The sequence below is a fragment of the Buteo buteo genome, chromosome 10 (assembly GCF_964188355.1).
Source record: "Buteo buteo chromosome 10, bButBut1.hap1.1, whole genome shotgun sequence".
Classification (NCBI taxonomy): Eukaryota; Metazoa; Chordata; class Aves; order Accipitriformes; family Accipitridae; genus Buteo; species Buteo buteo.
Genome location: NC_134180.1, coordinates 15,693,102 through 15,810,076, shown reverse-complemented (window position 1 = coordinate 15,810,076; position 116,975 = coordinate 15,693,102). Strand labels below are relative to the sequence as shown.

Below are 116,975 nucleotides of genomic sequence, written 5' to 3'. Positions count from 1 at the left end.
ACAACGCCGGCATTTCAAAATACACTGTGGTGGCCTCTTCCGCCCCACAGAAGCCCCAGTTTCTCACACGCCTCCGCAAGCATAAATCCTCCGAGCTTGTGCCTGCCCCCCCTCGAGTCGAACCGAAAGGATTGTTTCCCACCCTTTCCTCCCTCTCGGAGTGGCTGAGGGGCCTGGAAAAAAGAAGCAAAAAAAAGGCAGCTCTGACTGGATATACCTGTCAGACATCAAAAGACATTTTCTAGAGCCAAAGTACATAACCACAGATATAATCCATCTTAAAAATCCAACTTGGAGACATTCTGCTTTCTTACTCTCAAGTTTTAGACTTAGTTTATGAAAGTTTTAACAGCTTCAAATGGGCAGGCCGTTTCAGGTCCTGATTTACCACAGAGCCTGCACGTAAATAAGGTAAAGGGATCGGCTTTCCCAAGGCATCATACCTGTTAGTGGAGGAAATCTTTCAGAAATGTGTGCTATTAATTTTTATGTGACTTATAGTTCAAATTCTTTCACTGCCGATGTCTGGCAGCACTAAACAGAACAACATCTTTCCACATCCAGTACTATTACATTCATGATCTCAGACACAACTCTCCATGGCCATATCCACATACCAGTCTTTTCTGTATGTTCTTTTTCACGCAGTCCTCCATCTTCCAGCCCTCTTACTGCTATCTCCCCAGCTCCTGTGACATCCCTGTTTCCCCCAAAACCTGAGCCGCGCATTAACATTTTCCCTGTCCATACAAACAGCGTCTGCAACGCTGAACCTCGACCATAAGGTACAGACCTGTACTCTAGCTCCCTTACAGCACTGACACTACTATGGTAACAAAGGGGTGTAAATCACTCACCACTTAAGACCACCGCTGGCTTAAGTTAAACGATTAGCCTTGACACCAAGTACCCTCTTATCTCATCATAATGCAGCTTTAAAGGAATTTAGAATTTCATGAAGTGCAGCCCTACTCAGGCCAATGGATCTACTCTGATCTCGCAGCAAGACAAAGGCAAGTAGACTCTAGCTTATGATAAAAAGCGTGGATCCACAGGGCTACCCATAGGGGAAAAAGGATGTTTGCAGGCACTGCTATTATCAGTCATCTGTTACAAGTCCTCCTAAATTATGCCAAGTATGTGACAATTCTTTTCCATGGTTTCTGACCCCTTCTACTTGAAAAGGAGAGGGGTCCTAAAATTTTGGCATGGTTTCAGGTCTACTCATTGCAGAGTGTGCTGTTACATTTTGGTGGGAAAGTCACACACAGTCATGTACATGACATGTAAGGAACTCACATAAAAAAGTTTAACACAACTACATCTCAGCAAAGACATTTTGCAACTAGGCTGATTAACAGCTGTTTTTCTACCCACACCTTTATATTAGACCAGGCCCTGTTACTGATGTCATTATCCCAAAATAAATGCATCTTAAATACCAAGTTTGCTCATGGAGGCTGAGCAGACGATTCAAGTAAGAATTCCTAAATTTAGAATAAACTCTAGATAAATAAAACTTGCTTTTGCTGTCACAAATTTCAGCCAGCTACATGTTTTCAAATATCAAACTCCACTTACCTAGGTTAAGTCCTGACATAATCCGCCCTGCCATTATTTAACTGAGAGACAAAATCTTGACAAACACTTAATCTCCTGGAGAAACAAAAATTGTCTGTTACATCTAAACACCTGTAGCGATCAACCTTCTGTACAAAGTATATGCTTAATAATACTACCTGCTAGCTCTAGAAGATATTACCACCTCCTTGGAAGCTGAATGAAAATGGACAAAGTACTTACCATCTCCCCAGGGGAAACCCTCGATTCTAAAGCAGACAGATGATGGTTTCAATGGTTTCAGTTAAGACTTCTACAGATTGCTTTTAGGCAAAACTCAAAGAACACTGTCCCCTGCATCCCAGTAGTCTGTACCAGCTATGCTCCTTTGGTTAGTTGATGAATAACTCATTTCTGTCACCTAATGGCCTAAAAATTTCAGTGTAAATCATGCTGCATGCGATCATTAAGATCAGAGCGGAACTGACAAAAGGAACTGAGAGAAATGAAGTGTCCTGAAAATTATTGGTGCATAGCTGGTGAAACGACCCAATTTTATTATATATATATATATCTCTCTGGAAAGGACAGTGAAACACATTATCCGCCGTCTATAGCAATGTGTTGTGAGCTTCGTTCAGGTCTTTGATATGTTGTAAATTATAGCTACACAAAAACCTCAGCTTCTAAATTGTAACATGAATCAATGGATTGTGCTGTATTCTAGAGGATATACTGTATAGTACTTTCCACTGCTATCAAAATTAAATATTTAAAACAGGGAGGAAAAAAAAAAAGCTACTGGATCAGCAGCTGCCTCCTGGTAACTTGTGTCAAAACTCTTTTACAAAGGATTACAGTGTTTTACAATCACACACCATACTATAACTTGGTACTTGATACCCAGACTCTCCCTACCACCTCCAGTTCAGGAACTGCAGTCTTGAACAAGGAGATCAGGATTTTCAGATCAGAAGAGTGCAGACAGAGACAGTGACAAGAACACTGCTCGAATGCAATTCATAAGAAGTCATGATACAGCGGTCACAAAGAAGCATGTCTCAGTCAATATTAAATTTCTGGGAAAACCTGGTAAGCTGTATGTTAAAAGATACCATTAACAAACATCTTACAATAGCCTTCTGGAATTTATAGAAAATTATGCCAAAAATCGTATTCTGAAATAATAAATGTTAATTAAAACATTGTTTTATTTCTGCTAAAATATGCATAAGGCAAGCTTCTCCATTTGCAAAGCTCTCAGACAGTTTTATATCATATTCTTAATAAAGCTGGTGCTTAATTTTAGCCAGTTTATTACTACAGTGACATTACCTACACATACAGGAGAAAAAAAAATACAGTATTTTACCTCAATATGGATTAAAAAAAGACTGTATTAGGTCATGTAAGATGCACTCCATCGTTCAGTAGTGTTACACCAAAAAAATAACCTGTTTCCAAACTGCCTGGAAACACCATATATTAGAGCTGTATTCAGTGTAATCACACACAAATTTCAACATATAAAAAAATCCTAAGACTACCTTAAAAATTTTTCTAGAACCTTTTAATATATGATTTCTATTTGGGGTCATATATTTAAAATGAAATTTAAAATACATTGACAATAAAGACAAACTTTTAAAAATCTAAAAAAGTGTTACTCATGGCAGCAAATATAAACATATGCTTAGCATATAAGCAATTCTTACTGAGCTATAAATTGCTAATGAAATTAATATGGCTAATTACAGTCAGAACAATGATGGAAGGTTGAAGGCAAGAGTTAAAAATGTCTTGTCTACTCTTGAACGCAAATATGCTGCAGACATTCAACAATAAGCATTGAACGGCACCTCGACAGATTTTTTTTTTTTTTTTTTCTTCTTTAAAGAGTTATAAATTCAGTTAGCGGGAAATAATTAGAAAAAGTTAGAAATTTAACTGAACAGAAATTTGGATTCACAGTAACGGGAGCAGAAGATATAATCTAATTAATCCCACCTATTTTGTTGCACTTTTCCCTTCATTTTTTCTAGTAAAAATATCTTAATTCTAGATATATAAAAACATATCATGAGCTTACCTGGAAAGAGCAGAACTCTTTAGTAACTTCCTGTGGAAAATAATCAGCATTAAAAATGAAAAGAACAATGAAAACAAAGGCAAGAAAACACTTGGACTTTCTTACAATAACTGAACACCATAGATGTTCCTTAGTACAGTAGATATACACTACCACATACATAGTATAATACCATGTCATAAAGAGACATTACCTTTCTAATACACAAAAAAACCCTTAATGTTTTTTAATATCTCATTCTCATAAATCATGGATTTCAGAGAAGAAAACAATGAATAATCTTCCTCATTCACAATATCCAGCAAGAAACAGTCACTAGGAGGAAAATGAGCAACAACTTCAAATTTGGGAAATGATGATTGCTTAAATACAACAGAACATGCCTAGCCAATAAGGAAATATATTAAAATATGAAAGTTACTGACAACGAAAACCAGAAGAAATGCAACATTTATCAATTTTAAAACAATTTAACAAAATCCATTACAGTCTTTTGAATTACAGACATAAAAATAAGTTAGGAACATAAAACAATTACATACTTCTAAAAATCTGAGAGAGGACTGTATGAGTAACTGAAACACAAACATATGCTACCAAAATGATTGCTTTTTTTGAGGAAAAATAAATAGTTTCTAAGAAGTTGCAGTAAAAAATCCAAGGTGTTATCTTGTATAAGCCGGATCTAGTACGTTAATCTACTCATTACTAAAGCAAACAAAAAGGGAAGTTTTCTTATAGTTTGTCTAATACAAAGAAGTTGAATAGAACTATAAAATTATCAGAATTCTTTGAGAAAAAAGATTATTGGGCACTTATGGATAGCACAGAAATACAAAGTTTAAGGAAAAGTTTATCTTGCTTTATTAGACTCAAGATTTTTCACCACTGAACTGATTTATGTTGCTTTGAAAATAGTTCTAAGTTTATTGTTATTTGACCATTTATCATGTATCCCAGAGATTCTCAAAGAAAACTAATTCAATAAATACTAGTACTCCTATTATGCAAGTCTTAAAAAAAATCACATAATTCAAGTTATTGCAAATAAATACCTAGCTATAACTTTATAAATATTTAAATAAAATTATCCTAAGCATAGGTTAGCCTCCTAAATATACAACTAAACTAACAAATCCATTGTCTAAAAGTCAGAAAAATAGTTCAGAAAGACAGGTTTATTTTTGGAAAGTTAGACTCCTACAGATTGCTTTTAGGGCAAACTCAAAGCACACTATTCTCTACTTCCCAATGCTCTGTACTAGCTATGTTTCTTTGGTTAGTTAACAAGTTATAGACTTAAACCTGTCTTTGTTTAATTGGTGTTTTTTGTTTTGTTTTGTTTTAAAATCCAGATACAAAAGTATCTCAATAAGAAAATGTGCATATGCTCTCAGATTGCAAAGGTTACAGAAATCAGTAGACCCTCTTCAAATCCTTTCTGTTCTCAAGAAACATATGCTGTCTTCCCTCTGTCTGGAATAATGCATTTCAACCCGGAGGGCCTCAGACAAGAGTCTTTCCTTAGCCTGTAAAGGGCTAAGGAAAGACAGCTAGAAATGCAAATTCATATTTCCTTTACAGCAACAAGTATATGAAGAGATCTAACCCTCTATTGGAAATTTTCATGGACCTGTCAATTGAAAGCATAGAAGAGTCACTGATCTACAGACAGGAGTTACTGTTCCTTAGTACAGCAGATGTACTGTTTTCTAAAGCTGTATAACATCCCATTCAAAAGCAAAGAGCACATGTTCCTATTCTTTCCTTTAAACTGATCCTTATTGACAAATATTGACAGGTGCACCTGGAACATTAAAACTGTGTTATACGTAACAGAACTCCAGCAATGTGGTGATTATCTGGCCTGTTTGGTCCCTTCCCATGCAACTGGCTTTAAAGTGTTCTCAACCTGCTGCTTCTGTTTTTTGCAGAAACTGCCCAAGGAAGGAACCAATTATATCACCTGAACATTTCCACTACTGTGATTCATGAAATTAAAAGTACTATTGTGTGGGCCAAACTCCAATTCAGATATTACTACCAACACTTCTCAGATCATTTCAGTCATGCACTTCCCATTCTACACTTAAGTAATGCTGCGAGCCACTGCTCTACGCATACATCCTACCTCATGTATTTCAGTGGTGAAACGACTAAATGTAATTTTTCAAAGATTTTGCCACACTGAGTGTTATAGATAAAAGTTTTAATATTAACACAGAATGCCGATTTAGGGTAATACGAGATAGGTTTGACTACCAAGTAGCAGAGATCCTGCAGTTACTGCACACTGGGATAGATTCACAGTTCACAAAGCTTAGCAAGCCCTTGGCATAACTCTGAAATTTCTTTAATGTCTTGCTCTGATACGATAAACAAAAAAAAAGTTGATAATCCATGTCATTGCCAACAGAAGGAAAACACTATTTTTGCTTGGCTGATGTAAGCAGAATTTTTCCTTTCCCATTTACAATACTTCATTAAAAAAATCTCAGAGCACTCTTAGAGAATCTCCTTGTTAATCCACCACTAAAACGTGGAAAAGAGAATGAGGTACTTTGGTAAACGTTTTAAAACGTCTCTCTCTTCACAATGTGTTTGTTAGTACAAGACAGAAGTAAGAAAGAGCGGGGTGGGGGGGCGGGAGGAAATTATACGTTTTTACTACTTGCCATTCTACAGGTAAGGGACTATTAATATGTTTTTGTATAAATGTATACAACTGTAATGTGGATAAGAAGTCACTCTACATTAATATCCATTGTGAATATGTCTCCTGAAAACAAATGCTTTTTAAGACAGCTTTTTTTGTTTATTAGTTCTAGCATTTTTTTTGGTGTTTCTGGCTATATGCAAATACTTCAACAAGTGAAGTGTTTGTAACAGTCTAACTGATCTAAGTTCTAATTGCATCTAGTTTCTTTGTGAATTTTTTTTTTTTTGGTTTAAAACAGAAGAACAGCATGCTTTTACATTTACCTATTGCACAATTAATTACATTTTCATTATGCTTCCTATTAAAGTCATTCTACTACTAGACTGAAAAGCTCCAGAGAACCCATTTTGGTCTGTTGGCTCAAGGGCTCCCAGAGCAAAATAATAGTAATAATAATAATAATAATAATAAAACCCCAAACCTCTAATTAAGCCATTACATAGAAATGTACTGAAAAAGCCTTGCAGAGTTCATGAGTAAACAACACTTGTTTAAAAAACACCTCTGTAATAAAGTACAGTACAGTATATAGATGATATACCACAATAGCGCCAGATGGAGCTGTTACAGACAACAATAATGCATTTAAAATGTTTATTATGGGCTTTTTCTTTTTTTAAAATGCTGGTTAAAAAAATCCCCAGATGATATTTAAAGCATAAAAACTACTTTAAAGGTTCTACCAAAAAGTCAATTTATAATCAATAAAAATAAAAAGAATGACAATACATCTGAGCAAGCACTCCATCATAACCCTAATCTTAGTGCCAGGTTAGTGTAGTAACCTCTGGCTGTGTTCACAGAGTTAGCGCACCTGTTGGAACACTACAGGCTATCCTGATGAAGGCTGGAGTATCAACACAGATTTCCAGATTTCACTCTGAATTTCTCCCTTCGTGTACTTAAGTGAGAATGTTAACATTCTTACAATAGTTTTATATAAGCAACAGAATTATAATATTATAATTTAATAACAGATTTCTGTTATTAAATCAGCCTTCTAAAAATATAAAAATATTTGCTATTGTGAAAGTCTTTCAATCATACTTCAATCTTCACAGTTTTAATAAGGAATACCTAATTAGAACCATCACCTTAGAACTACGATGTATATTCAGCTGATTTCATGTAAATAGACAAACAGTTAAAAACATATTTACTAAGATTAAATATAGTCAAATTGCAAAAACATACAATCTGACAATGTTGTCATGTGCTCTTTCAAAGAGTGCATAGGACATATTTCTGCAGCAGTCAATACAGTAAATTCTTTTAATGCAATCCCAGTCAAAGCTGTAAACATTCCTAATTGCAGTTTCTTGGGAACTTTTTGTTCCATTCAAGTTTTTATTAGCAAGTTGCACTGGGCATTCCCCTGCCATTTTTTTTCGCATTAGTTACAGACAGTATCGTCATCCACCCCTCTGGCTGTTCAAAACTAGTCATAAACATTTTTTCAGTAGATTCAGGGTAGTAATCCTTTGCCTGCAGTGCACAATGACACTTTCCCCATGCCATTGTTAGCAAGGCCCCCAGTGCATGATCTTGAGAAGCAGGTTGATGAGGAAGTCTGCTATGCCTTAATGGGATTTCCTGCAGGTTTGGGATCATAACCGTATAGGAAAGTAGCTGCTATTACAAGGACGGCTCCGAAGAAAAAGACACTGAATAGAATAGGGATGAAAAAAAAATAGTTAGCTTGTTTTAGTTGATGCAATTTTATTTAAGTAATACAATCAAAAGAAAGGACATCTTTCCTGTGAGAACACAGAAAGATAAATTATATTTGTCCAATTTATAAAGAATAATTTGCATATGTTTATTACAGAAGGATGCATGAAGAAGTTGAAATAAGAAACTTATATCCACAATGTATCATTATACTGACATATTCTGAAAGTTAAAATTATAGTTTCATGGAACAACTGTCAAAAGTAACCAGATCGATCCTTTTTTCCTCTTTTCTTCCCTTTTGCCTAAACCTCTGTGCAAAACGCAAGCAGAAGCTTAAGAAGTGCAACTACTGTGGTTACCCAGCCACTTTTAAAATCTTACGTACATCATGTTGTTGGAAATGCATTTGCTTTGAAGTCCAAAGCTTATGTCAAAACAAATTACTGCTGTCCAAGAACCAGTTTGCAAGTCAGTTTTTCTAATTTTTGGCAGATATATAAAGATTTATGTAAGGAAAAGATAATAAAGGCATCTTTTGTATTGTGACATATGGGCCTTTAAAGTTGTTTTGATAGTTACAAGTCCAAAACAAAATATCCAAAGACAACAGACAATCAGTATACATTTTAGAAAAGAACCTTGTCATAAAGATATGTCAATGTTGACAACTTGATCTTCTGAACCAAATGCTAAAAAAACTGTGGCGCATGACATGATAATCCTTCAGAGAATACAGTTAGCCTATTTCTGGACACGATCCATTGCAACACATTCAAGCACTTAAGTACTTTACATCTATTATCCCAATCAAAAGTGTTTATTGAAGTGACAGAAGCAATTATGCAGTTTCAGTTCAAATAAATTCAGTTGACATAAGCAAGGTACTAAAGATTACGTTTGATTAACTCAAGGTAATCAAGTTTTATTAAATGAGATGGCTTCAAGTTCTACATGCTGCTAGTTGGCTCCACCTCATTTAATTATTTGTTTCCATTTTCACCTGTTTACAGAAGCTGATAAGTTACTTATTAATTTTCCATTTGAACAGACAAAAATTCTTAAACCACTTTCTACATTTGTTTTAATAGGACAAGTATAGGCTACTTACAATTTAAGTTCAACATCTTCCATTTTTTAAGCCTAAATAGTTGTTCTACTTCCTTTTTTGAATGTTTAAGTAAACTCCTGCTAAAACTGTAAATACCTTTTAGATGAAAAGATGTTTCTTTGTATCAGATACAAAGGTTGTAAATATTATTCAAAATATTTTTACACTATGAGTATGTGTAATGTGAGGAGTGTAGATCAACTATAAATAAAATCCTTTCAATATATCTGAAAGTTGGAGTATTACTTCTACACTCCATATATTAACATGCACTGCCAAGATAAGCACTGTTCTGGAATTTACCCATGTATAAAACCTGCAGTGCACAGAGCTACTCATACCTGATTGACAAAACATCAGGACACAGTGTATTGGGCCTAGAAGCATATAGCAAGCGTTTTTCTCTCTTTCTTGGTTGAGTGTTCTTCCTGGTTTTCAGCTGGGATAGAGTTAATTGTCTTCCTAGTAGCTGGTACAGTGCTATGTTTTGAGTTCAGTATGCGAAGAATGTTGATAACACTGATGGTTTCAGTTGTTGCTAAGTAACATATAGTCTAAAGTCAAGGATTTTTCAGCTTCTCATGCCCAGCCAGCAAGAAAGCTGGAGGGGCACAAGAAGTTGGCAAAGAACACAGCCAGGGCAGCTGACCCAAAGTGGCCAACGGGGAATTCCATACCATGGGACGTCACATCTAGTATAGGAACTGGTGGGACTGGGGGCGGGGAATCGCCACTTAGGGACTAACAGGGTGTCAGTTGGCGGGTGGTGAGCAATTGCCCTGTGCATCATTTGTACATTCCAATCCTTTTATTATTACTCTTGTCATTTTATTAGTGTTACCATTATCATTATTAGTTTCTTCTTTTCTGTTCTATTAAACTGTTCTTATCTCAACCCACGAGTTTTACTTCTTTTCCCAACTTTCTCCCCCATCCCACTGGGGGGGGGGGGGGGGGGGCGCGAGTGAGTGAGTGGCTGCGTGGTGCTTAGCTGCTGGCTGGGGTTAAACCACGACAGTGTTTTCACTAATAAATATGGCATTGTCTTTAGAAAAAATCTCTGCCTTTGGGATTCTGGGTGTCCTTGGGAATCAATTGCTGCAGTGTAACTCAATGTGTGTATGATTGCAATTATCTCTTTTAGAGACTGTTTTGAGATTGGATGAAAACCAGTATAAAAAGATTATCACCGTTATCATTGTTCAGCCATAATTCCTCTTGCAATGAGATGACTTGCAGAAGATCTGTCCATTTAGAGGACAAAGAGAAAACAAGAGACAGGCAATCCCTTTGTCACCACCTCACTCAGAACAGCCAGCAGGGGGGGGGCTGGTTCAAAGAGCAGAACCAAAGGCAGTTAGTGCAAGGCAAGCATCAAAACTAGAGAGGAGTGGTTTCAGCACAAAAGCAAAGTAGGAGCTGAGCAAACTGAGGGAGATCAGGTAAGGAGGAAAAGAAGAGAAAGGGACAGTGAACTAAAACATAGAGCCCACAAGAGAGTCGTGTGTTAAAAGCCAAGATTTGAGATTCCTGTCTTGGGGAGGGCTATGTCTTACAGAAAATTTAATCTTGCCAGCTATACTGAAAAAATTAAGTATCCGTTATGGTATGTTAGGAAACTAAACTTTTATGTGCAAGTTGCACGTAAACATTCTAAAAGTGTGGCTTGGACAGTTTTATTTATTTATTTATTTTTGCAGTTATATGTAGTAAGCATTAAGTTTTCAACTTTTTTTTTTTTTTCAGCATACATGGAAAATAATTCTTACCTTGTAGGGACAAAATCTTGCAGCCAGAAATAGGAGATCAACGTTGACAGTATAATAGAGAGAGAAGTTGCAAATCCCTTTAAAATGTTGTCCGCATATTTTATAACAGCAGCAATCACCAGCCCTCCAAGTGCCTGAAAAAATATTGAGGTTTGGATTTGCAACCTGATAATTCCACTAAGAGCATCTATTTTAACAAGTGCTTACTTTAGGAAAAGCTTTTGTCTATGTTTAGGAGCATTAAATTTATTTTATGTTATGTATATGCACTGTTGAAGATAAACATTGGAGTTCTTCTTTCCCCATTAATGAAATTGTTGATCATATTACCATCATTAAGTTAGTGGAAATGCTTGTACTATTCATTTTTTAGCCACAGGAGGAAGGGCTTTTTTTTTTTTTTTAAACATTGCAAAAGAAATAATGCTTACATACTTTTATGTTGCACAATACTAAGTCATATGCTTGCTATATATTGTCCAGGTTTTTATTTAAAGGTTTATTCTAATAGTGATAGATCAGACTTTTGACTGTGGCATTCTCAGTAACTTCAATTACACCCATTAGTTTCCCCAGTCATTTATAGAAGAGTAAATCCCAAGTGCCTTCACAAAAACATGTGATGCAATGTATCTCACCTGTAGAACAACAACTATCCAAGTAAGTTTATTGTATCCTTGAAAAAATCCATTCTTTGACAGTTGTTCTCCATCATAAATGTATACACCCATCAGTCCAAATATGCTACCAAAAAATCCTGAAAGTACAAGATTGATTTAAAAGGTTCAGGTGAAAACCATGCGAACAGGTTCCTTGTCCCCAAGGACTGCTCACATATATCTGATTTTAAAATAGGACTGCCACTTGCAATACCATTACATTCAAATGCAATCAGTGTTCAGACAGATAGTCTCTTTAAAAAGCTATTTTCCACACTTTCTAATTCAAAAGCTACTTTCCACTAGTTTTGAGTGTTTCCATTAGTACATTCTTACATACTTATCTTCCATTGCTTTCTACTGCAATAGGATGGCATTATTTGCGTATAGCAAAATTCACTTAAACACAATTTCAGTTTTCCTGAAACTAGTCAGGATTGAAGGCTGAAGTCACATTATAACCTGGAGAGAAAAACAGGGAAAACCTTCAGTGGAGGAGATGGTCACTGACATAGCAAGAGCAGGACTTAAATCAGTTTGCCAATTCAGACAAGGATCTTGGAAGTGGGATTCTTCTGAACCACTCCAACACAATGAACATTTACTAGTAGAGACTTAACATCAAAAGAAGAAATTGAGACCAGATTCAAAACTTTATAATCTGGTAAGTATAGTGTTCTTCTATCAGATGGGAAATTTTTCCTAATCCCCTCAGTCACTGAAGTAATGCAAGCACCTCCCCTGTGACTGACGTAGGCTCTAATCCTGAGCAGGAAAGGGGGAACATTTTTTCTATTCCGTTTCTGTGAAAAGCTGACCTCTATCTTCATTGCATTTCTTTGTGTCTGAAAAGGGCGGCATTATTCTGAAGAAGATAAAACCTTCCGTTTAACAAGAAATAATTCTTTTTTTAGACATAATTAAAAATTTAGGTTTCGTTCAGATTAAACCAATTACTTCTATTTTCCAATTGATCTACTAACATAAAAAAATAAAATCAACTATTTGTACATCCCTAATATGACACTGGTATACATTAAAAACTGTATTTTTCTAAAATTATTCAAATATATTTTCCAATTTTTTTCTACAGTTCTAGCAATTCGCTACAGATATGAAAATGAAAACCAGGTTGGACATATGGGTTTTGTTGTTTGTCTTTTAAGAAAAGCTCTATTTCAAAGCTCTTGCTTATGACTGACTTGCTCCTGAATGATACAATGTCTTAAGTGGGCAATTATCTTGCACTTGCAGAAAGGATACACTAACCTATTTTTGAAACTGTGATTTCATGTTTCAAATATTTTCTAAAAGCTGTATCAGGAAACCCTCTATGAAGTATGACAAAACTCATTTCATTTATGAACTGAAAACAACCTTAATAGTAAATGTATTCTACTGAATTTTGTATAGAGGCAAATTAAGCTCACTGACAAAAAATAAAATAAAAAAAAATCAGGTCATTCAATTCTCACTATTATCACAGACATTTATGTCTTCATATATCACAGTCCTAGTTATTCATTACCTTGAACAGTTTGTGTTTAGATGCAGCCTGTTCTGATCTCACTGTTTTCACAAAGCAACTACTGGAACATTCAATTTGTGACCACGCTGCCTGTCAAACTAGCAAACTCATTTGTTTTCATACATACTTTTGTGCACTGTAGAAAAAAATCTCAAGAATGTTTTAGAAGAGATCATTGATTTTTCAATAATTATGAATGTTTAATTGGAAGTTGTTTTAGATATCTGCATTGTTGCCCAACAAACCGCTTCTAGCATGGAAATTCAGAGCAATAATAACCAGCTTTCCTGGGTAATGGATTTTACATTGTAGCTCCATCCAGAGCACCAAATCTTACCTTAAATCCTGGACTGAGCCCCAGCTACCCACCCTTCTCTGCCTCCAAAATTCTCTAACATAACCTCTCCTGAGGTATCCCCTACACCCTGTTCAAGAAAACTTAGTTTTAATATACACAATTTCAATAAATACTAGCAAATATTAAGTAGAGGTTTTGATCCCCTTATCTATCCTCAAGTTTCAAAACACTATGGACATGTAAAAATATTAAAATATAATAAAAATGCAGTTCTGCATTTTTAACTGAAACCATTTATAATTAAAACACAGCAGCAGGAAAAGAAAGGAAAAAATATTGCTTGCATTCAGACATTTTTGACCATATCAGTTTCTGACCAACTATCTAATTACAAAAACCCCACGCCTGTTTTTATGGTATTTCATTACATTCTACCAGACTCAGTACACAGCCCTGATCCACTAAATCATCCTCATGACTTAATTCTACAGTACTGTGGATTTGATAAAGAGTCTGTTCTAGGGTGCTGGAAAGTTCAAATTCTGCTGAAAGCATTATTCAAATGTACAATAAATAATTATTGCCAACAGGTGAAAACTAGAGGGATTCCATTAGAGAAAGAATGCCAACTCCAACAGTAAGTTTTGTATCTGTTGCAAAACAGCAACAAAAAGATATTGCTAATGTCACATTTCCAACCCTATAAACTGGACAAGATTACTCTGAGGTGAGGGAAAACTCATTCAGGAAAATGGATCAACTCTGTCTCCATTAATATCTAGGGTCTAGAAGACCCAGAACTACTTTGGAAATAGAAGGCATTCTCTTGCTGATAGGTGCACAATAGGAAGGGGCATTAAAATAGTTAAGATGAACTGTCTTTTCCATATGCCTCTCTCCAGTGACTATATAGACAACTAAAACAAACTGACCTTTGTACTGAAATAGTAATTCATTACCTTAACTTTATTCACAAAGCGTTTTTTTTTAATTAAAAGTGCCAACCTATAAAAACTGCCTACCCAGCCACAAAGGAAAAAAATAATGTGAATTTTATATCTCAAAGCATTGATTTAGAAATGTATTTTGTTTTAATGTTCCTATATTCTCTAAAAAAATAAAAAGGAATACTATCTATATTTCTCAGATCTTATGAATTAGTGCAAAAGACAATTTTTAAACAGAGGATACACAGAATCCCGCATAAGATAACATTCTTTAGAAAATTTTAAATACAAATTCAATGGACAGATTCTGTGCAAACTTATGGACACTCTATAAGCAAGTTAAATCAAGAACTAGGTTGAGATCAGAAAGCAACTGCTAGAATTCTACCTAGCGGAGTTTATACTCTTAATTTTAAAAGTACATTTATGCAGAATACCAAAATGTTGGTGATATTTCTTATTATATATATATATTTTGCACATTTCTCTTAATTCTTCAGAATGCAGTATCTCTAAGAGATGACTAAAATTAAACTTACCAAGCTGAATATTTCTGATCCACACAGACTGCTTAGTTTCCTTTAAAATTTTCTCAAAATAAACCCCAGCAAATCCACTAGAAAAGCATGCTATAAGAACTGCGATCAGGCCTACAAACTGAGATCCTGCTGAATGTTCCTTAGCAGCTGTTGCTTGAGAGTCTGAAGGCCACTGGATATAAAAACAGTTATACAAAATTCACTGATAAAATCAAGTCATGAGCATCTATAAAATGCAGATTTGTTTTCTTGTAACAGTAACAGTTACTAAATACAATCACATGCTTGTAAAGTTTTGTATTTTGAAGCACAAATACTTTTAAAGGACTGGAAAGCCATAATTTTTCTTTCTACATATTGTAAGATACATACATAAAACTGTGCCTGAACTGGGAGAACACCCATCAATTTAAACAGGTCCAGGATTTATGTTTTACAAGCCAGAACTGTTTCTGAATCCCAGCATAACTTACCATGGCCTTTCACAGTCACCAACTTTTGCCACCCGACAGTTAGTTTGTTACCTTACAAACATCAGCACAGTTAGAAAACTGCTTACACCAGCTGTCTTTAAGATGCGATTAATTGCCTTTTGCATGTGCCCCTCTTCAGTGATTATGTTGACAACTAAAACAAGCTGAAATTTATGAAGCTAAATCCTGCAATATATCTGATGCTAACAAAATAAAACGCTATGCCATAGACAAAAACATACTGAAGAGTCTGTTATTTACTATCAGAATGTTTTGTCCTCAATTATTAAATTTTAAAATTCTACAAATTTCATCCTCAGATTTTTTTTCCAAATCCTTAAGTTTTAAAATAAAAATTTCTAGGCTATACTAAAATCTACTAAAAATTCTTAGAATAGTGTCTTATCCCATGATCTTGCCCTCTGAAAACTACAAACTCCTGTACCTGCACTATTTAGAACAGAGGCCAAGTTTGCCTCTTGAAAAAGGAAATTTGCCATGCTGAAACCATATCACAAGGTGAGCAGCAGGACTGCGCTGGCACAGAAGATCTGTGAATCCCTCATGTCTGAAGAAGTGTGCTAATAAACACTGCTATCAGTGTTATTTGCAGGTTGCTCCAGAGGCCTTGTCACATTCTACAGTAGAGCACTGGGACACAAAAGGTGTTATCTTCTGCCTTTGAACCGTTTCTGGTGTCCTCTAGCCCTGGCCAGTTGTGATTCGTAGCTCCTGACCATACTCTAGTGCTCATGTGCAGCTGGTAGAATCACAAAGCTGTATAATCGGTATAGAAATCCAGGTTCCTTGAATAAACACATTAAATAAACACAAACCCCCTGTTAATATTTACCTGCACAAATGCCACTCCTGTCATCAATATTACTAATGAAAGCCACTGGTATACACCCAATTTCTTGCTCAACATGGACACAGAAAACAATGCTGTGGTAAGAATTTTCAGCTGATATGTAACCTAGAAGAACCCAGAAACAGTTACTACCACATAATTCATGGCTTTTTTTGAAACTTACAGAGAAATCCAAATGTACGATACCTGGTATGTGGCTGCATCTAGGTTTGACAATGCTACATACAGCAAGTTATTCTGAAGAGTATAAATTCCTGAAGGAATAGCAAGTTTAAGAGTTTCCATGGGTTTATTAAGGATTTCATCATGTAGCACTCTGTTCAGAGTCCGTAAATTGCACTCTACCCAAAGAAACAATAAAAGAAATAGACATTCACTAAAAGGAGAGGAAAAAAAAAAGGAAAGAGAGATACCAAAGTTCTGTTCTTGAAGATTGTTGCCCCCTTTTTGTAGCTATCACTGCTATCAAGACCTCAAAATTCTATCTACGTTTGACTTTCATGAGCCTCATATATGTAAGAAAAAAAGGCTGCAAAAAGTCTTCTTGTAGCCTGGAACATTAGAACTAGACCAATTATTCAAAATACTTTAAAACTTATTGAAACCATATCGATATTTGAAGATGATACATTAAAGAGTATCACCTAAAAAGTGCACATGCAGAAGCTCACAGTTAATGCATATACAACGATATTTTTAAGCTGTTGAAGATCAAATATATATGTCAATGAACCAGATAAATTCAGTATAAAATGTACAAAATAAGAACTGGAGTAAATCTGAATATACTTTTTTGAGCTTAAAACTGTGCTTCTTCCTGTTGTAATGAAATTGTTTCCTCCCTTCTGCATCTGCTGTTTATTACAGGCTTCTAAATTATCATTCATGCTTTGGACACACTTAAAGCTTTTCATTTCTTCCTACTTCTATATATGAATTTCTTAAAATGCCTGAGCAAACACAAGCTTCAAGCTATTGCAGAAAATTAATTCTTGCACTCCTCAGTATCCACATTCTTTAACAAGAACTCTTCAGCAAATATACAGTATCTTCTAATTGTGTGTTGAGAAGTGAAGTATGATTAGTCTTTCCAAGACTATTTCTTACACGAGGAGAAGGGAAATGCTTTGCTGTACGCCTGTACTCACATGGCTGCTTTGCAGTTGCCACTAAAATACAGCATATTGATTAGGAAAATTACTTGGTGCAAAATTTGATACATACTGCTGTCTTTGTAGACCAACAGAACACAGGCTAAAATCTTCAGAAGTTCAGCAATAACTACTGCAGTAGAGGATAAGTAACGAGGTCCTTCTTCTTTCAGTGTCCGAGAATAACGCATAGTCAAGACTAAACTTGTGGTCTGAAAAACCAGGATGCCCAAGGAAAGGTATTTTAAATTGGTAGACATTTCTTGACTTTTTTCTTCCTGAAACAGAAAAAAAAAAACCAAACCCAAACCCAGGCTTAAAAGGTAATATTGCAGATAGATGTTTCCTTTGCATATCAGCATATTAAAAAAAGTTATCCAGGGAGCTCAGCCAAAGGAAAACAACAAGCCTAATCTGATATTTAAAAAGAAAAAGGAGATTAACACTTTAAAATGTTTTTTGAATACATGATTACAAGTGGGGAAGCATATCAGAATATTAGAAGTAGTGATAACTAACAGAGAAATGAAATGAAATATCTCTTATCTGTAAAAATAATAAAGTAAAATAAGGACTATTAACTGGTAATTAGCTTTCCAATAACTGGTTTCACAAAGAAATCTCCCAAGTTAAATCAATTATGGATTTCTTTATGTAGGTAAAGGCTCAGAAGGTATTTTCAAAGTGAAAAAGCCCCACACTGTGATACTGCAGAATGCCCAGTACCCCTGCTGCAATGAGCTATTCCCAGAATGAAGAGATCTTCTCATTCTTTCACATCTCCAAAGTTTTTCAGGTTGCAGTATCTGCGTTGCCAGATAACATAGTGCCAGCACAAGACACGGTGAGGGTTGCGCTGCTCTAAATGAAAATGAGAGGTATGCCTGATGCTGAAGGAAAAAGAGAGTTGTGGGAAAGCAGGGTTGGACAGGAAGACGTGGGGTGGAAGAGCTGCAGGGGAGACAGCGCTAAATCTGTCCTGCTGATTATCCTGCTCGGAAAAAATTAGTTGAATATAGATGACTAGGTGACCACACCTACTTTCTCATACTGCACCACCACAAATGTTACATTAGTAAAGCTGTATCATCCTCATCTCTACCATGAACTTTGACCAAGCTGACCGTGGTCTCCTCTGCCCTTTGTCACCAATTAGAGCATTAACTTAGTGCAGGAGACTAACAAAGCAATTCTCATTCTGCAAGCACAATGTATTACAAGGAAATTAAAAAATGCATTACTGCTATTCAGCATATTATATAATTTTCTGCTGTTCTTCATATTAAGAATTTCCATATGCACAGAAATTAATGCTTTCTATAAAAAAGTAACTACTACTGCCTTCACTGCCCACATATTCAAAAACAGAGCGGTGTTTTATAATGGCAAACTTAAATCAAATCAGTAATTAAAAGTTAACAAATATGTTTTGAAGTAAAAGAAAAACAATAACAAGTCAAGGCAATGAATGCAGTTCTCACTTCTGGAAGTCTAGAGGTGGTATAAGCAGTACTTATTGGATGCATATTCCAGAGCTGTCCCTATGCATATTTTACACCTACAGGCACACAAGTTTTGACTCATTAACTATCTAGTTTTGTACAAACTGCTGAAGGAAGCGTTGGTACCTCTAAATATTTGAAGCTGAAACTGAAGCTGTTTCTTGCTCACTGCATTTCTCTAGCTCAAGATGCATTTCATAACAATTTTCATTGCTATTTTTTCAGAAATCCGGAGAGCTGTGCTATTCAAATATTTCTGACTTACCTTTATCTCATCTCTAAGCATTAAGAGATTTTCTCCAATCAAGTATACAAAGTTAAATTAATACCTATAAGGCACAGATACTTAAGAGACGTTGCAGTAACCTGCAAAAAAATATGAATTGCCAACAGCCACAGAGATATGAAGTACATACTTGTATCCTACACAATAAAACTGTTTACCTCAAGAATCATATAGCTGTAAAAACATTTGTAAAAGCATACTGGCAAAGGAGGAAGAAAAAGATGCCAGGATGCAGAAACCGAGGAAGAAATACACAAGGATTCCTTTAAGGAAACTTAATAGAAAATACTTTTGTATGAACAATGATCTCATTTAACTCGCTGAAGAAAACAAATACTAAAGATGCAACTGCACTGAATTGTATCAATCAGACAGAATGTAAAGTACAAAGGAGAAGAAAGCTGCAGACAACATTCAAGATTTGCTAACTTTTTCCACAGGTTCTGGTGGAATAACCCTTTACACAAGGATGTTAACTGTGGAACTACACATCCCCAACAACAAAATGGAGAAGATCAGTTAGTCAAGAGGAACATCTTTGAAGAATAGATTTGCTACAGCTGAGAACAAGGAGGAGAAACAGAAGAACAGTTCCCGTGAAGTGATATAGAGGGGACATGCAAGGTCAGAATCATACTCTCTGGAGAAATACCAGCAGCATAGAGAAGACAGAAGCAGAAAAAAGAGAAAAGAAAAAAAAATCCACTGATAGAAAATACAGAACTGAACTTCATTAAAAGGTCTGCTTATGCTACTGGATAAAACTGACATTGCAAATGGCACATTTATGTGAGCCAACTTGCACAAACAATTTCTTCCGCCTTTTCCATCTACCTCATTTTTTAGTATTGATACCTGACAATCTGGAAACACAAAGAGCAATATATGGTTAAGATGAACAACACTAAATTTCACGAAAGCACACTTACAGATAAATAAGTTTTTAAACTTTTTGGTTTTCAGTTTTCAAAATGCTTCTGAACAAAATAGAGATAATGGGAACACACATCTCTCCTGAACTCGGACCCAAGTTTCTGCATTCTGTGAGCCTGTGAAGTGACAAAGTGTTTTACAAATGTTCAAAATTCTTAGAGATCAATTCCTTAACCTTCAAAATAGGTCACAATATCAGAAAATAATGTTCACATTAATTTCTTGCTGAAATACAACCGACTATTTACTAAGCAGCTTTAAATGTAATTTTAAAAGTAAGTCACTAATACCTTGTTTATGAGCAAGTATCAAAGCATTCAGCATGAAAACATACCAACAAGCACAACGGTTTAATAAGCCTATCATCAAAGCCATAAGGAATACATACATTACCCTGAACTACAATCTTGCCCTCATTAGTAACCATGATAAAAAAAGGGAACTTTCCCTAAAGTGTCTCAAAAAAGTGCCACTAGCAGGAAACATTTCTTTACCACATTCACTAAAGCAGTTTCAGAGTTTCCAAAATTCACAGGAATTGGACTTTAAGCATCCAGTGTGATAGCTGAAATAAGGATATTTGTTAAAAGTTGTCCTGTCAATGGTCAGCAAGACACGCTTATAGAGGACAAGCACATGAAGTTTCATGCTGTACTTACAAATAGTTTGTTCGCAGAACAGGAACTACAGAGTACTGAAACTTACGTATGCCAATAAAATAACCACCCTCTGCTAAGCACACATAATATCTTATCAGCTCTCCTGGTTCCTCTTCCTTCCTTTTAAGAGAGAGCTGCATATCAGTTTGTAGAACTCGGTGCAAACTAGGGACTGGATCCAGAAAAGTAGCCAAGTACTGAACTTCAAACAGTTGAACTGTCTTCAACTGCAGTTTCACAGCAAGTTTAGATTTACAGATTATTACCAGAGGTGTAAATGCTCTCTTCTAGCTGTAAGTTCCTGCTACCCTCACTGCAACAGACTGTGCAGTCATATACTAAATGAACTATTGTCTTCAGTAACAGCCCACACTTTGATTGTCTAAAACCAATAATGAAATCAAAGTTCCCAATGCATTTCCTGTACAGAGTTACAACCAGGCTTAGATTTCTTACTGGGCTTTGGACAGACTACTCGGTGCTCTGCAGGATGCATCTGTTCCAAAAATCATATTTAGGTTTGCTAATTCAAAGACTGGAAGTTGAGTGGTCATTTTAACTCAGTGACTTTTGAACTGCATCTTACAGAGAGGTGCTAAGTACCTGCAACTCATTGACTGTAATGTAGCCTATCACATCTGTTAACTCAGTGACTAGGCTCATTATTCTTTCTTTTTCTTAGTCTAGGTAAAAGTAAACCGATTCTGTGCAGTTTATTCAGTATACCATGTAGACACACCCTACAGCCAGCAATATGGAAGGCAGGTGAAGAGGTTAAAAGCAAGTCTATATGGGAAGTCAACATGCAGTAAGCCAAGATGGCATTATACAGCCATGTAATGTTTGACTTCAGTACACACAGGTGGATAAAATGCAGATGGATACTACGTGAAGAGTTATTCAGTAATTAATAACTGTAGTAATTCAGTTATTATAAGTGTGAAGGAAGAGGACCCTGGAAAGGTTTTACAGACTCAGAAAACCAAAACAATCTATATAGGAGGTAATACCTTCAGCTCAAAGCATCATACTGTGCAAAGTCTGAAAAATATCTTTTCAAAGGATGGAGATTTTTTTAAAGTGGAAAATCACCTATTTCCATTTCATAATATTCATTCAGACAAAATGAATAAATTTCTGACTTGCAGATTTTCATCTCCCTTAGTAATTTCTCCACCACAGGCTAAAATTTAATATTTTACATTCTATTTTTATATCATCCCTACACTTTCTCTCCTAAAATACTGGTAAATTCTAATGTTTGCAGATGAAATACATTAGGCCAAAAGGAACATAATCAATTTGACTTAATGAACAGTAAACATACCATATATATTTTATTTTCCTCTATCCATTCTTAACAAAACTCGCTAATATTAATTAGGATTTATTACATGAGCAACAAGATGATGATTACAGGACTTTTCTTAACCTTAAGATTTTATCTTTTAAAGATCTGATGGTATAAACTTTTGAGCTTGTCGGCTGTTAAATATCTACAGTAACACAATCTTGCACAAAATTAAGGATTAGTTTGTGAATTTATCCTATTCTTGAGTTTGTAGGAGGTCTCAAAATTATAGAATTACTTTAGTTCGAGGTATATAAAGCACTAAAAAAAGTCTAGAAGGAAACATGACTAATTTATTTGAAATACTCTTTAGTTAAACTCTGAGACTACAGACTGTCTTGAGACATTTTCTAAAGATGGTTGGAACTATTACTGCATATTATGGAGATCTTTCCAGAAACCATGGCCTAACACCATCTGCAAGAACAAAAGAGTGGGGGCAACTCCACAGATCCAGGCACTCCCAGAATTTCACACCATGCTGATACAAATATATTAAGATAAAGTGAGGACAGAAATGTTAAGACTCAACTTTGTCTAACATCAAGTATCTAGTTCATTAGCATGTTTTAGACTCATTGAATTTTTAAGGTTGGGGTGCCTTACATTTTTCACATATTATTTTATAAATAAAAAAGATGATAGTTCATGCACAAATGATCCAAAATTCATTTATTTGACTGTGGATTTCTCCTGCATCAATTACACTGAAAGTTCTTTCAGTATTCCAAACTATCCAGTATTCTGCATTATATTTCATTAATTCAGCCTAAATTACTATGAAACTCTTCTTACAGTCACTGCAGCTGGCTCACTTTTTATTATATTAATTGAATTTAATTTTCCATAAATTTCTGAAACTTTAAGACAATATCAGAGAAAACTTGAAAAGAAGAAATCAGCACCCAAAAAAACCCAAGCACCCAATGCTATCTCAAGAAGTAGCTAACACAACAACAAAACGCAATTAACAATTAATTATGTGACAAAAAAGCAAGTTAAATTCACAGATTAAAATAACAACATGCTCTCTGTCAAATGACTGAGCAGCACACAGTAAAAGTCATGCATGCAATTACTACCAGGTAACAAATGTGACAGGCTAACATAACAGTCAACGAGTTGCAGGTACTTAGCACCTCTCACTGTAAGATACAATTAAAAAGTCCCTTAAAATAGTCTCAGGGTACATATGGTCATGATGTCTTATAAATCAAGGTCCATTTACTGCTTACAAATGACAGATCTTTAGAACAAGTCCATACGGATTAAGGAGGAATTCATGACAGATGGAAGGTAAAATGTATCACTGGTTTAGGCTCCCATCCTGCAATTTACACCTCACTGGCAGAGCCTAGGATTCTACACAGGCACAAAGGCAAAGGCCTTCCTAGGTGATGGCCTAGGGATGCACTGTACCAAAACCAAATGCATACACAGTAACAAAAAATGGTGAAATGATGCCTTTCCAACAGGCTACAGAGTTAATTCCTACCCATTTACCAAAAGATTTGACATGAAAATAACTTCTACTAGCAACTATGTCTTTACTTCTCCCTACCTTGTCAGAAGGAAAGTTAAATTTAAAAAAAATAAATTACTAACCACTATTATGCTTCCAATCTTCACAGTGACGGCATTACATGAATTACACTCCTCCCAGCCTAGCTGTGAAACATTTTCACTGCTGACGGTCTTTTAGAGTGAAAAGCCAAGTTACAGGAGCTATTGCTAGCTCTTATTCCATTTTATGATTAACCAAAAGACACCTGCACATTAATTAAAATACGGAGCCAAACAGAAGCAGACAACCAGCCTCTTAAAACTGCACATGGCAAACTAAGTGCTGTGTGCCAGTACATGAAGTTCTATGTCTGGGATCTGCCAGAAAATAAACAGTGATTGAGTCTGCCTTACAGAATGAAAAACAGAGTGGAAAGTAAAGTACACCATTTCATTCCAGTGGAACAGGTATGGACACACTTCCTGGGCATTTGCTTTGAAATCAAGATAGCAGATTAAAGAAACAGGATGGTGTTCTCCTACTTCTCAAATGAAATGTGAGCCCAGCACTGATGCTGCACCTATACAAACACAATAAGCTAGCAACAAAGAGGAAAAGCACAATTGGAAGGTGGAGCAAGAGCTAGCTCACAGAACCTGAAGAACCTATTTTTATAAGACTTCCTTGTATGCTTTCGCACGTGTGTTGCCCTCTTCCCTGCGTTGGATAACACATAAGTAACATGCTACTCAGAGGAAAGAAAGTTCTATTCCATAAATATTCTTTCTGTTGGACTCAATATAGCCTTCTTTTTACCAAAAGTAGTATCTGAAACAGCAAATAGTTTATGTATAGAAATAAAATGGATGGAAGGAACCTCTTGAAGTTCAACAAGGCCAAGTGCAAGATCCTGGACATGGGCCAGGGCAATCCCCAGTATCAGTGCAGACTGGGGGATGAATGGATTGAGAGCAGCCCTGTGGAGAAGGACTTGGGGGTACTAGTGGATGGAAAAATTGCACATAAGCTGGCAATGTGTGCTTGCAGCCCAGAAAGTCAATTCTATTCTGGGCTGCATAAAAAGGAGCGTGGCCTGCAGGTCAAGGGAGGTGATCCTCCCCCTCTACTCTGCTCTCATGAGACCCCACCTGGAGTACTGCATTCAGCTCTGGGGCCTCCAGTGCAAGACAGACATGGACCTGCTAAAGCAGGTCCCAAGGAGGGCCCACAAAAACGATCAGAGGGATGGAACACCTCCCCTGTGAAGAAAGACTGAGAGAGTTGGGATTGTTCAGACTGACTCCGGGAAGACCTTATTGTGGCCTTTCAATATATAAAGGGGGCTTTTAAGAAAGACAGGGAGAGAATTTTTACCAGAGCCTGTAGTGTCAGGACAAGGGGCAACAGCTTTAAACTGAAAGACGGTAGATTTTGACTGGATGTAAGGAAGAAATTTTTTATGATGAGGGAGAGTAGCGAGACACTGGAACAGGTTGCCCGGAGAAGCTGTGGATGCCCCATCCCTGGCAGTGTTCAAGGCCAGGTTGGATGGGGCTTTGAGCAACCTGGTCTAGTGGAAGGTGTCCCTGCCCATGGCAGGGGGGTTGGAACTAAATGATCTTTAAGGTCTCTTCCAACCCAAAACTTTCTATGATAAATATCCCAGATGGTACTGAAGCTGCATAAACCTTTCCAAATCTCGTAAGTGCTGCTGAACTGGGTTATGAAGAAGATTTTACAGACTCACAAGTATTTTAACTGCCAAATTTGGACCGCTGTCATTCAACAATGCATTTCTGTCCTCCCCCCACCCTCCCCAATACGTAATCTTTCATGTCTGTGTAATTTTTTTTATAAACCATGTTATAAACATTTGTAATAATCTTAAACCTTGTATTTCTCACTTTAAAATGTCACTATTAATGTCTTCCATCTTCCTCATACTTGACACAAGTTCTTCTTTCTTCTCTCCCGTAAGCTTTCTATACTTGTCAGCTGTTCCTCCCCAAATACAGGGCACTTTTCAACTAAACCACTGCAAATCACTTCATCATTTTAAAACTTATCTTACTCTTTCTTTTGTTTTCCAGTCTGTTACTCATTCTTCTTACTGGATACATTGTAATGTGTATTAAGTACACTATGGAAAAAATAAGCTATGTTTTTCTTAGAGGTTGTGTTCTTCTTCAGAAGCGTTATTAAAAGTAAATCCTCCAGCAAAGTTTTGCCTTACTCTTCTAGCAGAAACTGAATAACAAAGATTTTTTTCACATGAAGGTTTCCTTCAGGCAGTATTTCCAATTTTTCTATTTACATTAAAAAAATTATTAACTGGTGAAAAATATTGAAAGCATCACTGCATTCAAATATTTTCATTACAAGGATATCAAGCGCAACACAGTAGAACACTTGTGGACCTTCCTCCTGCAAAATGATCTAGCTCCCTAGCCACAACCCTATCTTGGCCTTTTAAAATTCTGGCAGATATTTTTTAGCACTGGCAAGTGCACTTATGCACAGAGCAGTTACACATTAAATTCTAACTGCTAAAGATCAACCAACGATTTCTTCTTAACTTTGCTCCAAAAAACTAGGCTTTTGCCAAGGATAATGGAGACTCTATCAGTGATTCACTGGCCTATCACTCAACAAGGAAATTCCACCAAGGAAACTGCAAAGCCTAACAAAAGGAATGTAACTACATATTAACTAACATCTAATTTCAGACAGTGTTATAAAATTGCTTGGGACTCAGGTAAGGTTTTCTTACAGGTTGACAGAAAACCTAGCAGAAAGGGAACTTAACACTGCTGAGTTTTCTGATGATCTCATGAAGTTTTTTGTTGGGGGGGGGGGAAACCCCACCATTCTAATCTATGTATCAGACAGGAAAACTTGAGTATTGTGAATCTTAAATGTGAAACTTGTAGCTAAATACTCTTTAAGCCCACCCCCCCCCCTTTATCCTTTACACCAAACCTAAGAATCCAAAGATAAGACTTCTTTGACTGATGAGAATTTGGTTTGATGAATATTAAAGAAATCCAATATTGAATATAAATATTCAGCATTCAGGAAATTCAGGCCCTCATTGAGCTAAATCTGACACCAGTATTTCTCGTAAGACGAAGACTTCAACTATGTGCACAGTAGTGCAATAGTTTTATATTGACATAACAGTCATTAAGCCAAACTCTGCCTGCCAGCATAGAAATTTGATACAACCTGCCTTAACTGCCTCTCTCTTTTTCAAACAGTACATACACTGCATTCATTGTATAGATCACAGCATGAAAAGATCCTAGTAGTCACATTCAGATTTTGTAAGCAAGGAGGCATTCAGTTCTCAGTTTTAGTTCAAATGCCCATCCCTCCTCAAGCATACAGGAGCGCGATGACATGAACTGAAGCACTGCCCGAATGCAACTCGTGCAGATGTATCAAGCCACTGAAGGAGTTTGATTTAAAGTGCTGAAAGATGGAACATTGAATACAGCCAGGGTTCAGCTACAGCTTACGCTTATGTTATTTCTGAATTACTAATCAAGTCTGGGTGCTCGAGGCATGGCAGCCACCCTCAGTCAAGGTGACCTAGTTTCAGTAATACAAACTAGATGCTACAGTGAAAATAAATCTGTAGACACTTATTGCAGAAAGCTAGTAATTACAAATAAGATTAGACAGCTGAACAGTGCACTGAAGGGTTATGGCTATAAGACAAAAAGGTTCAAAAATTCAATGGGAAAATCCTGAACTCGCAACCATCTTACATTATTATGCTAGATCCCAAGAGGTACAGAACTTAAGAATCTCTCCTCCCCTCTAGAGACACCCTCTATTGATGTGATCCAGCTGGGCAGCCTTCTGAGTTCCAATGAAGGCACTAAGTCTGCACAATCAGCATGCATAAGGGTATGAACTGAAATAAGTGGTGAAGAATAAGCCCAGGTAGCAAGCAATTCAGGAATAATGAGAGGTATAACTGTATCTAGCAAGCCTGTCCCAAAGATCAAGTACGTGTTGCCCTCACTTAACGCCACCAAATCCAGAACTGTTTTAAGCAGACATATGTGATTTGATTTCCCTAGGTACCTGGTTCAGATGATCCCTGCCTTTTTCTTGTTATTGCAAACAGCAGCATAACTAGCATAAAGAATTAGGCTGTGTAGGCAGCCTGTAGGATTGTTAGACATAGTGTCACTCCTAACAATACATTGCTCTAAATAAAGCAAGTTTATACTTACTACCACTACAGCCTTTCCCAAAACCAGTATTTTTGCTGTACATTCTACTTCTACAAACAAGAACATCACACATCCCAAACCAATAGATCCTTATCTCCCAGAACCGTAACTTTCAATCACAAGTTCTCAAAATGCCTAACGATGTACAAGGGAATCATGAGCTACAGTTTCTAAAGGAAGTGGTTACTGTAAATCAGTTTGTCCACAACTATCACCTCCCTCAAATTCACCCTGCAGCCTCTAAAGAAATTTGATGTTGCTTGTTCTTTTATAAAAGAAAGACACACATCACAGAGCTGCAGTCTACTCTAGCAAACTGTCTACACACCAACAGTTTTTGTGGAGCAGGTCCTGTGTACTAACTTAACAGAGAAGAGCTGAACAGGTCAGGCTCACTCAGTCCACATACAAAGACTGCAGATGAGTCAAGTGCAGCACCTATGGAGAAAGGCAACCCCACAGATTTGGGGGGAAGCAGCCCATCACCTAATGTTCATTCTAAAACCCATTTTGTCAGTCTGCACATATGTTCTTCGAAAAGCAAGGGTTGCCTTAGATCCCAGCCCTCCTGTGTAGAGGTCACCATGACAGATAAGCTTCCCACTATGGTGCCCACTCAGTTTTAGAAAGGTTTGTTATGCACGTTCTTCGTGTCTCAAAAAGCACATCCCTCCATTGCGGAAAGCAGTCTCCGTCTTCTCCACCCAATCGTTCCTTAAAAGTCTCTTCTCCTGTATTCAAGCCTTCCTCACCCTGCTTTAAAATACAGTTTACAGAATTTAATAAAATGAAACAACTTGGAGTACCTTTTGGTGTTTATCTGTTACCTTCCAGCCTATTCAATAATATGTATTATCCTATTACATTCATTATCCTGCATCTTCTAGTTTTCTGACTTAATCCATAACCTTTGTACTGCTAGACCATTTCTCATTTCAAAAACCCAGTATGAAATTGTGATGTCATGAAAATAAAGTGTGCATTTCTGTTAACTTCACATACAGCACTACATCAAGCATAGTGAGCACCTTCTCAGCAGAGCACCAGCCGCACCTACACCGAGAAGAAAACCAGCAAGTGAGCCACAACCTGAGCAGCAACGACACAGCTGCTGACCAGGTCCGTGTCCCTTCCCAACTTCACACACAGCTGCTTCCCCACAGTAACTTCACCTTCACGCCTCCCCTCCCTCTTCCGCAGGCCACTCCGTTTACAGACATTTCTCTCAGTATCTCCTCAGTCGCACTCTTCCCCTCCCCAGCCTGCTCCCACAGACCTGCTTCCCACCCCATCCACCAACCCCAAACGTCTCCCCTTCCCACACCAGAGGCCTCCCTCAGGCTTCTCCCCTCACCCATACCCCTTGCACCGCTCCCTCCGGGGCGGCCTCAGCCGGCCTCCGCTCCTCCCGGTCCCAGCCCAGGCCTCCCACCTGCAGCACCCGGCCGGCGGCCCAGCTCGCCCCTCACCGCCGGCTCAGCTCCCACCAGCCACCCGGTGTTTCCGGGTGCCGCGGTCCCGTCCCGCAAAGGCTCCGGCTGCAGCCGTGGCCCCGCCCGCTCCGTTCCCAGGGCCGCGGCAAAGCAGCGCGCCCCGCCCGCCACGGGCCCCGGAGCCGCCGCGCCGGGCAGCCAAGCGAGAGCTTGCCGGTCTGGGAGCGGCCGGGCCGGGCTCCGGTCTGGTGGAGGCGGGCAGGGGCTGGCAGGGGCTACGGTGCCGGGGCCGCGGCACGAGGAACAGCGCCGCGGGGCAGGCGGGGCCCACAGGGCTGCGGGGCGAACGCTGGCGGCTGGAGCGGCGGCAGGGAGGCCTTGTCCTACCCGCCCCGCCGCCTCCCGCCGCCGGCGCCGCGGCTCGGGCCGCCCCGGCGGCCGTCTGGGGCGGGGGGGCGGCGCGCGGCCCCGGCGCCACCACGCGCAGCCGCCTTCCCGCCAGTGCTCTTGCGTCGGGGGGTGTTTCACCGGAGAAAGTCCTTCAGTAGGGTATTGCTGCAGTGAATGACACGAGTATGTTGTATGAAATCCATCATAAATTTATTAAAGAAGTGCAAGGCTAGTTCGAATTAAGATGCGGACCTCTCAAAGAGAACCTTGTTGCGCACTCCAAAGAAACAAATCGTCCACCAAATTTTGAAGATCATACTTAGGCAAAACTCCTTTATGCTTCACCGACAGACACTTAGGCTGATTTACTGATGGTTGGCAAAGGGTAGCGTGTCCTGGGCGGCATTTCAAAGATGGGTCAAGGCTTGGCCCCACTGACGGTGGTAGCAGAACGTGAATGGAAATTCATCAATTACAATCATAAACCGTAGGAGACAAGCATACTACTAGTAAATGTAATTTTAGTGCTACGCACATGTTCAATAAGACGCTAATTAGACGTGTGCTTTAGGAGAAGGCACTTTGCATTCTCCTAAGCAGCAAAGGAGCTTAGCCGGCAGCTGACGCTGGTGCGGGAGCTGTAGGAGTGGCGGTACAATGGACGAACCACTGCTAACAAGGGGCCAGAGCAGTGGTCGCTGCACAAAGAGAAGGTGGCTCTGGCAGCTCCAAAAGAGTTTGCTGCAAGACATGGAACTGCTCCTGAACTCAAAAATGGGCCATGGTCTTTCTGTGACCACGTTTACTGTGCCTGCTTGCAGATGTCAGCATCATTCTTGAAATTAAACTTGCAGATATATTGGGTATCACAGGTTAGACTAAAGGCTTGAGAGAAGGAGCCAAGATACTGTCAGTTTTATGAACGTAATTAAATTTCCATTCCTTCCCAAGGGAAAATGCATTGTGTTTCAGCAGCTTTTAGACTATCAGGCGAATCTGAGGTGCATTGCCTCATATGCTTCTCTACAGAACTCTAGGTATTTGCAATCAGTTTGAACAGAGTTCAGCATTTCTTTTCTCTGAGCTGTTTCGCTTCTCTACTGAATAAACTCTAATTAACCCCCCAAAATTTCAGTCCCATGGAGCATTTTTCTTTGCTTTGCAGCTTCTGTATCGAACTTGCATGTGATTACAATGGACTAAAACCAATACTCCAATATTATTGTAGCCTCTTTTCTTCTGTCCCATGAAGGACTGCTTATCAGATGTTTACGTTAGCCTTATTTTATGCGATGATGACCAGGCACGGTGGCTCAGTTTGCCTATACAACCATTTGTTTGACCTCCTCCACTTTGGTTAATAACCAAATATTTTCTGTGTATTTGTTTGTCGCACCAATCAGATTTCAGGTAGGCGTTCATCGCATTCCCCATGGGGAAAAAAAAATAAATCATATAGGTAGGGTACAATATGCTCTCTTAAAATGATGCCTAAACCACTGACAAAACTAATGATATCTACTAATGACTAAAACCAAAGGTAAACTAATGAGAGGCATGACATACTAGCTAGACATACAACATAACAGCCAAGTAGCACCTGGCAATTTGACTTAAGGGTATTTTTTTTCTTACATCAAGTAATTAATCTAATATTACTGAATATAATCCATGTCTAGGATGACAAGCAACTCTTCAGAAGTTCATATAGACCATTTTGATGTAGCAGCAGAGAGAGCGAAGGCACTCAAAACACTGAATAACAGCAGGAGTCGGGGAGTGGAGTGTTTCCCAGCAGAGCTCTATGAAAAAAGAGAGCAATTTGATAAACCCAGTTTGAAATAGTTCTATTTATTACTATTAGAAAAGCACATAAAGTTTCAGAGAAATCTTTTCCTATTAGCCCCTTCAGTAGTGAAGACACTTCTGATGCTAAAAAAATCACGTGCCACATCTACACCACACCTAAACCAACAGGTGTTCAGTTTTCAAGTGACAGGCAGGATCAAAAGTATAAAGTACTTACATGGTCCCACTTTTCCTCATTTTTGTTGATACTATTCTCATTTATTATGTTGCACAGGCATTCTCAAACATTTATTTAGACACAGGAAATCTGACAGGTACCTCACAGTATAAACAATACTTCCAGTTTTCTACAATATGTATAGGAAGAAACCAGTAGAAACTACAAAGAGGAAAAGTGCTTACCACTTGACTGCCACCTGAGGAAGTTGAATTCTGAAAACAAGCAAACAAGTACATCTTAAAATGTTCTCACCCAATGGTTTTGAACACAGTTCTGCATGTGATCAACAAAAGTTTAATAGCTTAACCCACAGCATGGTTTTAAGTTGTTCAAGAGGAAAATAGCTTTGCATAGATAAAGTAAATAGTTTTAGTCACACACTTTCTCTACCTCATCTTACATCTGACAATTTCAGCTAAAATCAATGAAGGGGCAAAAGTCTATTTTTCTGTCATTCTATTATCACATTCTATACAGAGTTTTTCATCCCTATAGTTGAAAGAGGATGTTAAAAATTGATGAGTACTGAAAAAAAAGAAAAAAAAAGGAAAAGTGCTAAACCAAGTAACCTGCCAGTGAAAAACTCAACAACCTAGTTTATAAAAAAGAAAAAAAAAAAAAAAAGTGAAGGATTAACTGAGCAGAGCCTATAAAATCTACACAGAGAACAGGAATTTAAAAATAGAGGACAGCAAAATAGAGGACAGTAACAAGGCCAGTAACTGGAATGTGAAGCAAGACAGATTCAGATTTAAAATATAACTGATATTGAAATAGCTTTCCCAGGCTGAGGCCGTATTCTCCACAGCGGTTTCTTTAAATGTGCTCTAATACAAATGGAACTAATAGAGAATGTTCTCTTCAGACCAAATCATCCCGAAATTGCTCTATCAACCACACAGGTTCTTTGTTTACTAAGAGAAGAAGATGAAAATGCTGTGATGAAAGTATTCTTACCGGTTTCCCAGAATAAGTGCTTCCTGAGGTAGAGAAGCCCTGTAAAAATAATTATAAACCATTTATTCTTGTTGTCCAAAGAGCACAGAGCAGTCTTGAAAATGCCCTAGATATCAGTAGTTTTGATACCAACTTTGATTTTACCTTTTTCCTTGCACTTTTCCCCCCTATTTTAATTGAATGGTCTCAAGTAAGCACAGCTATGTCCTCTTTATTCCATGAGCTGTTTCAGAGGATTTTCAAAGCAGTGTTATCATTGACTGAACTACAAAGTTTGAAACTGAAACAGTTACCCTGATACTGAAATACTTCATTTGTAATAGAATGATCCAAGCATGTTCCTATGAGTAAGTAATAGAGTATATCAAAACTTTGCTATGTGAGGAATGAATGCTGCCTCATCCTAAGGTTCAAGTTTGAACAAAATATTCCAATTTTTGTTGGTCAGTGTTCTCAGACATCTACCATTGTAACATAGTTTTAAATTTCACCCTCATTATTGCTACCTATTTTAAAAACCAATATCCATATTTCTAACTTGGTTATGGAATACTGAAAGAAGAATATCCTCACTGGCTTTCCTTGATGACTGCCTCCTGAGGAAGATGAACCCTGAAAAGATACACATTTTTTACTCTAAGCCTATTTGTACTTCAGTATATTCTTGCTATCTGGAATAAAGGACCACAGGAGAATGAACAGTATTTTGTGTCCAGTCATCCAAAAATCCCAGGGAAAATCTTATCTGCAGTACCAATATTTAACATCTTTCTGTTGCAAGTATTCTTTTGAATGATGTATTAGTCAGAGAATTTAATTCAAAGTCCTCAAGAAGAAAGAGCTCTTTTGTAGTTATGATGTGTTTAATATATGGAAAGGAAAAAATAATAAGGTCCAATTAAACATTAATTCACCTGGAATCAGTGTACAGTTAGAAGGGGTGGTGGTGGTGGTGGTGTTAAAGTCCTTTACAGCCCTACTTGAAGAAAGCTCTAATAAGGAAGGTAACTGAAAATAAGAGTGGATACTGAAAAATTAGATGTTCTACAAGAGTCTTATTCAGTTTTCTGGCAAAGTTGCTCTGCTTAATTAAATGGCATTGCCAACAGGAAATCTTACAAGCACAAAATGTCTCACCTTTATGATTCATGTAGAACAAAATGTACCATTTGTGCCCACTTTTTAATAACAGGCGGATACATCTTATCTTCTATAAGACATAAGCTAAAACATTGTGTGTGCTTTTTTATATCTCGTGCCATTGAATGACAACAAGAGCAAGGTTGAAATTACACAGTAAAAAAAGTGGTCTGAAACAGAAGATGAAAATACTCATAGTCAAATGTCAACTATTATTTCCCTCAAAAAGAAATAGAAAGTATTTTCTGCAAAGCAAGCCGGAAATACTTAAGACAAATGAGTATCAAATCAATGAAAAAGTGAGCCCTGAGCACAAGGTATATGATTACTATGAATTTAATCAGAAATAACTGTTCAGAAGTCCCTTACAAAAAAAAATAAATCTGTAATCTCATTCTGCGATTACTAGAACTAATCCAGAGATTGGCTGGAAGTTCAGTTAGAGTAAAATGCTAGTAAAAACTATGGAAATGTGTCAAAATAAATATTGTTTGCATTTGTTGAGATTATCCCAGATAAGTAAATCATGTGACACTCTTTGCATATTTAAGTAATTCTCAGAAAAATGTCTAGTCCATAACAAACTGGATATAATTTTTTTAAGAGGCTTATAAGAAAAAAGAAAGGTAAACTTGAAATTTTTTTACTTACTGGTTTACCATGTTGTTTGCCTCCAGAAGAATATGAGCCCTGTAAGAAGTCAATCAAACATTTATTAATTGAAAAATATCTTCTATCACTCTCTTGAGACAATTTGTGCAGTACTGAGGACAAACTTATTTGGATATTGTTTGAACAAAAAGTCACTGGGGTACCTAAAACCTAAGTTGTCTACTGCACACCAAAACAATGGCAATTTGTTATTCTGAATCAAAACAGTGTTATGAAATACAGTATAGCGATTATAGTATGTTCAAAGGAACGTTTTACACAAAGCAGTAATTCATTGTAACCAATTCTTTTATTCAGCTTGCTGAAATGACTTTAATCGATATTATGTCAACTATTTAAGCTCAGTAAAATGGCCAAATGAATGTATCTTTCAACATCAAGTAACTGACTTGATCCAGACAGTACGGGGAAAGAGTTAGGAGTGATGGGATTGGAAGAGAAAATACGCACCGGCCCACCATACTGGCTGCTTCCTGAGGGAGAAGATCCCTATTAAAAAAATCACAGGAAACTTAAGTGCTTAAGCATTGGCAGAACAACGGTGGTTACTCTTCCCCCACCGGCCCTGTGCAGAATGAAACATCACAGAAGGACCTTTTCACAGGAGATCTCAGTAGGAATCTGGAAAGTATATTAATCTAAAAAGATGCAGTGAAAGACTTCTGACTTAATTCCTCTAAGTTCCTTAACAGCTGAAAGTAGTAAATTTGGCAAACAGTCACAAAACACCTGCTAAGACTACTCTCTGACATAAATATATGGATATAAAGTGTCTTTAAGTATGGCTCTGTTCAAGAGAAAAAAAAATAAATTACTTTATTTGTGATATTCTGCTAGGTTAAATGTGTTCAGAGATCATCATGTGTATTATAGTAAGAGCATCCTTATTACTCCAAATAAGTAATTTGGGAAAAACTTGTTTTGCAGCTTTAAAAAATCCTCTCCATGCTACAAGAAATGATGTTCTTAATAGAGTGATACTGAACTCAAATGCTTGCCAATGGAGTAAAAAGAAATTATTTTTTGGTATGGCAGAGTGAAACATTGCAAACAGACTAATACTAATGAAAAATATGTTCCACCTTCTTATTAGATAGCCATCCATTACATCTGTTAACTATTTGGGCTAATAGGATTTCTTGATCAGTGACAAACTATTAAGTCTACAACAGGCACATAGGGAGCTGCTTACAGTAAGAGACTCGAATTGCAGCTGAAGATGAGGAAAGTAGTATTATTGTGAGTAACACACCAGAATTCATAATTTCAAAGCAATATCTATTGGTATATTTTGTACCAGATTTCCAAGTATTTAATCTAAATAAATACCAAAAAAAGGAACATTTCAATATAATTGAAAAATAACACAAAAAGTAGATTTTGAACTGGTGTCATAGCAATGTGAAACTGAAACATAAAAATGGTTAATTAAAATTATCACTTGGGATAAGAGGCATTCTGAGGTAAAACAACTAATATTATGATCTATGCAGTTACTTTAAATTGAAGTTTGTTCATGCTACTCCATTTCAGTTACTGAGAAATAGTCCCTGTTTTCAGATATTTATTGAGAGTAAAATGACTCTGAAAAACTGACTGGTAGTATATGCACTGCATCATATTTTTCATTTAATAAATAGCAAGTAGGAAGAAGACCCTGAAAACAAAGAAAAGTTGCTTGCCTGTCCACCATACTGACTGCTTCCAGAATATGAAGAACCCTGTAAAAAGAATGTGAAACTTTTGTAAATAATTTTTTAAAATACCACCTGGCACCAAAAAACCCTGGACCTAATCTAAACAATGACACTGATTAACTGGAAGAACTTTACGTAGTTATTAATGCAGTGGCAAATGGCTACTTATCTGCACATCATGTTAGTGGTTTATGCAATGACATGAATCCCGTGAATGATTTTTCAGTATTTTTTCAAGGTAAGAAAGCTTCTATAACTGCAAAGTAAAGTCTTGGCTCTAGTATATAGAGAGATATAACTGAAATGTCAAGAGTGATTCAATAAAAGCCACATGGACTCTCTGGAATTATTGTCCCTATCTCTGTGACTAAACCGAACTCAATGGCTTCTGGGCAAATATGGCAACTGAGCCAAGTTTATTCCTGAGGAACTAATGTGTGTAAACGTTAAAGACAAATGCCTACCTGTCCACCATAGTAGCTGTTTCCTCCAAAGGAGCCCTGTATTCAACAAAAATAGCAATGTTTACTCTGTATTAAATTCAATGTCATGTAGAGGAAAAACAAGAGAACATATTGACCTATTGCAATGATCAAGTCATTTACACTGATAGTATACTTTTCTATTTGATTTGTTAAACAAGTAAAGGATTAGTTTCGATTCATCCTTATTCCTTCAGATTATTTGCTTGCAAAGAGAAATAAACTGATAATTTATATGTTGTTTTCAGCACTTCTGATTCTCAGAAGTGGCATATATACCATGACTGGTATACTTACAGCATGTGGGTTTTGCTTGATTTCATAATCCAAGAAAGAGAAGTAGTCATCTAAGCAATTTTGACTATACTGAGACAACAGATAACTGAACTCTCCCTCAAAAGTAAATTGTCTTAATTTCAGCAAAACAGAGGGGGGTTTTGGTTTTGTTTTTTTTTGTTTTGTTTTTAAAGTCTTTACAAAAGTATAGGCAATATACTAATTAGAGGGAAAAATGGAAATAGCTTTAACTTTTTTAATGCGTTGCTCTGCTCCCTCTTGGAAGCATTTTAGGTCAAGATTTTAGATCTAAGTTGCACTAGTTCAATCATACTGCTAATAACCATCATAAGAGCAGCACTATTACACACATGTGTCCAAAACCCAGCAGATATACTATGAGATATTTGGGAAACAGATTCTTAGAAAAGTCCCAGGCCCCTCTTACAAACCAAAAGAAATTAAATGTTTTGAAGCAGTTTTTCATGTCTGGATATTTTACAGAATTAGCACTAGTCTTCCTTTAATACAGATACTGGAGAACATTACTCCTTTTTTAATCCAGGGCGGGGTAAGTGTAATTTATTTCCCATATATTTCTTTGAAAATAGAAATGCATCTGGGTAGCTAGTTTTGAATACAATACTACAGTTGCAAGTCACTGAATATTTTTCTCTTTAGCAGGTTCAAAATTTCTCATTTTAGCACAATGTGAAAAACAACTTTCATCATACATATAAATTCACAGACAGAATTATTTCAAGAAATGTAGTTCCTTGAGAATTTTCCAGTATGTGTACATACTATGAAAAATATACAAAGACAAAGAATACTCACTGAACTTCCACCGGGGCACACACATCCACCCTGTATAAAACACAACCAAACTTATTTTCCTGAGTCTATGACTGGAAGAGGCCTCTGAATTAGTAAATCAAATTCACATTCTGCTACTGCAAGAAAATGGACTATAAAATCCTGCTCATAGACTCATCAAGCTCCACCTAAAAAGTAGTTTCTTTATCTCTCCACTGTCCTTTCAGGCTAGCTGTGCATTTACTGATCAAATTTTTAAATATAGTCTCCTAATTTCTCATTTAAAACTTACAGTAAAAACTTTACTTACAACAAGGACAAGTACAAAATTCTGAGTAGTACTACAGAGGGTTTTTTGTTTGGGTTTTTTTGTTTGGTTTTTTTTTTCCCCCTAAAGAGGCCAGAGCACCTGGAATACATGCAGTACTCTTTCATGCTACAGATGTTACAGAAAACACTAAAGATGATTTCCAGTGGAGGCCTAGTAGGTGATTTCTACCCTGATAAAACTGAGAGGTGGCCAGGGGTTCACCATTCAGTGTCTCAGTTTCCACATTCAATCTGCATGAAATGTGTAAGAAGAAAAATGTTTAGCACCAAAGCAGGTACACAACTGAACTGCCATTCAGACAGTTGCTACTGGCTACTCTGGCTTGCGGCATGTCTGAATGACATGGAAGAAGAAAATAATGTGTTGCTGAGACTTTGGGCAGAAAGGACAGTGGTGAAGGACACCAGCACAACTGAATGGTGTGGAGAAAGAAAAGCATACCTGTCCACCAGACTGGCTGCCTCCTGAAGAAGAGCCCTGGAAAAAATGAGTAACTAATTATGTCTGTGTTACTGAGTAACATGCTCACTTGTTCTCTGTGGTCTTTAGTCTTTCAAATTGCTTCTGTTTAAATATAACAACAAAAATGGCCTTCTCAGAACCACAGTCTGTTTAAGGAAGCATTTCCATGCAGTCACGCAGGCCTCTATATCATTTGCTCATATCATGATCGGACATACCAGACAGATCCTTGCTTAGCAATCCTCACACAGTTTGGCTTAAAGCTATTCCTTCTTAGAATGTTCTTTTTTTGCAAAAAATATGGGTCAGTTTTCTTAATGAACTGTGTACCAAAACTGCAAATACTATGAAAGTAGAAGTTTTACCTGTCCACTATACTGCCTGCTTCCTGAAGAAGCTATACCCTAAAGAAATGAGAAAGCATTTATATTTGTTGCACATTCTTTAACTTACGAGCTGTCACAGAAAAACACAATTTTATTTGTCTTCCATAGATTTAAGTGTCACAGGAATGCAAACACTTCTTTTATAACCATACTGAAGTCTATTGGCCTTTACAATGGCTACTGTTTAAACAGAACAGTAAAGTTTAAACCAAAGTCAGCTTCAGGCAAGTATGAGTAGTGCTGCTGCACTGGACTGTGTGCTCACAGCAGCCTCCTGTGTTTTACTTTCCTGAGTGGGCTGACACAGCAGAAGGTTGTATTTATGCAACCCATAAATAGAAAAACAATTCTTACCTGTCCTCCATAATGGCTGCCACCTGAGAAAGATGGACCCTGAAGCAAAGGTGCCAATTATTTCTCTATCAAAAAGCTTCTTTAAGGGTTTTTGAAAGAAAGACTATTTTCTTTCTCTGTTTTATATCGAAAGATGAACACTCAACCTATTCCATTATGTATTCTATGCAAATTACGGATGGTCTGTAACATACGAATCTTCCATAATACTGATCATGAGCTATTAGGATTATATACCTAGTTTCGGAAGACTGTATTTGGACTGAAAATCTCTTTCTCCTCTAATTCCCTCTCCAATAAATCTGACAATAAATATTTTCAGAGGCCAAGAATGAGTTTGTTGGGGATTTCACTCCATATTAAAGGCTATATCACTAGGCAGCACTAGGAACCCTATCCATTATCTTTCATTTCACAAGGGCATGGAACACCTCTTAACAACTCCTGACCTTCTCCCCTGCTCCCCGAGACCTACTGCTTCTCTGGGTACTTCAACTCTGATATTGCATTTTACTGAAGGAAGTGAGGTATTCCATCAGTTGAGGTAGAGAAGCAATGCAATCTGCTTCCAGCCACTCTTCACTGTTAGAGCTAAGAAACTCTGACAGCAGCAGAAGGGAAATGGGTCCAGAATGAGGAGGGCAGGTTGGAGGGTAGAACAACACCAAAACTGCATTTACTGTGATACAACAGAAGTACTGTCCCTTCATAATTTTTATATTGCTTCAGATCATATATCTTTAGATACCTGATCACCTATTACCAGATTAACAGAGTTTACTCAAAATATCATTTTTTCAGTAAATAGAAAAACACCAAGTTTTGATGTAGAAGCTGGGTGTTAGGATAAGGACTATGCAGGAAGAGAGTCTCACCTGTCCTCCATACTGGCTTCCTCCTGAAGAAGGTGAACCCTGAACAAAAAGAATTAAATGATGTCTATATCCCTGTCATAGTACTTCATATGAAGGAGAGGTACCTAATTTCTTTCAGTGCAAAACTGAGTGGACTGAAACAGACTGTGCAAAAAGGAGTGAGACTCATCTGCATTTACCATGATGCATCAGAAATTACATCTCCTAAAACCTTTCCTGTGGCTTTGTATCACATGCATTTGTAACTACTATATATGTAGCAACAAATTAAGTACAACATGAAAAAAAAAAAAATCAATCTCCTTAAAATGTTCTATTACACAGAGAACTACCAAGTCTCTTGGATAAAGTGGTAAACACTACAAGGGAAGAATTCTCACCTGTCCACCATGCTGGCTGCCTCCTGAGGAAGGTGAACCCTGAATATCAACAAAAAATGAAACTGAAACTTCTTTGCACCCATTTCATAGAACCATAGAATCATTTCACGAGGCTTTTAAAAATTTTGGTCAGCTTCATGAAGTACTAATTTATTTCAGAAAGACATGACCTTTAGCCCTGCATATTTCAGGACCCAACTGAGTCAACCATGTATTTCACATTCTATTTTCATAGTCTTAAATGATGGTCTTCATCTAGAACTTGTTTTGTTTAATCACAGTAGCACCAGAACGCTATAGAGAAAGATTTACTGAGAAGATTTTAGACTAAGATAAATAAAGCTAAGGTAGACAGCTGGGTAGGCAATGAATAAACTACAAGTTTGCATAGGTCAAATCTACAAAAGTGGGGACTATTAAAGCTTACTTGTCCACCATAACGGCTGCCTCCATAAGAAGATGACCCCTGGAAAAATATTGAAAGTTAGTTATTTCTGAATATCTAATTCATGGAGATGAGCAGCAAAGAAGTGTATTTTGTTATTTGACTGTTTGTAGTCTTCCCAGAATAAACTCTATATTTTTGTCTTTCCTGAATTCACAATATTACTACAGAGAATAGATCACTATAAAGTTTCTTGAAATATTAAATTGAGATAGCTATCTCAATAATCATTTACTTGATAGTAAATAGTCAAATAGTGGTAAACCAAATACATCATATAAAATATTAAAAGTAAGAGCTTACATGTCCACCATACTGGCTAGCTCCAGAGGAATATGAATCCTGTAAACAATATCAAATAAGTAAATTACCTGCTGTAGGACTTCCTTAAATCAAAACATGACTCTCCCAGGACAATAGGAGCAAGAGAGCAAGGTAAGAGTGAAGGCAGGCGAGCAGGAAATCTTAAAAATCTTAAAAATCATTTAAGTATGATTTAATAACTAGAGTTCAAGCTTTACAAGGTGACTTGGGGAAATACCTGAGTTTCTAAGCAAGTGTGGAAGGCAAAAAAACCTACTGCTTGCTTTGTGTGACTTCTTGGGAAGGTTAAAGCAGCATTCTTTCAAGTTCGTTCTCTGCTCATTTCTGGAGAATGGCATTTCTTTATTTGGAAAGCTGAATCCTGGGCCAAAACTAGCAGTAAAAGATTGGCTACCTAACAGGACTCTAAAAACCAAACTAAGTAAGTTTGCTGAAACCTCATACAACAAGAGGTCTCTTTAAAGATGGGAGATTGGATTTTTCTTCTTAATGGAATTAGGTCCACTAGGAATCAAAAATGCTACATTTTTATTCATTCTTTCCCCACACCTACTTTTTGCGTAAGCTTCCTTATGCAAGTTTCACAAAAACAAAGGCAGTATTTGCTAAAAAAGCCATTGTGTAAAATTTTTAGGACGTATCAAACTCAATGATGAATTTGATTTACTGAGTTTTTTCTCTTTAAAGACAGTTCCCATATAAAAACTGAATTTAATTGAGTTTGTGAATAACCATCATTTTCAGAAGTGGCAAGCTGGGTCTCCTTTTGGAGGGAGTGCTTACTTGGCTACTGTACTGGCTGCCTCCAGCAGAAGATGAGCCCTGAGGGGAAAAAAAAAAAAAAAGAAGCCAGTTACTTTTCTCTAACAGAACTATTTTAAAGCAAAACGTCTTGAAGGACAGCAGTATATAAATTTCTATTTTAAACTTTTTTGCTTGGTTTTAAAATCCACTCAAAATGTAAAATCTAGCCTTCCCTACTTTGTTAATATGTCTAAAATTCAATGTGTACCTGTCCACCAGAATGGCTGCCTCCAGAGCCCTTTCAGAAAGGAAATATCAGTTATTTCACTTCAAAGGATCTGACTGAAGGATAGACAGCTTATTTCTTTCAGATTAAAATCAGCACTCTGAAGAATGACATCCCCACAAGAAGCTTTTAATGTTCATTCTTGCAGAGTACTACAGACCTTTTGAGTACTCTGAGCTTCCACAATAACTGCTGCACTCATGAAAAAATGAAACTGGTTTGTGTTTAGTATATAATGTTAAGCATCTATCAGAAATGTGTCCTTCATAAGGAATCTTAACTGTGTAAAATGACTTTTCAATTGGTCTGTAAAGAAGATATTAAAGACAACGTTCTGAGGTAGACTGCAGCATATAGTTGGGACAGAACTAAGATCTACATTCAGTATGCAAAAGCCATTCTCCCATGCTGAGGTACTGGGTGCATCTACGCATTAAAGTACAGATCAGGAGTGTGCCTTTGAGACAAAACTTTTGATAGTCCCCACTCACTGTACTTTGTTTTGCAACATGGAGTGGTCTCGGAGTGAATTAATTGGATGCTTTTCAGATTAAACAAAATTGTAGAATGCTCTGTAGACAGAAACAATCCTAGCAGTTTGCAGTACTTCTCGACGTAGACACAACCACTATGTTCTCCCTGTCTTTATACACAATCCCTGCTTCTGAACTGCTGTCAAAGATGGCCAAGTCAGTAAAAACCAAAAAAAATCAGTCCAATTGGAAGTTTCAAAAGGAAACAAATCCCAACATCAATAATACGAAGACTGTAGAACATGGGCGGGTAAGAATATTTTCCTGACTGTAGATATATACACATTTCTCCTTCCTACAAGGGAGCACAAGAGCAGTGCTATTTGTCATGTAATATTAGTTTTTCTATGGTACATTTATGTAGCTGTGTCTAAGCCAGCTTTGTACCAGTTAGCAGTCTGGTAACAATGCCACAGAGTTCTGTGCTAGATACAAAAAGACCCAAATGTTTTTTCTTCCTTTAGTGCAGCACATACAGAGCTCCAGTGACATACACGGCATGACTTTCTAACACATGATGAACAGAACTGGTCTTGGGAATGCTATAAACGAGTGTCTCATGCGAAAAGAGAGTTCTTATCCATATGAGAGGCTTAGCATCATTAAATTACTGATCTATGAATACTAACTTTTCTTGCAGTATATGATCTAAGAGGAATATAAACACATACATCCAGGTCCTTAGGGGATATTTTGACATAATTCCAAGGAAACCAATGGAAATTACTCCTGAAGTAAATATTTATAGTGTTATGTACCTTTTGTGCCAAACAACATTTTTCATTCAAAGACTTCTCTTTGAATGCATACTATTTCAAATGGAAAGAGAAACTATGAGCGCTGCATGAATGTCCTGTGTGTATTTTTAATTGTGACTAAGGTAGGTTATTTTCACAAGTGTATGACTTCTATTAGGTACTGACTCTTTTTAACCTCTCTAGCCATTTATTGACAAAACAAACACAGGGCACACTTAAAAGCTGATGAACATTTCTTACATTTGCAGAGGAATCACTTCTGACTAAGGTAGGGGATCCACCCTGTAAGGAGGGGAAAAAAAAAAGAATTAGCCTTTGTCTTTGATCATAAACTAAAAATGAAACAAAACCTTAAAATGCCTGTTTAGAATATCACAGTCTGAAATTAAATTACACTTATACTTCGCTTACTTTTCTTAATTTGCCAAGATAGCAGATAGTCTTTTGCAGCCTAGAAGACTGTAAACCACAAAGTATTATTTTGTATCTACCCATGACTCATTGCCTAGAAAATAAGAACGCTACCCAAGGTGCAGGAATGTCCTTTACATACTATATGTTGATTGACTACATATGATTTGCTTTGGGAAGAACATGTTACCCTTTTTTGCAGTCTTTAAATAATTTCATATGGATTTAAAAGCACAAATGAGAAGTGGCTCAGTTCTGTTTTGTTTTGTTTTTTTTTTAATTTGGTACACGCTGATTTCTGAGACAACTTTTTATGGTTGGCAATTTTGTAGACTTGATATTATTTTAGCTTCCCTTCATGATAGATCTTTGGTCAATTAATTCTGCTATTTAATGCAATTTTTTTTTTTTTTTTTTTAAGAAGAGATACGCATCTCTGTAAATACTGCATGGTTGGTAATGGAAAGTCACTGCTTGGAGAATACACCTTGCTGCCAGCTTTGGGGGTTCCTGGCCTGTATGAGAAATAGCGTGGCGAGCAGGACTAGGGAAGTGATTGTTCCCCTGTACTGGGCACTGGTGAGGCCACACCTCAAATACTGTGTTCAGTTTTGGGTCCCTCACTACAAGAAAGACATTGAGGTGCTGGAGCACGTCCAAAGAAGGACAGCAAAGCTGGTGAAGGGTTTAGAGCACAAGTCTCATGAGGAGTGGCTGAGGAAACTGGGGTTGTTTAGCCTGGAGAAAAGGAGGCTGAGGGGAGACCTTATCGCACTCTACAACTACCTGAAAGGAGGTTGTAGTGAGGTGGGTGTCAGTCTCTTCTCCCAAGTAACAAGAGATAGGACAAGAGGAAACGGCCTCAAGTTGCACCAGGGGAGGTTTAGATTGGATATTAGGAAATATTTCTTCACCAAGAGGGTTGTCAAGCATGGGAACAGGCTGCCCAGGGAAGTGATGGAGTCATCATCCCTGGAGGTATTTAAAAGACGTGTAGGTGTGGTGCTTAGGGACATGGTTTAGTGGTGGACTTGGCACTGTTAGGTTTATGGTTAGACTTTATGATCTTTAAGGTCTTTTCCAACCTCAATGAGTCTATGGTTCTGAATTCTTCATCTTGGCATAATGAGAAATAACTCCTACCATGTCAGTAATATGTAAGTCACCAAAGGAACAATGAATATAAAACTAAGAGTACATTCAAATAAATAAGTTAGAAATAAATAGGACCACAGATAATTTTCCAGTTAAATAATTTAGTAAAAGAAAATATATAATGAACAAGTAACACTTACAGAACTTCCCCCAGAACAATCACATCCACCCTGTAAAGAATGCAGAAAATATTTAAGATATGAAGAACAGAGGAATGAAAGGGACTCCAGTTACAACTCAATTTACTACTTCTACAATACCAGGTATGCAAGCCATAAAGTTACATTCATAACTGCTCAAGTGCCCAACTTCTAGAAATTAGTCTATTTTTTTGATCTCTTCATCCTATGCAACTATTCCTGCACTTATTGCTCTGATGGGGCAAAACCCTTCTAATTTTGTTATCTTCAAATTTGTTATCTACAATCTTTACCTTAAAAACCTTACTTACCAAAAGGATGAGTAAAAAACTCTGAATAGTACTACAGAAAGCAAATTTTTTTTTTCCTAGAGAGACCAAAGCACCTGGAATACATGCAGTACTCTTTCATGCTACAGATGTTACAGAAAACAGGTGATTTCTACTCTGATAAAACTAACTGAGAAGTGGCCAGGGATTCACCATTCAGTGTCTCAGTTTCTACATTCAATCTGCATGGAATGTGTAAGAAGAAAAATGTTTAGCACTAAAGCAGGTGCACAAGCTTAAATACAACTGTCATTCAGACAGTTACTACTGGCTACTCTGGCCTGCGGGATGTCTGAATGACATGGAAGAAGAAAATAATGTGTTGCTGAGACATTGGGCAAAAAGGAGAATGGTGAAGGAAAACCGTTCTTGTGAAGGAAAGATTTGCAAAGTAAATTGCGAGTGCCTGACACCAGCACAGCTGAATGGTGTGGAGAAAGAAAAGCATACCTGTCCACCAGATGGGCTGCCTCCTGAAGAATTTGAACCCTGTAAATGTTACATTATCATTTAAAAGATTTTCTTTAAGTTTGGCATGTATATTTGATTACAATGTATTGTCTTGTACTCTCTAAACTATGTTTGAAAAGATCTGTCTGATTAAGGACCCAATTTTATCTATAGAAAGATTAATGAGGATTAAAAGAATCCCACAGTAGTCTGGAAACTTAGGTATTACCAATCTGGTAATATTTTCTTGAAATATGTACATTGGGAAAAAAACCCCAAACAACACTGAAGAAAAATTTCCCACCTGCCCACCATACTGGCTGCTTCCAGATGAGGATGAGTCCTGAAAAAAATAAAAATAACTTATATTTAAAATTTATATTTAAAAAATATAAATTAATCCCAAATATTTATCACTTTAATTTGTTTCCTGGTGTTAGAACATCGGTTAAGACATGAATTGTATTTTAACCACTCTGCTTACACTTGGACTTTTACATAGAAATATATAAGGAAAAGGTGTTTGAGTACCAAATGAATCCTGCTCCCAGATAAAATATTGCTGTAATACAATATGAGGACTCAAGCTTTTGTATGACAGGTACTTCAGGTCAAAACCACAAAGAGTTAGTATTTACCTGTCCACTGGAGTAGCCACCACCTTGAGAAGATGACCCCTGCAAAAAGTAGACCAAATTTATTTTTGTTTGAAGTGGCTTCTGGAAAATAAGACTATGTTGTTGAATAGTCATACACACATTTTTAATTTAAAATATTTTTTTTTTAAAAACAGTTTGCTGTTTGATTTCACAAGACATGATGCCAGATGTCATCAGAAATTCTAGGAGATAAACAGTTGGGTATAATTTACTTGTCAGGATAACTTTTAAATAGAACAGCCATTTTGGAAGGGAACTGCAAATAATAAATAAAATAGATGCTTACATGTCCACCTGACTGGCTGCCTCCTGGGGAATAAAAATCCTGGAAAAATGTATTGAAATTACATGAAAAAACCAAAAACTTCCTTTCTTTTGTAGACTGGAAAGATCAGGATGGAATCTGAACAGTCCTTCTTGCTTCTCCACATTCCTTAATTTTCTCTCACAGATTGTTCAAGAACAACAACAAAAAGGTCTGTCTGTATAAAACAGCACATGCCCCTTTACACCTGTTGATAATTGCTCTTTTGGTGCAAGATATTCTTTTGAATACAGTGATTAAAGAGTTCTTATATCTCCAACAAAATAATTTCTCAGTCTGTGTCATTTTATTCTCATTAGAATAAATAAAATGGGTGCCATGTAAAAATGACGGGAAAATGGAAGCCTTCATAAATCAGTCATACAGCACAACAAAGCAAAGGGTTTCCCTTAGAATAAATGTGGGACAAATCATGCTATTGAAGCCTTTTGCAGTTAGTCAATCAGTGAAAAAGCACAGGAACTTGAAGAAGTAAATTGTGGTACCATGTTTGTAATGCGAGTTTGAGATTCAAGAGCACGCCTCAGCATCAGCTTGGATTTCTAGCAGTACTTTAACGCTTTAGCCATGTCCTCATTCCCTCTGTGTGTGAGGACTTTCTATCCCACACTGGAAACTGCCACAGCAGCTTCCCCACAGGATGTAATTTAGCTGGCTAGCAGTTGTCAAGCTCTGGGGCAGACACCCTGGCAACATCTAAGGAAGGAATGCTTACCCGTTCACCCTGTTGGCTGCCAGATGGTGAGGTGGAATCCTAAAAAGTATTAGAATCTAGTTATTGCATGGAAAATATTTCTAGTTTTTTCTAAGCAATAGTGGAAAGCAAAGAAAACTACTGCTTGTTGGGAAGGTTAAAGATATAGGCTGTAGAATAAACAGCATTCTTTCAAATTCTTTCTCCGCTCATTTCCAGTGAATGGCATTTCTTTATTTGGAAAGCTGAATCCTGGTATAGCATAATAAAGGAATGAGATCACCTCTCAATCTATGTTATTTCCTCTTAGAATGCTATAGGGGAACACATCAGCACTTCAAAAGCTGCTTTGGTTCTTGTAATACCTCAGTGGTAGACACCAATGTTGTTACACCTTAGTTTCTTTCATATGTTTAGCTTCTTTCAGAGGGCGTTCGGGGCCCTCCGTAGTATCATATTTTAGCTTTGCTGAATATCCACAAGAAGATTTTGATACAGAAACTGCATGGAAACTAATGACACACTATGCTTGTGGCCGAAATGCACAGCTGAATTTATAAAAAATTGTGGACAACTATTTCCTACTAACCAGGACACTGGAGAACAGGCTTAGAAATCCAGTTAAAGTACAATCAATTACTCAAGACTCTGAGAAAATGAGACATTAAACTTTGGAAGTTTTATAAACAGCTTCACCAGAACTAATAGCAAATATACTCTAGTCAGGAGAAAAGGCATGTTTTTAAACAAAAAAGCAAGCAGTTCTCACCACACTACATGAAAACAGACCATTCTTATGCAATATATAGATGAAGGAACTTGAATCTTTTATGTCTGGCATTGGAAAAACACAAATGAAGAGTTGTGTGAATTGGAGATGGAAGTAGAAGGAACTAGTCTGTACAGTATTGCTAAGGTAACTTGTAGAAAAAGAATAAAATCAGATAATGATTAAGGGTCAAATACAATGTTTTTTCTCAAAGAACCAAGGAAAAGTTGAATTTAAAAATAAATCTGTATTTTAAGAGCAATTAAGTTTGAAAGTCTTAATTTATGGCAATTGTTATGAGAGTCCAGAATAGTAAACATATATGGAATATACTCTTAAGGAAATAAATCACAAAAAATAACCCTTAGGAACAAGAATGGCTGAAGTGACATATTGATAGTCTTGTTCTTGTAGTTACATTAGTGTTATTGGATTAAATTAATTCTGTTAAAAAGTAGCCAAATTAAATTGCTGGAAGTAAGAAATATCTGGTTGTTTTGCATACCATGAGCATATACTAACATTGAGTTTCAATGGAAATTGTGAAATAAAGGAAAAGAGCTTCCTTTGTAAATGCTACTTCTAATAACCGATTAAAAAAATGTATGATTGTTACAAGTCAGAACTGTTGTATAACTGCAATTTTAATTTGCCAAGTCCTAATCATACCATAGGACAATAACGTGGCATAACTTAAATCTACATTTTACTTTATCTATAGGAAAAATATCATTTCAAAGAAGTTATTGCAGAGAATTACTAAACAACACAGATGACTACAATATACTGTGAAGGAGCTCTTGAAGATAAGATGATGAGATAAGGTAAAGGTCCATGTAAGCACCTAGATACTTTAAAAGGTAGTAAATTCTTATATTGATATACTTGAGAAGAAATGCTTACGCTATCATCAGTTTCACTGCCTCCTATGGAAGGTGAATCCTGTAAAATAATGGGAAAACATTTATTTTCATATAAAAAGGACTCTTATATTCTCCACAAGTAAGATCATGTAAAATAGAAGAATAAAAATAACCAGCCACTTAGAATCTCCAATTTTACCTAAACCAGGGAATGTGCAAGAAAAAAAAAATATGTAATTTTACCTGTTACTTAAGCACAAGAGGTTAAAAAAAACTCTGTCCTTGTAAACATGCATTTTTATAAGGAAAAATTTTAGATAAATTTGATTTGCAAAATTAACCATTCTTTACATTCAGAAATCCCATTATCTATGCTTTCTTTCTAGATCCTGCACTAGAAGTAGCAACATGACACAATTTTCTATGAAATAGCAATCTGGATTATATGTCTTACTATTTTTAATAAATAATTCTGTATGACTTCAGATGGCTAAAATGTGTTGCTAAACAAAACATAAGATGGTCTGTACAGAATGATCCCACAATGAGATTCACATCAATAAATACAGACTTCAAATATAGAATGTGCATTCCCCTAGACTTTCAACAGCTTCTGCATCAGTAAGGTATGTAAAGTAAATGCACAAATTATTTTCCTTTTGAATGAGCTAATGCATAAACAATAAAATAGTTAAAGTATTGAATAGTCACATAGGCACAGTTAGCCGGACAGCATATATAGTGCATTACCTTCCCTCCATTTTGGAAAAATTTAGAGTTGTAAAGGGGTAAATAAAAGTAAAGAGAACCAAAAAGTATAATGGCATTTCCATGGTCATCACTTCAAAATAACTGAAATATAGAACCCAGTCCACATAAGAACCAGCACAGCAAGTTTAAGCTTTTGATGTATGAGACAAATAATATTTACCTGACCGTAAGATCCAGTACCACTATATGTAGAAGATCCACCCTGTTCAGAAAACATGAATAATTTTCATATTGCAAACAGACTTGTGTGGGGTTGTTTTCTGGGTTTTTTGGGATGCTTACTGTAGGGAATCCCTTCTGGGAAGATGTAAAAAATATGAATATTTACTTAGTTATCAGAATGGCTATTGAGCAACTCATGATTATGTCCCTGTAAAACACTAATTTAACATATTTTTAACTCAAATTCTATTTCCACTTTTGAAGAGATCTTAATCTTGCAGATAATTCAAAGCTAGCATTGTTGAGGAGAATAAGTTTTAATGGTTGGAGGCACCCCATTTTTACTCACCTATAAACTTTCAGGCTCCTTAGTTAAAAGTATATGCAAATTCAGTCCACAAAGAAAAAAACCACCTTAATTAAAATAAAGTGAGCGCCAATACAGAATATAGCTGTATTTAGGGGCCAAGGTATTGGCCCTGAGCAAATTTATACAAGGGAAAAAAAGGATATTTACCTGGCCGTAGGATTCACTGCTGCTGTCATAGGCAGAAGACCCTCCCTGTACAGAAAATAAAAAAAGTTTATTGCTTTGGTTCCCTCAGGAAAGAGTTTTACTTCTTTCAAGGGCATTATAGGAACGAAAATAACGGAAGTCTGCTTTGTAGTTGAAATGTTCTCTCAAGAAAGACTTTTAGACTGCTCCTGTGCAGGCACAGTGACCAGAATATTTACCTGGTTACCGGAGTAAGAGCTGTGGGAAGACCCTGGGCCATCCTGAAAGGAAAACACAGACCAGCTGTTTTCTGCAGGCCAGATGAGTGTTTAAATACCAGTGTATCCAGTTCTCACTTTACACCCTTTCTCCCAGTTTTGAGCTAACTTTTAGGTACTATTGGAAGAAGTCTTCTGGCTGTAATTTTCTTAGCCTGCTGAAATTTGAGTTCTGCAAGGAAACTGCAGATTCTGTGCTGTTCCATACTGTTCTGTACTGTTCTCTGTCAAGCTTCACACCACTAGGTTACATCAGGGTTAATTTAAGTTTTCTGCTCCAAGAGACAGCTATCAGGTCTGTAATTATAGCATGTCATGGCACCCACAATATCAGGAGTGAAGGAAACAGGATGATGGGGGTCTGTGTTATCCTGGTAAGGGAGGAAGAACAACTACCTGTCCATAGGATCCTCCGGGATAGAAGGAAGGCCCTCCCTGTGCAGAAGACAGAATGGGTTACCGGTTTATGTTTGGCTGCTCTTTCAGGGAAGCTTTTAGGTGGAGCTTCTGAATAGGGCATTTTATCTGAATGTTTACCTGGTTACCAGAATATGTGCTGTGTGAAGAACCTGGGGCTCCCTGAAATGAAAACACAGACTAGCTATTTTCTTGCTAGCAGGATGGTGCAAACAGCAAGGTATCCAACTCTCACTTTAGGCCAAAGTTTTTAAAGAACAAGGAACTTTTTATCACTAATCTTCTTAGCTGGATGAAAGATCATTTGATAGAAGTTGTAAACACAATTCAGTCTTTTCCTCTGACAGACTTCATGTTGAAAGTTACAAATGGTTGATTCAATTCTTGGGTGTTACATTTCACAACGGCCACTATATGGGGAATACAGGAATGAAGATAACGGAAGTCTATCTTATCTTTACAAATGAGGAAGAACACTTACCTGTCCGTAAGATCCACCAGAATAGATGGAAGACCCTCCCTGTACAGAAAACATAAAAGTTTACTGGTTTATAGTTGGAATGTTCTCTCAAGAAAGACTTTTAGACTGCTCCTGTGCAGGCACAGTGACCAGAATATTTACCTGGTTACCAGAGTAAGAGCTGTGGGAAGACCCTGGGCCATCCTGAAAGGAAAACACAGACCAGCTGTTTTCTGCAGGCCAGATGAGTGTTTAAATACCAGTGTATCCAGTTCTCACTTTACACCCTTTCTCCCAGTTTCGAGCTAACTTTTAGGTACTATTGGAAGAAGTCTTCTGGCTGTAATTTTCTTAGCCTGCTGAAATTTGAGTTCTGCAAGGAAACTGCAGATTCTGTGCTGTTCCATACTGTTCTGTACTGTTCTCTGTCAAGCTTCACACCACTAGGTTACATCAGGGTTAATTTAAGTTTTCTGCTCCAAGAGACAGCTATCAGGTCTGTAATTATAGCATGTCATGGCACCCACAATATCAGGAGTGAAGGAAACAGGATGATGGGGGTCTGTGTTATCCTGGTAAGGGAGGAAGAACAACTACCTGTCCATAGGATCCTCCGGGATAGAAGGAAGGCCCTCCCTGTGCAGAAGACAGAATGGGTTACCGGTTTATGTTTGGCTGCTCTTTCAGGGAAGCTTTTAGGTGGAGCTTCTGAATAGGGCATTTTATCTGAATGTTTACCTGGTTACCAGAATATGTGCTGTGTGAAGAACCTGGGGCTCCCTGAAATGAAAACACAGACTAGCTATTTTCTTGCTAGCAGGATGGTGCAAACAGCAAGGTATCCAACTCTCACTTTAGGCCAAAGTTTTTAAAGAACAAGGAACTTTTTATCACTAATCTTCTTAGCTGGATGAAAGATCATTTGATAGAAGTTGTAAACACAATTCAGTCTTTTCCTCTGACAGACTTCATGTTGAAAGTTACAAATGGTTGATTCAATTCTTGGGTGTTACATTTCACAACGGCCACTATATGGGGAATACAGGAATGAAGATAACGGAAGTCTATCTTATCTTTACAAATGAGGAAGAACACTTACCTGTCCGTAAGATCCACCAGAATAGATGGAAGACCCTCCCTGTACAGAAAACATAAAAGTTTACTGGTTTATAGTTGGAATGTTCTCTCAAGAAAGACTTTTAGACTGCTCCTGTGCAGGCACAGTGACCAGAATATTTACCTGGTTACCGGAGTAAGAGCTGTGGGAAGACCCTGGGCCATCCTGAAAGGAAAACACAGACCAGCTGTTTTCTGCAGGCCAGATGAGTGTTTAAATACCAGTGTATCCAGTTCTCACTTTACACCCTTTCTCCCAGTTTTGAGCTAACTTTTAGGTACTATTGGAAGAAGTCTTCTGGCTGTAATTTTCTTAGCCTGCTGAAATTTGAGTTCTGCAAGGAAACTGCAGATTCTGTGCTGTTCCATACTGTTCTGTACTGTTCTCTGTCAAGCTTCACACCACTAGGTTACATCAGGGTTAATTTAAGTTTTCTACTCCAAGAGACAGCTATCAGGTCTGTAATTATAGCATGTCATGGCACCCACAATATCAGGAGTGAAGGAAACAGGATGATGGGGGTCTGTGTTATCCTGGTAAGGGAGGAAGAACAACTACCTGTCCATAGGATCCTCCGGGATAGAAGGAAGGCCCTCCCTGTGCAGAAGACAGAATGGGTTACCGGTTTATGTTTGGCTGCTCTTTCAGGGAAGCTTTTAGGTGGAGCTTCTGAATAGGGCATTTTATCTGAATGTTTACCTGGTTACCAGAATATGTGCTGTGTGAAGAACCTGGGGCTCCCTGAAATGAAAACACAGACTAGCTATTTTCTTGCTAAGAGGCATTTAAGTGAGTCTATTTCTGAATTTCTATTCTTTCAAAACAGAGCTTTTAAAAAGGACATTACTGCAATCATTAAAAGAGAACACTGTTTTTTTTGTCACAGATAAGGAAACTTTTAGCAGGTACGTTTCTGTTCAGGGTAAAGGAACTGAAAAAATAGTAACTTTTCATTTTACTCTTTCTAATCTCAGAATCCTATGTCATATCTGGCAGACTCTGTATTGTTATAGATGATCATAACTCTTATAATATATTTTTTAAAATTGCCAGAATACTGAACTTCCAAAGTGTAAATAGAGTTTAGGAGAGCAGATTTTTAAGCTCACCACTTAAAGGAGAAGACTATCTACTAGTACATAACATCCATTATTACTGTTCACATCCTCTTAATATACAAAATAGACAAAGTATTATTCTATGGTTAGACTGCTTCCTCTGGGACTATTTGCAGACTGAGTTCTTGTCTTTAGATGAAGCTTAGAGAAAAAGTGGAATAATTGCAGCGTGAGGAATTTGGGGATCCACATAAGGAAACCGATTGTTTCCTTTGAAACAAGATGGTTTAAATATGTATAGCTTTGGCTCTTAATTTATAATCTTTTCCAGGTTTGAAAAGACCTTCATGTAACTCATAGCTTTTAAATTAAGAAGGAAGCTTTTTGCAGGAATTTTCGTCCTGGGATGAAGAATCTTCAAGGAAGTAGATGACTGTCTCTTTTACGTAAGATTTATGCCTGCTGGTTTATTTATACATATACATCTACTTATACCTCGCTTTTTTTATTCAGAAGAATGAACCTGCCTATCATGGCCAATGTGTTTACATGCTAATCTTAGGCACTGCTACTGCCATATATAGAGGATCGACATAGACAGAAACTGAAAATAAGTCTGTTTTTTAATTCAGTCTATTCCTTTGCAAAGATCGCTGAACTTTATTGTTGGGTGAAGACAAAGATCAAGACTATTGCTACCTAGTTTATCATAAATTAATTCTATCAGCTGATACTATCACAAACTGAAATACAAGTCTCTTGTGTATCAAAGTGGACACATCCGTACTGAAAACTGGTTTTCTAATGTGTCCAATTTAGATGTTTTATTTTCTTCATGTTGAAAATTATTGTTTGATAGCAACTAAATACATTCTCCTCCTAGCCAAGCTGTGGTGGCTTGCTGTTAAAAACTAAGCCTCTTTTTGCACCAATTTAAGCATACAAAGAAAAAGGGCCTATTAGAATGAAAACTTCCCTAAAGATGTCCACCTTTTTCCTTGTAAATGGATTTGCTTATATAGCATTACAATCACACGACAAATAAAAAAGTTTTTCCTCGATGGAGTTTCAATATTAGTTATTTTAACAGACTAGTCTATATTTTTAAACATGTAGGTCATGATTACTGCTTAGCCTTAATTGTATGAAAGAGGCGATATTTTACCTGATCAAAATTACTGTTACTGTGTGTTAGAGTTAATGATAGTTAAGTTCAGAAAGCAGTAATTTCTTTAAACAATTAGGTTTTTTAAATAGCATGCTTTTTTATAGAAATAATAATCCACAATATGATTCTTGTTGAAATTGAAAACTAAAAAAAAGTACACCATTTCAATGTGTTTATGTAAATACAGCTTCAATAGAAGCTTCAAAAATAAGTTTTCAGGTAGAATATAGGTGACTTTAAAATCTAAGTTCACCTGGCAAAGCCACGTGAAGCCAGAAGCCTGGTAAAGCTAGTCTATAATGCCTACGTAACTGCATTCCTTGGGCTTTTTCCTGGCACGGAGGTATTGCCTAAGAGAAAAGTTTATCCAGTGCCACTGGTCATGAAATTGCAATGATTCTCTATGGGAAAGAATAGTTTAAATATTGATTTAAGAGATTACCTTTTTAATATTTATCAGATTTTGACATTGTAGTCACAATATTTTATTGCACCAGTGAGAAGGACAAGGAACCTAAGCTGGCTGCAATTAAATTGTTACTACAGGGCATATTGACTCTGGTTTTTGAAAACAATGAACAATTAGCACATAACAGTCAACTGACAGAGCATCTGGATTACCAAGCACAGTTACAGAAAGTTAGTGGCCAAATGGTAATTATGCAGTTAAAGTGGGACTCATTCTTCCATTTCATTGTATATAATTCTATCCCTACTAAGGAAATTATCAATAATGTTTCGTGTTACCCAAGTGTCCATACTTACTAGGTGATTAATTCAAAATATTCCATTATATAGATGAAAGTATAAACTCAGAAAAATAATTACCTGTCTGTTACCACTGCTCCCATCAGGACAAATGCAACCACCCTATAAATTAAAAAAAAGGAAACAATTATTGCTTTGTGGAAGTTTAAAATAAAATCTTATTTCAGACGTTTAACTATGTTTAGGGAAGAAAGACTGTGGGACTACAGAGTAGTTGTGACGTTTCCTATACCTAGAACAAATGAGGAGACAGCATAGCTCTATGCATTTAACATTTGCTTTGGAAGTTAGACTGATACTGCATCTCTCAGTGCTATGGCTCAATGGCAGATGCCTCATCAAGAGAGAATTATCTGGGTAGTCAAGAGTACAGAGAATCACCATTGTACTCTCACCAAAAACCATGTGTGAAATTGAAACAGTGTTAAGAATTGATTTCAGAGAGCCATTTCAGATAAATTTAATCTGAACAGGGTCACTTCATTTACAATTTAATGCATAACATCAGTAACCCCCCCGCAAAACTATGGGACTTAAACTCTGACCCCTGATTTTAATTAGTTTAATTACCATGAAGCTATCTGGACAAGACTACATAAAAATAGAGAAAATCCTGACCTGACTACTTGATCCACCACCGGTTGCAATAAATGATCCACCCTGTGAAGAAACCAATTATTTTTTATAGAAGCATTTTATCAGAATCTAACACGTATAAAATTATGTAGTGAGAAGTAAGGTGACAAACTCTTTGTACTCTTTCCCTGCACCAACAAACACTATCTTTTCAGAACTTTCTGTATGAATCATTGTAAAAACATAAATTTGGATGAAACTTAATTAGTGTCTGGATACAATACACAGGGAATGGGTATCAAGAAAACTAATTAAGAAAACTGTTACTCTCTGAAGCTCAGAGATCTGACTGTACTGTTGAATTAGACTTCAAACTTTCTGAGACAGAGGACTATGCTAGTGTTACATCTACATAATGCTGTGCACAGCAGGATTCCAGATCTCTGGAAAGCTGATGGATACCAATACAATACAAAACATTACAAAAAATAGAGTCAGGTGCTACTCTGGATCAGTTAGATTTCGCATAATTCTATAACATATACACTGCTGCAGCAGTACGTAAGTCTACAGAATATGAAAGTTGGACCTGCTTTTGTAACAGAAGTACGTAATCACTAAGATGTACCTTATTACCAAATTCTAAATGAAACAGAATTATGTATCTGGCCATTACCATCACTAGAGCAGGACTGTTTCTAAAAAAAGATTCTAAAAGTGTTTCTTTTGTGTTTTGCAAACAACTTTTACAAAATATTATGTAAAGAAACACCTGCAATACTTACCTGCTTAGTAGAGTGAAGGAACAGCGGAAACAGTATATTCTGGGCCCATTATCATTATTTACAACTGTGCAAAAGTATAACGTTATAAGGAAAATGCTGCCAAATCAAAATAGCATCCTTCAGCACAGATAAATTAGTGGAACTAATTTCAGAAATTAAATATAATTTATCAGAAAGCTCCTTGTAATGAGATCATGCAGCAGACACTACGTTATTACCTGGAGGTTGGTGTGGCTGCTATTTGAAGTAGAAGACTCATTCTGTGAAGAAACAAGAAATGACTCATTTTTCTGTAAGGGTAATAAATTAAAATACATAGTACTATTGGGAAAGAACTACCTAACTCTGAACAGAATACTCTGTTGTGGAAACTAGATCCTTATTTTTCTTTTTGTAGGTAATCACCAAGGTGCTGTAACACCAGCAGTAGTTCAGAAAAGTGACAAGAGGAGTTTACCTGTACATCAGTGTCTCTTCTGCTCAAAACATGTGATGTATCCTGTAAAAAACAAAGACATTTACTTGTAGGAGATGAAAACTCTGTGATCAGTGACAGGCCTTCTTTTTTTCCATATTGTTTATTCATAACAACTCTAGACCCTTTGATGCATACATTGAGTAGGCATTATAAAACAAAAGGTTATTTGCACATTATTTTTGTAGCCTACTGCTGAAGCTGACTTGAAGCTATATGATACACCTATCTGTATCTCCTCTACAACATGCTGAGTACAATAAATTACCAAACATTATTCTTTCTTATTTCATTATTCTATCCTACTTCAGCTAAAATTTTAGCTGTCCTCTGTTTGTATGACACATTTAATTTTAACTTTAGATTGGACCAACTTTGTATGTGCTTCCTGAAGAACAGGAATTTGAGCTGCCCTATATGTCACAGCAGGATTTTCATGTCTTGTTTTCATATATATATATATACACACACACACACACTTCCTTGAAAGTAAGTTCACCCAAAGAGCAAATAGCCAAGCTATTTTATTTTACTTTTTCCTTAAATATCAGAATATTAATTAGGACAAACACGATTAGGGAAAAATTAGGCATAATTGGGAAAAATTATATGTAGTTAGGGCAAAAATCCTACAAGCAGTAAAAAAAGGAAAGAAAAAAAGTTACTTACTCGAGCAACAACAACTTTCTTTTTTCCACAACCAGAACTCTGTAAAGGAGCCAGAAGTCAGTTATTACTTTATAGATGCAGCCATCCACACAAAATACTTTCAGCAAAAATTTACCTAAACTTGTCAAGGTGGCATATTTTGGGGCAGAAAAATGTCCAGAGCTATCTTTTTGCTATTAGTAAGAGTTTTAAAAAGCATAGCCTTTGTCTGTTTTTACCTTATCACTCCTTCATCAGAAGTTCCTGCCTAGCACAGTCTTCCTCAGCTTAGCTACTGTGGTTTAAAGAACAATCTGTATAATGAATTTTGGTTTGTTTTTTTTTTTTTTGGAACATTCACCACCCTTCTTTGTGAGAGTGTTTAGAAGCAAACTCTTTTACAATGAAGTCCAGCAATATGCACTGGATAGGGAAAACCAAGGGAATAACAGCATCTTTTGTGAACAAAGTAGGAAGCAATGAAGGATTTCTTTTGTAGAACCTTTTGCGTTAAACCTAATGCAATGCATTCAAGGTAAATATAAGCAAAACCAAAAGATGTTTTCAGAAGGCCTCCTTACTTCCTAATATACATGCTTGATGCAGTACTAAAGTACTAGAGAGGAAAAATAGGGAAAATAACGAAGCAGTAAAGTATATGGCTGACAACTGAAGAAAAGGCAAGTAACTGATGACAGGTTACTCTAGATGGCAGTAAAACAGAAAGAGGCTGTAACATGGAAAAAGCTTTTCTATGAACAGAAAGAAGTATGGAAAAATTTCATTCATTTACACAACAGTGTATTTGCTTGGTCACAATCTATCCATGTTAATCACAGTTTCTGCCTGTAGGACAGATGGACAGTCTTGACAGAGAGTATTACCAAGGGATAAATGTTACTTTAAAATACTAGCATGTAAGTGGAAAAAGCTTGAGGTGGCTACATGCCACATGTACACAGATGGTTAATTCCCAAATAATTATCCAGTCAAAGTGCATATACTGCAAAAAAACCTGTGTTGATATATATTCTTAGAAGTATGGTGCAGTTTTAAATAATTATGCAACAGTCTTAAGAACGGCTAGAGGGATTGAGTACAGAGAAATATAACATCAAAGACCTCATTCTTTAACTTTTTGAAGGGTATTGTAAAGCAATCATACACTACAATTATAGGCCCACAGGTCTAATGTAAAAGTGTTCAGTCACTAACACTGTCATTAACCATAAGAATTTGATTACTGCAGAAGAAAAAAAGCACTTACCTGACCATTGGCACTATAGGTAGTGTCATTCTGGAAAAGAATAAATTATTTCCTTCTTTAAGAATTATTTAAATACAGTAAGCTTACAGAAACCTGATTCTTTCTGATACTGCACACAGACATAACAAAACTAATTTGTTGCTCAGATCCTCCACAGCATTGCCTAAATTAGTTTGAAATCTGACCATTCCAGTCTGAAAAACATTTTAATAGCAACTTTAGATTGGTAGAAATGTAACATGAAAAGCAGTGGAATATCTGCCACTGTATCTCTCTTCTTTCGTTCATTGTATGTATTTAAAGCTTGTCTATGGGATTTTCTTTTTTTGGAAGATTACTGTAAAATGTATCCTTAGATTTTGGGCAAAACCTTCTGTTACTGCAAAGCCACTAAAATATTTTTTTCCATATTTCATTTCATGAAGTTAAATGCATTTAAAAGCACAAAACTTATCTGTAAACACTTACATTACAATTTTCAGTAAGAAAACCTGCAGTTACTGAAACAGCTATTAGTGTGGAAACTCAACATTCTTTCTGGATCATTCTGCTCACAAGACTGCATCTAGCAGTGCAATATTTTCCCATCTACATGAAAAAATGTTGTGATGAAAATATATTAGAGAAAGCATACTCACATCATCACAGGCATTGGGATTATCGTCTGAGGAATATTGTGAATCCTAGAAGGACATCAGATACCAGTTATTTCCTGACAAAAATGGATCGTTAAAAATACACTTTGATGTTGTACTCTGCAAGACAGAATTGAGGCTCATGCAAAGAAAAAGCTGAGTTAAAGTAGGACCTTTATAAGGAAAATAAGGAGTGAAATACATGGCTGCAATAGTTGCTTACAGGGAATGTTCTGTCCTTCAGTAAAGAAAAAAAAACCCAAACCAATCCAAAACAAAAAGAGCACAGAAACTATTATGGTTTTTACATCTTTGAGAAAGATGATGCAGGGACTAAAAATATTAGTATGAAATAATATACAACTAGGAGAAAGAAAGAGCTAGTTACCTGACTATCATAATAGCTGTCTGAGGAGGACGATCCACCCTTTAAAACAAACAAACAAACTGAAATCAGAGAAAATCAGAATATAGAAAACCTGATTTTGAGCAGAGGCTAAAGCTTGTATGAAGTGACGTACAAGTAGGGAAATAGAGCATTACTTACTTGGCCACCACCATAGTTTTGTGAGAAGGATCCACCCAATAAAACAAACAAATATAAACCCTACTTCAGAAGAAACTGTGATTTTTTTTTTTTGGAGGCTGTAAAGCTGGAATAAACAATTGCATGGGATTCCTTTTAATAAATACAGCTTCCTAGATACCTAGATGACTTATCAGATATGATAAAAATTCTTACCAGGAAAAAATCAAGGTCTACCTACCTGGTAACCACCGTAATTTTGTGAGGATGATGATGCACTCTGCTAACAACAACAACAAAAAATAATTTAGAATTAATATTACAACATTGCAGATTGGATATTGATCGACCATCATGGACCCTGTCTGAAGGAAAACTTCAGTGGGAGGAAATAATAGTCTAGTACTTACTTGGCTACCACCATAGTTTTGTAAGGAGTATGATCCACCCTGTGAAAACAAAACAGCAACAGTTATAATACTGGAGAGCTGAATTTGATCAGAATCCACAGAGCTAGCTTCATTAGGTTGCCAAGTTCTTTCTATGTAAGTGGAATTTCAGGGCTGGTAAAAAGTAAGTTTGAAAAGAATAAGTTACAGGCTGGAGCTTGGGAGACTCTGCAGGAGTCTATACCCTCATGAGCAAGAAAACTATGCTCTGGATTAGAACTGCTTAAAAAGTTTTTACCAATGGATAATAAAGAGCTACCTACCTGACCACCCTGTGATCCATCCTCTAAATTAGACAAAAATTATGCATGCTTTAGACACTTACTGTTTGGCTATGGATTATTTTAATGAAAGCTACGATACTTGCTTAGGAGGAGTAAGGAGCAGAGGCAGATATGCAATATAGATATGTTTTCTAACGTAGTAAGCATAGATTGCCAATAGTGCAAAGGTAAATGCTAGATGAGACATATGTCAAGGAACCACAAACATTTATCTTTAAGTAATGCCTAGTACACAGATGTTTCATTCTGAACAGTCTCTAGAGAATGTATCTTTTCTTCTCTTGTAGAAAACCTAATTTATACAAATGGAAGGAAAAATTCCCCTGGTAGCATTATTACACAGAAAGCCATGAGCTGTGAGATACAGTGGCCTTGAGGAAAAGGTTTTAAATAAAACACTTAGTATGTTTCAACATGCCCTTTTCAGAAGAGGAATATAACTCCTTCAAGTGAAGTCAGAAAAGACATTTGTAGAAGTATTAGTGTCAAAAGTGCATAAGAACAGTGAAATCCTGAGCTACTGAAGTGATTGGGGTAATTGCCATTCACTAAAACAGGGCTGAGACTTCATCCAGAAGAGACAAATGAAAATTAAATGACAAGTATTATCTTTCAATTTTCTAGCAGTTTTTAGAACAAAATTTAAGTGTTTCCTTTAGTCTTAGAAAGAAATAACTCCTCTTTATAAAGAAAACTTGAAAAGCTATTATAAAATAATATAATTTATACCTATATCATATATTATTCTTTCAAGTAACAATAATATATTACATACAGTGTATTGTATATACTATACCACATTATAATAATGTATTATAGCAACACCTATGTTGTTTGTATATTTATAAATATAGTACATATTTATATCACTAAAATGGTATTTGTTAATACAATGAATCTATCCAATTTTTCTATTTCTTGTGAAAAATCAGTAAGAATCAAGATAAGTATCACAAATTAAAAACCAGATCATCTATTGCTGTTTTCTTAGTAATTTTTAACATTTATGGAGATTGTTTCTTTAAACATAGCAGACACCTTTTAGGATAGTGGTTTTTAGCGTTCCAACACTGAAACTTGTAACAAATACACAGGTTGCTATCTGTACTTCACTGCACAAACTGAATGAATTGTTAAGCTAATCTCTTTCTGGAACCTCAAACGGCAGTCCTAAAATATTTGCTGACTTTTGATGGGAAAAGTCTGCAGAGAGGCTGCTGAGCCCCAGCCCTGATTTAAGGAGTGCCAGTTGAGCAACTCTGCAGCAGATTAGTTATTTCCAGAATACAGCCTTAATATCCTATAGAGCTAGACATTTCACAGACATATTGCTAGGAAAAAGAGGGGAAAAATAGCCCAAGCCCCTGTGATGTTCCTGTGTATAGGAAAGCAGTGAGTTCTAATCTCGTCATGGGTAAGATTACATGGATTTGCAGTCTATCAATCTGAAGTTGGTACTAATTAAGTTAGTGGCAAAACTAATTTTGGATGCATCTTAAAATGAGAGGAGGAATGCCATTTACCTGGTGGCAGGGATTGCTATCATATGAAATACCCTGTTAAAAAACAAACAAACCAAAAGGTAAATGCCCAAATTTTAATTTTCTTGCAAAGTAATTAGCTTTCTTAAAATTTCTTATGTGAGAATTAATGTAACAAAACTCAACATAAAATATTACAGAGGATGAGTTGAATTTTATTTAACCCTTTAAGTCTGTGACTTTACCCTCTGTCACTCCCATACCCACATACTCACAAACACCAATACACATGCACACAGATGATCAAAGCAGTACTACTTGTGTGCCACATGGAAAGTGAGGTAGGCTGGCAACTGATGTCTCTCTGTATCATCATAGTTCCTCTTGACTGGTAAAGATGAACTGGATTTTTTTTTTGGACGGTCCTTTTAGGAATCAACAGTTACTGTTGTGTGACCATCTACCTCAGAATCTTGCTAGATTCATCCATCACAGATCTTAGGCAAGGCTGCTGCCCAATGCCTTTCATTTTCCTGTTTTGGGTATATTTTGGCTACAGCCAGCCTTCCTGTTGGGATAACAGGATGAGAAACAGTACACACAATGAGTTCTACCCTGGTTGTCACCCTCCCATTATTAGAGCACAGGTCTTCTGTTGATAAATCAGCCTGTGACACAGCTTTCGTGGAAATAACACATTCTTCAGTGTTTATCAGTTTCATTGCTGTTAACTGTGTCCTTGTAGTGCTTCTTATGATGTTTTTGCATGCATTTCCTTTCATACTTAACTCATACCAATCCTAATATTTCTGCTAAATACTTCTGCTAAAAAATTCTGTATTTATACTTCTCTTTCTTTCTTGTTGCTTTCCCCAATATATTTATTTGGACATAGGTTTACTATCATAGCCTCATGCATGATACTGTCACCTGGCATCTCACCATTGAAGACACAGTCTTTACATCATTGTAGGTATACACAAGTTGAAATGGAACCAGGATGAAAACTACTAATCTAATTCTTATTCCACAGGAACCACTCTCTGATCCTATCACTTTCTATAGGAATTAAATGGAGCAGCATATGAAAATCATTCCCAGGCAAAGGTTTTATCTGTTTACTGAGTAGACAGATGAATCACTACTTGACCGTCTTCTGTGTGTAACACTAGATGGGAGAAGCCACTTCATTTGGTTACAATGACCAACAATATCAGCCTTTTTTGATCTCTGTGCAAGATAATTCCATGTAACAATGAAAACAATAGATTCCAACCAACAAACATTATATAACTTACTGAAAAATATGTTACTACTACAAAGAAAGCTGGGTCTAGTTTTCAAATAGTTTGGAGAAAGAAGACTTACTTGTCCACAACCACTGCTGCCACCTGAAGAAGGATATCCACCCTGCTGGGAAAAAAAAGACCAGCTCAGTAATCCAAATATTCCTTTTCTCCATTTCAAATACAGAAATAAGTTTTAAAGGGCTTTAGCTGCCTGAGTGTTTAAATGTAAAAGACCAGCTACATCCTACTATGAATTTTATTCTGAAGTATTGTGTATGTTGAATATTATAGTGTATCAAAAAGCTGACACCTACATGCACTGCTTCCTATGTGAAAAGAGCTGCTTCAACGAGCCTATTGTTCCCAGACCCACATGAAAAAAACTGCAAAATACTTACTTCAACTGAGAAGTTACTATACTATTTCAAGAAACCACACAATTCTCAATACATATATGGGAACATCACACACAGGTTGTATACTGGCTGCTGACTGGCTGATGCTTACCTGGCCATAGGAAGTGCCACCTTGAAGCTGGTAGCCCTGTAAGAAAGGAATTATTGATTCATAATTATTGTATTTGTGAAGCAGATGCCTCTGTCATGTCTGTTTCTTTGTGGGGGAAAAAATCCTGGTGTAGGACAGAGAATGTAGAGGCTCTGCTGCTTAACTAGAATTATTTTGATATTTCTTATTCTGGATGAATATCTGATCACACTGTGTTTATCAAATTACAATCATAGAGTAGTTTTACATCTGTCTCAGATGAGACCCTAGTCTTATGAAGGTTTTCCAGTACATTGAAGGGACGCAACATTTTCTTACTATGTTTCTTTTGCCTGCTGTTCCTTAGATACTGGGCTTAGATGGCTAACGATAGGTGAATACTGATTTCCTATATTTGTATTTTGGTGGGCCTCAGTTGCACAATTCCATTCTTTTGAGGGAAAATAAAGGTGAAAAATAATTTTAAAAAATTAAGAAAGAGTCCTAGAAAAAAACACAGATTCATAAAATGGAAAAAAACCAATGCAACTAAGAGTAGCAGGTCAAATGGATTAGTCAAGGATGCAACTACCTTTTGAAAAAACCTTCATTAATATAAAGTTACTGTGGGTAACTATAAGCCGCTGATGCAATCTGCATTCAATATAATGTCAAAAAAGAGCAGGTGTTTCATGTACATGCAGACCTGTGCCACAGCTGTCTGGGAGAGTTATGAAGACAGGGATTACCAAACAGGATTTCAACTATCTTGCCTATTTCTGCTATCTGACACAAAGATCCTGCCAAAATTCATAGCTATCTTAGGGCTGCTTTAATTCACATAAAAACTGTAAAGGGAGGTAAGCATTTATCAACTACAGGCTCCAGGACCAACTCTTCCTGCAGCTGAGGACCTGAGCCAATGTTCAGTAGCTCCTCCTCACCGTTTGTCTGTACTGAGACCAAAGGAGACAGTGAAGAACTGACTATAAATTTGTCTTGTACCATGTAAATCAGATGGAACAGGAAGAAGACCAAATAGACTATTTCTACCATAAATTTTAAAGTTCCAACCACATGGAAAAGATCTCATAGCAATGGGAACCCATGTTTCCTGCAGATATCCATTAAAAACACAACTGTCAATATCACAACAAAAGTTTTGAAATGAATTCAGAGGTGTTTTGTTTTTTTTTAATAAAATATAAATGGGAAAAAAAAGATTTTTTGAAATCTGCTACCCTTTGCAGTGCCATGGCACTCCACCTTCTCAAATGCCGTATAGTGACTGATGCTTACCTGGCTATAGGAAGTGCCACCTTGAGGCTGGTATCCCTGTAAGAAAGGCAAGAACTCATTTGTAAATAAAGCTGTAGTCTTAGCACAGCTGCAACTGAAAAGCCCATTTCCACTAACAGTTCCTCTGTACTATGTTCTTTTTCCTTCACGGTAATTCAGTGGTATGAACCAAAATCAAGGACCACTCAGCAACACCAAGAAGGGGAAAAACCCAGCCAAACCTCAAAGTCCATTTACAAGGCAGGCTCCGACAGAAAAGCTCAATACATTTCAGCAAAAAAGTCTCACCTGGCTATAGGACTGACTGCTTGGGGAACCCTTAAAAAAAAAAAAAAAAAAAGAGAGAGATATAATTACCATCTTGACAAGGAGGCTTTTATAAAGAGCGTAACATTTATGGCAATAGAGCTGCACAAGGGTTTCCCAAAAAGGCTCCTCCTGAGGCAAAGGAGACAGAGCAGTACACTAGCATCTGTGCAGCAGATTGTCCTATTCTCAGCAGAAGCCATGAATCGAATCAAGACACAGACTACCAAAGGAAACATCACTCTCAAAAATCTGCCAGTTGTGCGGGGTCTCAGAGAGATCAGTGAAGCACTTCCTACAGAATATCCAATTTGCTTACCTGGCCATAGGAACTGCTGCTGCCCGAGTAACTTGGCCCAGCCTAAGACAAGGACACCATTTGGTTACTTCCCTTTTGTAAGGGATTCAGCCTGCATTAGGAAAAGCGAGGAACTACATCCTAAAGCTATACAGGGCAGTATCAAGAGCCCCGACTTCCTCCTGGTCCTCACAATGATGCCAAGTGCAATGATTTCACATGCTTGGATTCCAGATAAATAAGTAGCACGTGGATTAATTTAGAGTGCGAGAATACACACTTTCAGACAAAATGGCCTTTGAAGTTCAAATTCTGAGTGATTGCTAAGTGCTTTTGCAGTGCCATGGCACTCTACTTTCTCAAATGCTGTATTCTGACTGCTGACTGGCTGATGCTTACCTGGCCATAGGAAGTGCCACCTTGAAGCTGGTAGCCCTGTAAGAAAGGAATTATTGATTCATAATTATTGTATTTGTGAAGCAGATGCCTCTGTCATGTCTGTTTCTTTGTGGGGGAAAAAATCCTGGTGTAGGACAGAGAATGTAGAGGCTCTGCTGCTTAACTAGAATTATTTTGATATTTCTTATTCTGGATGAATATCTGATCACACTGTGTTTATCAAATTACAATCATAGAGTAGTTTTACATCTGTCTCAGATGAGACCCTAGTCTTATGAAGGTTTTCCAGTACATTGAAGGGACGCAACATTTTCTTACTATGTTTCTTTTGCCTGCTGTTCCTTAGATACTGGGCTTAGATGGCTAACGATAGGTGAATACTGATTTCCTATATTTGTATTTTGGTGGGCCTCAGTTGCACAATTCCATTCTTTTGAGGGAAAATAAAGGTGAAAAATAATTTTAAAAAATTAAGAAAGAGTCCTAGAAAAAAACACAGATTCATAAAATGGAAAAAAACCAATGCAACTAAGAGTAGCAGGTCAAATGGATTAGTCAAGGATGCAACTACCTTTTGAAAAAACCTTCATTAATATAAAGTTACTGTGGGTAACTATAAGCCGCTGATGCAATCTGCATTCAATATAATGTCAAAAAAGAGCAGGTGTTTCATGTACATGCAGACCTGTGCCACAGCTGTCTGGGAGAGTTATGAAGACAGGGATTACCAAACAGGATTTCAACTATCTTGCCTATTTCTGCTATCTGACACAAAGATCCTGCCAAAATTCATAGCTATCTTAGGGCTGCTTTAATTCACATAAAAACTGTAAAGGGAGGTAAGCATTTATCAGCTACAGGCTCCAGGACCAACTCTTCCTGCAACTGAGGACCTGAGCCAATGTTCAGTAGCTCCTCCTCACCGTTTGTCTGTACTGAGACCAAAGGAGACAGTGAAGAACTGACTATAAATTTGTCTTTTACCATGTAAATCAGATGGAACAGGAAGAGCACCAAATAGACTATTTCTACCATAAATTTTAAAGTTCCAACCACATGGAAAAGATCTCATAGCAATGGGAACCCATGTTTCCTGCAGATATCCATTAAAAACACAACTGTCAATATCACAACAAAAGTTTTGAAATGAATTCAGAGGTGTTCTTTTTTTTTTAAATAATAAAATATAAATGGGAAAAAAAAGTTTTTTTTGAAATCTGCTACCCTTTGCAGTGCCATGGCACTCCACCTTCTCAAATGCCGTATAGTGACTGATGCTTACCTGGCTATAGGAAGTGCCACCTTGAGGCTGGTATCCCTGTAAGAAAGGCAAGAACTCGTTTGTAAATAAAGCTGTAGTCTTAGCACAGCTGCAACTGAAAAGCCCATTTCCACTAACAGTTCCTCTGTACTATGTTCTTTTTCCTTCACGGTAATTCAGTGGTATGAACCAAAATCAAGGACCACTCAGCAACACCAAGAAGGGGAAAAACCCAGCCAAACCTCAAAGTCCATTTACAAGGCAGGCTCCGACAGAAAAGCTCAATACATTTCAGCAAAAAAGTCTCACCTGGCTATAGGACTGACTGCTTGGGGAACCCTTAAAAAAAAAAAAAAAAAAAAAAGAGAGATATAATTACCATCTTGACAAGGAGGCTTTTATAAAGAGCGTAACATTTATGGCAATAGAGCTGCACAAGGGTTTCCCAAAAAGGCTCCTCCTGAGGCAAAGGAGACAGAGCAGTACACTAGCATCTGTGCAGCAGATTGTCCTATTCTCAGCAGAAGCCATGAATCGAATCGAGACACAGGCCGCCAACATTGTGCATGTTGAGTATTTGTGATGTTGAGTATTGGCCTTGCTTTAACCACGATCCTTTGAAGTCATACCTCCCGTTTTGAAATATTTTCCTGGTTGCATGTAGAGGTACAGAGAATATTGGCAGATATTTGCTCCCCCCTGCCCCCAACCCCCCAAAGAGGAGTAAGTCTGAAGAGCCTTTATACTTAAGTTCAAACTATGAATATTCTTATGTGTAACTCTGCAACAATTTGTATTATCATTTTGTTAGTATTTGCTAAATTCACACACTTTTTTTTCACAGAAGTAGTTTCATCTGCGTGGCTTTAAGTAAGGCTGAAAGATGATGCACATCAGTTCCCAGTTACAATTCTCCATCATTCTTGAAATGGACAAGCAACTATCCTTCACAAGTTTTGGAAATTTGAGCTCTCATATACATGGGGTCTGAATCTACCAGTATGGGATTTATAGTGTGATACTGAGCCTAGAATCACTTTCCCTCAATGCCATGACTTTTATGTACCTTTTAAAGGACACATTGAGTGGAATACAGTCATTTCACTTCAACCAGTTACACATGGAAATACTTTTATGAGCATTCCAAACAAAAATAGTTGAACACCAATATCAGAAGGCAATTTTATGAACAAAAATCAGAGAAATATAAATATCTGCACACTCTGAAATAATTTTTAAAATGCAGGAAATCATTTATTTCCAAGTTGTGCTAGCTGTGTTTTAGTGAAACCTACAGGAATATTTCTAGTCTTTTTTAAGTTCACTTACCTGAACATAAGTAGTGCTGCTGCTGCTTTGCTGTCTTTGTCCATTCTACACAGAAACAAAAACCCAGTTATTTATTTTTAAGAGGAATGGCTTATGCATTAAGGCATTTCAAGAAGCAACTCTATCCTTCTAGACTAGACAGTTTGAAAGCCAGAAAGAGTTCCTTATGCCCTTTCTTACTTTATTTACACCATCTCATGTGCTACAATTTTCAATACTTCAGTATATAAAGAACCTTCATAAAGTGCTAAAAGTATTTATACATCTTGATGTCATTTTCTTAATGAAAATTCATTATATAATACATCATTGTGTCATACTGTTGTATTTCAAGTGAGTTTAAATAATTCTGCCCTTCAATGTGTCATGCAAATTGCCATTAAACTCATATCCACTTATATTCATATTGTGACTGATTTTTTCATGAATAAGCACAATAAACTTTTGATAAAGACTTTGTCAAAACAAAAATTGGAAAAGCCACAGTTACAATTTAAGCAAAGGGAAAAGTCACTGCAGAAAATATTTCAATTCCCATGAAGTACATGGATTATGAAAGCAATCAAATATTTTTCAGTTTTATTTATATATACACATTGAAAAATATTTAACCTGTGTAATCAAAACACTATACATTTAAATTAAGAAATAAAGTTTTGAGGAAATCTTATCCCTTTCTCTACCAGTATTCATCACTAGTTGTGGAAGAATCTAATACTATACATTTTGAAAGCAATGATTTTCAAAAGCCAAATTTCGGCTGGGGTAGCCTGCTACTGATCTTTCATTGAAAGTGAGAATTTGTTGTCACAGTCCAAAGGACTATCATATGAAGTAAGGAAAGCCTAAACTGTGAATACTGGTAGGTAGGTTAAAATTGCAAAGGACCCAGAAAAAAAAGTGCCTGAGACATATCCATAATACTTTACAAACATGCTCCTAATGAGATTGGATTGTAATCAACTTTCCAAGTGCCTGGTTATCAAGAAGCAATGTTATAAATACAACAGTAAACAAAAGTTCACCTAAGCACTAACTAGCAGGGTTTTAAAAAATGTAATGCTGAACTAGTTGTTTCCATTTAAAAAATAGACTGTTTAAATGAACATGGAATTGTGCAGGTTATGATTTATGCCTATTTGATTTAATATCAAACAACATTCAAGCTTAAGTTCTAGAATTCCATCTGCCTTCCTGAGCAGACTGAGATGGTTAAATTTGGAAAATTTTGAGAGCACTATGGAATTAGCATACAGAGGTTTTCATATTTTATGTCTGTAGAAAACAGCTGCAATTGTCTTTAATCAGCAACCAAGTAGGATATCCACTTTTCTGTAACCACAGAAAAGCCCTACTCCACCACTGTAGATTGTGGATATCTAAGATATCCGTAAGTTATCCATACTTATTTATTCCCAAAGAGATGAATCATTGTTTAGTTTACTGAGACAGAGCTTTGGTTAAAAATCAAGTATAATGGAGGAAGAACATCTACCTGTATTATGATCCTAGTAGCAGAACTTCCCAAACTCTGAAAAAAAACCCCACAACCAAAAAACAACAGTGAACATTTAATTTGACTTGTTTAAATGCAATGCAGTTAAACAGAATATACCAAGTTTTACTATTTTGCTTGGGAGACTAAAGGGAAAGGTCATATGTGTGATGTACTGACTATCAAATTGTTAACACTCAGCATTAAACTAGTTCATCTTCATCTCTGAAAGTCTGGGAAGACAGCCTGACTCTACTAAGTAATTTTCTACACTTGCATCTGCTTCTATTACAGCTTATGTGGAGAGCAGCAGAGCACAGGCTATGCCCTTTTTGCACTACCAGTCAGCTTGGCTTTTCCAAGTGCGGCGAGTGAAGCTAAGACATCATCATCCCTCCAACCTTTCTCACTGTCACCTGCATTGGACATGTATCGCTATACATAGAAGTTCAATTCCTGATTCAGTCATTTGTTTGCTGAATTTTGGGGTATGAGGGACGAATGTAAAATGGTAGCAGACACCATCCTGAGGCAACTGGTTTGATCCCATAACAACTATATTACTATTATAGAAATAATAAGAAAAAAGTATGCTTACCTGTGGGTAGGTGTGACGCTGCAAATGAAACAAAACAATCTCTAATTATTTTGCATGAAGTCTTGTCCAGAGTATTGCAGCAGAAAAAGTGTCCTATCTTTTGGGTGTGGTACACAACCAAATGTGAAAGAAAGATGTGGAAAGGATAGCATAGAACAAATGCATCTTAATCTTCATTTAAGTTAGAACAATATGTTTGATTAGAAACTACACATCAGAAAAACATATATATATAAAGTTACATCATACAAAATCACTTTAACCATCTTGAGGCTAAACTTACTTTTGACTGACTGTATGAGTTCCAAGTAAGCAGAGTGGAAATTTAGTAGTTTAAAAATGAGAATGGAATTGAATTTAGAAAAGAAAATTGCAATAGAAACAGAAAATCAAAACTATTCAGGAACACAGAGACAGTAGGCATTGAGACCTGGAATCTGCAGCTAATCCAATATCTCTGCAAGTACTAACAGTAATCTTAGAACCACAAGATTTGTAGCTATCTAACTACTGGCTTCTTCCTGGAAGATAATTATGCACCTAGGGTAAACCCTGTGTGCCAAAGAGTTGTCTCCATACGCCAGGAATCTTTCTGACAAATTAAGCATGTAGATATTTGAAAGCTTTTTTTGAATCAAAATTCTGAGCATTGTAGAGGAAAACTGCTTACCACAGGTGGAAAAGGGTTGCTGTTGGCAATGACCACTACCTATAGAGAAATCAGAGAAAGCTGATTACTCACCATAAAGTTTATTTAAATAGTTAAATATCTTAGGAAAATTAAGAATACTGAATTCTCTAAATTTACAAACTCTGATAATAATTCTATGGATGATCACTTTTATAAAATACTATTTTTATAAAAAAAATTAATGCATATTACCAAGCAAAAAAAGAATATATATGTATACATGGTTTATACAAGAGTATAAGGAGATAAAAGACTCACTCCCAGTCACACAATGACTCACCTGTAGAGGCAGAATTAGGATTTCACGTGTTGTACCATATTCACTGATCTATACTGTGTATCCTTTTTGATCTTCAACTTTCCACCCCAAACTGAAGGATCAATTTCTTTTCTTTTTATTCAGTATTATGCCAAAAAAAGGCTTAATATTGAGTTCATTAAAAAAATTTAAGCCAAATGCAATAGTAGTATCTTCTGTTTAGGTTTAATATTTTGTGTTTAGAAGCATTCCCTGCCACACTACCCCCCGCTTTTTTTTTTTAAACTGAAAAGAGTTTGTATTATCCAGTGGCGTAAAAATGAAGAGGAAAGTTTGTGCTATCAGAAGTAAAGAATCTGAGTATAAAACAGGGAGAAGTATTACATTTTGAAAACTAAGATATTAAAAAAACCCCTAAACTATCAGTGTGTTTTGAATTCTTAAAACAATGGGAAATTAAAATGAAAAAAAAATAAAATCTGTGAGGACATGAATAGGTGCATTGTATGTTTACTGAACACACTATAGTATTAGCCCTGAGCTTCCTGGGGACTGAACTGAGAGGAATAGTCCGTGTAAATATGAGTAACATTCAACAGTAATATGAATTCTATTGATTTCACTTGCTTTGAGTCACACTCATTCTGCAGCCCCATCTAAATTATAATTACATAATCTATATCCTTAAAAGTCCTAATTACATTACAATCACTATCCTAACTTCTTTAAAAAAACCCCCCATAAACGTGTATGAAATTTTATTTTATATACAGTGAAGTCAACTATCAACAAAAGCCACCACAGCACAGCTAGTTAGTATAAGGCATCTAAGAACCAAACTGATTCAAATTATATGAATCAATCTGGGTTGAAAGCCTGAAAAGTCTTAACTGGTAAAAGGAACTGTAGTACCACTGAAATAAAAGAAGTCATGCCAAGTTACAACTGTAAGAATTTTTTCCCATTGAGTTGAAAAGGAGTGCTTACCTTCTTACTGGAATCTGAACTGCTTGAAGGGACAGACTGTAAAGAATACAGAATCCATTTTTCGCTTAGGTAAATGTATGACAAATTTAACTACAGCACTATTTTCCACAAGAATGTTATAGCTAACATCATTTCCCTAAATTACAAAACAAAATAAGATTCTGAAGAAAAATATCAAAGTATTGGCAATTAATAAATGAACAAGTGAAATAAATGAACTAACTGGTTTCATTTTTTTCTACAAATCCCAATTATTTTGCTAGTTTTACACAGTGCTGTATAAAAGCTGCAAATGTTTCATCTAACATCAAATTGGAAGTTTGTTTATAATAAAAATAATCTATTGGTAGAAAAAAAATAATTAATCTCTTCTACCTTCATCAAAAAAGAAACCAACCCAAACTCCAGAACCTATCCCCCCAAAACTAAAAAACCTACCATTGAAATATAAACTGGAATAAATGGGATATGCCATAAGAATAAAAATGTTTTAAATGAAGCATAAAATAATGTGCAGCGAAGTTTTCCATTTCATCAAGCCATATGTACAATTGCATAGGCAAAAGCCGGAAAAAATATTTTTAATTCTTAGTAACTATCAAAGAAAGCACTGATTTTTGGAAAATTATAATAAAAGTAACTGGTGTTCACTTACAGAATAAATATAATTGAGTTTCTGTGCAAAACAGAAATAACTAACTTCTAACAAAGTTGATAGTACAACATACACTAAACATGTAACTAATCTGTTGAACTTATTTCCAGATATGATTATTACTTAAGCATTTGAAGACAGTCCCCCTTTATCCCCTTCCATGAATTTTATTATTGTTTGGTAAAAGTTGGGCATAACTGCTTAGTTTCTGAATACCTTAGGAAACTGAAAACATGTTGGAAAGCCCATAGTTACCTGGCCATAGGCAAGACCCCTGCTGGATGAGGATGCACCCTGAAATAAAAATATAAATGAGGTATTTGCTTATATAATAATTTGTTAATTATATCTAGAAGTCATTGCTTTTTTCCTTAGAGGATGTACACTTCAAAACAAACTGATTTCATCTATACTTAAATAAATCTAGGGCAATAGTGAAGTATACCAAACTTGCTTAAAGATAACTGAAGTAAAATTTTTCCAACATTCTACTATAGTTGTAAGATTAATGTTGCTCTATCACAAATCAGTTTACACTTGCATATTAAACAAAGATAAAATATATTTAATATTTAGGAATTAATCTAACTAATGCTGTATTTAAAGTTAAGCATATGATTAAGCAGTTTCTTGGCCAGGTTTTCAGTTCCTAACAGGCATTGGAGAGTGTGTTGTCTTTCTGATAGATTTTTTTACTTACTTTCATGATTTTAAAAATGGAAAATAAGTTCATTTTTAAAATATATCTGTTTTCAGGTGAAAATGAAATAAATGAGATCTATGATAGGAATTTCTCTACTAATTAAAGAATTGTTGGATTAATACACAAAGATTGTAAAAAAACCACAAATATCGCACAATATGCAATATCCAAAGACAATTACTCTAACAGATAAAAAGCATTACACAGTAAGAATTCTGACATTTCAGTAGGCTAACAAATTAAGCGTTTATAGTAAGTGATGTGTAGCCCCTATAATATAAATGATTACACTTTGAGGAAGTGACAATGTAACACCTTTTAATTTTGGTTTTTAATCTCAGAATAATACAACAGACTACCAACTTTTTCCTTAATATACTTAGGAAGAATAATATAGCCCTGCAGAAGAGAATGAAATGCAATTTGCAATAAGGAGATGAGTCAAGAAGCATAGTAGTAGACAACCAGTAAATACATATATAACCAGCTTACATCGTTACAGGCGTATTGACTATATGCACCAGCAGCACCTCCCTAAGAAAAAAATGAAACCAGTTATTTCTCTACTATAATTGCTTAAGAAGAAAAGGCACACTTCAGATACCCTCAATTCTGACCAATCCTTATGTAGAATATGTAAAGAATAGGTGATAAGGAGAGTATTGTACTCTCCACTATTAATGTGTGAACACCCACATGTGATCATAAGAGCCAGGCACGTTAGCCCTTTGTATATTAGTGATTAACTAGTGGTACCTGGGAAACATTTTAAAACAGACACCGTCAAGACATTATTTTAACAGAAATAAAGATTTAATATAATGCTTGTAATTCAAACATATTGTGTATGTAATACGTACATACACATATATGTAAAAATTAGGAAGTGGAAACTGGAAAGAAACAAAAATTAACACCTTCCTGATTTACAGTCAATCAAATATAAAATATAAAGGTACAGCATAAATAGTAATAGTTCCTTTTTAAAAGTAAATCTCACTTGTTATTATTAATATAATCAATAGTGTCGCCCAAAACTGTAATTTTGTTGCTCTTTGCAAAAACCCAATACACATTGTGATGGATTTTACATTTTAGAAATATTGATGATAGGAATTTTTTACATTTTTGGAAACATTGTCCTTGTTGCTGCTGATTCATTCCCATTTTTCTACTTTGAAGTAGCAACTGATAGTGCTTAGCAATAGAACTACACGACTAGCTTAATTTTGTTTACTTCCTATATTATGAAAAACAAGAAAAAAAACCCTGTCATTGACATAGAAAAAGTAAACTTGACTGTTTCATTCACCTTTCAAGTTTTTTCCCATTTTTTTTATATTGAGTAAATGTTTGAACATAGTAACTTTGCATTAAAAAATAAAAATCTTATCTTGTAAATGCTGAAAGGAAACCAAAATAATTATATATATCTGACATAAATCTGCAAATATTTTAGTCCATACAGTTACTCACTATCTTGATAAAAATGCTTCAGTTAAGTTTTTGATCTATTCAACACCACATTAGAGCACTTTTGCATCTTTCACCTATTTCTGGATGACTGGCTTGACCTGTCTAGGATTCATAACTTCACAAGTGTCCCTGCTGCACAAAGGAATGAAAAACTGAGATAATCTTTTTTATTGTAGGTATCTGTGTGATTACTTCTGAGAGGAGGAACGACTTTGAACTTGCAGACCAATTCACACCGGCCTTGTCTTGGGTAGAAGGGGAGAATAGACAACCTGTATAACGAGCGTAATGCAAGTGCAACAGGTAACCCCTTCCATTCCTTTTTTCATTATTCTATAATCTGTATGATTCTATTTAACTTTTTAACATCTCTGCCAACTAATTATTATCACTGAATAAAATGTAATATTCATCTTCTAGCTCTCTCTTCATCATTTTCTATTTGTAACAGAAACTCCTACATGAACACTCATATAAATAATGCAACTGAGGGCTAGGTGTTACTATAAATATAGTTATGTTGGGTACAAAAAAGTAAATGTAAGAAAAGTGCTTACAGGGCCACATCCACTCTTGCTTATTGTGTAGACTACTCCACTCTGAAATAAAACCAGAAGTCAATTATTCCATGTAAAAAAGAAAAAAAGAAGGTGGGGGGAGGGGGGAGGAGAAAGGCCTGCTGTTTATGGCTTGAAAAGCGCAACTGACAATGTGTATGTATGTGCAAATATGCGATAAGCAAGTACAGAGTTTACCAGTTCACTGGCAACTGGCTGTAAGAATTCTAATTTAATATGAGACATTAGTCATCATTTGGGTTTCATATCGCTTTGTCATTGGTCATTTAACCTTTCAAAATCCACAAGTCGTTTTACCAAATGGTCTATATTTTAGAAAAAAATGATAAATTCAGGTAGTTACGTGACAAGATGAGAAACTCAACTCAGAGAAGAGTATATATTATATGTGAAAGAAATACAATGAAGAAAATCAGTATTTAGTATCTACTAAATAATTATAATTGGTATTTCTCAGAGTCTGGTAATTCCACCTACAAGTAGTGAAGATTGAACAAATGGACTATTACCAGATAATTTTCCAATAAATATAATCACTAGTAAGTAGTAAGAAATATATCCTTGAGAATCTCAGTTGAAGAAACTGGAGACGTACCAGAAAGCATCTGACAGTTCAAGTAGAAATAGGCACATTATAGTAGTGGTGATAATTAACTAAAAATCAAGTATACATAAGAAATGAAAGTGATCAGTGAGAATGCAGACATACATAGCCCAGAAGTTTAAAAAGGCTAACTGGACAGTGAAATCCCCAAATTTTCAACTGCAGATATAATCTGGTGTTAAAAGTGATACAGACATTATTATACTGGATCTTCAATATACGCATGAATATCTGGTGAAGTTTGGAGAAATTTTGCAAATTTTTGTGGAGAAGACAGTGAAACACAAATATAATTAGTCCTTTTATTTTGATTATTAAAAAAAAAGAAGAAAAATGCCTAACAAATCAATTGATAATAAGTACAGTTTCATTTTCATGATGCCAGATGTCTCTAGAACTATAAAATAAACGGTTTGTGACCGTGTTTGCATGCACATGTGCACACACAGGTAGGAATCCTCTAGGAAGATGGAAGGATTCCTTTTTTTTTTTCCTCAAAAGGGTCAAGTTAATGCTTGATAAAAATTATTAATTTGTGAAATCAGAGGTGGTAAAGCATCTTGTTGGTAAGAATACTGACAGCAAGCTATTGAGTTTAATAGAGTGTAGGCAGTTAAACCTAGTCCAGGTACTGAACATAGAGTTAACTGGATGAATAACTGGCATTCTGTGTTAACTAGCAGAGGTGATATTTCAGTACAGTATTAAATCATCTCAATACTCTGTAGTTACAGAATTTTAGTTGTTCAAGGTTACTAAAGGAAAACGTACTAATGCTGGAAGTTAGGATTCTTACCTGACTGCCTGAATAGCTGTTCTGAGAGGAACTGGAAGGTCCAACCTTTAAAGAAATCAAAATGCTATTTATTATTTTACAGAAAATTAATTTTTATATAAATGATTTTCAGGAAAGAAAGATGTACTTGTTGGGAAAAGGAAGAACAAAGTAGTTTTCTGTGACTTCATTCCACCAATTGATACTATTAAAATTATTTCAGAGATCTTTGAAGCCAAATAATCAAAACTATACCAAAACAGCTGGTATAAATGAACATAATTCTGCTGCTTGCACCCTTTTTTATCTGGCCTCAAACACTTGATGTCTATCATTGAGGAGGAGACCTACACTGTCAAGATCATTAAAAAGCAGATGAAAACTTTTTACTGACATGACTATGTAGACATGATGAAATGTAGGGCATATTTGCTGGGAGAAAGGAAAGAAGAAAAAGAGGCTTCTTTACTGAGCTGCAAGTGATAGTTTTCAGAAAAAAAATTAAATAGTTAAATTTTATATCTAGATCATTATTTGCAAAGGGCAAGGTTTCAGAGCTGTTGAAATAAATGATCTTGAAAAGCAAGCAAGCACTGTGACTAAAAGGTGAAGACAGAAAAAAGAATAATTGTGTTAGAAAGTTACTCCAGATGAGCTAGAGATAATCTGCAGGAGGAAATGGTAACAAGGCTGACAACCATTTAGAAAGTTTGGTATTTTAATCAACCAGGGCAAATTGCCAAAAAGAAAAATAAATTGAGCAACAAAAGGGATAAAGATGTGACTAGAAGCAGCTTTTGACTAAGTCTTGAGACCTTGGGCAATTACCAGAATGTCAATGTCTTTGGAGAAAGAATACTTACCATGATGCATCGTCCTTGTGTTGTGTAAGTCCCTCCACGCTGCAAGAAATTACAGGTTCCAGTTACTGTTTATTGACTGGTGTATAAATACCAAATTATTTTAAACAGAAAATCAACTGAATTCCCATTCACGGTCAGAATGAAGAAGTGTTTCATTGCTTACAATACCTTACATAGTATAACAATCTAATCTGAGAACTGACGTTAACTAATTAAAAATAAAAATACCTTCAAAACTGCTGTCCTGGTTTCAGCTGGGGTAGAGTTAATTGCCTTCCTAGTAGCTGGTATAGTGTTATGTTTTGGTTCAGTATGAGAAGAATGTTGATAACACACTGATGTTTTCAAACATTGCTAAGTAATGTTTAGACTAAGGCAAGGCTTTTTCAGCTTCTCATGCCCAGCCAGCAAGAAGGCTGGAGGGGCAAAAGAAGTTGGGAGGGGACACACCAGGACAGCTGACCCAAACTGGCCAACGGGGTATTCCATACAATGTGATGTCATGTCTAGTATACAAGCTGGGGGGAGGGAGCAGGGGGAATTGCCACTCAGGAACTAACTGGGTGTCGGTCAGCGGGTGGTGAGCAATTGCATTGTGCATCACTTACATAATCCAATCCTTTTATTATTACAATTGTCATTTTATTAGTGTTATCATTATCATTATTAGTTTCTTCTTTTCTGTTCTATTAAACTGTTCTTATCTCAACTCATGAGTTTTACTTTTTTTTCCCAATTCTCTCCCCCATCCCACTGGATAGGGGGGAAGTGAGCAAGTGGCTGCATGGTGCTTAGTTACTGGCTGGGGTTAAACCATGACACTGCATGCAAAAATGTAAGCATAAATAAGATCTCTCTAGGAAAGTTATTTGAATAGCAAGCTATAATCTTCATGCGACAACCATGAAACAACTGGACCACTGAGACAGGAATTCTAAAATTGAGGTAACTGAAAATTGGGAAATTGTAGAAGAATTGCTCTTACCTTGTTACATTCTACTTCTATCATAAGCTGTGAAAAAAAAAAAGAGAAAACATTTACAAATTATTTACTGGGGAAAAAAAAGCAGCTTATTATAGTAAATGGGAAATATATTTGGTGAAGTGAGGGACAAAACCAGGTGTTCACTCTTGGTTACATCACAAGATGACATAAATCAGTGTTGCTACAGTCAAAACCCAATATGAACAACTTTCTTTACTTTAGCTGCCTATCATGTTTAAGATGTTTCATGTAAGCATAATTCTTGGCCATAAAATAAACAAACTAATTTCTAAGTTCCCAGGGACTACACAGCTATAGTTCCCAGGGACTGGGGCAGTAGATAAGAACAGCACAGTTCACCAGAAGTACAGTGGAGTTCTCCTTAAGGCCAATTTTCTTTTCTTTATCTTTATGCTATGGATTGTTTTGATAACTAGATTATTAGTTTCCTTAGTTCTGTGGGGGAAAAATAATATTTATTTTATTTTTTCATCAATTTAGTAAGAGGATTAAAAGTGTTGAAAATATCTAATGATTTTGGCCATCTTAGTTAATGAATACATGACAACAAACGTATGTCTTATATCAAGTCAAAGATATTTTAATTTACTGTATTAATTTCTAGTATGCAAATACACTCCAAACATACCTTCCTTTTACTTTTTCCTGTCCCATTAACAGACTCAGAATGCGTAGGTGTGAGAGTTTTGCTTTGAATTCCAACCCAAAACTTCTCTAGATCTTGAACTACAGTTGCACTGGAAAGAAAACAAAATAATAATTATTTTTCTATCAGAATATTCCAGTATAAAATACCAATAAACTCTCCTCCCCACACCACCAAGAAAATCTACTGTATTTTGATTTTAAGGGTATACAGTACAAGTTTTAATAGAACATCATGATTTTCCAGAACACTTTTCCAGTTACTGTATTATCATCCAACATAATTTTGAGGATAAATAAAATAGAAGCTGAGAAGGAGCAGAAGAGAAATGGACACTATTTGAAGAAGCAGTGGCTCCAGTGGGGAGTATCAGCTCAAAAGTCCATAAAAATTGTCACACCTTTTTCCCGCTCCAACAACCTATACCTATGATGGTGAACTGAGTTTCATGGCATTAACAAGTAGAAGTGATTGTGTTTTTAAATTGTGTCCTTTTGCCCCTTTTTATATTCCTCAAGATTTAATGAAGCAAGGCCAAGATGCCTTTGTCATAAATCTACACTTCAAACAATATCAAGCTATCAAATATTTAGATATTTTCCAATTACATCAAGTATGCATGTTTTTTAGACCAGGTGATATTTTTACAAGCTTCAGATCTGCAAGAAAAGTAGCATTAAACGTAGGATAAATTTGTCTTCTCCTGTTTTCAGCAGTTAGTTCATGGGTTGTAAGTGTATTTTTAAATTTAGCTTACAAGCATTTACATAAAACTACTATTCTTCTGCTATTCAAAATGAAAAAAGTTGTATGAACTTCACTTATTCAGGGAACTAGTTACATTGACATTGTTGCTCTCGTAATTGAAGAGGTCAAAGTGTAAAAACTGGTTACTCAAAAATCCATTAATAACACTGTGCTTAATGGAATTATTTACATATATTAACATCTGTAGGACAGTGTTTACCTTTTATAATTATACCTTGAAATGGAAATCATGTTATTTAATGGACACAGGAGGAAGTTATGACAAACTATGAAAAAAAAAAAAAAGCTTGTGACAAGACAAGAATATCAGAAACAGCAACACAGATCCATGTCAAAATAATCCATAGAAATAAAATCCCAAGGGAAAAAAACCCCACAAAACAATTATTTACATAAATTGAAGATCTTTAACATCAAGTGGAGCAATCCATGTTGTTGTCACTTTCTGCTTCACATCTGAGTTTGCATTACTTACTGCTGAATTCTGCAATTAAAAAGAAATACATATAATCATATAAGATGTAAAAGTGACTTTTAGCTATGCTATTAGGGAAACTGTCTCTACTACAACAGGTAACACTGATGTCCTCCTAAGAAGTGCCAGGTAGCTTCTACATTAGATTCATACCACATATAGAAGATACATGTATTTCTTGAGAAAGTAGAAATTTTTAAAATCTACTGATGAAATAACTTTGCCATATAAAAAATACTCACTAGTTTTATCAGTTCTGATTAAAGTATTTAAAAGGAAACCAAGCTTAAGTAACTATTCCAAAGACTGAACACATACCATCACATTATGACATTCCAAGCCTTTAGTGTTTGGATCTGTAATTTTAAAAGTACCAACAGGAACATCTCCTCCTATTTCTCGAGCTTGTAGATTAAATCCTTTAAAACCAACATCTTTAAGTGCTTCTAGAGTCACTGTGAAAACAGACATTTTGAGAAATTGAAGTTTCATACACAACTAAAACCTCTTAAATGTTTAACAACTCCCTCAATTCAAAGCACAAGACTGCATGTACAGAAATTACTTAAAACCTTTTACAATTTTTAAAAATGTTGGAATTTATTACAGTTTTTATTCATTATCAAGAGAATGACAATAAAGGCAAAAGAAGAAATTTGGAGAGGCATTTCTGTGTAAACTAACATGAAATATATTATTTACTGACAACTTTAAAAGTAATTCTGCTCTACCAAATGACTACAACTTTCTTATTAATCTCATTTGCTCCCCATGCATACTCAGAATATTGGCCAATGGCCCTGCTGACCAAAAAGTTATTTATTTTCTGTCTAATTAGGCCTACAAAGTCAAAATAGCTATGGAAGAAAGAGAACTGCATTTCTTTCTACCTCTGTTCTGAAAGAAAATATCAACTTTTGCCTAAGGCTGAATTGCAGAACCATTTTTTTTTTTAATGTGTTACAACTGGAAAAAGAGAAACTAGACAGTTTGGCTCTCATGTTCTATATTAAATATGAAAAATTGTGAACTAATTAATTTTACTTAAATTTTGTTACTGAAGGAGCTCAGAAAAATATGGAAGAGAGCAGTTTCATGTTTTGTGTATATCCAAATGGAAATTAAATTTCAAGAGGCATAATCAAATTTGTTATGATCTATTATAAACTTGCTCTGCTAATGCCAATATTAGGCACTTTCACAAATAAAATCAGAATAATGATTTATGTCCAAAGGTATGTGTAGTCATTAAAAATAAGGACAGATAAACTGGAATGGCAATCTAATGCAGCTCCCCGAGACCAGGTACTGGATGCTTACAATTTGAAGGAATAGAAACATAGTGCTAAAGCAAGAAAAGCATGGTTAAGAAAAAAAGGGGAAGAAAAAAAAAAGGCAAGGTTAGTAGAGTCTGGGTTCAATATTTTTGTCGTGGTAAATCCCATAGAACCTCACCAAAAAGTCTGCATATTCTTAAATCTATCCTTCATTTTGCTGGCAATACTGTTTTAAAAACAGCTACCAGTAATCAAACATCCCTCCCATCCTTGAAGGAGCTATTCACTCATGTTTTTCCAAGAATGGGAGCTATAACAGGACTCTAATGCTTCTCCATTCTTCTCCCTACATATCACTTTCCATGGAAGTACATCCATGTTACTAGGTTCAGGTAAAACAGAATCCCAGCTAGACAGTAGCTGCTTAGTGAATATTGCTCTTTTTCAGCTACTGAGATACAACAACAGACATGTGATGGGTTACAACTCACTTCCACTTCCATGCTTCTTCTTGCAAATGGCCAGAGAAAGAAACATTCACAAGCCACTTAAAGTGTGACAGCACCATGAGATGGCATCATAGCGTGGAGAAACAAGGTTGTCAAGGTGTTCCATCCAGAGAGCAGTTTGGGATTAAGAAAATAAAAAGGTGGTTTAAGCCACAATAGCTCCACCTCCTGCAATTTGATAAAATCTGGGATGCAGCTCTTAGAAGGATGACTAAAAATGTCTCACTCTTGAGTTGTCTTATACTGCATCCTGAATTTTTATTTTTCTGTAAGATGACAGGATGTGAACACATAATGAATAGGATCTCTTTGTATTGCAGAGGTCTGGTACAACAGCAAATACTCAAACACAAAGTTAAAGAGCAACTAATTATTGGTCCAGTTTGGCCAGCTGTCCCATTTCATTTTAATTTTGTCTCAAAAATTGTAGCATAAAGTATATTTATTAGATAGGGAAAAGAAAAAAAAAATTTTTTTTCAGTTATACATATATAAAAAACATTTCCAAAAAAGATTAATATCTCAGGTATAGATGAACGAGATTGAAATTTTAAAAATAAATTTAAATAGACTGAGAGGTAAATGGTAAAGACTGGTAATTCTGGGAGACACAGAGAAAGATTTTATGTCATTCAGGTTATTTACCTTGGATTTCATTTCCTGGCTCAAAGTTATCAAAAGATACAGCAATAATATATGGCGGTGCAGATGTCTGTGGTTCAGCTTCATAGTTTGGTAACAGGGAATCACAATCAATTGAGGTATTTTTCTGTGGAAAACCAAGGATTCCAGGCAAAAATATCCCACAGAACAAAAAAACAAAGCAGGAGTGTCTCTTCATCTGTGGAACAAAAAGACAATATAGTTTATAGTAACTTCTTTTTAGTAGTTGCCATGTTTGACAACTATCTACTTTTCTCCAGGGTAGCAAACAGAACAAGCCTAGAACGATGGATTTTCATTGCATTCATATATTTTGAAGAAAATAAATTAAAATAAAATACCTACATACACTGGCAGAACAGTGCAATAAATGACACAAATATTTCCATTTTAAAATATTGAATTATTAATGGAAATTTAAATTCTCTGGTTACATGACACCAATCCATTAACAGCCATGTCTGCTGCATTATGGCTTTGGACTAGAAAAGCCTTTAAACAAACTTCCTCATTGTTGAGCCAGCAGATTTAGCTCAGCTCCTTCATTATTCAAGAACTAAGACACAATCCTTGGTCTTTCAAACTATTTTTTGTAGATATAATATGGCTAGCATGCTCTCTTTTGACTGCTTTGCCTAAACCCACTTCCAAAAGACAGCCAAGAAATCTATTGTTAAATGCACTAGAGAACTCTTAGAAGTTTTTCAAAATATTTGTTTCCCGAAGGACTTAACAACAGACTTTTGCAAAGTCCTTTGGAACTTCTAAACAATTTAAAAATACCTAATTGTTAGTGCTTGCTTCCCACGGGATAGGACTAAATTATACCCGGTACAGAAATTCACAAAAATAACTAAGAGGCAGGACTGAAGTCCAGTCTTCAAGGACTGTCAGTGGAAAGAAAATGTATTTTCTTTATAATTCACTTGTAGTCACTGACACTGATAGTAAACTGTTTCCAAGAAAGAAAGGAAACATTCCCTAGCCGTATTCTCAGGTTTTTAATACCAGATTTTATGGCTCACGTTCAAAGTCTAAACATTCAACCATGGCACCACATAATTTGTAAGGTCATTACATCTTATGAATATCTCACTGTCCAGTTACAAAAATGCTGATACAACTGTTAAATCACAAGAATTATTTAATAATGCTGTTCTTCATGCTGTCTGCTACAGGATTACCTTGCGTGATACAACAGGCTGTAGCAGAAAGAATGGAGATACTTGAGAATTTTTAAAGCATTTCAAACACAATGTAAGAGATATGTTCAATTTGTATCATCTACCTGTGTATCTTAATTTGCGCATGAATGCGTTAAGACAATTCAGTTTTGTATGTGCTAATGAAATAAGTAACAGAAGCATCTGGAAGCAGTGGCGGTGGAACTTCAGAATGCAATTCCAAACACCCATGCACTTAACTCTGAACTTAAACAACTTTTTAAAAAAACACTGAGTCAACAGATAATAAAACAGGTGACTGTGGAGTGTTGAAAGATTTTCTATAGGAAGATGATGAAGGTTTGCATGGTGTCACAACCAGCAAGTGCAGCAATGAGGAAAGCTATGCATGCAAGTTATGATGTCTTTAAAGCAGATGAAGGCTATCCCTCCCAAAAGTCTCACAAAAATGTCACTTAAATGGGAACCTGGTAAGCATTATGTTTTGGTATCAGTAAGCTGGGTGCGGTTATCCAATCTCTTGTGACAATTTTGACATGGCCCACCTCTAATTAAATTTTAAATACAGCATGTAGGTGCTATTATATTAACAGATGTGGTAAACAATGATTTAATATGAACCAGTCTATGTGTTGTTGAAATCTTTGTCTGACTCATGGAGAGATGGAAAAAATTCTGTTTCTAATTAGATGTTCTATTTCAAAGCACAGAGTCCTTAGCACTAGTTCAGCTGGGATTGGAAAATTGTCTGGAGCTGCACTCTGCCATGAAAGAAAACCAGTCTGAAACTTCCTTTCCTCTTTTTCTAGCTAGAAGAGAGCCAGAAACACAAGCAGAACAAGTTGAAACATGGCTGAGATGCCTTCTCTTTGCATCAGCTCTCTGATTTAACAGTTCAAGAGCTATCCTAAGAGTCTCATCATGCCATCCTTTGGAACTAAGTTTTAGATGAGGAAGAGAGAGATATTAGCATCTTACAAAATTCCAAGTCCAGACTTGAGGCAGAAGCAGAAAATAATTTCCATGGACCCCAAGTTCCAATACACATTCAATGCAATCATGTTATCTTGCATCACAAATTTACCTTTTCTCCATGAAAAATGTAAAGAAACTAAAAGTAAATATTTACAAAATAGAAGCATAGGGAAATCTGGCAAATAAATATTATTTGCAAGCATCTAATTGGATATAATTATGAAAATTTAACTGTATCCTCAGTTCCTTCATCTGATGGAAAAATTCTAATTATTTTTTATCACAAATACACTCCCTTCTTCCTATGAGCCTATACGGCCCTCATCTTTGTAGTACCTGAGCTGCTACCTTAAGAATCCTCTTCCACATTTAGTCTAATATGATGTCAGGCCAACAATTAAATCCCTGGATGCTAGTTAGTTAGCTACTGCTTTCAAAGCCTAGTGCACTCAGGAAGAGACACTTTGGTGGTTTGCTTCTCTGGAGCCTTGGGCAAACTTTTGAATAGAGACAAAAGTTGTTTTAAAAGCCTTTAAATATAGAGCATTTAATTAATAAGATAAATACTTTTCTGTAATTTGAAAAACACAGTCCTGGCAAGTCCATCCTGCCAACAGTTTAAGACTCAGTCCTGTATACCACTTTCTAATCCCATTCTTTATGAGTATTTTTCTCCTTTCTTTTTTCCTCCTAGACACTCTTGATGATCCACAGACTTACTCTTTAGCCTTTGAGAATAAACTTTACCAGTTAGTGTGCACCCTGTCCACCACATCCCCAACAACACACCTTAATGACCAAGCGCTGATGCGTGGGCATCCTCTGGTCCCTCTATGGTCAGTGTGGAAGAGCTACAGCCAGGCAGCGCAGATGCCCCAGCAAGATGAGAGAGAGGAGGTGGAAGGCTTGGCCAATCCGCAGTGAGGCGGGGAACCCGCGCGGCCAATCGGGGCCAACCGTGCTTCTGCTGTGGAAATTAGGACACCGCAGGTGGGACTCTCCTGCCCAGATGGGGCAATGACACCACACACTCCTCACAGGTGAATCATGCCCCCTCTGACCTTTAACTAGGTATCTGGGATAGGTAAGGCTTCTGAAGGTTGATAGCCTAAACTAGTATGTTGACTAAAATCTACATAATTATGCTATACAAAAGACTTACTAATATTTCATGACTGGTTTTGGTAAAATATTCTACACAAGTCTGTTTAATTTGACCTCAGAGTATTCTGCTGCTAGTTTTTAGCTTTTTTATTCCTTTCTTACAGTTGAAGAAGACACGGGAAATTCCACTCATCATAATTCTGCCAAGTATTTTCTCAGAGCAAAGAGTTAATGAGGCTGTTTTATCTCATGTACCTTGTGGGAAGGGTCTAAAGTTATTGCATCTGACCTGCATTAAAGATCAAACATCTTTGTTTCTCTTCACAGAAGCATTTTCACAAGGTTTCTGCTGAAGACTGGGAGAAGTCCAAAAGCTGGATGACATATAGAATAGAATAGAATATTTTCAGTTGGAAGGGACCTACATTCATCTATCTAGTCCAACTGCCTGACTAATTCAGGGCTGACCAGAGGTTAAAGCATGTTATTAAGGGCATTGTCCAGACGCCTCTTAAACACTGACAGGCTGGGGGCATTGACCACCTCTCTAGGAAGCCTGTTCCAGTGTTTGACCACCCTCTTGGCAAAGAAGTGTTTCCTAATGTCCAGTCTAAACCTCCCCTAGCACAGCTTTGAACAGTTCCCACGTGTCCTATCGCTGGATACCAGAGAGAAGAGATCAGTACCACCCTCTCTGCTTCCCCTCCTCAGGAAGCTGTAGAGAGCAACAAGGTCACCCCTCAGTCTCCTTTTCTCCAAACCAGACAAACTCAAATTCCTTAGCTGCTTTTCATAGAACATTTCTTCCAGCCCTTTCACCAGCTTCATTGCCCTCCTCTGGATGCATTCAAGGATCTTAACAATATGACTGACATTTCTATTTAACCAGGGAATACCAGGAAATCTGTGAACCAAAGACTGTTCACAAGAAAATACTTCAACTTCTTGATGTTTGTGCATTTAAAATGTACTTAAAATTCAAAATGGTGATAGCATTTTAAGAACATTATCTATCTTTAAGATTTAGCATATTTAACTAACTGTATTCTCTTTCTGTTAATCGACTTTAATTAATGAGTAGCATTTTATTTACATTATTCCATTATGGAAGACATCACTTCCTATCTGCTACTATCCACTGGGGAAGAGATCATAATCTTCCTTCTCTTACTGTACCACCAAACTTACCATTGATACCAATGTTATAAATAGCAATGAAAATGCATGCACCCTACACATCACAAATGCAATAGCATACTGGTAACACCGTCAAATAAATGACACAGTAAAGGAATGTCAACTGATTGCCCTAGAAACACATAAACGAAGAGATGGGATCTTACAAATGCATATATGCAAGACCTCCTTCACTACCAGCTAGGAGATACTGAGAGGTAACCAGAGGGATCAGAACTATTACTCCAGGCTACTCTGAGCAGCAATGAGTACTCCTTGAATATTTGGTTTGACAGGCAGATATATAAATGTCAGGCAATGAACTGCTGTAATCTCGGTAATATTATGGTTGTAAAGAAGCATAGATAAGACAAGCGATATGCTTATGTTGGTTGTAACACTGATAAAACACTATATTGAATAAGCTGGTAAGACTCAGACCATTAGTTTACAATGCGAGAGATGTACAGCTGCTGTCCCAGCTCTTACACAACATATTGCCTGCCATTTATTTCAAAGGAACAGTATTTCCACTGAATCAAACATAGGACACTGATTCAGTATTAATTTACCTGTACTCCAGAATTTCCAGTAAAAAAAAAGAGTCCTTTTCAGGTCTCCACGCTTGAAATGACAATTTTGAGATAATAAATTAAATACTGACTGAACTAGTGGCAAATTCCCGACTCTGGTGAAACCATGATTACGAAGTTTGCTATGTACTGAAACTACTGTGCAAGTGCAGATCGACCCTACGCTGTATACACATGGACTTCCCTGGTGCTTGGAATGCCTTCAATACATATTCCTGTATGAATCTTAGACACTTTTTTTTTTTTTTTTTTTTTTTTTTTAAGATCTCTGATTCTATGGTAGTCCATATAGAGTTAGCTGGTCTTTCTTTAAAATAATCACATTACACTTGTGCCATCAAGAGTGAGTCAATTCATTTTAGGAACAAGCCAGGGAACATGGGAGAGTCTTCAGAGTCCAGAACACTGAAAGGAAGGGGATCCCTACTGGGCAGTGGGTGAAAATTTTAAAGGGCACATGGTGGACAAAGGGGAAGCTGGCTACTCACCTAACCAAGAAAGTATCTTCTTAAATAAAGGACTGCAAACCCTGGCAAGGTTTTCTAGAAATATTTTGTTTCTACTAAAAGCTATTTAAACCAAATCAGACCACGCAGCCTGTTTCCTTTTTCCTCACTGACATTAAGACCTCCAGATGCCTTCACGACCCTCCACAGCCTTCAGCTTGCTCTCAGCAACTTCTGAGCCAAAGATTATTTTTGATCTGGTAACTTACATTGCAACTGGAAATGCTAGAAAGCATAACAAAGCTTCAGCTAATGTCAACATATATACATAAACAACAAGGTAAAATATGTGAGGGTTATTTTCATCAGGGTCTGGTATCATCAAACTGCTTTGATGTTTCAAGTATGCAGTATTGATATACCATTGAGTCTTGGACTTTGCAGAAGAATTGACAAACTATTCGCTTGGATACCTCAGATGTGCTGGGAGACAATGAATGATAAAACAGTAACGACTCCAAAATTCATTCAGAGAAAACGTGGATAAGAAGTGGTCTTACGGATATGAAGAGGTGAGATTACAACCATATACATCTTTTGTTGAGTACTCCAAACTGATTTTATGAAACAATAAAAGTGAGTGGAAAGGGAGAGAAAGAAACTTTATTGCTTCCAAACACTATTTTCCACAATTCTGACAAAGAAAACAATTATTACTGAACATCCTTGCCTCCTCTCAAGTGCCAGCTGCCTTCCCAAGCTCTCCCAGTCCTTTTTTTTTGTTTTGTTTCCTCCTTGCTCAAAGAGAGAAGGCCAAGAAAAATTTCTGTAAATGTTAAAAATAAAGTTTGCTTTCCTGACACCTACTTTGACTATCACAAGAAATTTCTGTAACATCCTACATTTCATCTCCAAATGAAAGTGGTTTGCTCAGTGTACAGTATTAGTGTTATTAAGAGGATGTTATCATTGCTGCAATCCTCCAGCATACTTTCTGTAACTTGAAAGTACTCAGCTGAAGTTATTTTGAAACACATTCTAGTCTAAATTTAGTGGTGAGGATTCTTAATAAGCTATATGAATTGTATCATAACAATTATATGAAGAGATATATTTATTTATTTTTCCTTCAAAACCAATATTTCTTCTGCCTTATACTAGTTTATCAGTATTTATATCCTATTTCCAAGGCCTTCAAGTATTGCCACATTTTTTATATGTAAGGGAACATTATACTTTCTATGTTCAATTACATTCCCTTCTTAAAAATACACCAACATAAAATACAGTGGAATTACTTACTGCTCAAAATAGCTCTAGCTATAACTAAGTATAGTGTTGTTCTTCAGAAAAAGAATATTACATTAAAATAGTACCTTGTAAGAGCCAACTAAAATTTACATAGTATATTTTGCACTCTTAAGGAAATATATTAAAAGTATTCTTGATAAATGTGTAACTATCTGATAATTCAGCAAACCAGTAATTTATACATTTTTCTAGAAAAAAAAAGAAGATAAGAAAATTATTCTTTCTCACATATTAGAAATTTTCAACTCCTTGCTGCATTTAATTTCTTGGTTTTGCTCATGTTAGTGCTTTTCTTGTCTGATTTAAACCCTGCCAACTTTATTGTAAATCTGGTACTCTATAAATAACAATAATGGTCCACACCCTGAAAGTCCTAGTTAGGTGATGTCACTGGGAGCCTTACATAGAATTAGTGAGCAAAAAAAAAAAAAAGGTTTAACTTGACTACAAAAGAGTAAAAAAGGGAGTGATCAAACAGATTACTTCTACTGAAGTTTTTTGCCACAGTAGAGATGAGGGCAAAAAAGACTGTGCATAGCTTATCGATGCCATACACTTACGTGCTGCTCAAGAGAAACACCTCACATGAACGGCACATACAACAGCAATGACATATGAACATTGCATCATCTTATCTTGCGCATTGTGCAAGCTAACAAATAGTATTGTCCCTATGTGCTTTTAAGGTGAGTGCTTGGGTGTGGCTGCAAACATACGCAATACTTCATATGAGCCACAGTGACTACCATTTGTTAGTGATTTACCAGACTCTAGATTCAGTTTTAAGTAAATGTAAACATCTGTTCATGGAATGGAAGACATTATAGAAGAGGGATCCCACTACCGAGATATGCAGTCCAAAAGAAAACTGGAGTCTTGATATTAACAATCAAAATTCATTGTTTTCAGAGTCACACAGAAGCTAAATGGTCTCCTCTCTAACACATACCACCTACTGGTACTACTGAAAAATTCTCTTTGTATGTAATTTGTATCTATGGATCCAGAATACTTCAAGCACAGTTGAAATATGCTTACAGGCTATTTGTAAGTCCCTGTGGCCTAGAGGATTCACCTGTATAGTGGAGTTTACGCAATGCATATATATGCATGTGTGGTCCACTCATGGATGAGCAGCTAGGGTTCAGTAACGTAAGTTTAACTTTAGAGCTTCTACCAATCCAACAGTACTGGGTCAAAAATACCATAGCTACATGATACAAAACACTGACTGGTATAAACTCACTTTGCTGATGCACTCTCATTCATTCAAAAATTTTGACTGCTTAGGCTAATTGAGTTTTGGCTAATTTGAGAGAAAAGTTGTTGCATGTTTGTAACTGTTACTCATGAAATCTGCACTACTATGTCATCAGACAATGCACAGGTCTGGTATTAAGAAGCATAGAGCTGCAGCTTATAAGAGTTTCTTTCAATCTCCTAGGCCAAGAGGGAGGTGCTCACACTGGTGGACATTCCTCTGGACTTTAAAATCAGCTTAAACACTTGGGTTCCACTTCTTTGAAACTGTAACTAAAGGAAGTTCATTACTTATCTTTATGTAAATCTATACAGGATGTTCCTAGGTAAGAGAATGTGGTTGAGCTTTGGGGGGATCTCAGATTCATCATTTATAGAAGCTAAAAAGCAGCCATCATAGAAAGAGGCATACTTTTTTAATAGGTGGAGAGGTTGTCTAATTTTTCCTAACAACGTGCACAATGACTTGAATACAAGAGCATAAAGGAAGCAGAGGAAAAAGGGAAGGTATGATGGGGTCATGACATTTCTGACAATATCAGATTCCCAAGCAACAGCCAATTAAGAGTACATTTTCCAGGACATGATCAACAAGGTATTTGATATTGTACAGGTTTTCAGCAATAAATAACACTTCCGCGGCATCTTTTCTATTTGTCTCTGAACACACCTTGCAAACAGTAATGAAGTAATCGCCACAGCTCCTTGTGGGGCAGGGAAGTATTATTATTTGTACTTAATTCTACAGATGAGGAAACCAAGTCACAGAGGGATTAAGTGACTTGGCCAAGGTCATATAGAAAGTCTGCTGCCACTCATGGTATGTGTCAGTCCTTGTCAGCACTCAGTGACACTCCCTGAAAAGTTCACTCAACCCCTTTCTCTGCATAGGCCAGCATCTTTAAGATTTCATAAGTATCATCTTCCACCCTAACCTTGACTGAAAGAAGAAACTTAATCAGCCCAGGTCAGAGTCAGGCTGAGCATGATCCCCAGTTAATGGCTTACCTGCTGTTTCATTTAGGACTCGTGATTATCTCCAGGATTCTACTTTCCTCTATCCTCTAATTTAGAACTACGTAGCTAGGTAGGATAATATTGCACAAATAGACCATACAACAAATACATACAGTAATTATTTTCAAAGGTACATACGTATTTCTCTCAGAACACACACAGGATATGAGCCTCCCAAATTCTACTTCTGCACTTAAAAAACCCCCACCTTTCTTCTCTACACAATATAAATCATGTCAAAGTTTCACACAATTCATGTCATGCTATTAGTGTATATGTATACACATAAATCACAAACAGCATAATACCTCCTGTATAGACACTGTTATACTACAGATGGAAATCTCTACGTAGATAACCCTGATAGTAAAAAATAGCAAGAATAGTCTTAAAAAAATTAAAACCCGCATGCTAAAGTATTTCACTTTTACAGTAACTTTCCAACCAAAATCTCTGATGTATTTCTATGTGTAAGCATTTATGTGATGCATTTCACACGTTATTATTTCATTGTGCATTTGTGTGTTAGAATAGTTAGTGTACTTAGTCTGGGTGATGTCTTTGGGTGATGAAAAACTTAAGTGCACATCATGTCCCTTTCTTCTTGCTCATAAAGCAGAAAATCAAGCTTCATCTTATACCTTCAGTTGCCCAAACTTTGCCTTAAGAAATTTCTTCATATCTTCCTCACTTTAATTTTTCTGTTCCTGAATTTGAACAAACACCCTGAATCTCTTGTTTCAAAGCTCTACTTTGTGCACATAACAATGGAATTTATTTTTTTTTTACTGTTTAATAGTTTGCTAAATTACTTTCTTTGAAATTTCAAAAGACCCTGATAGCACAAATACCTTTTGTAATTTATTTTACTTTTAACTTACATTATGTTAATTTGCATTTCATATGCATCTCATATGCATCTTAGGAAACAGTCTTTCCACTGAATGTTGGTCTTTCTTTAAGATCAACATGGCAGACAATAAATAGAGTGACTAACTTTGTGAAGTAAAATAAGTCAATGTGCATTTGGGGAGATTGTGGTTAACCCAGAAGGAGAAGTTAGCTGTGTTGGACAGGGAAAGAGAGAAACATACTCTTTTATCTGCATCAAACTGTAAATTGAGAAATGGGGGGTGGGGAAAGAGAGTAACATTACTTGTTTATCTGTGTTAAACTGTAAATTGAGAAAATGGACATAGCCCATGAGCCAGCAATTAAATATGGGCCTTTTCATATACAGCAAAGGAATTAACATGGATACATACACAGGCCACAGAAGTGATCTGTGCCTTTTCCACATGTTGGGGAAAACACCACCATCGTCTCCTGTGACCCACACAGTGAACACTGCATTTTGCTCAGTTTAAACAGAAATACTGAGATTCAGCCACAGCCAAATCAAGAAGCCCAAGAATGAATCAGTAATCTTCAAGACTCAAGACAAGATTAACAGCTGTTTCTTCTATACTGGTCATACTAGTTTTCTGGTGCTGCATTAAACTGCTGAAATCCCCCTTCTCCTCCCTCACCTTCTTCAAATTCAGGTCTAGGATTCTTGCATTCTTTATAACCTATCTCTATTTAAAAGCAATCCTATATCAATAATAGTTCAGTTCCTCTATTATATTAGTAGAGAAGAAGCAGAGCTGCTCTTGTTTTTTTTCTTTTACTGATTCAGTAATCCAACTTTTCAGTTCATGCATTAGTAGTGCTGCTCCAAAACGAGGAGTGCCTTTTCTTTGGGGACAGAAGGAGTAATCTTGTAAACAAAAGAATAGACATGAGAGCTGGTGGAGCTGCCATCTATTCCTTGCTCTGTCACAAATTTCCGGTGTGACTCTACCAAGTCATTAATCTCTATATGCCTCATCTATAAAATGGCATAATGATACTTAACTATTTCATTGGTAGGCTTAATGGTTGTGAAATGTGCTGAGCTCCTTGGATGGAAGGAAGCTGCTCTCAGAGTAAACAGTAATAGCATGATTATGTTTGGTGTGAAGGTTTTAGGAGAGCCACTTTGAAACATCAATATCACAATTCTGCATTACACAGACAAGCCTGGCTAATCAAGTGAGTCACCAAGAAATTTGTGTTTTACTGCACTTGTGGTATCTATGCATACTGTCTGGACCCTAAAGTCAAGATGAATTGTTAACACTCTGTAAGTCTGTGGAAGGAGATACCTTCTTTAGAGAATGACATATCCTTTCTCTAGTCTTAGAATCTAACTGCAAGCATCAGCCTACAAAAGGTTTAGAAACATGCCTACGGGCTCTGAAATCTGCTACAGACTAGTACATCCCACCATATGACAGATCAGAGTCACAGACAGTAGCAGATTCCTTGTTGATTTTTCCTCTGATATTCTAGAAAACAACAGGTCTTGAACTAATGTATCTGGCATTCACATACTGTTAGATGGGAATGCAGCTATGAATTCTGAACGCATTTGTGAAAAAATATCTAATTCATTTAGTCAGTGGTAACCACCGATGCTTAGAATCACTAATAAAACCACATAACCTTTTTTGGAACTTCTCTATGGATATAGGTACCTAACATTAGACACGCATACTCAGCAGTTCTAACTTCCCAAAGCCTCACCCTTCTCCAGTGTCCCATCCTTTCTGTCCTTCTCATCAGTATTTCCTGGTTTTGTTTTTGTTTAGGTTTATATTCCTTTACTTGAGAAGAAGGTGTGACATCAAATACTCTTCTATACTGCTTTTGGCCAGCATAACATGAAAAACATCATGACTATCTCCTACAACCTCAAACAAGTCATGCTGACAAAATGACTGGTAACTTACTTTTGGGCAACAACTTGAAACTGATGCTTCTGCTTCCACCATAGCAATCTCCATTTCATTTGTAATAAGGGATTAATACTGGTCACCTAAATCCTCTGTGATGTTTTAATATTGGTAAAATGTCAATAAATGTGTCTTGTTTTCCTCTTCAGATTAAAAGGCCACCTGAAGTAAATATATCTGTTTATATACACTGTTTGAAAATACCTAATACCCCACTACTGATACCTTAGAAAATTCTTGATATCCACAACCAGTACCTTGACTACAGGTAATAACAAGCCACATTTTTACTTGAAAAAGGAACTTAATCAAGCAGTCACTTTTACCAAATGCATGTTACTGAATAACAAGGAATTAGAACAGCATTATTTAATAGAGAAAACAGTACATAAGAGACAGAGAAAGCTGTTCTTTTATCACTGTCTACAGAACACATTCTCAAAGGTAAGGCATAGCTTTCATGGGATTACTAGGAATGTTACTACAAGCATAGCAGAAATAAAGTCTTCTAATAGTAGTGGCACTAGAAACTGTAGCATTGGTCCTACCTAATCCATTCAATTCACAATGCTTTAGAAATTTAACTGAAGTTTCTCCAGGAAATATTATCTGTCCACAGGAGATCCATGTTTCAGAAAAAATATGAGATCTTGGGACAGACATGAAGTTCACGTGCTCTGTCAAACACAGGGCAACTAGTTAGCTAGCCAGTTTTTAAGATTTCATTACACCATATTGCAACCTCTCCACAGCAACACAGCTGAATAAGGATCCTCTCACACCTAAGTCACATTTCATGGTTTCATATCTTAAAGATCAGGAGATTCCACAACATCACACTAGTGCCTACTGAATTGCTGTATCATTGGAAAGTAAGCAATTCTGAGTGGAGCCAAAAGATGTCATTTAAATAGATTTATAAGTAGCTGCATTTTTGAGTTCCATCACCAAATGACTTGATTCATGTCAACCCAAGTAAAACAAAAGACTAGTTATGATATGTAAGTGGCCAGAACTCATATAGTGGGTCAACACGTTAAAATAGTCATTCTACAACCAGCACCTTGGAAAACACACATAAGTGTAGTCGAATCCTGAAAAGAAGAAAAATTTACCATTTACTTTAGCAATTTTCAAAAACTCAATCACATATGAGTGTTGAAATAGGAATTTGTAACACAGGACCACTATGGCTGTTTCTGCTTGGCTGCATCTGAATAATGCAAATTCTATTAGTAGCAGTACATTATGTAGATGACAAATTATGAATTATTATGTTAAGGTTACAAATTAGATGTATGAATACCTGAATGGACCACTCCTGTTCTCTTACTGTTTTCTGCCCGTTTCTGTGCTCCGGTAAGCCTTTGCGACAAGAATCATTTTCATAAATACGTCTTCAAAAGTGCTCAATATAGGCTCTTGCAAGACAAACCATAGCAGATACACTTTCAGGAGACAGCATTAAACTTCTGAAAACTCTTGGATTAACTTTACTGCAAATTTTAAAACAAGAAGGATTCACCTGTTTTTGCAGATTGCTAAAAAATAGATGTACTGTGACAAGGAATACCCAACACTTAAAACTGATCATCCACTAAAACTGGGGCTTTTCTAGTATATATTTATACTATAGAATCTGTGGTTTTAAAATTAAATCAGGGCATGTAAGTTCCAAATATTCTCTTTCAGCAAAAACTATACTGTATAAGCTGACATCACTGACAGGTCTGTACAAATCTATGCTTACTTACAACAACACAGAGATTTACAACTGACAATGAGCCCTACTTTTAATTCAGAAGGCAGTGTCTGCCAGCAGGACCTAACACTCAGTGGAGAAAAATGTGAGCTTGGCATGACTAAGGTAGGCATTAGAAGATGTACAGCTGGGAGTGGATAAACTGGAATGGGCAAGGTCGAGAGTATTAAAATTTGGCCTATTTCTTCTACTGAAATGCTAACTGAAGGATTGTACAGGGACAAGGTACCATACAGTTGGTATGTAAAAAATAGTAAAAATAAACCACTCTTCAAAAGAAAGTGTTAGGAAGAAGAATGTGTATGATGAGTTCATGCAAAATAGGAATTAAGAAAATTTAGGAAAATGTGAAGAGGCATTTAAAACACTAAAGGAAGAAGTTACAGAGTACTTATTTTCCCTTGAATCTTGCTTTTGATATGTGTTTGGCTATATGGGTCAAAAAAAAGGATAAAATATTGTATCTCATGCCCAGCTCATTCTCAAACTCCCCAATTGATTCTCTTTCCATCTAATTTGAACCGTGTGAAATTATAAAGGACATACAACACCATGCAGCTACAGAAACTACTGTGCCAAGACTGCAGAGCTCTTAAATTGCACAAACACTTGCACCTTGCTAAGAAGGCAGGAGCATATAATGGTTGAAATGAGAAAAGTAAAAGGGGAGAAAGTGAGCCAGAGAAGCAAGTCCTCCACTGGACTGAGACCCTGAAGTAAGAATCATAAACAGTACAGAATTTCCAGTTTAACGTTTTCAAAGCTTCAGGTCTGAGTGACCCTAAAGTAGCTCTAAAGGATTGAGAAGAATACTAACCACTACTTTCAAATGCAGCTCTTTCCCACTCAGCTTTTGGTAAGAGCAATGACAGGTCTTTGAAAGTCATAAGTTCTCTATTTTCTCTCCATATAAATCCTCCTTACAGACAGTCCCAAGGGCAAGTCATAGATAACCAACAAAATGATCAATGGCCTAGCTACCCTCTGAATGAAATTTGCTCCTTTTTCCTGTATCAATATTAAATGTTTAATGGGTAACTATAGGAAGTTTATAATTTTAGAGTATAAAAATTATAATTCATATTTGTAATGTATGGTGTTAATAAGTTTAGAATGGAAAAATTAACTTTCTTTATAATTCATATATATAATAAACCTCAGATTGTAATGTTTATGTGGTTAGCTGCAAGGTACCTAAAGTTTTATACATTTATAATTTAGACTTTGAAAGCATTTAAGTGTCTTTTAATTGTAGAGGGCCACTTTGTTGGAAGGGTGCAACCCAAAGTTCAAGGGCTGTCACTGACCTGTGTGGTGATGACTTGGAGCCCTAGGGAACTGGGACGTCCCTTAATTTATTGTGATGCTGGCTGAGACACATCACAAAATTTTCTGGCCTCTTGGTTAATGATAACCTCGATTCTCATTCCCTTGCTACAGGAACACAAGCTAGTTAGGATATACATGTTCCTCAGTATGCTGTGGCAGCTTCATGCAAATGAAGTGGAAAGGAGGAAAAAAATTAACAGAAATTCTGGGCAAATTCATGTAGAGGCATCCAACTGATAGGCTTTTGCTGGGGGTGGGGGGAAATCAATTTTTATTTGAGCAACACCATATTGTCAATTCTTGTGGTTCAACAATGAATTTCTTCAGGGCCAGAAGAAAAGTGATTACTTAAGAATACCAGCTTCCTTTTTTCACTCTAGTTATGGAAAAAAAAATTGAAAATGTCATCTGTATTTTAAAAACTGAGAACAATTATGATTATTTTTCAAACCTCATAGCTTTGTATGGTTGAATTTGCAATCCGGGATCTAGTCTCAGTGCTTTTGCTTTTCTAGCTAAAGGAGAGACTCTCCCGCTGTCGAACTCAATCACACCAAAAATGAAGTTGGATGAAAATGTAATCATTCCCTGGGCTTTGGCTTAGGATGTTAGCCATGATACAGTTATTGATCTGCAGTGCTGCTTGTGGAAATGACAAACTGGACTTCTTGTAAGCAGTTGAGAGAGACCTTTCACACCATTAAATGACAATTTCATAGAACTGCTAATATATTTAAGAATTGCTAATAATAGTAAATTAGAGCAGTATTTTCCACTTACCGCTAAAACAGGAAGCGTATGTTCAAATGTGTTTAAGACACAAACTTCTAGGTAGGTTCTTATTTTGATCAAAGCCTTTTTGACCCTCTTCATGCATATCAGAAATCTTGTGAAATAAAGATTTTTGAACTTTTGGGTAATACAAAACCTAGATACTCTACACAGGCTGCACCATTGCTAAGCTGGACATTTTTCACAACAGTGAAAACTTTGGAACAGGGTGCAACCGTGAGTTTATTATTGCAACAGGGGAGCAGGTTTAATCCCCACAGTCCTAAAGAAATACTGGTCCAGTATGACCCTGAACTTCTATCTAAACAAACACGAATGGTGGATAACAACTGAGACAGTCTCCGAAATCAGAAAAAGAGCAAAAACATGGGAGACAGATTAAAATCACATATATGTAAGTCTCTGTTTCCAGTATTTAACCACCACAGCAACCCAGAAACTAAAATGGAACGTGTAGCATTAGTGCCACTCTGATTCCAACTAGTCACAGCTATTTATTTTGAGTGAGAATATAGAAAGAAGAGGGAGGGATTTGTGAGGGAGCTGAGGGAATACTCTGTGTTTCACCATATCCTGTTTTGAACAGTTTCATTAGGCTTACCCTATAATTAATTTTAGGAACAGATCTTGCAGCAGCCTAAGGACATCTACTCTTTCCTGGCTCTGTGCTCCAGAAGTTTACACTGAACTGATGATAATTCTAGACCATAATGTTTTTCCAAGCTCATCAATGGTCAATAAAGCAAATTATTTGCTGCATTCCAAAGTTCTAGATGAAAGCATTAGTCTTGAATTGGACTGTTGGGGAGTTGGTAACACACCTTAGTAACCTGAGTTACTCCCTACTTAATGACCTATGACCTATTGATATTATTTCATGGCTTCAAATGAGAAAAAATGAAGACTTTCAAGTAATTGTTTGCTTGACATGCAGAAAGCCAGTGGATCCTACAAAACTGAAGTGCTAATGAAGAATGAAAATTAAAAGCATAGCATATTCTATATAAGGGCCTCATGTAATTTTCATTAACAAGACTAAAACTCATAAACTATCTGTAGAGCACGGTCAGTATATTGAAAAGACTAGAAGCAAATTTATAAGTACAGAATCTACAGGTATTTCTTAGAATATGTTTTCTTAACAAAACGATTTCTAAAAAATAATAAAAGGTTGAATCGAATGTGAGAGAAAATGTATCACTAACTGAGCTGAAGTTTTAAGGAGCTGTTTTTTTCTGGTACTGGATAAAACCAGGTTCCTAAAAATGAAGCGTGGGAACCAGTAACAGCAATGTCACTGATAGTACCAGCAATGGTAATTATCCTCTTCACTTGCAAGCATACCAAAATGATACCTAGTGTTATGAAAATAGGAGGGTGTCTGCTTCAATCTGTCTGCTAATCCAGATGAAGGACCCTTCTTTGCTCAGAAATAATGGGACAGGAGAGGTGCGAATACACTTATATCTGCAAAGACAACTATTTATTTATGTGGCCTGGGAAACAAGAAGTTAGGTGTGACAGGCTTGAGCAATGCCTATTATCATTTCTGCAGATAGCTTGCTACACTGAAATCAGTCTTGTGACAATTATTTCCAAGGGCTTGACTGGGTGGCATTGCATCGTAACTCCATTTTCAACTTAATACTCAAACCATTTTTGCAGTTCCAAAAGTAGATTCATCCCAAAGCACTTGACAGTTTTATGATGACAGGAAATGTGCTTTAAGAAAATAATGAGGAATAACACAGATGACACAGGAAGAGGCAGGTGGCACTGATCAGTGGCACTGCACATGGTATGCTTATTCTGTATTGATAAATTATGAGAAGTCTGATGTGCACCAATATCTAAACATGGTTAGATCAGTAACTGAAAATAACAATAACTGTTTCATCTCCATTTATTCATCTTTTTTGAAGCAGCAGAAGAAAAAACCTGCTGGGTGGCTCAACTAATTAATTTATATAGATGAAGATTTCTCAATGACTTGGAACTAGAGCTATTTCTTAGATGCAAGCTACTTGCACATTTTAGGCATGAGTACATCTTAGCATAGCTAAGATTTACTATTGCTGACAGTCTATAATTTACTTATATTCTCATCTTGTGGGCTACTTCTAGACTACCCAAGGGAACGTTATTATGCAAGAAATCATATACTAACACTAATTTGACATATTTTTAAAACCATGTATAAAGTGCTCAGTCAGGAAATAGAATTTCTATCTGTATCTTCACCAACTTTCATAAGCCAAATGTAACTCAAACACATAGAATTTACAGTAATTACTATTGGATTACTTCTAGAATTTTTAATGCTTAGGACTATGTATAAGACTACAGGATCTAACTTAACATTTTTAAAAGATGACCGTCTAAATGATCATCTGTATGACAGTACAGATCTTGTCATACAAATGCAGCAATTGGAACCACAGAGGAAAGAATAACTGAAGTAAATGTTTTTGTTATGGCCTTCTTTCTCAGAGAAGCATTCCATTCTCACCACAATAACAATGACTTTTTAGAAAAAATATAGAAACAAAATAACAATTACAACAGAGTAGTCCAAGAAATACAGTATCCAGAAAAGGTCTGCCTATATATTACAGATTTTGGGAACAACGCTATCATTGTTACCTGGTTACTTCTAAAAAATTAGTTATGCTAGCTTCATTGTTTTAAAATAAACAATGACCAGTAGAGTCTTTAGGCTTATAAATCAAGGAGATTTGTAAAGGTGTACCTACTCCTAAAAGCATCACTAGCATAACTTGAGCTTAATTAAATGAGAACTTAGTAAAGAGCTATTGATAATTGCAGTAGAAAGAATGTGAATGTGATCACCTAAAAAGACTCTCCTTTTCTCTCCTATCCTGAGAAGTCCTGAAAAAGTTGAAGAATTTACTAAAAAATTGAAAAAAAATCTCCCTTACTACCTAGTCTGCCTGCCTCGGACTGGATGAAGGAAACATGTTTTGTAAATTCCACTGTAGATTAAAAAGTCCAAATACCAAAGTCTGAGCAAAAACATTTTGAAAAATTTGTTCAACAAACTCAACAAATGTGTCACTGTCAAATAAAACTTCTGGCAAAAATTTAATGAGGAGATTTTAATGATCCAGGATGGAATCTGAGAATATGAACTGTAATCCAGAATAGACAACTGATTAGGACAGCTGGATCTCAGACTCAGGCAGTCCTCCTGATTCTAAGTGAAATCTGGCTGCACCTGTATTAATGCTATAGTTCTAACCAGGAGTACAGTTTCGCATCACTCCTGAAGCACTTGCATTCTTTTTTTTAGCAAAACCTATCTTATTCCTCTTTTTTCAAGGTCCTTCACAGCTCTTATTCTAGTGCATCTAGGCTTGGCAAAAACTATACTGTGCCCCATTCTGCCTGATCTACAAGGTCCTTATTTATGCTGAGTCAGCATCTCTCACAACTGTTCACTCCTCTTTCTTTTATTTAGAGATAGCTGTCATACCATATCAAGAAGGAATCTTCTAAGTGTAAGTTACATAAATTTTTGGTAGTAATCTATTTTCACATTTTGTGTAAGTACAAATGACTTTTCAAATATTTTAGAGTCTGGAAGTTGCTTCATTCATTGATCTAAAATATCTTGACTTTGGTGACTTAGACACAGAGTGAAAGATTTCTCTCATGTTTCTTTGTGGAAGGCTATTGATGAGCTACATGAGTGAGTAACATGGAGAAGTTGCATGTATCTATTGGACTAAATTCCTACTAGACTGACTAATTTAAAGAGGTTTTAATTTCACTGGATAATGAATTAATATTTTCAAGCACTTAGAGTCTTTAAATTTGTAAACATAAAAAGACAGCTATTAAATAAATACAAAATGATGTTTGAGATCAGAGGTAGTAAGCTTACTGGAGCAAGGGTTATGACTGCTTATGTCATCATACTCAACACAAGAACACCTTCTTGGGGCTTCTAGATATTGCCTTAATACAAATGTATTAATATCCCGACAGGGACTTGGAAGGCACAAGAGAAGCCCACAAAGAAACTGTTCAACTATGGCCTTTGTCAGTGGAATCAGCTCATCTTTATTGTTTAATCTAAAGGTCTCCTCCAGATGTGCAAGGACTGGGATGTGTGTCTTGGCACTCAGGACTCATCAGTCAGAGTCTAGAGAGTTTCAAAGGTTTCCCCTGACTGTTTCCCAAGCTCTTCCTTTCACTCTGCATAGCAGTGAGAAGTCGCCGCAGGATGTGTTCTCATGATGCTATGTCACCAGGGTTGCACTGAGTTTTCACTTTCAAAGGCAGAAGCAGGTGAAGTCCCACTCCTTCAGCAGCTAACACTATAAGGAATACTCAGGTAACAACTTGTGCTTACTATTCTTAACATTTTTTCATGGTGAATTTGAAATCTACTATAACGAAAAAACCAACTTACTTTCTATAAATAGTCAGGTTCCCAGAGCTGCAACATCTTCCATTTTGTTTCAAAATACTAAACATGCCTGGGATCATATCTGAAATAAATAGTTAGAAGTGCAGTATATTTAGTATAACTACATTTTCAGGCACACCTATACCCACCAGTCTGCAACTGTTTGATTGGGATAGAGTCTCTTAATGCCTACCAACATCATCCCCACAATGCCCACAATTCACCCTCAAAAGCATCTGGCTTCTCTTTGGCATTTCCATTGCGTGGCAATAGATAGAAGTGCAGTAATGGATAAAATCTGTAATGGATAAAGTCTCAGAGCCTTGGTAGTGCAAGGATCTATAGAGGCTGATTTGCAAAGACTGCTTATTACAGACAGCATAGTATCAGACAAAGGACCTAGTGGCTGAAGACAAAACATTGCTACTGAGGCCTCTTAACCTTTCCTTTTTGACCTTTTTTTTTTTTTTTCCTTCACTCTTAATCACTTTCCTACAACATCACTGACTCCTCCATCAGACAGAACATGGTCCTCCTGTGTGAGCTGTGGCTTACACCAACTTCCTGGCTTGCAAAGTCAGTTTATAAACTTTCATGTCCTTCTGGCAAAACTTTCAGTCCTGAGGCTTGATTAACAAACCAGGCCTTGGAACATCCAAAATTCTCCATTGTATAGACCAAGCCAGAGATGACAGCATTTTTACTAGACTATGGAGTCTTTGTTTTTTCAAGTACTCAACTGTCAGGTACTGTGGTCTCCCATGTAGTATTCAAGGTATGGCAAAATGAGTGACATTATCAACAATGACATGCGATTTTCTAGATGAAGTAATAACATGAGAATACATACACCTCCTAGTATTTTGAGGAGGAGAATCTGTTTTGGAAGACAGTGGGAATGGAGTATACAAAGAAGTCCAATTCCTACTATTGTTTCATTATCATGTAACCCTGGGTATAAGAGACCTGAGCATAGAAGAAAATGCAGAAATGAACTGAAGACAGCATAGCAACAAAGAGTTCCAAACAGGTGAGAGACAGGGATGTAAACAGAGCCTGTTTACAGGGAAGCATGACTCATAGGGTACCTTTCTGTGAAATGGAAGAAAGATGTTCCTGGTGTGTATGCAAGACATTCAGTTTACAAGGTGAAGTGCACGTGCTCTAGACATTGGATAAATACAGCTGCCCTCAAGATAACACATTTTTCCTAAAATAAACAAACCAGTTCACACTAGTAGTATTCCCTTCCATATACTAGTCATGAAAATGCTTTGAACACAGAGTTTACTTAATTACAAATACCTAGCTATTTAACTAAGGCAAAGATCATGTGTTTTTGAAGTGGTCACTCTTGTCCTTCCATCTAATTGTCCCCTTGTCTCTTGCTATTACTCATAATGTTAAGCCTAAATGTAAGATTATCACCTTTTGGAGGCAGAGTCTAAGTATTATGTCTTTGAAGCACAATGAATCCTAATTAGGTATAATCAATAATAATTATAGTTATGTAATGGAAAATAGGAAGGTAAGGAAAAGGAAATATCTGAGATCATAATAATTACTTTGTATTAGAACTGATAGGGAAAACTTGAGTGAGAGGCTGGTGACCCAAGGAAACAGATACCTACTTATTTGGGTTTTCCTTAGAGTTGAAATAGCTAAACTGAAGCATACCAAGTGTCACACTAAACACGATTTGTAACTTTAACAGCCTCTGGAAGTGAAGCTATACTTTCTTTCTACTTCAGCTACCTGTATCAGTGAAGGTTTTCCTGTGGTAACCTCTTTGGAATGCAGCAATTACCACCTATGTAGCAAATTGGAAGTGTTACATTCCTCTGCTAGTAATCCACTCCTCCATTTAGCCAGAGGACAGGGAGGAGAAGGAGGTGACTAATGTAGGGAACAGTCCGAGCCACAGAATGTTCTACTGGAAGGGCAAAGAAGCACTAGGCGTCAACCTCACAATATAAGATTTAAAAGCCCTCCACATGGAGCATGAAAGCCCTGTATACCCATGAAATTCAAGGTAATTTGGGCAAAAATGGAAATTGAGCTCCATTACACTTCTGATCTAACGCTTTATGTTCCTACCGACAACTGAGCTCTGGCATTCCCAGAAATGTTGCACAATGCTATCTTGCTAAGACAAGATTGGGTTTTTTTTTGTTTTATTTTCTGACAGGCTCACAGTTAAATGCTACACACCCAAATGATAATTTTATGCTACAGCTACTTTTTGCTTTCCAGTCCAAGGAGAAGTTACACTACATCTGTGTAATGGTATCAGCATATATATATACATATGTGAATAAATAAATATTGGCATGCGTCAGCATAATGCTACCATTTCAGGACTGAAGTTTTACAAGTAAAATAATGTTTTATCTCACAAACAGTTGTGGATAAAAGGCAGTTTCAGAATGGATATGTACTTTAAAGGAAGAGGAAGTAGTACTGCATGGACATAAGCTGCTTAAATTATTTTAAGAACCATTGTGTTATTCTGAACAAGATGGGAGAGCAGCAAGAATTTCGCATATACTAGTGTTCTTCCTAGTCAGGTTAAAACAAAAAACAGACACCAAGACACATAAATCTCAATCTTTTTGTTGCAGTTCAACAACCTTATGCAATCTCCAAAACCAACCACAAGTGCTCTTAGTTCTCCACCTAATTTGACACCTATGTTTTAATCACCATAAAAAAATCCTATGTCAAATCCACGTTTTCTCAGTTGTCATTATTACTGTTGGCCCATATCCAGCTCTTACACTAACAAAGTAGTACTCATGCTAAAATTAAAACATGTTCTGTATTAGCTTTCCACATTGCACAAATTCCTGCTTTTGCTACAACCTGTAGACTTATATTAATGCTACACGCAGAACTTTGAAGACCCAAAAATACCAGATTCAGTCATGAGTAGGTGTAAGACAGTGTTCTGCAGCTTTTATTAATGAAGATAAATGGTAGTAAGATGGTGATGAATAGTCTTAGTAGTAAGTAGTGTAAAGCAGGCTTTTTAGTGCAGTGCTGGATTGTGCTCTGAGTGAAGGTCATAGGCCACTTCTGGTCTTCGGTGGGATTTTTTTGTTACAATGGTTCCACAGAGAACCTGCTGACCATCAAGGCTGTTGTTGGTGCAAGGTCCCTCACAGCTGTGCTAGACCTGTAATGACTGGCATACAGAAAGCCAGGGTAATAAGTTAGCATGTGGCATGTCTGGCAAATATAACTTTTAAGTCCCCTTATTCTTCCAGCATTTTTTAGTATTTTTGCTCTGCACTAAGAATCTACTGCCCAGCATTCTTTGGGCTATCAGATCACTATGATCAGGTAGAGTTCCTGCTCATGAGGACTGGCAAATTAATTTTCTTGAGTTCCTCCAATTGGATGTCCCATCTATTAAATGGATTCCTTACAGAATGCACTATTTTTTGCAATAAATTTGAATACAATTATAATATGTAGCCATCCTTATGCAGAAGTATTAATTTAGTATAATCCATTAATTTAAAGACTTTCAAGCTTAGCATGATGTTATCCACAGTATGAAAGACAGACAATTTCTTAACATCTTATCACCCTTTCACAAAAGAATAGCACCCTCATAGCAACTGTAATTATAGAGAAACAGTAATATAAATATCCTTAATACATCTTTTAATTAGGTTTAGCAAGTGAAAATATTTTGGAAAGTCAACTAAAGGTCAGATGTGTAAGGACCACCTGGCAGTGATTCACCACCCTATAGTGATGCACAAAGCACTGAGAATTTCTGCAGTAACTCAGGAAAACACATTATACTATCTGATATAGCTGCATACTCATGCTATTGTTTGTACTACCAATGCATAAATATGCCTTTGCATGTCTGCTTTAAAAGAGTCAAACCACATCTACATCCACAGTGTAAGATATTAACTAGGTACTTGAAACTAGGTCCCTGTGTATAGTTTTCAACATTAATTCAAACAAAGTAATACAACTGGGAATAAAGAGAAGACAGAAGTGAAAAAAAGCACAGGACAAGTGAAAAAACGAAAATAAAAACACATCTCAAATCAGAAAAAGTACCTGAGGAAGAACACACATCTCATAACTAGGTAGTCCACAGGATTTAGCTGTGGAGCCAGATAGTTTCAGCTTCACACCTAAGTTCACAGAAAGCCAAGTTTCATCTTTAATTTAAGGGATGTCTTATTTTTACATTTCTAACACTTTCTCCATCAAAGTGAAAGTAAAAAAAAGTCAGGAGTGTGTGGCTTCCAGTAATAGTAACAGAAATGGGTGTTCTTAATCATAGTCTATAAACCTGTGGTCTACACATCCAAAGATCTAAATTATGGAATAATCTTTTAAAAAAATCATTCAGCCTGCATTAAAGTAATATATAGATGTAACTTTCATATATCAGTTCCTCACAAGCCATGTAATTTTCTGCAGAATGCAGCATGGTGAATAACATCCCCAAAGGCATTCAAGGATATTTGAGCTGTTTCATTATATAAAGCCATATAACGATCCAAAGAAAGACCTGTCCTGGACTTTTTGAAATCTTTGTGACACATTTCAGAACTCAATCTGGAGATCATGCTTGAAATAGAGCCCAGAAAGCTGTGTACTGTTAGGTCAGAGATGAGCATAGGCTGTGAGGTTTCCTGATGGCTAAACATGATATGATGTGACAGATGTGAGAGCAAAGGAGCTGTAAATTGTAGGAGGTAAGCAATTATTTATTATAAGCTAAGTATTTAACTATAGGTGGTGGAATCTGAAGGCACATACACAAGCAGAACTTCAGGCCTATTCAAAGCATCATGAGATTGGGCATGGTGTAAACTTCTGTATAATCTTTGGCACATGTACAGTAGGATTACATATCAAGCACATACGGAGGGTGAATCCAAGGTCTTACCACTCCTCGTGACAGTCCTGATGATAGGGCAGATATAAGTAGCTCCTGATGAGTGCAGTGCTCAGACAGAATGTTAGTGCTACTGGTACACTGCGGGAATGATCTGAGCAGGCAGAATTAACACTGAATGGAAGGGAAACTATTTATTGACTTCCTGTTTTTAAATGCCTGTGTTCTGCTGAACTTGACACTTTGTATAAATATTACCTACTACCAGTCACCCCTCATCCATATGTTAACAAAAGGAGGGTTTTTTTCTGTTAACAGTACCACCAGCAATAGAAGCAGCAATATTTAGAGATCACATCCAACAGCAGCAGCAAAATCAATGGTTCTTTGCTTAGAAGATACCTGTTCAGCCAGGTAGGAGTTCGACTAGCAGCATCCTTGTTTTCAGCAGAAAACAATTGCTGATTAACTGGGAAGGGCAGTGAAAATGATGGAGCAGGAAACCAAAATCAGAACTTTCCAAAAAGAAGTGTGTTAACCGGATAGCACTAGCTGACATCTACTTCTGCATGTCCTGAAGCTACCAAAAGTTCTCAGGGTACAGCAGTCACAATTTTCCAAGAAAGGAAGTTTAGGCAACAGACACTTACATACTATGCAAATATCTTCTCAGTTAATTCAGAGCAATCCTTAAATTCTTAGCATTGGAAACAGACTAGTGTGAGTGGTGTGTACTAATTACTGTTATAACTGTTTAGCGTTTCAAAGCATCTTCATGTCTGAGTTTCATGCCAAAATTTTAATGTAATACAATACTTAATAAAGCATTAATACTAAAAAATGCTGAAGATGTTGTAGTATCCTGGACTTCTACTGCTTTCCCCATGTTTGAAATCATATATACATCAAACATATATACATGTTGAAAGAGTATATTTATTAGCAATATATTGAGTATATAATTATAGCAAATTAAATAGAGAACGCTGAGAATTAACTTTATGAGACCAAAGTTACTATTATAGTAATTATTATTATGAGTTACTTTTGTATATGACATCAAAAGACTTTAAAATGTGAAGTTCAAGCACATAAAACCTTGGAGTCTGATGTAGTACTTATGTTTCCAGTGATTATGATGATTTCTGGGTGAAATTTACAGTAGTATTTTAGCTATACTGAAGAAGGGTGAAGTGAAGGATGGAGAAATTGAGAGTCCTCTTTAAGACACCATAGTGAACTGGCTGAAGAGCTAGAAATAGGGCTGATGAAATAATGCAGAATTTTGACTGCAGTCAGGTGGAAATTTTTTTTTTTCAGCGTCTAGAGGAGTTTTTTCCCCTGAGATTTCAATATAAAAAAAGTATCTGTTTTTCAAAAGTGAAAACCAGGTGATAATTGAAATAGGATTGGAAATGCATCATGGTTACAACTAGTTCCTCAAGCTGCTCCTCTCTTCTGTGGTCCAGAACTCCTAGTCAGACTACTATTCCATTTTCATATGATATCATTAGAGCCCTATGACTGTCATGCCTGCTAGGACATACTATGCCATTGGGGAGACAGGAAAAATAGGACATAATGTACTTAGGAGTACAAATCTCACCAGGTAGTTGGCAGTATTTCCAGATCAAACTACATTTTGACCACCACCATCTCCTCCTCCATCTTCCAGAATCTGGAATTATAGTCCATGGACAGCTGTGTCCAACAAAGGGACTCTTCAATTCTTACATTTATTAACATCATGGTAATAGACTGCAGATTACCTTTGTTGTACAGCCTCCGCCCATACGTTAATGGACACTCCATGAAAACTTGAGAATACTCTCCTTGTTCTTCATGTTACTAACTTCTTTTTGAGTCTCACACATTAATTATTTTATTCTAGGCTGAATGGTGTGCTTCCTTTTGAACAAAACAGTATGTTTTGTATTTGCTTACAGTATAAGAAAAACTAGACCCCCCCCAATTAAATTCTACCCATATTAAAAACATAAATCTAAATTTTTAAATTGTTGAAAAAAGTTTCTTTGCAAAGGTTTCTCATAAAGTGTAACCCAAGTCCATGCTTTTTGCACTCAGCTACCTCATCTCAGAATTAATCTATTAAAACAATAAAAGTGATTACTTCAATGCAACATTAATACAGGTAGTTTAAGCAACCTCAGTTTTATAATTTCAGTGAGACTATACAGGATTACAGAATCCAAAATGGATACAGTTGAAGAGTTAAATATTAAAAGCTAATTTACTTGTCAAAATCTTTCCGATTAAAAGCTTTGTAGCATGAAAAGCTTTGTAGCATGAAAACAATTACAAACAGATCTCTTGCTAGTCTAACAGAAACTGAACAAACAACATTAACACTTCTGATTTCTACTTTTAATTGCTGTTTGTAAAGGAGCATAAACTGTCTAAAGCCAAAATTATGCAAAAGTAAACCTGTAGTTACTTGAGGCGTGGAAATTAAATTACCCTGTATTTACTCTGATTCAGCCGATAACAGAATCTGGTGCTTAAATTTAACTGAATTGTGCCTAGAGGTCTTGGGAAAAGCTCTGGAGTAACCTAACTCTACCAAACGCATCAATATGGCCGCCAGAGGCCTGGAGAGAGACCTGGAGCAGTACTACCCAGACAGCCATTACAAGAAAACAAAACCACCTCTTTAACAGCTGTCACAGTAGGTCTGATTATAGGCTTTACAAATTACAAAATCATCTGGAAAATGTGGTGTTCCCACCCAGCTTCAGCAACTGGAATAACTGCTAGAAAATGTAGCCCGTTAAAAACACATAAAGCTGATGGCTAGAACTTAAAGCTATAGGAGATGCACCTGGATTTTTTCAGGTACAGACTCCATATTTTTTCTTTTGTTATTGTATTTTATATAAAGCTGTTCTGAACCACTTAAAGCGATCTACCATTTCATATCACTCCTTTTATTCTTTTTTCTTACCATGTCTCAGTGCCTGAGTCCATTTAGATTCCTCCCTATTGCTGATATTCTCACCTAGACTTCTCCATTACCAGCTTTCATTCCTAGAGTACAGCCTTACAATTATCTTTAACTAACAACATCACAACATAAATCTCAGGCCTATGAAACTTTCATACTCTATGCAAACAAAGGCATTCAAAGCAAATTCTGGCAATTAAATCTAAGCACTACACAGTTTTCCCAAGTCCCAAATTATTAATTTTCAATTACAGTTTCATCATTTTTAGCTTCACTGTTTGCAATTTTCCTAGAGAATGCTGTGTGCAAATTGAATACCATTAAAAAAAATCCATGTAACAAAATACTTAAGTTAAAATAACCACAGTTATAGTGAAAGATTGCACAGCCAGAATTATATTCAGTTTTCACATTAAGTTTATTTGTACATAAACAAAACATATAAGGAGACAGATACAAACATGAGCAATTACACAATCATTACACGAACTATGACACAAATAATAAATAAATGCCTAACATACACCTGGTTTCATATCCTAGCATTTCCCATTCTTTAAGAGATAAATGGATTCTTGAACTTTGTAATAAAACAGATAAACAGATTCCTGAACTTTTTAATACTGAAATCTACTCATTAGCTTCAATTATCACTTTAAAACATCAAACAGTCAAAGATGTATTCCTTTCCTCTTCCTCTACATGGGAATATGTTACCAAAATATTTTCTAAACATCTAAAAAAATTATTACGATTTTGAACTACGGGAACAGAGACTTCAGCCCTTAAAACATAGTCGAGCAAGTGTGGCCGTACAGAAATACACAGACTTGCTCAGAAGGAAGAGCTGGAGAACTGAATCGCCCAGCCTAGACTTAGCATGAGCCTGAACACGGGTAGGTGGCAAACTGGCGCCACCCTCTGCTATGAAGCTGGAAATGTTAATTTTTCAGCTATGACAAAAAGTTGCATTACTCTTACCCAATCTATCATCCTCAACTTTCTACTGAGACGTTTACCTCCAGCCAGCCCACAGTGCTAGTCTCTAGGTTACCATACATTCAAGTAAGATCCTTTCTAACATGTCACCCAAGATATTTAAATCAATCATTCACAGCCACAAAATTTAGATACCAACTTATTTCAAAATTCTACTCCAAACTCTACTTAGGCATAATACTACAAAACACCTCGACAACAGTTGACCTACTAATGTCCTCCAATGACTGCTCTTGCCAAGACAATATTACCTCATTATTTTGCAGCTCTTCAGGGTGTTACGCAAGCAGCTGTGAGCCTTACTTTTGCATTTGGAACCAATCTTTCATTGTGTATTATTACAGCAGATACCACTGTCCAGGTCTAGGCTGTATGTAGGACCCTTACAGACAATGGCAGTAAGAGCAATTACGAAGAAATTTAAAAAACAGCTCCTGAATGTACCCCAGAAGGGAACAGATTGTTCATTCTGTAGAAACCTTTCCCACGACATGCCACTTGCAAGAAATAAATCTTTCAGCTTTCCTGGATTTTTATACGTGATTGTGACTCTAAAAAAAACTTAAAAAAAAAAAAAGACTTCCACTATTATAATTTAAGCCCACTTTGGAGCATCATGCTTTAAAATAACTGTACTTACAAGTCTGTGAGTCATAAGCAACTGCAAATATTTTCCTTCCTTTAGAACTGATTAGAAGACGTCATGTTTCTCATGGCTACACAAAATTAGGCTCCAGTTTATTTGCCAAAGTCAGACTTTGAAATATAGAACTCCATGTTTCTTAGGAAATTTAATACAAGGAACTCACCTCTATTAGTATTTGGAGCCCAGGTCGTCCAACTTAAGATCCTTGCCAGGCTGCAGCACAGTTCTCTTCTTTCATGGCCAGCTTTCATTCTCATTGTAAAAAGGCACTATAGGGAGAATAGTGTCTCCGTCTGAAGTTGTACTGAGATATTGCTGTGGCACACACACGGACACGGAGAAGGGAAGTGCTCCTGGGTCTCACAAATTACATAAGCTTACATGAATTGAGGTAAGCAATTTTACTATTTGTCAAATATAGTCAATGATACCAAACTTCATTCGTATAGTACTCTGAGATTATTATACAGGGTGAACAGCTACCTGTGGATGAAAGGTTGTAGATAGCACAGACGTATCACAAAGAGATAAAGATTTCTGAAAGGAACGGATTCAAGGAGGCATTACACAATGAGACAAACACATCACAGGCAACAGGACTGTGCAAGTGCCTTCAGAAACTCAAGAGACTGCAGCTTCGCAGATAGCTAATAGTGCCACCTAACTAACTACCAGGAACGCCACTTTCATTCTATATTGCTCTCAGGTTCATTTTCTTACCACCACAACTGCTGGCAAGTTTGCATGCTAATTCTGCTTTGGAATTTGACCCTATGAGAAACAGTGATTACTAAAACAAGTAACAGAGAAGTTGCACCTTATTCAGGATTGTACATGCTGTATATGCTCTAAAATCAGCATTCCCTTTCCCCATTTTAAATGGCCGTTACTCCACTTGGACAGCTGCACTTTTATGCAAAATTCAGAACTAGGAAACCTCTGCTTTAATTCACTAAGAACCTTCTGTGAAATACCAAAAGCACAGCTAAGTCTCACAGACTGTGAATAACTCTCAGGGTTGAGGTGTCCCTCATGGAGCTACATTAAAACGACAGGTGTATAAGCTCTGAGGTTTGAACAAACCAAATACTCATAGGCAAATCCATTTTCCTTATTACTGTTTACAGGCACGTTTAAACAAAAAAAAAAGTTTTTTGTCACTCAGGGCAGGTTTTACCTGTTTTCCTGACAGGTGTGGGGCTCACCTATAACCAAACGCTCCTTACCCTGGATGGTGCTGCACCCGCTGCCAGCGTCGAACAACAGTCTCCTCACGCAGTTTTATGAGACTTCTAACGACTTGGCCCATGAAGGGCTAGCAGGGTTGCGTTTTGCCAGCTGTTGCTCCTGAATTACGAGGCGCTGCGCTACCCTGCGTCTGGAGGGCAAGGTATACGGGCTGTACCTCCAAAGGGACTTTTGCTCAGGAAGGTAACCCAAATAACGTTTTCAAAGTGAACTAACGCACAGCTACACAGTAGCCGCAGTAAATGCCAGATGCAGTTAAAGGCTAGTTTGAGCACGCGGTTACGATTAATCGTACCTCTACCAACCTGATCAGTGCCCCCCTGCACTGCTCCGCACGCCGCCCCCGTGGAGGAGCACGCCGGCCCTGTAGAGCAGCTTGCAGCTCTCTGCCCCGCCGAGGGAGAAGGCAGACAGCGAGCTGACCGGGATCCCACCGCTGCCGGGCCCAGCGGGCGAGAAGCGCGGGCCCACATAGGCCTCACCTGCCCGAGCGGGCACGTAGGCTCATAGCAGACGGCCGGCGCTAACGCCGCCCGTCCCGCCTCAGAAGAAGCGGTCCTGTCCCCAGGCAGTCTGCGCCACTCCCCCCCCGCAGGAAAGCCGACCCGCGCTCCGCTCCTGTCCGTGGGGCGTTTCCCTCACCGGCCCCTCACCTTTCCCGGTGCCTGGCGCCAGGCGGGCGCTCAGCCGGACGTTGAGGCGATAGGGCTCGGGGCGCCGCCCAGCGCTAGGGCCCGGGGGACCCTCTCAGGCCGCAGGGCAGCCCGCTTAGCCCTCGAGCCACCTGGAGAGGGGAAGCCCTTTCTGAGGTGAGGAGAGTAGCTGCCCCTCTAGGGTGACCTACAACAGCACGACAACACGGGCAGAGCTCAGCTTTCCTGACTAAAGATGCTTCCCAAAATGCTATCCGCAATCTCAAAAGGAGCTTTCAGCAGAAACCTGCCCGGTCACCACTAATGCTTCATCCATTTATTCTTCCATTTAGCTGCTTGAAGTGGCATGGAGGTTTCAGAGTTGGCAGCTCTGAGGTTACCAGCTCTCCTGCTCCTTGGCAACTTAGCGACTGGTCATTTCTGTGTTTCCTTAACAATTCTTCAATAGGATG

The 116,975-nt window shown here is 36.6% G+C and overlaps 2 protein-coding genes across 29 annotated transcripts; both read right to left on the bottom strand.

The window, feature by feature from the left end:
- Positions 1-7,507: 7,507 nt before the first annotated feature.
- Positions 7,508-29,725, bottom strand: SLC35A3 (solute carrier family 35 member A3). 4 transcript variants are annotated; one of them, XM_075038751.1, is made up of 8 exons: positions 29,334-29,725; positions 17,459-17,663; positions 16,421-16,575; positions 16,217-16,339; positions 14,891-15,062; positions 11,558-11,676; positions 10,920-11,053; positions 7,508-8,032 (listed from the first exon to the last, which is right to left on the bottom strand). In XM_075038751.1, the coding sequence occupies exons 2-8, from the start codon at positions 17,643-17,645 to the stop codon at positions 7,942-7,944; spliced, it is 981 nt and encodes a 326-aa protein (XP_074894852.1). In that variant the 5' UTR covers positions 17,646-17,663; positions 29,334-29,725; the 3' UTR covers positions 7,508-7,941. The 4 variants fall into 4 exon arrangements, with proteins under 4 accessions (XP_074894852.1, XP_074894849.1, XP_074894851.1 ...); XM_075038748.1 differs by having other exon boundaries at positions 29,297-29,459; XM_075038750.1 differs by having other exon boundaries at positions 17,459-17,597; positions 29,297-29,458.
- A 155-nt stretch (positions 29,726-29,880) lies between these two features.
- LOC142035960 (uncharacterized) lies at positions 29,881-88,006 on the bottom strand. 25 transcript variants are annotated; one of them, XM_075038721.1, is made up of 72 exons: positions 87,894-88,006; positions 84,928-85,123; positions 82,815-82,951; positions 82,414-82,505; positions 81,236-81,344; positions 80,587-80,613; positions 79,602-79,640; positions 78,760-78,804; positions 77,339-77,380; positions 75,798-75,839; positions 74,858-74,896; positions 73,948-73,983; positions 72,681-72,719; positions 72,011-72,028; positions 71,413-71,448; positions 69,918-69,962; positions 68,898-68,927; positions 68,610-68,645; positions 67,328-67,363; positions 66,950-66,991; positions 66,613-66,642; positions 66,325-66,360; positions 65,047-65,082; positions 64,619-64,663; positions 63,293-63,325; positions 61,447-61,485; positions 61,278-61,319; positions 60,899-60,937; positions 60,514-60,558; positions 59,876-59,905; positions 58,630-58,668; positions 57,943-57,984; positions 57,704-57,745; positions 56,743-56,784; positions 56,185-56,226; positions 53,830-53,871; positions 53,689-53,727; positions 53,254-53,295; positions 53,113-53,151; positions 52,752-52,793; positions 52,611-52,649; positions 52,176-52,217; positions 52,035-52,073; positions 51,674-51,715; positions 51,533-51,571; positions 51,098-51,139; positions 50,880-50,924; positions 50,361-50,402; positions 49,470-49,508; positions 47,819-47,857; positions 47,065-47,103; positions 46,758-46,796; positions 46,424-46,462; positions 46,120-46,158; positions 45,341-45,370; positions 43,875-43,916; positions 42,097-42,135; positions 41,293-41,331; positions 40,972-41,010; positions 40,545-40,583; positions 40,165-40,203; positions 39,290-39,328; positions 38,915-38,953; positions 38,529-38,564; positions 37,778-37,807; positions 36,647-36,682; positions 36,168-36,206; positions 34,936-34,974; positions 34,465-34,503; positions 32,674-32,712; positions 31,899-31,928; positions 29,881-31,489 (listed from the first exon to the last, which is right to left on the bottom strand). In XM_075038721.1, exons 1-72 carry the CDS (start codon positions 87,921-87,923, stop codon positions 31,391-31,393), a joined length of 3,198 nt encoding a protein of 1,065 aa, XP_074894822.1. In that variant the 5' UTR covers positions 87,924-88,006; the 3' UTR covers positions 29,881-31,390. The 25 variants fall into 25 exon arrangements, with proteins under 25 accessions (XP_074894822.1, XP_074894824.1, XP_074894823.1 ...); XM_075038723.1 differs by having other exon boundaries at positions 61,278-61,316; XM_075038722.1 differs by having other exon boundaries at positions 64,619-64,660.
- Between the last annotated feature and the right edge of the window lie 28,969 nt (positions 88,007-116,975).

Bases quoted from the DNA above. Each gene is read 5' to 3' on its own strand.
- SLC35A3 (XM_075038751.1), bottom strand. From the start codon at position 17,645: ATGTCTACCAATTTAAAATACCTTTCCTTGGGCATCCTGGTTTTTCAG. The intron at 16,340-16,420 runs GTATCGTACATT...GGGTTCTTCTAG, and splicing joins TAGATGCAGCCACATACCAG to GTTACATATCAGCTGAAAAT. The intron at 15,063-16,216 runs GTAAATATTAAC...TTTTATATCCAG, and splicing joins CAGGAGTGGCATTTGTGCAG to TGGCCTTCAGACTCTCAAGC.
- LOC142035960 (XM_075038721.1), bottom strand. From the start codon at position 87,923: ATGCCCACGCATCAGCGCTTGGTCATTAAG. The intron at 51,572-51,673 runs GTAAACATTCAG...TCTTCTGCACAG, and splicing joins GCACATATTCTGGTAACCAG to GGAGGGCCTTCCTTCTATCC. The intron at 39,329-40,164 runs GTGAGACTCTCT...CCTTTGCTTCAG, and splicing joins GAAGCCAGTATGGAGGACAG to GGTCCATCTTTCTCAGGTGG.